The sequence below is a fragment of the Notolepis coatsorum genome (genome assembly GCF_963971535.1).
Source record: "Notolepis coatsorum genome assembly, chromosome: 3".
Lineage (NCBI taxonomy): Eukaryota > Metazoa > Chordata > Actinopteri > Aulopiformes > Paralepididae > Notolepis > Notolepis coatsorum.
The window spans coordinates 61361802-61505980 of record NC_140167.1 but is presented as its reverse complement, the minus strand read 5'-3'; the positions used below and the strand labels follow the sequence as shown (position 1 = coordinate 61505980).

At 44.8% G+C, this 144179-nt stretch overlaps 2 protein-coding genes across 2 annotated transcripts; both read right to left on the bottom strand.

The window, feature by feature from the left end:
- Positions 1-20673: 20673 nt before the first annotated feature.
- Positions 20674-41292, bottom strand: mob3a (MOB kinase activator 3A). Its single transcript, XM_084311616.1, has 4 exons — positions 41074-41292; positions 39040-39587; positions 23378-23580; positions 20674-22335 (listed from the first exon to the last, which is right to left on the bottom strand). Exons 2-4 carry the CDS (start codon positions 39455-39457, stop codon positions 22306-22308), a joined length of 651 nt encoding a protein of 216 aa, XP_084167742.1. The 5' UTR covers positions 39458-39587; positions 41074-41292; the 3' UTR covers positions 20674-22305.
- A 4371-nt stretch (positions 41293-45663) lies between these two features.
- On the bottom strand, positions 45664-105140 carry zap70 (zeta chain of T cell receptor associated protein kinase 70; the record flags this gene model as incomplete). The annotated part of the gene is made up of 12 exons (XM_084311222.1): positions 45664-45781; positions 45868-45980; positions 53125-53265; positions 53960-54152; positions 72747-72953; positions 77033-77240; positions 78980-79019; positions 79139-79161; positions 80367-80448; positions 83909-84047; positions 86087-86247; positions 104736-105140. The coding sequence occupies 12 exons, from the start codon at positions 105138-105140 to the stop codon at positions 45664-45666; spliced, it is 1830 nt and encodes a 609-aa protein (XP_084167348.1).
- Positions 105141-144179: the final 39039 nt, after the last annotated feature.

Sequence of the window (144179 nt, the reverse complement as noted above, 5' to 3'; positions counted from 1 at the left end):
TATATATGCAGTTGTGGTTAGTTTATAACCGCTCTGAACACCGCCGTGCGCTCTGCGGTGGGACCGGCGCTTCGCTGCATGTTCACAGAAATACACTCGATATCTGCGTTGTTGCCACAAATATGGATGTTGGTAGAGGCGAGCATGTTCACAGAAATACGGTACAGTGCGGCTCGATACGTACAATTGTTAAGGGGATGCGGACCGGTTATGGAGCTTTCGTCATCGGGGTCCCCGTTTTCATTTCCACATAATCATCACCATTATTATCATTATTATTTCGGTGGTGCCGCTTGCTGTAAATGGGTCTGCACTCTGCATTCCTAAAGACACATCACATTGATACAACATTTTATTGGAGCGACGCGCGCTCGGCCGAATTCTACTCCCTCCTCGAGAACTACAACAACACGGCTGAACACTCTCTCTCTCTCTCTCTCTGTCTCTCTCTCACTCTCTCGTTCTCTACCCATTCAGAGTGTTCTCCCCCACTCGCACGCTCTCTCCCTCCCTCTCCCTCTCTCTCTCTCGCTCCCTTTCTCTCTCTCTCTCTCGTTCTCTCTCTCTCTCCTTCTCTTTCTCACTCTCTCTCTCGTTCCTTCTCTCTCTCCCCGCTCTCTCTTTCGACTCGACGCGTACACCCGATGGCCCCACTGGGGGCTATGGGCCTTACGTCTAGGTCAGGCATTATAGCTCAGCTACAATCAATGGGCGCAGAGAGATTTGTGTCGATGTCAATCCGTGACGTAGCATTTTTTAAAGAAGGTATGTTGCGAAATGGGGCAGGAGAAGGAAGGGTGATTACGTTTCCCCCCCTCAATCCCCATTAATCTATCTTGTGTTCCCTCTCTCTTAGGCCTAAGGGGGAGTGGGTGTAGACTGGATGTAGACTGGAATTAGCTGAGATTAGGGGTAGAAAGGGAGGAAGCCCTGCGTATTAGGCACTGTTTGTTTGCCTAATACGATACTAAATTCCAACTAAAACATGTGTGTGTGTTGGTACCGGTGTGAAAGGTTGTTGTATTTGAGTGATAGGTTTTGTTTGTCATGGTTCCTGGAGTAGGGGTGTGAAGCGTATATATGGTTTTAATTTGGTTCATATTTCCTTGAATTTTTTGACTGAGTGGTGATAGAGGAGTCAATTACTGCATGTTTCTATGGTTGTGGTAGGAGACTGGATGTTGTTGCTTGTTTTTTTTCCCCTTTTTCTCTGCTCTTCTGTGATCAGTGTTTTTGAAAAGAAAAATGCTGGGAAGCAGAGGGATGAGGGGTGTCAATTCAGAGGAATCTGAATTGTCTCTCCTAAGATTGGAAAGGGACCCAGCCTTAAACTGCACCTGAAGGTAGAATAAGGGTACTTCTTCCGTTCATGTGAGGAGACCTTACCGCCGGAAGTGGAGACCTGCATCTCTGTTGGGGGAGAGGGGCCGACGTCGGACAAGGCAGTCCTAAGAAAGGAGCTGGTTGTTGCGTCGTAGCGGACTGCCTAAACCTTACGGGGAGAAGTGCATCTAAGTAGGGGAAGGAGTGCATCCGAACGGGAGGAGGGTACTCTTAACTGGAAGGAGGTTAAAAGGGTCAAAGTGTTCCCCACGTGGACCGTCTGGTCGGTCACGACTCTAAAAAATCATAATCTCCATCATCACTTTAATCATAATGTAATTAGACGATACCAAAATACATAACAAAGTTGTTTTGTTACAGAGACTACGTACACTGCAAGGGGAAGAGAATCCTCAACGTTCTCATGGTGTAACTAATAACAACTCTGACCAGGAAATATAATACAATTATATAAATAATACTGTCACGGTGTCCAGTGAGCAGACTAGTATGAATGGAATCCAAGTGTGTTTCAAGTTGTTCGCATATTATTGTCTAGTTACACTGTAAATACAGAAATGGAGGGGATGCTGGGTACCAGATGATGGTGAATGGAGGGGATGCTGGGTGTGTAGGTGATGGAGAGGGGGGATGCATGGTATGGGCACGTTGGAGGCCCTGTGTATGGGCGAGTTGGGGGCCCTGTTGATGCATGGAGAGGATGCCCACGAGGCGACTGCAGGATCCGTGCTCAAGGCACCGGCCTATGAGGAGCCCTTGGAGGATGCACCGGCCGGCTCTCCTCCCCGTCTCTTTCCTGTCCAGCTGGGGTCCCCCGTGTCTGAGCCACCGGACTCTGCTGACATGATGGCATCCGGGGATGAGGATGTGGGGGAACCAACTGCAAGTTTCTATGAGGTCGTGGTAGGGTTGTGAGAATGGGGTCAAGATATTGTTGCGTGTTTTGTTTTTTATTTCCTTTTTATAGTATACTCATTAGAATATTGTCTACTCATAGGATATTGTATACTCTGATGTGGGACAATGTGTGTTTTGTTTTGATTTGTTTTATGTGAATTATAGTCTGATTTTCTAATGATCCTTCGGCATAGAGATTGCAACCATTGAAAATCATTGCATTATTTTTTCTTCTTTTTCATTTGTGAGTTTGGGTGGTGGTGACGAAGTATGACGCGGATGTGCCGGAACTTGGAATCTGAAAGTTGAGTGGTTCTTTACGCATTTTTTATGTATTTCAATCAATGGGTTTTCTCATAAATAAGTCTGGATGCATTGTACTGGTTGTTGAGTAAGCTATGTGGTGTTCTGTGTTCTGTGATTCTTCCGCGGGCTGTCAGGGTGGGGAGAGGCTGAGCGACCATGGACGCGATGGGGAACGGTCAGCTGTCATCCGCTTCATTGGGGACGCTGTGGTCGTGCTGGGAACCGTGCCGAGGCCCTTCTCCTCTCCATACCTCTGCCGGTGGTGGGGTGGAAATGAAACCCGGACGATGTCAGGAGCTGTCGCTCGATGGTAGCCTGAAAATGTAGGGCTGGTGCCGGATTGAGGGGGAGGGGCCGGCAACAGGACTTCGGCCTGAATTCAGTATGATGCAGTGTCCTCTGGGGGGGGTGATGGCTGACTGACGAGGAGCGCTCTCTGCCTGATGGCCTGCGGGGGAGTGGTGTTGAGACTGTGAGATTCACGGTCTCAAAGGGGGATTGTGTGGACTGTGTGGACTCCACACAACAACTCAATAGTGGACTCAACAACTGAATAAATTACTGAATTTAAATAATTAATTGAAATAAGATTAGAATATTAGAATAATAGATGAGAAAGTATAAATTGATTGAAATTATGCAAAATGTGACTGAACTAAAACTGGACTGTCTTAAAATATGATTGAAATTATGCAAAATGTGACTGAACTAAAACTGAACTGTCTTGAAATATGATTGATATTGTGCTGAACTGTCTTACATAGTATTTCAGGCATGTACATCATGCGAAAGCGGTCAAGCATCATTTCCATAGTTTACAGGTCCTGGTTGAGGTTAAATCAACGTCAGTTTATTGTTATTTTTTGTGTTTTCATTCCTCTATGAATATACAGTGAATCTTGATGAGTGTATCCTCGTGTTCGTTTCCTGGGGTATATTGGGTTATATTGGGTAATTGTAATTAGTATTACACGTGTTTTGATCTATGGCCTGCCCATCTACGGCCCTGACGACACTAGACGCTACTGGATGACCACTGGACCATCTAAGTGTCACATGTCTCTGCTATACCATACGCTTCGTGCTATGTTTGCCTCTGGGCCCCCGTATAGTTAAGCTTCACGCTTATGTGATATACACGCCCTCTTGGATTGAGTGCAGGTCTGATGTATTGATGGCAGTATTGGTGGTCATCCGATATGTAGGTGTATGTCCGGAAATGTACTCTATTTGTTCCTGACCTTGGCCTTTTGACAGGTCCATGCTTAGTGTATGTTTTGACGATTGATGGTTGTGTCATGTTGTTGGGTGCACAATGAATTGTTGTGTTGACATATAGATTTATATGTCAAAAGGGGGATTGATCGTTTTAATTCATTGATCTGTTGTCAATATCTTATATATCTTCACGCTGTACACTGACGTCAGATGTCTCTGTGTAAACACGGGACCCGATGAAACGGTCTCTGTGTAAACATAGGGCCCCACGAAACAGTACTGGACACAGGTGCATGATGATATCAGAAGCATGCAAAAGCCCACACACACACCAGCACACACACTTTAACACACACACAAGCACACATCACACAGACATCAATGCATACACATAGAGAGAGATACACACACCCCCCCCTTTTTTTGTTCGAGAGTGTCACCTAGACATGCAACCTCATGTCTCTCACTTTAACACACACACACCGACACACACACACCGACACACACACACTCACACACACACACACCAACACACATGCACACACACAAATTATATGCCGTCATCTGATAAAGAGAGCGGAGGAATACAGCCCCTCCTTTCCCCCATCTAAGCAAACACCAGCACACACACACACACACCACACAGACATTCATGGATACACACAGAGAGAAATACACACACCATTCTGACGAGAAATGTATAAATGATGTGACGATGTATTGACGAAACCACCACTTGGCACTGGCTCGCTCGGTGTGCGGAGGTGCGTGGTCCGGATTGTGGTCTACTTGTGCTGTGACGGTTCAGTAAAACTCTGCAGACTGCCATCTGACTCTGTCTCGTCTCTCTGTTTGCCTCGCCGACATTCAATAAAAGAACTATGAGGGGATTCCTTTCAGTTTGCTATTGGCTATTTTAGTACTTTCATCTTGTCATCAACCAGGAAATGCTTAGTTGTAAATTTATCAATCTAGTGTGATCTATGCATGAAAATTATGACATCAGCAAATCCATTAGTTACAACAACATTGTATAAGTTGTTGTGTTTATAGGTGAAGTAACGTTATTTCCAATGTTCTCTATATGCAGCCAAGCTTTCTCCCTACATGCCCAGGCACAGTCTGTCCCCAGAGAGAGCAGAAGCCCGGTCGCCAGTTGGCTTATGTCACTTTCATGTCACGTTCCTATTGGCGGTCTGAATGCAAACAGAAAAAAGCCCTGAAGGTATGTATTTCTCTGGGCAGCTCCCCAGTGGGTAGTTCCTCTCAGGGAGTCCCCAGAACTGTTTGGTCAGAAAGCGCCCTTTTGTGTCCTAGGAGTTGTTCCACTATTCATTGTCTATGGAGCAGATACAGGATCAGTCTCTTGATGACATCACTGTTATCTATGGAGCAGATCCAGGATCAGTCTCTTGATGACATCACTGTTATCTATGGAGCAGATCCACGATCAGTCTCTTGATGACATCACTGTTATCTATGGAGCAGATCCAGGATCAGTCTCTTGATGACATCACTGTTATCTATGGAGCAGATCCAGGATCAGTCGCTTGATGACATCACTGTTGTCTATGGAGTAGATCCAGGATCAGTCTCTTGATGACATCACTGTTGTCTATGGAGTAGATCCAGGATCGGTCTGACATCAGTAGAAGTTTGTCTCTGGTTTTCAGTGTGAGAGGCTTGTTGTTATTCACTGTACTGTAAACTATTTTATGGTGGATTTTCAGTTTAATTGACTCAATTTAGGTTCTGGGCTGGTGGAAGGTTAAAGGCCCAATCTATGATCCAAACCTAACAAGTGGGTAACTCCACCAACAGAAACAAAAAGTAAGGAATGGAGACATTCTCTACTTGAATGACTGAGCTCTTGATACAAGCACCAAAACCAATCTGAGAACAGTAAACTATAGATAAATATGAGTTTTGAATTGCATTTACTGTACTTTGGGGCTGTAATGGGTTTGTTTATGTTGGTCATGTTTGTAAACATTGGAGTAATACAGATCTATATTTAGATTTATGATGGGATAAGAACATTACAAATACTGTATTTACCATCTGCAAATCAAATAATATAACCCTAATTTATATATACAAAATAAATCTGGATTAGGCCTTTAAAGTGTCACAGTGAGAGAATGAATTGTTTTATGTGATACTATCCATGTTGCATTGTTGTTACTTTGAGGTAATGCATGATGCAGCTGTCTTGCGGGCTATGAAACCGTTGGGGTGTGTCCTCCAATATTTGCTGAGTCAAGTTATCAGCCGAAACCAAATGTGGTAACAATAACTTTGTGCAGTCAAAACAATAGATAATGACATACCAGTTGGGCAAGCTTCACTGATTGGTTGCAGCCTTCATTTTCTTTTATTATCTTGTCATTCCTCCTAGGATTCAGAAACATATTTAACAGGACCCAATATAGACCTTAGAATAATGGTTGTTGATGATCATCATCATAACATGATTACAATTACAGTTAGTAAACTGGAATACATTGTTTATGGATAATAAACATATAATAATTTATGGATTTTAAAGCCAAAGTAGGCAAATACAAAATGACCATGACCAGATCACATTACCTAGTTTGAATAGGCCTAACATAAACCCACTGGATTAGGTCTACTCAAACTCGGTAATGTCATCTGATCACTTTCACATACTTTTGTATAGATTACAATTTAAGGAAAGTAATACTTAATTTGTAACTGATTACACTTACATTGTCACATGTACAATAATGCTATATATATACAGTATATTTATTCTTACCGTGTATATATTTATCCACATCTGTGGATTTGTCTGTACATACCAGCACATAATCATTTTACATATCTATAGATACTAGATCTATATCTGTATATATATCCCTTACCTACTCTACTAGTTACGCTGCTGGCCAGTATGACTACGACCATAGTCTTTATATCTGTATCACTGTACATTGGTATTACAACTCTGTACATACTGATTAGCACTACACCCAGTAGTACTCATTTATATATTTTATACCCAGTTTAATCACCTGTACATTACTATTGTACTTTACTGTAACATTTGCATTCTGGTTGGATGCCAAAGTTATTTTTGTTGTACTGTATTTGTGCTGTATAATGACAATACATTTTAATCTAATCTAATCCTGGTGTGTTTAAATTCACTTCCTACTAATAAATAAATGAATAATAACCACTTCTTATTTCTGGTGTACACAAACTACACATACCCTTTGGACTAGTGTGGTAAATTCCACTGAAGAACAACACAGAGGGGAGGGTGAGTGGAGCAGCTCGTCTAACAGTAACACACATACCAGCCCGCAGAGCCCGATGGAGAGGGGAGTTTTTGGAAGGAAATTAATGGTTGTCCTGACAGGGGAGGAATGTTCACCCTCCTCTCCCGAGAGCATCATGTGACAACAGTAAACACGAGGTAATTTAGGTTGCTGTTATTATTATGATGATGATGATAATTAATTAACATAATACATAATTTAGTGTCTGAAACTAATTCAACACCAGGATTAAGGTTGTGGTTTACCTACCTCCATTCGAGGATGTCTAACTTTTACTACTTTTAAACTTAAAGGGAAGAAAATGGTTCTATTTCATTATGGCTGCCGCTCAGCATCATTCTGCACGCACTTCACTTCGTGCACGAGCACTGAATAAAAAATTCCGCAATGTACCTTTACATCCCAACATTCGTCTGGCCACACCCCTATCCGCTTACCTTCATAAGCAGGTGTGTGGTCACCTACTCGCCTCCTTCTTCACTTTCACCACAAGGAAGTGCCTTCGGTAGATCCCACACTTGACAAGGTTGTTAGCTGAAGAAAGTTGAGACGTGTTTACATTGTTTCTTGTTTTGCTTCATATATTCGAAAGAAAAAAGCTAAGTCATAATGTCTACTTCGGAGGGTCGCGCTCGCAACGCCACTCTTCACCAGCGGTTCTCCATTGCCGCCTCTGTCGTGCGTCTTGGAGCGGGGTTGAGGCCTCTCTCGTGGTCGGCAGCCACGCCCGGTAGGCGTCCGATGGGTAGTTTGCCTCTCCAAGGAGCTGGTGCACCAGTGCCGTCTCCTGTGCGATGGCCTGGTTCCGGCTCTGGTTCCTCTGCTTCCGGGGAGTCGTCCGCTGTTGGGCGGCCGACTCCTTTGGTTGCGGGGGATTTGAGATGCAAACTTTTTGTGTCGGCTCGCTCCCGTCGCAAGATGGTGGCTTGCAGACGCGAACGGCCTGGTTTTGGTGAGTTGCTGGAGCCAGATGAGGATGCATCGGTCTCTACATGCCCGATGGAGACAGAAGACTACATGATAGAGGCGGACGGGTTCTTGTTTGAAGGCCCGGTGGAGACGTGTCCGCTGCCTGTCCAGGTAACACTGGAGGGGGGGGAGATGTCTCCTTGGGGTTCCCCGCCCGCAGATGTTGGGTTAGAACCTCCGACTCTGCGGCGGGATGCCCTGCTATCAGCCACATCAGAATGTGGCTCCTTGACCAGTAGTCTGCTGTATGTGAGGGACGCGGGCTCGGAGGAGGAAAGTATGCAGGGGGAACTGCGTGCTTTGTTTCCCGAGCTCATGGCGGTGGCGGCAGTCGCAAACGGCATGCCGCTGCCGCAGCCACTGCCTGTTCCTGTCCCTGATGATCTCATAGGTCATCTATGGCAACGTCGCCCGGTGAGAGGGGTGGACGTTGTCTACCCATTTTTCCCCTCAATGGCGGCCTATGTCCGTCAGGGCCAGGTGGTCTCCCACATCATAGGTCTTACTCCTGCCTACGTGCAAGTCACGCGGGTGGCGGGTTTGGTCAACGGCATGAAGGAGGGCGTGCCACGGCTTGATAGGCCGATGGCGGCGCTCCTTTGTCCGGAGGTGGTGTGGGAGCCGTTACGGAAGCCGGTTCCCCAAGGGAAATCGGCGAGGCGGTTGGCATATTGGAGCGACCAGTCATTTATCACCGGAACACAATCTCTAGCTGCCGCGTCTAACATCGCGCAGCTGGCGAGATTCATGTCCGGGATATTGACGGGCGGCACGGAGCTGACTGATTTACAGCATGATCAGCTCGCCCAGTCGGCAGGAGCCATCCTGCATCTGACTCGGCCGCAGGCTATAGCCGCTGGGAAAGTGCGCGCCCTGGCCACTCTGATCCAGCGCCACCTTTGGCTGGAGCAGGCGCGTGTGCCGGAGAAGAAGAGGACTCCACTTCTGACGGCACCCCTCTCCGATGCTGGACTATTCGGGACGGCACTGCAGCTGATGACCTCAACCTGCAGGGAGATGCAGGAGGAGCGCTCCGTGCTCCAGCCTCATTTCCCCCCGCCCGATGTCGCTGGTGGAGTCAGACGGCTGCCGCGTCGTCGATGATCCTCCGCCGTGGCCGCCGCTGCCACCACCGCCACTTCTGGACCTTCAGCGAAGAAGGCCAGGAGGAGAGAGGGCGCCTCCGCTACTGCAGCCGGCCCATCTACGCCCGGAGGTGACGGTAGGGATCGTCGAGACCAGCCGCCGATCATTTACCGTCCCTCCGGGGCTCCATGGGGTGGCAAATCCCGAGCGGCTCGTGGCAGGCGTCGCTAAGACCCAGTGACTTTTTCCCTCTGTGGTCCCCCCCTGTTTCCCTTCCCGGCCCCGCTATGATTTTGTTCAAAAATAAAGAGTCCCCTCTAAAGGGGGACTGTATTTTTTGTTAACAAACTGTGTGTTTATTCACCAAACATATGATGGGGTTGCAACGTGTGAATCTTTCGCTAGTATGGGTTGATAGGAGGGCTACATTCATGTTAGAGCTTAAGCAAGGCCTGCAGCCTACACTCGGTTGAAAAAGGGGTTTTTCTGCCTCGACCTGAATCTCCACATAAAGGTAGAGGTTAGTTGTGTGCTCTGTTGCTTACACAGTGATATTGAGCTACAACACTATTGTGTTGGGTTTGCAGTAATGCTCGTATGAAAACGTACCACGGCTCAGCCGTTCTCTCTCTCTATCAATGTTTTTCTGTGTTACAACATGGATGCGGGTGTAGGATTCACACACACACACAACTTGGTCTTGCTATAAACCCTGTTCACAGATGTGTCTGTGGTTAGCGTGCATTGTATTAGCTTGCACTATTCATTAGCATTGCTACTAAAGGCACAGGGTTAGGCGTTATGGAGACCCTTTGTTGGGTACACTTTTGTACCTGGCACTATTGTAAGGGGCTGGTTCTCCTTCTTTCGCTCCTCTCTCACGCATGGCAAAGAGGGGGCTGTTGGGGTGGTCTTCTGGACCTCCTCTGGTGATCCTGTGTGCTTCCCGGGCCGCCGGGCCCGGTCCGAAGTAATGTTTCGTTGATACCGTAGGCCTGGGATAACCCTTTTTGGAAACTGAAACACTTGTACTGCGGTATAGCTGGTGTATACCCGCAGGTGTGTTTTGGAGTTTTTTCTTAAGGGGTTATAGGAACCACCACCGTCTGTGTACCGAGAGGGTGGTTGATTCCCTGGTGTGTTGGAGCAGAGTCAACTCCCGGGTTGTCCGGTTGAGTGTGCCCCTGCACGTGCATGACGTCTGCCAATCGTGTCAGCCTTCTCTGCCTCGACCCCTCTGGGTAGGTTTTTTTTAATGGAGGCTTCGTCATGGTGCTCAACAACGCCAGCATACGCCCCTTCCGCCGGGGGGGCTGTTTTCAGTTGACTCCTTTGGCGCCTGTCTCGTCCGCAGTGCTCCAGGCTCAGGTCTACAGCCTGCTGCCTGGTTTCTCCGGTGCGCTGCCTGCTTCCGTTGGTTGAACTTTTTGAGTGCTTTACGGCCATGCTGACTGCCTGTTCTGCAGGGTCAGTGTGCCAGGCGTGTACTATTGGGGGGTAAGGGCCCGCTCTTGGAGGGGCTCTATCCGAATACGCTGGCGATGTGGGGGGCGGTGTCACTAAGTGACCGCCTGGTGGGGTCTTGATGCCTGGCGTCATTGACCTCTCCGGGCCCCCTTTTTCCAGGGGATCCAGTCCCTTCAGCGGGTCTGGGTCTTCCTTCGCGCTCCGCTGCTACGGCCTTGCCACGGGGTTGGGTTTGCTCTTGACCCCGTGATTCTGGGGGCAGTAACGAGGGTTGTTCCTTCCGTTCGTTCCCTGGTGGCATGCGGGTTGTGCGTGTGCGTAGTCGTGGGGTCAAGCCACGGTATGCTCACCCTGTGCGTTGAGTTGCTTGAGTTCCTCTTCGCACGGTCGGATCCGTCTCCCTCCCGTCCTCCAATAGGGAGGGTATCCTCCATTAGGGAGGGTCGGGGGGCTCGGTCCTCCCCGGTCTGATGGTTGTGGGGGGCCTCAGCGGGGTACATTTGTCGAGCTTTGGCTCCCGCTCAGCTCCTCTTGTGCAGAATGATGCTGAGCGGCAGCCATAATGAAATAGAACGTAAGGTTATGTATATAACCAAGTTCTATGAATTATGGTGACGCTCAGCATCAGGACGCCGCTGCGGCCCTTGATCTCGCCTTGTGGTGAAAGTTTGGGAAGGAGGCGAGTAGGTGACCACACACCTGCTTATGAAGGTAAGCGGATAGGGGTGTGGCCAGACGAATGTTGGGATGTAAAGGTACATTGTGGAATTTTTTATTCAGTGCTCGTGCACGAAGTGAAGTGCGTGCAGAATGATGCTGAGCGTCACCATAATTCATAGAACTTGGTTATATACATAACCTTACGTTTCTAGAACACCAAGCATGTGACCATATATAGGACCTTTATGGTCTTGGTCCTTTTAGCTATGTAGCCATGTATTTGTAAATTTGTTCTTTTGTTTTAACATGTTTTTATATTGCTGTTTCTGTATTTTATTTGTTTGGGGACTGATGATGATAATTAGCATCCCTTGCTAAATCCTGTGTATAAGTGCATTATATGTATTGTCCATTAATACATGTTGTCCCTTCCAAATAAACTAATACATGAAATCAAATTAAATGAATGGTTGTCATTGTTTGGGGAAGTTAACGCGCAGCATTAAAAAAAGGAACTGTAGCCAGTGAGTTCAGGGCTGAATTACTGTCGGTAATTTATTTGAATAAACTAAACGTTGGCTATTCTTATGCTTAGCCCATTGCGGGTCTGTTTTACGCCAAGGTTTACAAAAACAAACAAATGTAAACAAACCTCTATAGGTGTTGGGAGGCTTCTGTTCTGTTTTGTTCTTTTATTTCTTTCCATACAATTGATAATTTATTTATATTGATAGTATTGCTTTATATATATATATATATATACGGTATATATAACTTTTGTGACTATTCCATTTAGGTTTCTTTTGTTTATTAAAAAGATCTGCATTGTATCCTCTCACAAGCATTTTTTGGAATTGGAAAGATTGATGTTTTCCCCTCAACAGCCTTTAGCCTATTATGTCAAGGGCTCAGACAACATAAAAAATGTCATAGATTCCAATGCTATGTTAACACTTTCGGGGCCATTCACATATATATACGTTATTGGGCGCCAGCGGTTAACTCAATGGACGCCAACCACGTTTATATACGTGTTTGGCAGAAGACCGTTGAACGCCAACCACGTATATATACGTTATTAGATAGTTTTCCCTTTTTTTCGATTTTAATATCCTATTCAATGTCAGGGACCTGTATGTTGCCATTAAAAGGCATACTGGGACTCCGAAGGTGCAGTACCGGCCAGATCCTGCTAGTAGGCAGTATCGAGAGTGCAGTAAACCCTGTTCCAGACTGGGTGCTACCTTTAACCTCTTAACCTGCGCCCCCAAAATTTATTTTGGTAAACTGTGTACAATGAAAAACTCAGTTTTCGCATAGACTTCAATTCATTCTGCTGTTTTTCTTTTCCTGTTTTTGCTCGTTAGTTTTTCACCTAGATCCTAGATCGTACATCCCCAGATGGGGTATCATTGGAAAGCCACACTCATTGGCTACAATCATTTTCGAGATCGCCAAATGATTGATGGAACTAGAGCCCCAAGAGTCGGGAGTGGTATTTTGCGCAATACCGTGTACTTTGCACAAGCCTCAAATACCGGCATGTAACTCGAGAACCGCTGAACGGATTTTGTCGCTATCGACAGGCAACAAATAAGCCTTCAATTCGATATATATATTTTATTACAAAATATGCACACCTCACTAGGGGTCGCCAAAGTGCCAGTGGGCAAATCGTCCTAAAAACATCCCACATGCGGGACGTTGCAGGTTAAGACCGCTCCGGGCGCTCTTTTCTAGTAATGGGAAACCTAGGGCTTCACTCGATCGCATTGAATCGTTTTCGGGACCCCTAATCCATATGTTGTGGTGCGTTATGTCGTGGACCAGATGGGCATAGGATGGACCAGATGGCGATCAAATAATTGGGATATTCTTTTTGGAATACCACCGACCACAGGTAAGGACAATCTGATGTCAATTTCAGCTTGACCGTGCATGGTTTTCATACCCACCTACGTTATCGGCGTGTGTTGTGGTAATAACGAATGCCGTTATTGGCAATCAATTAATCAGAAACGACCCCCCCCCCCTTTCATGCATTCATGATGAAACATAATACCTATCATATGCATTTGATTTAAAATAATAGCGTGTCCAGGGACGAAACGGCAATGGTTTTAGTCGAATTCACGTTGCGCCCTATAGCCAGCCTCCCAGGAATTAGCCCGGATCATTCCCAAATTATACTCATATTCACCACGGGATAACGCGTGAACGAATTTATGAAAAAATGTATTCTTTTTTGCATCTTGAACGGAAGATAGTTACTGTCAAATGACCATGGTATTGTATCCATAGCTATAATATAAAATATAGATTTAGCTCTACAAACAACGTGACGCACAGTGAAACTATGTAATGAAAACCTGGCCGTGCTATAGTCAAGTCAAGTCAAGTCAATTTTATTTATATAGCACATTTCCAGGCAGCAGCAGCTGGCACCAAAGTGCTTCACAGGCAGGTTGATAAAAACAAAATAATGTGATGCAAGATATAAGATTAAAAACATAATAAAGCAATGAAAGTAATAAAAACAAAAGAATATGATGCAAGATATAAGATTAAAAACATAGTAAAGCAATGAAAGTAATAAAAACAGGTAGGACACAGTAAAACAAAGAGGATAGAAGGGCCAGGGGTCTAGTGGTGATTAAGTGGGGGGGAAGGCCAAGGAGAACAGGTAGGTTTTTAAAAGTGATTTAAAAGCCTGCACGGTCTGGGCGGTCCGTACGCTGAGGGGGAGGCTGTTCCACAGTCTAGGCGCTGCGGTGGAGAAAGCTCTGTCTCCCCTAGTCTTGAGCCTAGTTCTAGGCACCACCAGTAGCAGCTGGTCAGCTGATCTGAGGGATCGGTGGGGGGTGTGGCAGTGCAGGAGTTCGGACAGATAGGGAGGAGCCATGCCATTTAGTGATTTAAAAACATTTAGGGCTAATTTAAAATCGATCCTAAAGCGGACAGGCAGCCAGTGGAGCAAGGCCAAAACTGGGCTGATATGTTCATGTTTTTTTGTTTTGGTGAGGAGGCGCGCGGCTGCGTTCTGCACCAGTTGTAGGCGGCGAAGCAAGGATTTGTCGATGCCCGTGTAAAGGGCATTGCAGTAGTCGAGGCGAGTGGTGACAAAGGCATGTATCACCGTCTCTAGGTTACTTTGGGAGAGGTATGCCTTTTGTCTTCGCCAGGAGTCTAAGGTGGTAAAAACTGTTTTTGACTACGGCGCTGACCTGTTTGTCAAATTTAAAATGGCTGTCAAAGATGACCCCGAGGTTCCTGACAGAGGTGGAGAGGTTTGGACCCAGGGGACCAAGTGCGTCAATGAGGGGGGTCGGGGGGGCACTATTAAAAACAATGACCTCGGTTTTCCCTTCATTTATGTCAGGGAGTTTTCAGACATCCAGCACTTGATTTCTGCCAGGCAGTCAAGTAGTGGTGTTATTGATGTTTTCCCTTGGGTCGGTTTTAAGGGGAGGTAGACCTGCATGTCATCGGCGAAGCAATGGAATAAGATGTTATGTTTTGCCAAGATCTGGCCTAGGGGGAGTATATATAGGAGGAAGAGAGTGGGACCCAATATCGAGCCTTGGGGCACCCCGCAGGTGAGGGGGGCCACAGAGGAAGTGAAGTCACCAAGTTGGACAGAGAAGGTCCTATTACTTAAGTAGGACCGGAACCAGTCTAAGACGGGGCCCCTAAGGCCTACGTAATGCTCGAGGCGAGCTAAGAGGATGTGGTGATCTACCGTATCAAAGGCGGCTGTGAGGTCAAGGAGTGGTAGTAGGGATGAGTTACCTGCATCAGCAGCTGAAATCAGGTCGTTTAAGACACGGAGGAGGGCCGTTTCAGTGCTGTGTCGTGGTTTAAAGCCAGATTGGAGTTTATCATGGATGTTGTTGTGTTCAAGGAATGATTGTAGCTGTATGTAGACTATGCGCTCCAGGATTTTTGATAAAAATGGTAATTGTGAGATGGGTCTAAAATTGGCAAAGACAGAGGGATCGAGGTTGGGCTTCTTTATCCGGGGCTGGACCACAGCATGCTTGAAGGCAGCCGGGACACATCCAGTGCTGAGGCAGGCGTTTAGTAGAGGTAATAATGCGAGGAGGACAGGGTCAGGTACTTCCTTTAGGATGCGTGAGGGGAGTGCGTCTGAGGGGCAATTTGTTGGTCGCAGGTGTTTAATGGCATCAGAAAGGGAGGAGAGGGAGACCGGGGCAAACTGGTCAAAAACAGCAGGCAGTGGGTGGGGGGTGGGGAGGGCAAGGGGGAGAGAGATCTAAGGGCAGAGACTTTGCTGATGAAAAAGTGTTGGAAGCCTTCACATAGAGCTAATGAAGGTACAACAGAGGGAGTGGCACAGGGGTTGATGAGGGAGTTTAGGACTTGTTGTGACTAGGTTAGAAATGTAAGTTGTTTTTGCAATTTTGACAGCCGTTTGGTAGATGGACAGAGCGCTGTGTAGGATTTGGAGGGAGACATGCAACCTGTCCTTCCTCCATTTCCTCTCGGCACGTCTACATGCACATAGCTAGATGGGGAAATTGAATGGCCCCGAATGTGACAGTTTCACAACACCTGTGGATTGTGTCTTTCAGTCAAGTGTAGGGGATTACCTTAGGGCCTGGAAAGTAACTATAACTTATTTTACTCAAGTACAATTTGGAGGCGTTTGTAGTTTTAGCATTTCCATTTTAGGGGACTCTTATCATTTTACTCCACAATATATCATTTTACTCCACAATATTTCAAATGACCATTCAATTTACTCTGTTACATAGTTGATTTGACTGAGCTCTTGATACAAACACTAAACAACAGGTAAATACGAGTTTAAAAAATTGTATTTGCTGTATTTTGTGGTTGTGAAATTTCTTTTGTTTGTGTTGGTAATGTTTCTTAAACACTGGAGTAAAACTGATCAATATTCTGATTTACAATGAGAAGAAAGTGATAAATAGCTTACTTTGCATCTACAGGTACAACTCTTCAAGAGAGAATGTGAAGATAGTAAGATACCTATTATATTATGGTCAGAAAGAGCACAGATTGGACCTTTAATGGTGAGTCAGTAAGTGTAAAGAGGAAGCCAAGGAAAACATAACTGGAACTATTTAGAGAGCTTAGTGCATTAAAGAACTGCCTCCTTGTATTGACATAATATTGACATGCTGGAACAAGTACTTTTATTTTGATGCTAGTTTACTTTAATACTTTTACTTGAGTAGAACGTTAAAACGGAGGACTTTAACGTCTACCAAAGTGTTATTCTATCAGGGTGTCTCCACTTTTACTTAAGTGAAGGATTTAAATACTTCTTTGTTTACAGTTGCACTTGCTTGCGTCTGACAAATGTCCTCCTGACAGGCCAATTTATAATCCCAGTCGTTTCTTATTCATTGTGAATGATAATGACCTGTAAATATAACCACCAATGCTTTGTGGCCAAGCCTATTTGGAATTACACCGACCAGTGACAGTCCCTGGTAAAATTGGATCAACCAGGCGGTATTAAAAACATTTTTACATGTTATGCGGTATTGCTTATATAACCCAGCTCAGCCAAATCACCTCTAGAGGAGCTCTACTCTTTAATGGGTATAATCGAGGACACCAGACTGAGGGATTTCATAATTGTTGCCTTATAAACTGCAGCAATCCACCGGTGGCCTTGCAGCATTTTTGTCCGCTCACAACGCCACTCGGTGGGTGGATTCAGACACTGCGTGTCGCCCCCGTGTTCTGTTGTCATGTGAGCGTTGGGTCTCGTGTGACCTTCAGTCGTGACTCACCAGTGCCACCATATCTTCAGCCAACGCCTGTATGTTGGATATCTGAGAAGTCTCCCAGGTGTCCCACTTTTTGCCTCACGTTCAGCAACCCATGTCCTGCAGTGTGTGCGGCAGCATCTGTTTAAACACAACCTACTGTACTTTCTGCCCTTCTGCTTTCTGGTAATGCACACCCTTAGAAGAACGCTGCTCGTTCCAACTTTGAATTAATTCTTTGAGTATCAGAAATGTTAACTTATTGTAGCTAGAAAGGTCAAGTGTTTAAATATGTAACAACATTTGCCAGGAAAACCACAAATATGTTAAATGCATTCATCTAAATTAGGGATGGAAATATTAAGGCATATTAATTTTCTATTTAAAAAAATGTTTTAACCGAACAAAAAAAGAAAAGTCTAAGTCCATAATGTAGCATGAAGGGCTTCTGTGGTTTTCACTAAACAACTAATCATAATTATGACTATCTTTCATTTATTATTGTAAAATCTATTGCAGATCACAGTTTTGGGTGGAGTAACAGAACAAAGGGAGATTTAATGTAAAGACATCAGTCAGTCTTACCATCACAAATTATACTCATTATTATATCAGGGTCAGGTTCAAGTTTACCTTCAATTCAATCAATTCAGGAGGTGGATTTTCTTTCTTTCTCCAAAATTGACAATACATAAATCTTACACTAGAAAAGGTATTTATATCCAGTCTATAAAGGCATTACAGAGATTAGATAAAATATGATAAGAACTTTATTGTCCCTGAGGGGAAATTACATACGAGAGTTTCTCCTATTAGTGAGTGAACTCTATACTTTCTGTAAGGGTCCACAATTTCCAGGAGTTTTCTCCCCTGTCTGTACTCCTCAAGAGCCCCCACCTTTTCACATTCTCTCCCATGGTCTCCCTCCACTCATGAACAATATTCCTCCGCCTATTCTAGGACCCTTCCCCCCTGTCTGTACTCCTCAACAACCCCCACATTTACCCCCACCTTTGCACAGACATTTCCCATCTGTACCTCCCCCTGCTGGACATTCATCTGAACTTCCCCTTATCTCCCTCATGCATACCCTCCTGGTGCACTGGTGTATCTTTAAAGGGGAGATGAAGCATAGCGATATAAACATAGTCATAGCATCAAATTAGTATTTAGATAAACCACCGAAAAAATCACGTTATAAAAATAAGGCGTTTCTAAGAAAAAACGATTTGTTATGTCCATTTATGTAGCATTTATGAACATGTGTGCCGCCATTTTGTTGCTGACGTCACGGTGTTGGTTTGGTGTATACACTGCTGGTTAGCTGCCTATAGTAAACATGGATTGTGGGGTCAGTCAGTAAATAAAATGTTGCCTACCAACGGGACGGGTAGGCTATTAGCACATCGACAAGCTGCTGGAGCCCGCTAACATTAGCTTGCTGAGGCTACCAGCACATCGACAAGCTGCTGGAGCTCCCGACGCTGGTTGAACTGGAGCTAGGTAGCCAGCAGGCTAAATGCTCCCGACGCTGAACTGCCTGCGCCGGTCTGTCTGTCGAAGACCGAGGGAACCGCATCAGGCTTCAGCTGATTAGTGGTCTTCTGGACAAACCTCCCACCGCCAACAACATAATCCGAGGCAATGAAGTGTTTTCATTCCCTGTCCAACAGGCTGATCGCGCCGCCTGAGTGCAGCCAGCCAACGTGCCAATACGTTTTTTTCACTGGTAGTTTGTGGAAATGAACCAACTGTCCTCTCTCTTTCACACAGTAAAATTAGTTTGAACAGCCAGGAGCAATACAAAAAGAACCACCGTGGTCCCGTTGTTTGGTAGGCAACATTTTATTTACTGACTGACCCGACAATCCATGTTTACTATAGGCAGCTAACCAGCAGTGTATACACCAAACCAACACCGTGACGTCACCATCTAAAATGGCGCCGCCCATGGCGAAAACAGGGAAATTATATTTGATTTTTCAGACAAATAAGCAGGATTTCACATTTTATTATAGGACCCGGTCTTACACAAGGTACACAACAAACAAACTAGGATCACATTGTTCAATGCTTCATCTCCCCTTTAATGTCTACATGTCTCTCTGTGCCCTTCCCCTGCTACTTTATCTCTTGTTCCCTTGTTGATTGTTATGTTTACTCTGTCTAGTGTTCAGTCTTTTGTTCTGTGTGTTCCCAGTATATTCATATGTTCTTGTCTAGCCCTGTGTTGTATTGTGTTCTAGTCTAGTTTATTTCCCCAGTGTTTGGCCTTGTGTTTTCCTGTAGCCTTGTGTTAGTTCTGCTTTCCCTCTCATGTGCGTCTCGTTTTGCTAATTGACCTGCTGTCTCTCTAGTGTTAATTGTTCCCCCTATATCTGGTGTGTGTTCCCTAACCTTTTTTGTGGGTTCATTGTTTGAGATTCCTGTTTGCTGTTTGCTTTGCTCTCTGTCTCACCCTGTCTCCCGTGATCCAGTTTTTGCCTCGTAGTAAGTGTTCCCAGTGTTAGTGTTTGTTTTGTTACTTTCCTTGTTTTTGCATTTACAGTTCGGTTTTTGGTTAGTGTTTATTTTGTTAGGTTTTGCAATCCTTTTCTGGCCAGCCTTGCTGAGTTTTGTTCTTGTCCTTTGGAGAATCCTTTGTTGCTGCTACTGCTCCTTTTCGAAGTAAAGCTATTTTTGTTACACTTCACCCCTGGCTCCACGTCTCGTCTGCCTATCTGCCTGTGCTCACCTGTTCTGTTCTGCTATTGGGTCCTCTACCAACACGATCCCTAACACTTTCAAATTTAAAAAGGACTAAGAGACCAAGAACTCACACACAATGTGTTTTTCACTTGTCGTTAAAACATCTTCATCTGGAACAAGTTTTCAGTACGACGACGTCCATCAACCAAATGAAGTCCCTTGTTCCCAACAAAAGACTCAGTGTGTGGGAGCTTTCTGTTTCTCACGAGTGCCTCAGACCAAAAACCGTACAACTATGTTTAACCCTTTCACTACCACACTACCAAATGGTTAACCCTTTCACTGCGACAATACAGAAGGTTAACCCTGTCACTGCCACACGACAAAGGGTTAACATTTTCAGAGGAACAATGTTTTCAGCCTTTATTGTCTAACATCATCTGGACAGTAGAGGAGTACTTTGTGGTGATATATCACATTCACACTCTCAAGTGATTTGGATCGACTGTACATTTTTACAAACACATGGGCTGTCCAGAATTTCATATTACGACAAGAGTTATATGGTTCTTAATCTGTCGACCCCCAGAAAAATGTCCCGTCTTAAAATCCATATCTTCCTATTACAGAAGCAATTCTCGTGGCTGTGTCCTATCCTACCTCAGACCTCGTATCTTATCTTAACCTAAGAAATCCTAACTAGAAATCTAAACTTGATTCTTCAAATCGGCACTCGTCGAGACTGCCTGTATCCTTGACAACGGCTGTCTCACTTGAACTTCACATGTCACTGACTAGAGCTGTGAATCTTTACTGGCCTCAAGATTCGATTCGATTACGATTCAGCTGTCCACGATTAGTTTCGATTCTACGATGCATCTCGATGCAGCTCAATAATATATTACATCCTCAATTTTATAATCTATATGACTGCACATGGCTACTTTTTCATCAATTAATACAAGCAGTCAGATAAATTAACTTTTATTTAGAAAGTTCTTAAATCAGTGTCAAAATAAATGTCTTTACTAGTGTTGCATGATACAGATACTAGAAAGGTATCTCGATACCCAGCTGTTAAAAATGGTTCAATACTCTTTTTTAATATCAGTTAGTATCAATACTTTTAGAATAGCCTGATGCTGTATTTTCTATGAGTTGAGTGGATGCATGACCAGAGCACTAGCTTTAATAATACAATAATAATAATAATAATATATTTGATTTGTAGGGCGCTTTATAGTTGTGGAGAAAATCCCAAAGCGCTACACTGTAAAAGAACATAAAAGCTAGCAAGAGAGTAAAAAAAATTAAATATATACAGTATGTATATTTAAAAAAAATTATTTTAATCTATTATGTTCTGTCACTGCATCGATGCAGAATCGTCCACGTCCGCATCGTGATGCATCTTAGAATCGAGAAATGTCCACACCCCTACTGACTGGCTAGCTAGCTTGCTATAATGGAAAAGTACCTCTTCTCTTTGTGGGAAACATGTATATTGTAGCCTTTGAATCATAATATTTCGGTGTCCATGTTGTTCCCCATCTTCATTGTCATTGCCATACACAATTAACAACAGTGGTGCTGCCATTTTTGGCAGTTATTTTGAATTTAGGACAGGGTCTATGCCATCCTAACACTAACATCCTAAATTTGTCAGTTAGGACGGTTCTATAATAGCTAAATTCCTATCCTAAGATAAGACAAGATAAGATGGCATGTCTTCCTAAATGCAGTTAGGAAACATGTTTCTGTAATACCAAAACTCCTAAATGTCATCCTGAACTGAGATAAGATAGGATTTCAGACTTCGGTGGTTTGTCTGTAATGAGACCCCTGCAGGTGAGCCAAAGCTCTACAGTTTGAAATTGAATATGAATTTACCTCTACTTGCACTTTGGATAGGAGGAGGAAAATTCAGGAATGATTGAGATTCAAATAAAAAAAGATAAGAAAAACAAAAAACAAACAAACAAACATCAACACAAACATATACCTCTTAATACTGTCCTCTGATAAAATGCTTCAAAACTCTCAAAAAAGAAGAGAATGCCCTGCATTACAAGGTTCCTGGTTAAAACCTACATGGTTAAAATAAGATTACAGTACGTGAATATAAAAATAAAGGCTCTTTTTAAATTTGGTTTTTCCTTGTTCTCGGCTTCAGTCTTCTAAATGGACGGATGTGGTTATCGACAGACCTGGGTCAAATAGTATTTTGTAAACAGTTCTTAGTGTTTGTTTTAATCTACGTGGAATACCAGATGGGTGGGGTTTACCATATTGGTTATAAATATACTTTGAAATGGTCTAAACCGTCAGGTGGACCCTCAGAATCAGAATCACTTTTATTCTACAATGCAGGGATATGCCGGAATTTGACTTGGTTGTGAGCGCAAGAACACAACCAAGTCAAATTCTGGTCAAGTTATCAAAGCATATTAAATATACATCGGATTGTAATAAGTATCAAACCCAACCCAACTCGTTTTCTAAGTAGGTTGAAACACAAGCACTGGGAATCATTTGTAAATACTTTTTGGCCTAGGAGTGGTCATTGGTGGGGAATGTGTCAGCTGGTCAGTGGTGTTCCTCTAGTGGCACATCCGAGACGTCATCTCTTTCTGTAACAGACAACAGGCACAGACCACAGTTCAGACACCACATCACATTCTGTAACAGACAGCAGGCACAGACCACAGTTCAGACACCACATCACATTCTGTAACAGACAGCAGGCACAGACCACAGTTCAGACACCACATCACATTCTGTAACAGACAGCAGGCACAGACCACAGTTCAGACACCACATCACATTCTGTAACAGACAGCAGGCACAGACCACAGTTCAGACACCACATCACATTCTGTAACAGACAGCAGGCACAGACCACAGTTCAGATCAGACACCACATCACATTCTGTAACAGACAACAGGCACAGACCACAGTTCAGACACCACGTCACATTTACAATGGTACAAGGGGGAAATAATTGTGTTGTCTGAAATAACTTATTCAAGTAATCTAGTGGAATTTATGTATTTGTTTGTACTTGATTCAAATACATTGATTGATTAAATTAAAAACAAGTCAAAGTTTCCATCACTCCTATTAAGTTGTCAACTCCAAAAAGCCAGCAAAGACAACATAATGATTTCTTACAGGGCAGGAAACCTGTCCCTCAAATATTTCACCATGACATGACGTGTCACAATGAGCTGAAATATGTAGTTATCTAAAAAGAGATTCATGAAATAATCATTTGCAATTGCTTAGAAATAGAAATAGAAAATCAGAAATAGGAAAAAGAAATTGCAGCAAAGTCAACAAACGTGGAGCCTAAAAGATTCCTCTGTATTGTAAACACAATGAGAAGGTAGGACCACCACCATGACAAACAGCTACTCTGTAAAGTAATACTGCAGAATCCCATCTACTCTCTACTGTAAAGTAATACTACAGAATCCCATCTACTCTCTACTGTACATACTACAGAATGGTGCCGTTGTATAATGTTTATTTCCATTGACAGCGGAAGCTATGCTGCGGTTATAAGGTTATTTACATGTTATACGGTATGTGAAATGGTGCTGTTGTATAACAGAAAAAAACATGTTTATTTCCATTGACGGCTGAAGCTGGTGTCCTCGTATCTGACTCACCAGGGGCTCCAGCTCTTTGTGGTCCGTGAGGTTGAACTCTGTGACAAAGTAGTAGAAGTGCTTGTAGCAGGTGTTGACGTGAGCCTCGGCCCCCATCTGGCTCACACGGTCAAAGTGGTGGATGTAGACGTGGACGAACACACGGAACAAGCGAGACAAGATCTTCTTTGCTACCTGCATGAAGGTCTTGGGGAAGGGAGTACCTGTGAATCAAACACAGACAAAGGAGGGGTGAGAAACAAACGTGTTAACCCTTTCACTACCACACTACAGAAGGTTAATAATAATATACAACAGTACTTGTATATTTGTATAGTGTTGGGACTTCATTGCTCTTTTACCTTTTTACTGTATGAAGCACATTCTCACGAGGGTCATACAGAACCAAGCATTTCACTGTAATGTACAGGTACTTTATACGTGAACTACACTACAGAAGGTTAAGCTTTCACTACCACACTACAGAAGGTTAAGCTTTCACTACCACACTACAGAAGGTTAAGCTTTCACTACCACACTACAGGTTAACCTTTCACTACCACACTACAGAAGGTTAAGCTTTCACTACCACAATACAGAAGGTTAACCCTTTCACTACCACACTTACAAAAGGTTAGCCCTTTCACTACCACACTACAGAACCGTCAGAACCGGTCCACTGAGGAAGCAGTCAACACCGGCATCCACCCCACCCTCACCCACTTAGAGGGAAAGGACACCTATGCCAGACTACTAAGTATTCATCGACTACAGCTCTGCATTTAACACGGTCATCCCACACAAACTCTCTGCTCCTCACTCGTAGTCTGACACTGGCTCTCTGTAACTGGGTGCTGAACTTTCTTACAGACAGGCCCCAGTCAGTCAGAGTCGGCAACCGGACATCAGGCACAAAGGTTCTAAGCACAGGGACCCCCCCATGGCTGCGTGCTGAGCCCCCTGCTGTGTCACCCTCTTCACACACGACTGTGTGGCCTCCCAGAACAACACCAGTATCATCAAGTTTGCGGATGATACTACAGTCGTCGGACTGATCACTGGGGGAGCTGAGGAGGCATACAGAAGGGAGGTGGCGGAACTGGTGGCCTGGTGTCAGGACAATAATCTCTCCTTGAACGCAATTATTGACCCACGGAGGAGGAGTGTACAGTACACACCTCTGTACATAGGTGAGACAGAGGTGGACAGGGTGAAACACCCAACAGATCATAAAAAAATCCCACCAGCGACTGTACTTCCTAAGAAGGCTGAGAAAATTTGGCATGCCACCCAAAATTCTTCTATAGAAGTTACGGTTGAGACTTGAGAGTGTCCTTACCAGCTCAATTGATTGATTGATTGATTGAAAACTTTATTAACAGATTGCAGAATGGGTACAATACAGTACAGCTCAATACTATTACTAACAACTGCTAAGAGGATGAAGACTAGAAAAATACGTTTGTCTTGTTTACATAAGAGTCCTCCATTTTCAATTCATCAAGAAATTCAATCAATCTCAGGAGCAGCCTTCCCCACATTACAGGACATTACTCTTCCAGGGTCACCAGGAAAGCACATAATATCACAATGTTTCCCACAGGATTTTGTGAGACTGTGGTGGAACCTTGGACCCTCTAGGGGGGTCCGGGGGCATGCTCCCCAGTAATTGTATTTTTTTTGTACATTTGAACTCATTGGACGCCACAGATTAGCCTCATCCTGTAGTAGCTACCGCCACCGCTGTAAACTGTGGGAGTCGCTCACCTTGTTTGCAGGGCTATAACTATTTAAATATTATAGCTATATATGCAATACTATGGCCCATTTGACATCGAGTATCTATCGTTCAAGATATGAAAAAGGAATATTTTTTCCATCCATACATTCTCGTTTTATACCGTGGTGAACATAAGTATGGTTTTAGAGTGATCTAGGGTAATTCCTGGGAGGCTAGTAATAGCCTGCGATGCATTTATACTTAATCAATTGGCATTTCGTCCCTATACACGCTACAATAAAAAATTCAAATGCATATGATCGGTACATTATGTTCCATCATGCATGCATGAAACTAAAGGGGGGGGTTGTTTCTGATTAATTGATTGTCAATAATGGTAGTACAACAGCATACGCTGATCAGGGTGATGGCTATGACAACAATGCACAACCAAGCTGAAATTGACGTTAAAATGCTCTTACCTGTGGCCGATGAGATTCCAAGAAGAATATTCCAATTATTTGATTGCCATCTGCTAGATCGTATGTCCATTTGGCCCACGCCATAACCTCCCACAGCATAATGAATCGGGCGTCCCGAAAGCGATTCAATGCGATCGGGTATATAATGTTAGTGTTAGAAGGGAACTCATTTTGTGCAAAAATGGAAAGCTTGCCAATGTTCATGAGGCAGAATTGTTACAATAGCCGATAATCAATTTTTCCAATGATAAATCCCTAAACGGGTGGACCTCGCGGGCGGTCCAAAGTGATGTCAGACTACACCTCCCTATACTACTGATACATCCCTATTGGCAGACGTTATATAAAAAAATATTAACATTATAAAATATATTAATATTAAATATTAACATAATAACAAAAATATTTTCGGTGACAGAGTGACACTGCTGCTGCTTGCAGTTTGGATAGCGGAGAATTTCGACTTGAGTCGTTGCATGTTGCCGCTGTTTCGCAGATAATACATATGAAAAGAATAATTTGATATGTGTGTGACTGACTGTATATATATATATATATATATATATATATATATATATATATATACCGTAATTCCTCTAATAGTGACCCGGGCTTGTATTTGCTTAAACTGTAGCGGGTACCAGGCTTTTATTAGGAGGAGGCATGTATAAGAGAGAGGCCTATATTTCTAATTTTCAAACAGATCATAATGAATAAATCAACATTTTGTGTCAGTTTGAACCCAGTAAAATGTACTGGGTTCATTTATTGAAACCAAGTACTGTATGAAATAGTAAACAGTGCAATTACAAGTGGTCACTGGTCATTTCAACGTTTTCAAAGTGAAATCAAGTAACTTTACCTTAGCAGCTCAGTATGCAGCTCAGTATATTAGTAACCCGGCTTGTATTAGGAGGTCGGCTTATAATTGCTTAGCTCAAGAGCACACCCGGCCATTAATAGAGACCCGGTTTGTAATTGAATACCGGTCACTATTAGAGGAATTACGGTATATATATATATATATATATATATATATATATATATATATATATATATATATAATATATATGTTCTAAATAAATAATAATAACTTTATTTGTATAGCACCTTTCATACAGGGGATTGCAGTTCAAAGTGCTTTACATCAGTAAGATGTAAATAATAATACATTATTTATTTATTAAATATTAAGTTTAGATTTTTTTTTTTTACAACTAAGGTACCGGTAGGTAGATTACATTTTTAGAGACTAAGGCCCCGTTTAGACGGAAACGCTAGCAGGTGAATCCGCAAAAATATTTTTACGGATGTGCCTTTCGTTTATACGGAAACGGCGTTTTTACGGGGTGAAACCGCAAAAAAGTGAGACTACCTTCCAGGGTGGAATTCCTAGAAACGCAAAAGCTTTGCGCTTTCGTCTAAACTGTCAAACCGTATAAATCTGTTAAAACGATGACGAAAGGGTTGTCACGGCTCTGGTCGCGCGTACTGCTTACGTCACATGTAGCAGGTATGCGCCAGTAGCCGAGACGTAAACAAAGCAAGTATGTCTGACTTATATCAACGGAGATCACCTGAAGGCTACATTGGCAGTACTTTTAACCCTTTCACTGCCACACGACAGAAGGTTAACCCTTTACTATCACACAACCGGTGTTCTGCAAAATCCTACTCCCTGCAGAATTCTACTGCCGAGCGCTCCTCCGGCTGTCGTGTGGCAGTGAAAGGGTTAAATACACAAGAATCTGTCCCGCGGCGTGACTGGACTCTCTGTCTGTGAGTGACTCTGCTTTGGTGCAATCACATTCCCCATCCACAGTCTGCGAATCAGAGGCAGAGTAGGACGGGTCTTCACAGCACGTCATGTGACATATGCGCCAATCGTGTGACAGCGGGTCTCCGTCGTTACAGCGTCGTCTGCACGGAGAATTCCACTCCAAAACGCTCGTCTAAACGTAAAATTAAAAGTGAAACCGCAAGATGACTTTTGCGGTTTCTGTTCACAAAACGCTCGTCTAAACGGGGCCTAAAGTACCGAAAAAAGGCACCGTTGGGTACCGGTATCGATTCACAGGTAGCGGTACCGTATCGGTTCAAATGTGAACGGTACCCATCCCTAGTCATAATACACACTACGCTGGAGTCAGTGTAGGGTTTAGTAGTTAAGAGTCATAATACACACTGCGCTGGAGTACGTGCAGGGTTTAGTAGTTAAAAGTCATAATACACACTACGCTGAATGCTTTGTCTCAAACGTTCCAAAGCCTTGCAACTCGCACTCACCCTAACATCTTTCCAGCCTCACATATCGTGTATTGACCCACGGCTGCACACCACTTGGCTACAGAATCCAGTCAGCATCACTTGTGTGGGATGAGAAAGCAATCAGCGCTTAGTTTGGGATATAAGCCTTTTCCTCCATCCAACTGATGAACTGAGTTTACGGCTTCACCTCCAACTAATTTAATAATGTTTCAGGAATCTGCTCCAGAGAAACACACACACACACACACACACACACACACACACACACACACACACACACACACACACACACACACACACACACACACACACACACACACACACACACACACAGTCATATCTATTCATAACTTCGGCTTACGGTAAATTGTACCACCCATTCTTTTTTATCCATAGCTGGGATGTTTCCATTGCTTGTCAGATGCCAAGCGCCAAGCTATGCCAAGCATGACGTGGGAAGACATAGGGAACAGAAGGCCGAGAATGTGTGGATCATGACAGCAATAGATAGCTGATAAGAGTGCCCACGGTTGGCGTGATGGGGAACATGATGCAATCCGCCCAACTAGAATGGCCTTGCAGATTAGAATAATCTGAAGCATATTCTTGGAACCATATTGCATGCTTGCTGTACTATCATTACTGTGGCTGTATTCTTGGTCCAGTCCTCGTGCCCCATCAGATGGGGGCATGGATTGCTGCCAGCAGCTGGAGAACTAACGGCGTCAGAACTCGAGAACTGTCAAAAATGTCTGACTCTTAATTACTAAACCCTGCACATACTCCAGCGCAGTGTGTATTATGACTCTTAACTACTAAACCCTGTGCACACTCTAGCGCAGTGTGTATTATGACTCTTAACTACTAAACCCTGTAGGGCTGTACCGAATGCTTCCAAGCTTCGAAGCTTCGATCATAATGTTGTCATTCGAATTCTAAATCAACATTCGAATTTTTAATACATTTATTATTATTATTATTTTTTTTATATAAATCTTTTTTGTATATGTCTATTCAATCTGTTTAAACCAATGGGGTTTTTCTTCACAGTTGCAGATAAAGTTTAGGCTACACTAATATTATACTATAAGACGTCACCATCACTTTCGTACCAACCGTGCCCTTATTGGATTATTTATGTTGATGAAACTGATGAGTTATATTCATTAAAGAAAGTTGATTTAATAAAAAAAATGACAAATTTAATCAGATTAACCACTTTATTCAAATTGAGGATTTAGTTTGAGGATAAAAAAAAAGACATTCGAAGGTTTGTTCGAATACTTCAATAGAAGCTTCGAATGTTAAAAAATGACATTCGGTACAGCCCGAAAACCCTGTGCACACTCTAGCGTAGTGTGTATTATGACTCTTAACTAGTGAAGGAAATCTACGTTTTTCAATGTGTATATAATGTATATATATCGGTGGGTGACAGCATCTACTCAGACGGATCTATAGATCTTAAAAGTAGCTGGCAGACAGTGTGTGTCTCCAGTCAGACTGCAGATGAGGGCCTGTTATCAGCTGAGCTCTCAAGCCCAAAGATAACCAGCCAAGGTCATTGGGTCTCATTCCCGAAAATTTTCCAAAGATATATTCTGGAAGACTTATCTTGGAACCAATGAGACATAATCTATGACAAGTACACTCTGAGTCCTGAACGTGCTGGAGATATGTCTTAAGTGGCTGAAACGGTCGCAGAAATTATATGATCTGATATCTGCTTGGAGAATGGCATTCTGTCGTAAACTCCAAAGCGCGTTCCCGTTCAGCTCATTTGCATACAAAACACCGCCTCCATAGTTCCTTATAAGGCAACTGGTGACGCAGCTGTGTGAAATGGAATGGCGGAAGTGCTTTGCGAGCCGCGTGATTACGAAACCTAGCGTCAGTCAGTGCCAATCAGATAGCGTCTCCGAGAAATGCGGCTAGGTTTCGTAATCACGCTTGCGCCCATCAAAACTAGATTAGATTAATGTATTGGCATCATAAACAGCTCGCGGTACACACCTGCCGCAGCGCGCGCGCACACACAGACACACACGCGCGCGCGCAGTACTGTATATGAATGAATGAATGACATATAATATATATAGCCTACGGCGGGCGTAATGAATGAACGCAGTATGGCTTATTATTCCATAAGCCTATAGGCTACTGTTCATTCGTAGGCGCACACAAGACTTGTTATGGAATATTAATGCAGTCTATTTCCACCGATTAGCTTTAGTTCTTATTTATTTATCCACTGTCATTTCAGTGTTGGTGTATAGGCTATATAGTGTATTTCAATATAAGTTTAATTGATTAATGATATATTCGAAGGAATGCAGATTTATAGCTATATCAACCCCCTCCAATGTACAGTAAATGACCAAGTATGGTTTTGTCAATATTCCAATGTACAGTTTTGCTTGTACAGTGTAAGTTTATCCCCCACCCATCCCTACCCAACCTCCTCCAACAGTTTCTACGTCAAATGTACTCTCTTTTCTGGACTCTTTTTGTATCACAAACAGTACTGTATTTGAAAATCTGGTATGTCATAAATGTATAGATGTAGCAGTACTGTCTATCTGTGTCATGTGTGTCATATATGTTATGATGAATTGAAAATGGGGGACCCTGATGTAAACAAGACGAAATTCTTTCTCTGGTCTGCATCCCCTTATGTAATTGAGCTGTACTGTACTGTACCCATTCTGCAATCTGTTAATAAAGTTTTCAATCAATCAATCAAACAAAGGTCTGTCCCATTGTATACCAATCAATGGGATACATTGCATGTTGACCTGCATTCTTTCAAATGTATATAATTAATCATTAAAACAGATGTGTAACAAATAAGAAATACAAATTCCACAGAAGGCATTAAATTATTATTATTTTCAATCATTTCACAATAATTGCATAATTGTGTTTGAATATCTGAGTAATTATTTGTCCAAAATAGCTGGTTCAGATATGGTTAATCCAGCTGCCCTGTGATCAGATGAATCCATATTATTTATTTTTCCGACATCAAATTCGTAATTTCTTATCGTACAAATATTGTCATATTTATTTTAATTATGATTAAGTAATTAATTCCAAGGAGGCCTGTAGCGTTGACGTGAAGGAATCACTATGAGAACACAGTCTGTCAAGTTATAATAACATTTTAAATTAGTCAATCAATCATGAGATTTGATCGTGGGCTGAGAGCATATTTAAGTGTGCTCCTCAGCACTCTTAGATCTGCTCTCAAATAAGATCTCAGGAAAATTTGAAGACTCCCACTCCCAGCCCTAATATGTCTTAAATAGGCCGAAATCTGGCTAAGACGAAATATTTTGTCGTAACTTCGTTCGAGAATGAGACCCATTGTCTACAGCAGCGCTGGGCAGTCGTCACATAGCAGTGTAACCACAGAGGGGGGATAATATCAATATTGCCGTTGCTATAGTGATTTGGGTCAAATAGCTGTTGTCAAAGACAGCGCGTCACATAATAACGAGGAGAGGGGGCGGGCCTGTTGTTAGGGGGAAGAAGGTATGATGTGAGTTTCTTCCGGGTAAGGTTAGACTGAGATACGAAGCACAGAAGAGCGGACGCGTTGATCAGAGACTTTCATCCCTCCCCACCCTCGCTGGGTGGGGGAGGGGAGTGACACATCATCACTAGCTTCGGCTAACAGGAAATGGTGGTTTGGCTAACAACGAGGCCCAGAACCATTGAACTAATGAGAGAAGAGACGATGGAGAAGAGAATTAAGACTGAACAATGACAATACAGAATGGGTTCCATCGGGTACGGAGCTATGTTTATGAAAATAAACATGAGGATCTTGGGAAAGAGATCACGTTGCAGTGTCGTTTCTTATGACTAACGGATGTACTAACAGGGGTTGAATACAAACACAACGCAGAATAGAGAGAGTCACGAAGGAGATGATGAGATGAGATTGGCTGATAACAGAAGAATCCAACACTAGGGATGGGTATCGTTAGGATTTTATCGATACTACTACTCTTATCGATACTGCTTAACGGTTCGGTACTTTATCGATACTCTTATCGGTTCTTTTTTATTATTTTGCAAGAAAAAAAGACAATTAATTAAGAACAGAATCGACATTGCTTTATTATTTATAATTTTATAAATAAATATTATAAATAAATATATATTATTTCTTCAGCAACAGTAACCCTGTGACACTCGTTCACCCTATCCTCTGTCATCCTTCCTCTAGCTGCTAGGGTGAAGGGACTTTGGGCTTGGCTGGGACCAGTGGTGGTAGAGGGAGGAGGGGTGGGCTGGGACATGGTGGCTGCAGCCTCAGCCTGACGATCTATAAACATTTGTCATCTTTCAAATATATTTGTAGCTAAACAATTAGCTAAGCAATTATATTTTATTTATTAGCCTATTCGTAATAATTCGTTATTAGCCTAGCTAACTCTGTATCTTGGCTTACCTGCAGTGGATGGAGATGGAACACTGCGAGCAAAGCAGTCGGAAATGGCGCATTTCTGCAGACTAATGTTATGTTTTGACAACAGATGTTTTGACAAATTGCTTGTATTGCCACCCATACTTGCAAATGTTTTATTGCACTTGTGGCAACGTGCGTTGTCGGCATCGACTTTCGTAAAGTGTACCCAGACTTTAGAGCGTTTCGTTCTCTCCGCCATGATGAGCGCATGCAGAGCTGTCTGTTTTTTGATACAAATTTGTTTTATTATTATTTTATATAGATTTTTTTTTAATAAAATATATATATTATATAATCATACTTGTGATTGTGTTATCTGCGAGACATCGCCACCTCGCTGTCTGCAAACAGCTCCACTGTCTGTGTGTATACTCGAGTGGCCTCCAGCTCCAGCAAGGATTCTCCGGGGGTGCAGCTGGACCCTAAACGCTACATTCAGCATGCAAAAGAATTCTCCGGCGCTGCACCTGGACCCTAGTCAGCAGCCCTCACTCATGCGATGTAAACCAGGGACTCGAATACGCATGTTGTTGTTGTAGGACATTGATGCCAAGAGCTATCTGTAGCTACTGCTGGATGGCGTTGGGACAACGCCTCAGTGAACTATTTAGTTTACTGCGACATTTCGTAGTGACTAGTTACCTAGCCAACGGAGGTATTATGCACTGGACTATTGCTGGAGGATTTGTTGATGTCGGGAGCTATCCGTAGCTAGCCGGCTGGATAACGTTACACAATGCCTTGTGTATTAAACTAAGTGAATAGTTGACTGGGTCATTTTGTAACGGTAGCTAACGTTATCTCACGAAGGTCCCACACTGACTAGACTAACGTCACGGTGAGGCAATAGCCTCTGTTTACATGCAGGCATTAGCAGCAGCAGCAGTGCTAACTAACGTCACGGTGACTCGGAGGCAATAGCCTCTGTTTACATGCAGGCATACAGAAACAGGTGGGAGGGGCTAGCAGCAGTGCGCGGTGCGCGCTTCATGTCGGCTGAGACAGCGAGTGAGAACTCCGCTAAAGAATTGGATCATGATTTTCGGTTTTCACATGACTATTTGATTGCCCGTCACACGGCGCTCAGACATCTCAGTGGGAGGCGCCAAACGTAAAAACTGAGCGCAAATGGCGGGTGGCGCTCTCTAGTTTCGGTCCCTGTGCACGATATTGATTTTTTGACACCGATACCGATACCGATAACTTTATGCTCCTCAAGCCGATACCGATAACCGATATTTATTGTATTATAATAATTTTTTTAACTGTATATATATACCGGTATATATATATAATATATATATTTTTTTTTTATCATTTTTTTTTTAGTATTTATAAGCTCCGACGTCATCGGTACTGCTATCGGTACTCGAGAAATTATGGAGTTTTTTTTTGAGGAATTTAAACGTTGCAAACTAATCTTGTTGGCAGTTGTCTAATATCTCTCCTGCCTGTGTCTGCCTGCGCGGGGAGCTCTGTGCTCTCTGCCTGCTGTGCTCTCTCCTCTCTTCCCCTCCCACACACACACACACACACACTCACTCACTCACACACACACACACACACACACACAGAGACGGGTGCTGCGCTGCCGAGTAGACAGCTCTGCTCTCATAATGGCGGACAGAACGAAATGTTCAAAAGTCTGGGTCTATTTTACTAAAGTCGATGCTGACAACGCTCGTTGCCACAAGTGCAATGAAGACATTTGCCAGTAATGTATAAGCGCTGGTACTTGTCAATGTGGCTGGCGGGGAGATAACGTTAGCTCCGAGTAGAGTAATGGTTGACAATCCGGAGGTAAATAAACGAACGAGAGCTTCTGATTGGTGGTAAGAAGAAGAGGTGGGTGCAAGCAGGGAGCGAAATTAACTTTTTGACTCACCGGCCAGTGGCGGGTAGATGGGAAGAGTCTATCCGCCAAGCATATTTCTTACCTGCCAATATATATTTTATATATACAATTTTTTTTTAAATAAAATATATATTATATAATCATACTTGTAGTTGTATTATCTGCGAGACATCGCCACCACGCAATAAGTCAAAATGCTTGCTATCTGCAAACAGCTCCACTGTCTGTTTTGGCTGTGTTGCTCTTCTAGAAAAATAATCCTTTCAGGGTTGCCTATTGAAATACTGTACACTTTCCTACTGTACACTTTCCTGATTAATTGAAATGGGGGACCCTGATGTAAACAAGACGAAAGTATTTCTCTGGTCTGCATCCCCTTAACAATTGTGTGTATTGAGCTGTACTGTATTGTACCCATTCTGCAATTTGTTAATAAAGTTTTCAATCAATCAATCAATCAATCACACCTCCAGTACAGAAACATTGTTTGAGTTTGCGTGTCAGGTAGACCATTGATTGACAGTCGAGTCTGCCAATTACATCACATCGCTTGCACTCCGGTGCTGCAGCTGGACCCATTGCCCACCTCTGCTGTTGATAACGCTAGCCAAGTTATTATACACACAGATACACAGTGGGCCAGTGACTTTGGTGTAGGGGTGTAACAATGCATCGATCCTAAGGGGGAAATTCAACTGCATCGATTTGAAAATGTTAGAATAGATTATCGCAATTTTAATGTGTACACGTTATGTTATTGTCATGTCCGTTACAGCCAACACACCGACATACGCTACTGCATCAACGTTATGATTAACAAAGCAAGGCATTCGTTTTGTTGCATTAACGTTATATTACTATTGCTATCGATAAATCTAGGTGTTCTAAAATCTATTGCTATTGGTAAGAGAGACTATAATAAGTTGGTGTCTCGGAAAACGAGAGCCCTGATCGCGGAGTTTCAGGAAGTAAACAAGAAAAATAAGAGCTTCCGATTGGTCATTTGCTTTATTTCCCATGAAACCAGTCACTTCACTCTACTGTGATTGGACCGTTGGCTTGAGTGCAATGTGGGACTTGTAGTTTTTTAACGATCTCGCAGCGGAGGAAAAAAAAGACGAGAGAGGCTATAATCTGTATTCGCACAGCGTGCGCGTAATTGATTTTTACCGTTCGCATACACATATTTTTAGGGGCCTGCTTATGAACTACACGTCTACACGCCACACGGCGGGCAGCCCTCTAAGTGTCATGCGCCAAAGGTAAAAACAGACCGCCCCTGGCGGGCGGCGGGCTTTAGTTTCGGTCCCTGGGTGCAAGCCGTGGGACGTAATTGGCAGATCGACTGTCTGTCTCCGAATGTAACGTGACTATGTCACAGCCAAGAAAGGGAGCGCTGGATTTGTGAAAAACTCCCTGTTCCTAAACCACACGCTATCAGTTTTACCACAGTACTGGCAAAACGGGAGGAGGCTATAATAAAAACAAGCGCCCTTCATCCAAATCCACCCACACCGGATTTCTTTTAACCAAAAAATGTATTATATGTTATCGGAGCTATCAATAACGTTATCGAGTTTATCGGGATGACGTCATAATTGCTGATATCGGCCCGATAATTATCGGCCCGATAATTATCGGCCCGATAATTATCGTGCATCCCTAATTATTACCTACCTTTATTGTTTTTCTATACCTGCCTATACCCTCCCCCATGCTGCTATGACACCTGCATTTCCAAAGGGGATCAATAAAGGAATATCTTATCTTAACTTAAAACATAACACCACACCTCTATTCTGCTACACCACACCAGTACTGCAACACTATTATAAGGAACCATCTGTTGGCCCATCTCTGAACCTCTTCTCAACATGGGGTCCGGGGACCCCCAGGGGACCTTGAGGGAGTTCCAGGGGGTCCCCCAAAAATGGTGAATAGTTTTAATTTCACTATTTAATTCACTAAAAGTGAGAGAATACAGAATATACAAGTAACTATTCAATGTCACTGATCATGTTATCTCCTCAACTACAGTACAGACAGCTAAAGCATTCTGGACCAAGATATATCTAGCAACTAAAATCTGCACAGATGGGGACAAAATCCCTGAGACAAGATCTTGTGATATGGATCATATTTTAAATTATATTTTCACGCTGTTGTTTATAAACACAAACCCTTACCTTAACCTTAACGTTAGTGGAGAGCCTTAATCTAACCTGAAAATAGGCCACCTGTACCAAATCCCAATAGGACTGCTGTGATCATGAAGTTTTGTAATGACGATTATTGTCTCTATAACTATATATATAACTATAACTGCGATAAACTATTATAATTGTCTCATTCGGTTTAAACCCAAAGTGTGGCAAGACTGGCGAAATGTGGCTTTGCACTGATAACATAGGCGCGAGGAAAGCGGAGCATCGTTACCGGCAAACTTCAAAAGGTTCTGTCTTCTGTGCACAAACTGAAACAGCGTCTAACCTCTCCGTGAACTCTCCCTCACAAGAGATTTAGGCTGAGGTTACACCTTTCGTATCATTTCGTATTGTTTTCTTATACGTATCGCCGCGTATCGCCGCGACGTCATGCGCCTCGAGTCACACTTTTGTTTTTTTTTTGTTTTTGTCAGCCGAGCACACTGATGTAGTACACTGCCAAAGCAGTAGGTGGCAGTAGGTGGCAAACATGAAGGCAATTTCAACCAATCAGAACGAATGTGCCAATACACTTCCTGGTGGAAGCTCCAGCAAAGAAAATGTCAATAAGGCAGGCGCCTATTTACTCAATGCAGCAATAATTTTTCAGCAAAGCCTAATAAAAGTGCAATAAACAAAACGGATACATTCACTGTGTGTTCTGCCTGTCATTTGTTGATGAAACAAAACTAACATCAACACAAGTGACCACCAAGAGCGGATAGTTTAGTCTAAAAAACGATCGGTAGCATTGTTAGCTGCATGCTAACGTCAATGGAGTATGCCATTATAACAATATAGCATTGTGGCTAGAAGCTAACGTTAGCTCACGCTACTTAGCCAGCACGAAACTGATGATATCGCGAGCTATCAGTAGTTAGATAACATCAGAGACAACGCTGTGTGTATTAAACAAAGGTGAATAGATGACTGGGCCATTTTGTTTAATGCTTGTTAAGTTGAAAGAGGAACTCTGAGCTAACAGGGTCTGAATCCTGATAGCTCACGTTAGCCAGCTGCTCATGCAATCGGTAATGCTAGCAGAATGAATAGATGTAAACTTTATTTAACATATTGCATATGGGTACAATACAATACGGCTCAATACAAACAATTGTTAAGGGAATGCAGACTGTTGTAGCTTGGACTGGGGTCCTTATAACAATAACTTGACAACACATGGTAGCTGAAGCTATTTGGGACACGGAGCTCTGTCCCAAACACACACACTGTTGTCACCGGAAGGGCACGCAGATGGTATCTACTGCGCATGGGCGTTTTCGCAACAACTGCTCCGTGCTGACTACACGCTGTTGTCGAAGCGTTTTTTTTGCGTATCTCCAAACGCAAACACAATTTTGCGTTTCAGCCGTATCCACAAAAAAACACCAAAAAACGCATTTCTGTGTAGATAGGACATAATATACGGCTGAAACGCAAAATTGTGTTTGCGTTTGGAGATACGCAAAAAAAACGAGTCGACAACAGCGTGTAGTCAGCACGCTAGCCGTTGTTGCGAAAACGCCCATGCGCAGTAGATACCATCTGCGTGCCCTTCCGGTGACAATGACAACAGTGTGTGTGTTTGGGACAGAGCTCCGTGTCCCAAATAGCTTCAGCTACCATGTGTTGTCAAGTTATTGTTATAAGGACCCCAGTCCAAGCTACAACAGTCTGCATTCCCTTAACAATTGTTTGTATTGAGCCGTATTGTATTGTACCCATATGCAATATGTTAAATAAAGTTTACATCCATTCATTCTGCTAGCATTACCGATTGCATGAGCAGCTGGCTAACGTGAGCTATCAGGATTCAGACCCTGTTAGCTCAGAGTTCCTCTTTCAACTTAACAAGCATTAAACAAAATGGCCCAGTCATCTATTCACCTTTGTTTAATACACACAGCGTTGTCTCTAATGTTATCTAACTACTGATAGCTCGCGATATCATCAGTTTTGATGCTGGCTAAGTAGCGTGAGCTAACGTTAGCTTCTAGCCACAATGCTATATTGTTATAATGGCATACTCCATTGACGTTAGCATGCAGCTAACAATGCTACAATGCTACCGATCGTTTTTTAGCCTAAACTATCCGCTCTTGGTGGTCACTTGTGTTGATGTTAGTTTTGTTTCATCAACAAATGACAGGCAGAACACACAGTGAATGTATCCGTTTTGTTTATTGCACTTTTATTAGGCTTTGCTGAAAAAAGAATTGCTGCATTGAGCAAGATGGTGGCGCGGCATAGGCGCCTGCCTTATTGACATTTTCTTTGCTGGAGCTTCCAGGAAGTGTATTGGCACATTCGTTCTGATTGGTTGAAATTGCCTTCATGTTTGCCACCTACTGCCACCTACTGCTTTGGCAGTGTACTACATCAGTGTGCTCTGGTGACAAAAACGAAAAAAAACGAAAGTGTGACTCGAGGCGCATGACGTCGCGGCGATACGCGGCGATGCGTATAAGAAAACAATACGAAGATGATACGAAAGGTGTAACCTCAGCCTTAGGCTCGACGCGCAGATTGATCTGAATCCAAGCAACAACCTGGATCTAAAACAACGATCACGATTACACAAAAACAATTCAGATTATCTCACAAATCACATAATCCCCAGATCACATGATCACATCTGATCATTACGACAGCAGCCCCGAACTCCCGATTTGCTTACCGACGTTGGTGGGGAAGATGTGTTCGTTGTTGATCTGTACCTCGATCCAGTCCATCAGCAGGCTCATGTACTTGGGCGCCGACAGGGCGGTGGGCTTCTTGTACTTGTGCTCGTCCTGCCAGCGGTACTCGTACTTGGGCCCGCCGGACATGACGGGGCAGGACTGGTCGGTGCAGGAGTCGCTGATCGTGCCGTAGATGAGGTTGATGCGGTTGAAGAAGTCCACCACATGGACGGCCACCCAGTCATTGAGGCCCTCGCCGTGAGGCAGCTGCACGGCCTGCTTCAGGTCCAGGCCCGCGTTCAGGGACGCCTGGGCCTTCTTGTGCAGCTCGAAGCGCTGCGTCCCAGGCTCAAACTTGCGCTTTGGCCGGAATGTCCTATCTTTATTGAAGACTTGCTTCAGGGCCATGGACATGGTCGCATGTGGTTGGCGGCTCTGAAGGGTCGGTTCGAATGCTCCTGGTGGATTATTTACTGCCTGGAGCGGTAACAGTCAAGAGGTCGCGTAAACAGCCTGGGTAGAGCTGTCGTGTGGTTTGTGGTTCCTGTGTGTAGGATAAAAGGGAGAGAGAGTGAGAGAGTTTAGTTAATACATATACATTATCCATTACTACTCAAACACCTACTTGCTGTGAATGAGTTACTATTCAAATAGCAGCTTCCTGGACAATGGACACCCTCTCTCCCATACAGTTGACTACTATCTGACCTGATGTGGGGGTGCCACAGTTCCATAGAGGTTCATCAAAATCAATCACGGGTCAAGCTTTCACATAATGACAACATAGTTGTTGACTTGTAAATTACAGAGCAGAGTAACCATCACAGCTGACCTATGTTACAATTCAATTAAGCACTATGCCTAGCCCCCCCCTCCCTCTAGGGGCCCCTAACAATGGGAACAGTGAAGAACCTTTAAAAAGATAAAAGCAACAATGTAACTCTGTAAATACGGAGAGGAGGGGCAAGGTATTTAAGAAATATTTTATATTATATTATATATTTGTCGCTACCGTGTTGGGGAACAGGTCAATTCTCTCTTTTTTAAGGGACCCCAAAAGGCCAGGGACACCTCTGGTAAACATGATTTTCCTGACAAACTAAATCTTAGACCAGCTACCTACCGTAATGTATTTATTTTGGACCACTTGGACGAAAGGGTGAAATGTTATTATTACAGTATGTAGTATTACATGATTCGCAACCTCTGAATGGGTTCCACTAGCCTCACGTTTGAATGAATGAATGAATGAATGAATGAATGAATGAATGAATGAATGAATGAATGAAAACTTTATTTAACAGATTGCAGAATGGGTACAATACAGTACGGCTCAATACACACAATGCAGACCAGAGAAAGACGTTTGTCTTGTTTACAGTTTGCCCCCGCCGTATCAAGCGTATCTGAAAGTCCGGGGGGAACCTATAGCAACAAGTGTGTCCCTTCTTTAATGGCATCACGGTTCACCTATAACACTTCCTCTTCAGTCAGTTTCTGATCAACAGAACTGCCAGTGGGTGTCAGCTGCGTGCGCAGTTACAATGTTGCAAACACATAGGATGTGACTCATTTCCTATTGTAGGCACATGTGGGCGCGAGACAAAAACTAAGTAATAGACAGTAAAACAATCAAAGTCGAAGCATGGTCAATAACCAGGTCTAATGTATGACGAGGCTGCTACAGCATACATCTAGAAACCAGCACAGGATTTGAACACATAGGACGTCCCTGTAGAAAACATGTTTATATACAATAGGGTCAAAGCAAAATAATGAAATATATCGGGGCGCGTGACGACGACAGGCTGTAAAGTCGACAGCGCCAAGTTTATGACGTGACGATCGATCTCACTTGTTGCTTCCTATAACAGCGGATATTTCCACTCGCAACAAACCAAATACCCGTTATTATACGTTTATAAACCTCGTATATTTAAACAAACGGTTAATAATTAGGGATAAATGTAGCCCGACATATATAACGGCGACGGAATGTACAGTTGGAAACCCACTTTCCCCGAACTTACTTGTTCCGCCTTCCTGTCCCTCCAAGGCTCCAATGTTTTCTTCGCCCTTTTGTCAAACAATGTCTGCTTATTGTTCGATAGATATAGCCAGGCGAATAACATGCACAGACTACATTCTGATTATTACATAATGTAAAGGCTATTACGGTATTTCTAAACATTCAACAAACACATCACTTTATTAGGAAAACTAAGAACTGACTCCTCCCTACCAGACGACAAAAAAAGACTTCCTTTGGTTCTACGACATGTCCAGAGCCACATGTCAAGCCAGTTTAACTAAATAATTCTACTTCCTGGCTTGATTTGACTAACATTTCCAAAATAAATGTCCTCATGCAATTCCATTTGAAATAAAAGGGTTGTTGAAAAAGCAGAGCTTAATGTGTAACTAATATAATATAATATAATATAATATAATATAATATAATATAATATAATATAATATAATATAATATAATATAATATAATATAATATAATATAATGTAATGTCATATGATATGATAAGATATTCCTTTATTGATCTCCTTGTAATGTAATATAATGTAATACAATATATAATATAGAAATTAGCCTAGTAATAGTCCACATATACATGTAGGCCTCGTAAAAAAAATACTTTGTTACAATACATATACCAAGTTATAAAGGAAGTGTTCTGCTTTCAATATCAATGGAGGTTAAACCCAAAGCAGTGTGCAGGTCACCTCTGGGACCTGTATAGCATCAACTCACTTCCTGCTCCCACAAATATGGCCTGATAAAGGTTTATTAAAAAATACTCTGATGTAATACATATACCATGTATATATGTCACTTCACTTAGGTAAAACAGTGTCTATTTTGTTCGGATTCTAAGCCCAGATTAAAAAAGGCTCCTGAACTCAAGGTAGAATTAGGGTCAGAGTCTGGGGGGGGGGGCTGGGGTTAGGGCAGCGTGTGCCGCGCCCGGGGACCAATCCAAGTGCTCCTGTCCGTCTTCATCAGGGAGGCGACAACGTTAGCGATCTGTTGTGCATGTTTTTCCATTGGGTTTATCTTATCGGGAGGGGAAATCCTTGCGAGCACAGGGAGAACATGCAAACTCCACACAGAAAGGCCCGGGAGATACCCCACCTGGGTAACTGGTAACACGGTAACCTGGTCCCCAAGCAGGAATCGAACCCAGGACCTTCTAGCTGTGAGGTGACACCACCATGCCGCCATCAGTGCAGGCGCAACGACCAGGAGGGAATTGGCATAACAAAACTGGCATATGGGAGAAAAAGTGAAAAGGCAAAAAAAAAAGAGAAGTATTTTGGCTACAAATATAGCTACAAGCACAAAATCTGGCATGAAGGTTCTCTTGGATCTACTTTGTTATAAAATAACATTATCCACTTAAAAATCCAACATGGCCACCATTTTTCAAAGTGGTATAGAGACGTTACCAAGATATCATTCCTGTCATAGCATTTGATGGAGCAGGCATATTTTAGATGCATTTGTGTTGAATTAGATGTGTTTCACCATTAAAAAGACAAAAAATGCAAGAATAAAACCTTTGCTAGAACATTTTCATCTCATCCTATCTATACAAGTATGGCATGTTGTACCTCAATTTGCAGCTCTGACTCTCAGGATTACATTTCCCACAGTTTTAGCTCACTCAAGCAAATATGGTGAACACTCACCTCAGTCAGACATCTTCACAGATCAAATGACCTAATCTCAGTCATTCATTAATTCCCTTAACCCTTTCACTACAGCACTATAGAAGGTTAACCCTTTCACTACCACACTACAGACGGTTAACCAAACTGAACTGACCATTCAACTGTACCTCCTGGAATTTGTGACCCTGAACCAATCAATTACAGGTCGGCAATTTTCCCCGGATTTACCAGGGCGATAGTAACATTTCGCAAATATGAATAGGACATTTTGTGACTGTATGCCTAACGGGTTAGGACATACGCTAATTTGAAAATGGAAGCTTTGGCCTGATGGTGGCGCTACACGAAACACTGTGGGGTCACACTGTGGGGTCACCAATAATAGGTTTATAGGTTTCTTCTTCTAGAGGTCATGAATCTTCACAGCAAATTTGACAGTAATCCAGCCTTAACTTTCCAGGTTGGACTGATTGTGGCACTACTAGAGGGTCACCAAAATTACAGGTTTCTTCCCCATAGGAGTCAGGCATGTGGCAATCTTGTCGTCAGACGAATGCTTGCTGGGATATTTCAGGGTTTTTTGTTCCACTTTGGGCTTGTGAAGCCTGTTGATACATGTAATGTGATTTTGGACTATACAAATAAATTTGACTTGTTGTTATCCTATTATGTTTTTTATGTTTATCTGATTGTTTAAAGTGGTAACACTTTATTTTAGGGTTAAGTTCCCAAGACCTAATGAGTAACTGCAGTATACCTATCAAATCATGGGAACAAATATTTCTTGATAGTTAGAATTTAGACCTTAGAATTAGGGAGATTTGAGAGTCAAATGGATATGGTAGGTCTATGGGAGCGTGCCTATGTTCCCACAGCCCTATGTTGCCACAGCCCTTTGTTCCCACAACCCTATGTTCCCACAGCCCTATGTTCCCACATTTCCTTTTTTCATAAATTTGTATCTGATTTGAATCCCCCTTTCTCTTAATTTGGTAGCCAATTACACCCAACCTATTATCCAATTGTCCTCTGATAGTAGAGGGTTCATCCGGGAACATAGGGCTGTGGGACCATTGGGCTGTGGAAACATAGGGCCTAATTTTGAGAAGAATCTTAGAAATGTGGGAACATAGGGTTGTGGGAACATAGGGCCTAATTAAAAAAAATATCTTAGAAATGTGGGAACATAGGGCTGTGGGACCATTGGGCTGTGGGAATATAGGGCTGACCCCGGTCTACTGAGTTTGCCATTGGGAAGCAAAGTAGAAGCCATTCTGGAAGCGGGGCGGCTGACTGATTATAGCGATTTGTGCGTCACCCTCCCTTCCACAGGTGATATATATATCTTTTTTTACATTCCCCCCCAAAAATAATGATGATGTATGATAAATATAATAATAATTTAAAAAATCCTGCCTCTGAATATCATAGTCCAATCGGCCGCAGCATCGAATTTTGTCCTGGAATGAATCTCAGAATCACTGTCTGACTCCATGGGCGACTTCTCTCTGGCTGCCGATCGCCCCTCAGTCCTCTCGTACATTCACGTGTTGGCATTTTCTTTTCAAACACCACAACCTCCAATGCATTTCTATGGTCTATTTTAGTGCGAGCCCTTACGTGCTTTCGTCATACGTAAGTCACACTAATAAAACAAATTGTCTATTGGCTGAGTGCGTGGCATTCGTTTGACATCACGTCAAACGTGCTAAAAGTTGTTGACTTGTTGTTGTCGTCGAAAATGTATAATAATCACAAGATACATTTAGTGCTGGATCTAACTAAATGGATTCATGGAGACACATTTATTGAATGTTCAAGCCCGGAACACAAAGCTTCTTGAAGGGTTAGCGCGACACGAGACGGCTCAGCGATGTTCTACTGGCAGCAAAAAAAAGTTAGTCTCAGCCTCTGCGTTATGATATTATGATATGAAAATGTAATTGTAGTGTTGTCAGACCCGGATACGGATTGTGTTCTACATAGTGCTTCGTCTACATGTTAAAATCACAAGGACTTTCTTCTGGGGGACAATGCCCACACACCCCTACAGGGGTTTGGTTTACAAACATGTCACCTTTTTCACCTCTTATCAGTTTTCAGGTCTGGTTATATACTGTAGTTACTGAAACTGATTGAATATGGCACCGCCCCACCTAGAATAATTTTCACCAGCCGCCACTGTCTGGAAGGATTTCCCTGCACTGGGACATAAAGTTTGAGACTTGAGTAACTGATGGTTAATCAACCAGGAACCTTTACTGCATACACCCACTAGCTAGTTCCTAGGTACTTAATCAATGTATTACCTTTAAAGACGCATTTAGCAGATTCTTAACCTGAATGCTAACTCTCTGTTGTGAGGTGGACATGTGATAATTGGACCATTTACTGCAAATAGTAAAAAAAAGTAGTAGAACGCGCTCACCTCACAAGACTTGACACTGGGTGCTGTAACCTCTGATATCATACATAAAAATAGAGAAACAATGTCCAGGCACGCACTCCAGGTTTTTCCAAATTTATTGGCAGCCTGAAATCATATCATGACGTTTCGGTGTGAACACACCTTCTTCAGAATGGCTTGCAAGCCATTCTGCAAATAGTAAAGAAATTCCTTTATCATTGAGTTGTGTGGACAGAATCCTCACTTATCATTCTAACCAGTCCAACAACTCATGACGCAGTTCCGAAAAGGCATTTCCAGGACAGGATAGACAGACAGACGGAGTCCCTCATTGCATGACTGTCACATTGAAGCCCAAGTTACAACCACACATTTAACGTCAGTACGGCTTTGCTTAGCTGTGAAGCTACTGTAGCTGAAGCCACAGTCAGAGATCACAGTTAATGAGAAGCTCTTTGTTTATTGATGTCCATTTGAAAGGATGCATTGTGCCGCTCAGGGACAGAATGTCCTCTTGTTTCTCTCCACTACTGGAGACCGTCGGCTGCACCAGCCTGCGCCTTCGGCTCGGCCTTGTTGGATATGGAGTAATGGAAGGTCCTCATGGACTCCTCAACCTTCTTGAAGCCTGGACGGTCCTCATCTCTGGAGGGGGGGGGGGGGGGGGGGGGGATCAATAAGGTTCTACTAGACATTAACTCGTGACGCAGTTCAGAAAGTAAGGTGCTCACTTGTATGTCCAGCATTCGTTCATCAGTGCGTACATTCGTTCTGGACACCTTGCTGGACACGCCATGCGGTTCCCAGCTTCAATGAAACCTGTCACTTCCTGGCCTTTCATTTTCTGTTGGGACATTGTTCAACAGTTGGGACAGAAATTAAAAGACAAGGCAGTTTTAGTTCCCAAGTTAGAATTAGGTAGAAGAAACCTCCATTGAAAGTCCATACAATAAAAAGAACAACAGAAAGGTTCACCATTATTAACACATTGAGTGCCAACGACGAGAAATCTCGTTGTTGGCCGCCATGCGTTGAGTGCCAATGACGAGAAATCTCGTTATTTAATCGTTATTTCTTTTATTAGCGATATCCATTCATTTTTCATCAATCCAGCCTCACGTTATCATTGGGACTGTCTATGAGCTCGAAAAGGGCAAATACCGGGCGGCTAAGTGGCGCAGTGGGCAAGGCGCTCGCCACTAAAGCAGGAGATGCTGGGTTCGAGCCCAGCTCTCGCCGTTGCTTCCGGCTTGGCTGGTCGTTCATACTAATACAATTGGCAGTATTAGGGGGTGGGAAAGCCGGTGGGTGGGGATCGGACGTTGTGGACAGCGACTCCTACAGGTCGGTTGGTGCGCCTGTACAGCAGAATCAGGACGTATCGGGGGCAGCGTGAGCCTCCCACGTGCTACTCCTCGTCACTGAGAGATCGCGCTGTACAGGTGAAAAGATGCGACGGCTGCCTCCTCGTGTACCGGAGGGGACACGTGATGCAAGACTTCGTCCACATTGCAGCCGACCAGTGGGAGGCATGGTCTAACAACGTTCGAGACAGGGGAGGGAAGAATTGGATAATACGAAATTGGGATGGGAGAAAAAATAGAAAATGGGGAGAAAAAGTAGATACAAAAAAAAGAAAAGGGCAAATACCGCCCCCTATCGTCTCCCGGATGGTATTGCACCCATTGGAATGGACTCAATGAAAATGCATGTGAAAAGAAAACTCCGGATTCCACATTTTACTTCTCAGGCATGTAACCGGAGACTATTGCATTCATTGGGGCAACCGAAAGCAGCGTGGATTATCTGTTTCGAGGTCTAATGTTGGATCAATAAACGCGATCGATATTTGGAATGGCGATCAGGAATTGGAATAATCTTTTTGCAGAACATCTGATCTGAGGTAAGGAATCTATTTTACCAGTTTTGGGGTAATCAGATGTTTTTTTCACATATTTCACAACGTGTCTGTGTCTGTGTGTGTGTGCGTGTATGATGTTAGCACTGACCAGGTCATAGATAATCGATTTTTCAGCCCGCTTCTCTAGCGTGCATACGGTAAGTACACATATACTATCGATAATCTAGCGTTTATTTGAAAACTATTCATAAATCAGCCGGAAAATGACAACGTGCTGTGTGTATTCCAGTAAAGGGCGATTCCTGCGGAATCTTTTTTTTCCCTAGAAATTTCCAAAACTATACTCGTATTCAAAACGGTATAAAACGGAAATGTACCGATGAAAAAACAATCTTGTTGCTTGCCACCCCGGGGAGCTTTCGCCCCGGAGGGACGGTACTGGGGTGCCTGGCCTCGACGATCCCTACCGTCACCTCCGGGCGTGGGTTGGACGGCTGCAGTGGTCGAGGCACCCTCTCTCCTCCTGGCCCTCTTGGCCGAAGGACCAGCAGTGGCGGCGGGAGTGGCGGTGGCAACGGTCGCGGGTCCCCTGTGACGTGGCCTCCGTCGAACTCCACCGACGACATCGGGTGGGGGGAAATGGGGCTGGAGCACCGCCTGCCCCTCCTCCATATCCCTGCAGGCCTCCGTCATGAGCTGCATCGCCGACCAGAAGAGCCCAGCATCGGAGAGGGGTGCCGTGAGCAAGGGAAGCCTCTTCTTGTCCGGCACTCGCGCCTGCTCCAGCCAAAGATGGCGCTGGGACAGAGTGGCCAGGGCGCGTATCTTCCCGGCGGCTATGGACTGCAACTGGATCAGATGCAGGATGGCTCCAGCCGCCTGGGCGTGCAGGACGTGTTGATGATCGTCCAGCATCGTACCGCCCGTCATCATCCTGGACATAAAACGCGCTAGCTGCGCGATGTTGGATGTCGCAGCTAGGGTTTGAGTTCCGGCGATGAACGACTGGTCACTCCAGTTGGCCGACTGCCTAGCCGATTTCCCTTGGGGAACCGGCTTCCGCAATGGCTCCCACACCACCTCAGGACAAAGGAGAGACGCCATTGGTCTATCAAGCCGAGGCACCCCTTCCTTCATTCCCTCGACCAAACCCGCCACCCGCGTGACTTGCACGTAGGCGGGGGTAAGACCAGTGATGTGGGAGACCACCTGTCCCTGACGCACGTAGGCCTCCATTGAAGGGAAAAATGGACAGACAACGCCCGTCTCCCTCACAGGACGACGTTGCCATAGATGACCTATCAAGTCATCGGGGACAGGGGCAGGCAGTGGCTGCGGCAGCGGCACGCCATTGGCGACGGCGGCTGCCGCCATGAGCTCAGGGAACAAGGCACGCAATTCCCCATGCGCGTCTTCCTCCACTAAACTCGCGTCCCTCACATACGAGAGGCTACCACTCACTGTAGTGCCACCATCCGATGTGGCTGATAGCAGGGCATCTCGTCGCTGAGTCGGAGGTTTTAACCCAACACCAGAATACGAGGGACCCCAAGGAGACATATCACCCCCTGCCACACCCTGAGAGGGAGAGTGATGCGTCCCCACCGAGGCGTCAAATAAGAGCGCCTCTGCTCCCACCATGAAATCCTCCGTTTCCATCGGCCACGGAGAAGCAGAAGCACCCTCATCTGGCTTCAGCAGCTCACCAAAACCAGGCCGTTCACCCCTGCAAGCCACCATCCTATGACGGGAGCGAGCAGAGGCGAAAAGTTTGCGTCTCAGATCCTCTGCCACCAGAGGAGCCGTCTGCCCATCGGCCGACGGCCCCCCGGCGGCGGAGGAACCAGAGCAGGAACCAGGCCATCTCACGGGGGATGCCCCTGGTACACCAGCTCCTCGGAGAGGCAAGCTATCCACCGGACGGCGACTGGGCGCGACTGGCTGCCACGACCGCGGCGTCAATCCCACCCCAAGACAGAGAGAAAAAAACAAGAAATAATGTCAACGCAGCTCCAACTTTCTTCAAAACAATTCAGCAACTTAAAGTGGTGTTAACAGGCACTCAACATGATGAAAATTGAAGAAGGAGCTGATGGTATGGCCACACTCCTGCTTTTGTAGGTAGCGGATGGGGGTGTGGCCAGACAGATGGTGGTAGCAAAGGTACATGTGTGAATTTATTTCAGTTCATATGAAGAGTATTGCAATATGACGCTGAGCAGAGCTATACGAAATATAACCACTAGGTTAGAGAGGAATAAGTTGAGCGGAGTTGGAGTTGTTGTATTGAGAGAGAGAGAGATTGTGTATTCGGAGTTGTGAAGGTGAGAGGTAGTAATAGGAAAGGTAAAGGCAAGTAGGTGTTCTTTGTATACTGGACCCTGGACTGGCTGAGATACCCCCTTGTGTACTGACCCTGGACTGGACGACTACCGAATTGTGAACAATCCCTTTTTCTGTCGGCGAGCCTGTTTTGTGTTTTTGACCCTCGGACTGAACCACAACCATTCTTTTGCTTTTCCCCTCTGGATTCTGCCCTGAATTCAATAAATACTTGTATTGATTGATATTGCTCTTGTGTGGACATTCAAATTTGTTTGTATTTGAACCGTGGCGAGCCTGATCACCCCAGGTTCGTCACAATACATACACACATACATATACACACACAAAAAAAATCATAAATCATAATAATAATTGTAATAATGTAAAGGTGTAACGTTCTGGGTTCATTCTGTCATTCTGTCATTCTGGAGTTGTTCACCTGGTGGTTGGTATTTGCACTCATTGTTGTTCACGTCTGATTCGCTGTCTATTCACTGATTGAACTGTCACCATTGGTTGCGGCAGTTTTTTGTAAAACGTGTGCTAACGCACTACCGCCTCATAGACCATACGACTGCCCCATTAATCTTCTACCTGGTACCTCTCCACCCTGTGGGCGTATGTTTTCCCTCTCTCGCCCTGAGACAGTGTCCATGAACACCTACATTCAAGAGGCACTGTCCACGGGGCATATTTGTCCATCCACATCCCCTGTTGCAAAGAAGGATGGTAGTCAGCGGCCTTGCATAGATTATAGGGGATTGAACGACGTTTCCATCAAGAACCGCTACCCTCTGCCTCTCATGGACACCGCCTTTGAGTGCTTACAGGGGGCACAGGTCTTCTCTAAACTTGACGAGTGGAAAACTGCATTTAACACGCCCAACGGGCATTTTGAGTATTTAGTCATGCTCTTTGGTTTAGCTAATGCTCCGGCAGTTTTCCAAGCCCTGGTTAACGACGTGCTGCAGGATTTTATTGGGGTGTCAGTTTTTGTCTACTTAGATGACATCCTAATTTTTTCTCGCGATATGGTGCAACACCAACTGCATGTTCGTGAGGTGCTACAGCGTCTCCTCAAGCATCAGCTATTTGTTAAGGCAGAGAAGTGTGTGTTCCACACCGACACCGTTTCCTTCCTGGGCTTTGTGTTGACAAAGGGTGATCTTTGCATGGATCGAGCCAAGGTGAGTGCAGTCTTGGACTGGCCACAGCCTTTGTCGCTCAAGGAATTACGTTTTTTGGGCTTTGCAAATTTTTACAGGCGTTTTATTCGCAATTCTAGCACCTTAGTCAATCCTCTGACAGGTCTCACTAAGGCCTCTCTCCCTGGCTTTGAATGGTCGCCTCGGGCAGAGTCAGCCTTCTGCAACCTTAAACGTCGGTTTACCTCCGCCCCTGTACTGATCCGCCACGATTCAGAGGCTCCGTTTATAGTGGAGGTGGATGCCTCTGACATCGCGTGGGGGGGTGTGATCTCTCAGAGATGCTTAAAGGACGGAAAAGTGCATCCATGCGCTTTCTTTTTTGCACCGGCTGTCTTTGGCCGAGCGTATTCGACTAAGAGGTTGGCAGTCGACTACGGCTCCTTTCAATCAATTGGTCGACTATTTGACTAATCGGGGTCAGCCCTACTGTCTTGAATACTAGGAGCGCAAAACAAACAAACATTAAACACCCTCTCACGTCCCAAAAGGACGTCACTACTCACAGCCAGAGTATCACTGACTGCGCCTAGCATTCCAGCTAACCTTATACAACCTGTGCTCTAAACGAGCACCCCATGAGAACTGTATGTTACAAAAACAAGAACAATAGAACTATAAACGTGGCCATATATATAGCTAACTTGAATAAACATGACAAAAATAAAGTCGCAAGCCTGCAGCCAATACAGTGAATTAAACATAATAATAATACAATATCCAAAATCAGATTTATTAAATGACTCATTACTCATAAATGTCAGACTGGCAAGGGACACAAACATTGCAAATGCAGTCAGATATTCAGAGGCCATCGTTGGTACATACACTCTTTAAATGGCTATGTTGAAACAACACAACAACAACACGTTTTAATCTCAAACCCTCGCCCTCTTTTCTTGATTCTTCAATCACAACATCTGCTTCCCTCAGATAGTGACAGTTGAAAATAGAGGATCAAGAAAAGAGCGCGTGGTTTGAGATGCGTTGCTAGGGGAACGGCTTGGGCCCAAGTTCAAATTAAAACATGGCTTCCACTTCCACTCCTACGCAGACGACACGCAGCTTTACCTCCACACCAAAACTTCTGCTCCCCTCCCTCCCCCCTCCCCCACTCACTGCCTGCCTCCAGGACATAAAAACATGGATGACCACCAACTTCCTCCAACTCAACAGCAAGAAGACAGAATTAATAGTTGTAGCTTCCCTAGCCCTCCTCCAAAAGATTGACCGCCTTGTTCTCTCCGTGGATGGCTACTCCATCTGCCCCTCCACAGAGGTAAGGAACCTGGGCGTAATACTGGACTCAACCCTCTCATTTCACCCTCACGTCAAGTCTGTCACCAGGTCCGCCTTTTTCCACCTCAGAACCATTTCCTGCCTCTGCCCCTCACTCTCCGACACCTCAGCGGAAACACCCATTCATGCCTTCATCACTTCCAGGGGGTGACGGTGGCTTGGGAGGTAGAGCAGTCGTCTGGAAATCCGGAGGTTCCCGGTTCGATTCCCGCTCCTCCCGGGCAGCGTGTCGATGTGTCTTTGAGCAAGACACCTAACCCCTAATTGCTCACGATGAGCAGGTTGGCACCTTGCATGGTTGCCTCCGCCGTCGGTGTGTGAGTGAATGGGTCAAATGTGTGTAACAAATTGTAAAGCGCTTTGGATAAAAGCGCTATATAGAAAAGCAGCCATTTACCATTCCCGCCTCGACTACTGTAACGGAATTCTTCTTGGTGCCTCCAAGAAGGTTCTGGATCGCTTACAGTACGACCAAAACTCAGCTGCGAGGGTCCTCACATGCACCAAACCCTGGCAGCACATCACCCCTACCCTGCAAAAACTCCACTGGCTCCCCATCAACCACCGAATCCCCTACACGATCCTCCTCCTCACCTACAAATCCCTGCACGGGTTGGCCCCTACCGACCTACTCCACCCCTACACTCCAGCACGAGGCCTCTGCTCCTCCAACTCCAACCTCCTCACCATCCCCCACACCAGGCGTTCCACACTGGGAGACCGATCTTTCTCTGTAGCTGCCCCCAGGCTGTGGAACTCCCTCTCCCCCTCCATCCGAGGCTCCGACACCATCAACCTCTTCAAAACCTACTTGTTTTTTTGTTTATTTTTTTTCTGTTACTGTTTCATCCAATAGACCTGTCTCAAACCCTGCCCCTTTTCTTGATCCTCCAATCACAGCTGTCGCTTACCTCTGACTTCCTCGTACAAACTTTGTTTGTACAAGGAAGTCAGAGGTAAGCGACAGCTGTGATTGGAGGATCAAGAAAAGAGGGCAGGGTTTTGAGACAGGTCCATTGGACAGCACCCTGCCTCCTTATTATTATTATTTATCTTTTCCTATATTTCTTTTTATATATATATTCATATTTTTACCCCCCCTTTATATAGCTTCTCTCTCTTGTAAAGTGTCCTTGAGTCTGAGAAAGGCGCTTCTCTCTATAAATTCAATCTATTATTATTATTATTAAGTTTATTTCCCGTCTTATTCCTATTGTATTAGCAAGCACTGCAGCAGGAAAACACTTGCCCCTAGAATGCATATGTTGATGTCAAGTTTGAAAAGGTCTATACTGTACCTTGTATGGTTTTCCTCCATAGGAGAAGGCCTCCCACATGGTGATGCCAAAGCTCCACACGTCACTTTTACTGGAGAACTTATGGAAGTTCATACATTCTGGAGCGTACCACTTCAGCGGCCATTTTCCTGCCGTACGAGCCTACGCACGTCAAAAGAAGTGAATGATACGAATGATTTAAATGACGTCAAAAGAAGTGAATGATACAAATTATGACGTCAAAAGAAGTGAATGATACAAGTGATTTAAGTGTCCCATATATAATGGGAAAGTGGTTTTGCCCAGTCTGAGTGTGGTTTTAGCTGATTGACTGAAATGTTATTCAGGGGAAAACATGGCATTGGGACTCCTTGCCCTTTGGCCAAAACTTTGTTTAGCATTTACTTTTTTTCTCTATCCTTTCTATCCTTTAAACAAGCCATCCCTTATGAAAGACAAATATAATGCTATTGCCAAAAAATATGGTCACTACCATGATGGAAATACCATGGTATCATGGTTTAAATACAATTGTACCATGGTATTATTTAAGTACAAAATTAGTACCATGGTGATACATGACTTTTACCATGGCAGTACCATGGGAGATGATTAATGCAATGGCCGGTATCATGGTAAAACTGAAATTACCATCAAACTACCATGACACTCTTTTTGTAACAGGATTTAGAACCAGCTCCACTATTTATACCATTCTTGGAAACAACCAATGATCTTTGACCTAACTTTCAGAGCCACTATTTAGCAGTTTGCTTTATCCACACGCCCCCCATATTCACCTTGTGTTTCCAGGCAACAAGGAAGCGGAATAAGGCGATTGTCTAGAAGTCGCTACCTTGTAGTAGTTATTGTCAGCCCCGAGGGCCTTGGACAGGCCGAAGTCGCTGATCTTAGCAAATTGTTGGTTGACCAGCAGAACGTTCCGGGCCGCGAGGTCTCTGTGGACGAAGTTCCTCTCCTCCAGGTACTTCATCCCCATCGACACCTGGTGCATCAGGTTCACTATGCTCTCAACCGGCACTGTGGTTCTGGGAGGGGAGAAAGAGACGGTTTTTAAAGGTGTAGATTTCAGAGAGAGTTTTGAAACCCAAAGATTTGGGGGGAAATAATTCCAATGCATGCGCCTACAAGATGGTGTTGACCATCAACGCCTTTATTGTGAAATAGTTAAATTACACTTTTTCACGATTGCTAAAACACAAAACACAATACCCTAAATTAAATGACAAGTTCCCTAAACACATTCAATAAAACTAGCCCCCATTTGCCAAAACCATAAACACATTTCACCTGTAGATACAATTCACAAAACTCAATCCCCCTTTCTCACAACTCTAAACACATTTTGTCTTGCTAAAACACATGTTGCAAACATCTCTGATCAAATGTGCACATTGAAGCTCATGTGATGCAAAATGATAGCCACAGTCAGCAAAAGTTGAACTAGTGTCATCGATTAAACACAATGACTCAAAATGTAAGACTGATGTAAGAATGATGTGACCACACCTATAGGCCAGTGCAGACTCAGAGACAAGTACACAGTTTTCTGAAGGTTCCAAAGGATTTTTCTTTTCTTCTTTGGGGTGGGGGGCAAGAAGGATGTGTACAAGATGCATTACTGTATAGTAGGCCTATATCATACATGTATAGGTCTTGTTTCCAAATGCAGTATGTATACTGTTACTGAATTTCAAATAGCTTACAAAAAACTGTAACTATATTGATAAGGATAGTGCAGTTATGTAATTACTGTAAAGAAAAACATCACATTGTGTTTAAAATGTTTACGTGTGTTGTTGTGTGTAATGGATCCTCCGTACTGTTTACAAATTTTTTGCATTGAGTTGTGATAACTGTATTTTCATACAGTATGAAGAAATTACCATTGCATAGACTCTGTATGTTCTGTTTGACCGCATTATTTGATAATGGTTGTTGTATTTGAAAATGCACCAATAATTACAGTAAACTTCAACGATGAACATATCCACTGTTCTGACACTATGATAAACTTTAGCATGAAATATAATCTAATTTGGTTTAGTTGTTTCACTTTTGCATGCTATATATTACATATTTTGAGCCCAAGATTAGGAGTATAGCATTTTGCATTATGACCAAAGAACACTTTCAATCTCTTTTTTGATCAGAAGGATTTAGTTTGGCAGCATTATTTGATGATATTGTTGTATAATGAAAATACAGCAATGACTTACGTAAGCAATTGTGAACAACTGTAACTTACTGTAATTGTTTGAAATATCTAATTGTAGCACCCTGAATATGTGACTATTATTCAGAAGTGCTGACTTGCCTTTTATCTCCCCTTTGTGCACAAAGACATATTAACTAGTTTCCATTGATATTCTCTCGAACAATGACGCGAGTTTCTCCTTCTCTCACCGGCTGGAATATGGATTATAAACAGTAAACTGAATCATATTCAATCCACCCAGTTCTTCCTGTGGGGCGAGTTGGCGGTACCAGCAGGAGGCGGCGGTGGCAGGCGGAGCGCACGAGAGAGGCATGAGGAGAAGCAAGTCAACTGAAACGGAAGTGGAGAGAACCAGCCTCTTCGACGTTGGACTTGGACCTGGGTGGTCGTGTCGTTGGAAGAGCCACGTAGTGGATCACGCGGGTGAACGTATTGAACTTGAATATATTACGGGTTATACTAGAAATATAAGCTTAGTAGCGTGTTGCATGTCCCCACTGAATAACCCTAGTGATACAACGAGTTATCCTAGAAGAAAGCGGTATAGTCAAGAGTTGGCTTATGTTAACGTTATCCCCTCCAGCGAGGTGCCCGGCCAGCGTGGCTTGAAGAGGACTGGTGGTTAGAGGCACCCTGCGTTGTTGTATGTTTCGGCTAGCAGGAGGGCTGTCTAGGACCCACAGATTAGCTTCAGTTAAGGTAGCCTTCAGATTATTATTGCGCGTCAACCCAGCACCGGCAGCCAGCAGCCTGTCTTCGCCGGCGGTCTACATCTGCTCTGCACCGGCGGTCGTCAGCCTAGCACGGGAGTTCGTCCCGTCCAGCAGAGGTCGCCATCACCCAGCACGCGCCTCCAGCCCGCTACTGCCCCCTCAGCCTAACACAGCTTGCTAGCTCCTGAGACGAGAGCGTTCGACGCCATCTTACCACCCGGACAGTGGTGGTGCGGCGAGGCCGCCATCTTGGTTGAGTACACTGGCGCTTCGGTGCCCAAGATCCTATTGCACAGTACACAGTGTGGCGCGGCCTACGGGCGAAGCTAATGTTGCTAACTACAGTTCATAGGGGTACCCCATAAACATTACATGCCGGCATTAGTTTAGGACTTTTGTTAGGTAAAGTGGGCCCACCTTTTCATTTCCTTTGAGTGTGATAACGTGTATGGTCATGCCTATTGATTTCCCGTCTAGTTAACCCTGTTTCTTCCTGGGGTACATTAATGCTGCCGTAATATGTAAAGCCTTAGAGGAAGGTATTATTGTATACGTGTTAGTGTTGTCACGATACTGGAATTTCGACTTCGATACGATACCTTGAAAAGTATCGATACTTCGATACCATTTCGATATAAAAAAAAAAATATATATATATATATACATTATATATATATATATATATATATATATTTTTTTTTTAAAACAAATTTAGCTTTTGTTGCTGGTTGATTCTCCTCAGCTTCTCTCTGGTACTATAAGAGAAGATAAATACAACACTTTTAAAACCCTTTGTTTATCTTTAGATCACACATTTAAAAATAACTGTTCATCTCACTTCAATCATTTTAATTGCAGATGCAGAACATGGTATTTTCCCAAGCAGACAGATGTAAACACTGTAATCTGTGTTGCATGTACCTGACAAACTGAACTGTTTGTATTACAGTTAGTAGCAGTTTCGATTTTTATTTAAAGATAACAAGAGAGAGAGAGAGAGAGAGAGAGAGAGAGAGAGAGAGAGAGAGAGAGAGAGAGAGAGAGAGAGAGAGAGAGAGAGAGAGGCTATGCTCGGAGCATTTGAGTAACGTTACATTTTCAACAAGATTGCTGCTATTTAAACACTTCATGGAAACGGGGTAACGTTAACCTTATGTCGACTGTAGTATTGTATGACCTCGACATAACGTTTAAACGTTAACGTTACTCCGTTTCCATGCAGTAATTGTAAAAGTGGCCAGCTAAGCTAACGGAGCTAACGGCTAGCAGTAGCTAGCTCTAACGTTACAACGAATCAGCTGTTGATATTATGCGCCATCAGTAGACAACGTATCATGTATTAAACTAGAGTTAATGGTTTAATGCTTCAGTCACAGTGACGTTGAAAGAGCAGCTGTCACGAACCTCTTTCATTTCTTTATGGAGATCCTCGTTGGCACTGCTCTAACACCGCTTGCAAATAGCATTGGGGCAGCTTTAGCTTGTCCTTCGTTGTTTACTCAAACCCGAAGTACCTCCAAACAGCACTTCTGCTGTTTTCTTTATACACAAGCACAAGTTGCGGAGGCTCTGCATTTGCCATCTTCACTCAGCTAAAATGTTTATTTACAAACTGAAGACGGCTCTGAGGGGGAGGGCTGGACTCGGAGCAGGCGGAGGGGCAAGCGTGCTCTGAACAGCGCGTCAACAACTTGAGGTACAGTAGAACACTCGCCAGCTGGTACCGATACTGCAGAAAATATCGGTATTTCGGGAAATGAGTATCGAAACCATTTTAAATATTCAGTATCGATATGTATCGATACTTCGATATTTTTGACAACACTAATACGTGTTATATATATATTATTATTATTATTATTATAATTATTAGTAATTAGGAATAATGATATTATATGCCATTTGACTCACTGCCAGTAATACTTGTCACTGCCCAGTATAAGTAACACTAAACGAACTAAGACAGGAATTGTGTGTGTGCGTGTCCATTATTGAGTCTAACCCTAACCCTTTTTGATGCGGGTATTATTATTATTATTTAACCCTTTCCCCTTACAGTCATTAAGGTCTCTAGTGGTCATCAAGGGAGGGTACTGCTTGCAGGAGGAACGAATCTATTTATTCATCTATCAGTCACTATAGGTGTGGGAGGGTTACGGAGGTATTGGGGGAAGTGAGAGCAAGTTGGGGAGTACTGCTGACCGCCCCGGAAAGGCGAGGAAGACCAGAGTACCAGACCAGGTTGGTAAATCCCGGGCCCCATCCACTCTCACTGCCGGCCTCCAGTTTGACGCTCCAGGCCCAAAGACGAGGGTGCAGTCAGACGGAGCTCTACTGTGTCCCGCTACCCAGTGATGGTGCACACCCGTTCCCACGAAGCAGGGATAATCCACCCTGCTACATAATGTTATGGTACTGTGATAAACCTTTGCATGTACTATTATCTGATTTGACACTGGTATTTTTATTTTGCATGCTATATTACATTTAGAACCCAAAATGAGCAGTATAGCATTCTGTGTGTATACAGTAAGGGCTTTGCACATTGAAACTCTGATGTGCAAAATGAGTCAAAGCAATCGTACAGCAAAAACTGTAATTTACATACTATTCCTATGAACCACACACATCTATAAATGCCCAATACATATATTTTGAGAACAGATAAGAAGGTTTCTAAAAATGTGTCCTGGCAGTTGTGAAACTGTAAAAAGAACATTCTCACACTCTGAACATTGTTTTCAATTATTTGTTGTTGTGTGTAATGATGCTTAGTACTGTTTACATTTTTGCAGGCCTTGAGAGGGATTTTGGTGTCAACGTTTTCTTTTGAGCATTATGGGCAACTGTTCTGGTGAGATAGTTTGGTTTTGAAAAGAGAAATGTGAGGTTTTGTGTATGTAGCTTGAGAAAAGTGTTTTGTGTTTGCATGTGTGTCTGAGTATTTGTGTGTGTGTGTGTGTGTATGGTTGTGTAGGGATGTGTCTTGAGTCTGTGTGTGACTGTGTGTCTAGGTGTGTATAAGCATGTGTGTGTGTGTGTGTGTGTGTGTGTGTGTGTGTGTGTGTGTGTGTGTGTGTGTGTGTGTGTGTGTATGTCAGTGTGTGTGTGTGTGTGTGTGTGTGTGTGTGTGTGTGTGTGTGTGTGTGTGTGTGTGTGTGTGTGTGTGTGTGTGTGTGTGTGTGTGTGTGTGTGTGTGTGTGTGTGTGTGTGTGTGTGTGTGTGTAAACCCTCTGACCTGATATCTGTGATAGGAATACCATGCCCAGTCAGCGAGCACCAGTCCAAGCAGGCCTCAGTGACTGCTACTAAAACATGTCACTGCTCGTGGTGGTACAGTGACGCTTTTCAGCGGCTGCTCGTGGTACAGTGACTCTTTCCAGCCAGGAGGGGATCATGATGTGGTTAACTCTTGTCTTCCGGTTCTCAAGTGACCAGCAGTATTTCTGAATGACGTTCCACGGTTTGGGTAGAACACGGTGTCTTAAATCACCTCTCCTTACTGTGTCATCATCACCCATAGATAGTTCTGCTATTTAAAGTAGTACAGATACAGATTACATCTTTCTATTGATGAAAATAAAAATAAAGTTATAGGTAGGCTACAATCAAGTGATGTTTTGTCTTTTTATATACAGAACATAAAACACTTGTCAGTCTCTAAATATAAAAACTGTATTTTACTGTTTGTTTTATTGTATGCTTGTATTATGCTAACCTGAGGGCACTTTTGTATGATACAATGTGGAGCACTTGACTAAACTAGTCTTAGTTCTAAAGCTTGCAAAGGAGACACACTATGTCTCTTTGTTTGAACTTTATACACTATATATATATAGTATACTAATCTATTAGTGTTGATGTATGTCAAGTGCAAAGGTATAAAATATATATTATCTATTTGAGTTTTGGGATTATTTGTAGGCTACTTTTGTCTGAAATTAAAATGGAAATCTAACTCAAATTAATATTAATATATATATATTAATTAATTCATTTATTTACTGTATGATATCTCAGCAGTCAGATAAAAGCTCTCGTTTCGGCTGTCACTTTTTGGGTCATTGAGGGGGAAAAGAAAAAAATTTAGGACTTTTTTAACTTTTTGAAGTCTTCAGATTGAGGAACATGTGTTTTTGAAACTGGTTCTGAATGGGCTTCACAAGCACTGTGGTCATGATACTCTGTCAGTATGCAAGGGACCACATCACCTTTCAGAATAAACAATCAATAAGGTCAAGAGTAGAGTCACACGTGTTTCACCTAACGGCAACGATGTACTCAAGAGGTTGATTTGTTCACAGGGGCGACAAGGAGAGGAGGTAAATTATTTAGTTGAGTTTTCCCTAATGAGGTGTATGGCCATAATTCTTGTAAACAAGGTGTTAAGGTAAATTATACTTTATCAATCAAACTGGGGGATGTGACTCCTCTGCATTTGACCCATCCCACCTTAGGAGCAGTGGGGCAGCCACAGCCAGGCATCCGGGGACCAACCCCAGTTGTAATGCCAGTACCATGGTCAAGGGCAATGGCAGCTGAGTGTACTGTACCTAGCACTACAGGAGTGTAACTAGCAGGAGTGTACCTAGCAGGAGTGTAACTAGCAGGAGTGTACCTAGCAGGAGTGTAACTAGCAGGAGTGTACCTAGCAGGAGTGTAACTAGAAGGAGTGTACCTAGCAGGAGTGTAACTAGCAGGAGTGTACCTAGCAGGAGTGTAACTAGCAGGAGTGCAACTAGCAGGAGTGTAACTAGCAGGAGTGTAACTAGCAAAAGTGTAACTAGCAGGAGTGTACCTAGCAGGAGTGTACCTAGCAGGAGTGTACCTAGCAGGAGTGTACCTAGCAGGAGTGTAACTAGCAGGAGTGTACCTAGCAGGAGTGTAACTAGCAGGAGTGTAACTAGCAGGAGTGTACCTAGCAGGAGTGTACCTAGCAGGTATGTCTTTTGGAGAACAATACATTTTCAACCCCCCTCAAATCGCCCTCTGAATACACTGTATATGGCTGATTTACAAGCTGCTTGTCTAACCGAAACCTTACTCAACGCTTGTCCTCAGTGAACCCTCACCAGCAACATGTGACATTTACGGGCTGTTTTATTTGCCTGGCGGGGATCCGGTCCAAAGCAGTGGTAGGCTATTCTTAGTGAGGTTACAGCAAGAAGTAGGCTACAGTGACAGATTACATATAATGAGATTAAAATAATCAAATTAGCTAAATAAATGTGTAGTCTGTAGTTACTGTAAAAAAACAAATATAATAAAATAGGAAATAGTGCTCAGATTCCAGATTATTTTGAAAAAGAATGTGATGTGATTATTTGTTGGATTACTAAGAAACATGTTTGAAGGCAAGAAGGCATTTTTTTTTTTTTTTTTTTATCCATTTTTTCTATTTTTCTCCCATCCCAATTTCGCCTCGCCAATTCTCCCTTCAATTCTCCCCTCCCCTGTCTCGAACGTTGCTAGACTATGCCTCCCACTGGTCGGCTGCAGTGTGGACCAAGCCTTGCATCACGTGTCCCCTCCGGTACACAAGGAGGCAGCTGTCGCATCTTTTCACCTGTACAGCGCGATCTCTCAGTGGCGAGGAGTAACGTGTGGGAGGCTCACGCTGCCCCCAATGCTTCCTGATTCTGCTGTACAGGCGCACCAACCGACCTGTAGGAGTCGCTGTCCACAACGTCCAATCCCCACCCCCCAGCTTTCCCACCCCTAACACTGCCAATTGTGTTAGTATGAACGACCAGCCAAGCTGGTAGCAACGCAGAGAGCTGGGCTCGAACCCAGCATATCCTGCGTTAGTGGCAAGGCATTTTCTTTTCAAAGATTATGTATGTTGTGCGCAAATATCTGTCCTCCGGATGAGACGTTAAATCGAGGTGACCAACTGAATTCTGCATGGGTTGGACTTCTCTGGCAGATAGGCTAAATCAACACTGGTATTTATTTATCCTTAAGGCCATTAATGGGAAATTACCTCCTTATGTCATGATCCAGCAGCTCTACAGGTTTTTTGTCAGTTTTTCTGTGCTTTTTGTGTTTAGCTCATTTTATGTTTCTTCTGTCTCAGGATCACCATTGCCTGCCTGCCTGCCTGCCTGCCGGCCTTCTCTGCTAGCTACAAACTCACCACCTCCAACCTTCCCCTGTTCTTGAAATAAATATATCTTCTATATTACTACAGTGTCCGCCTGCATCTTGGGTCCCCCAGTCCTGGTCCTGACACTTTATCTCACATCACTACTAGTTTGGAACTCTAGATGTAAGGGTCCACCTGTTCTAGGACCCTCCCATCCTGTCTACTCCTCAACAACCCCCACCTTTGCACATACTCTTCCATGGACTTCCGCCACCTGCTGGACAATTCTCGACATTGCACCTTGTACATTTATGTCTGCTCAAACTGTCTGTCTTTCTGAGTGTTCTCACCATCCTGCTGTCTATCCATGTGTACCTCTTGCCCCCTGTTTTCTCTTGTCTGGTATAGCTTGTGATTATTGTCTTTAGTGTTTTGTTGTGTGTTTTGTGGTGTTATTCAGTATTTTACCCCAGGGTGTTCAGTCTTTTCTTGTGTGTGTTTCCTTCCTGGTTGTCTCACCCCATCCCATGTGCGTCTCGTTTAGCTAATTGCCCTGCAGTCTCTCTAGTGTTAATTGTTCCCCCTATATCTGGTGTGTTTTCCCTACCCTTTTTGTGGGTTCATTGTTTCGGTTCCATGTTTGATGTACATGTCCTTGTTCTCCTGTGTTCCTAGTAAGTTTCCTAGTGTCAATTTGTTTGTTCCACCATTCTTCGTTTTCGTGTAAAGTTTGTCTCATTTGTTAGGTTTTTTTTTTTTTTTTTTTTTTTTTAAACATACACATAAACATAAACATAACAACATAAAATTAGATATACAAGCATTAATTAACAGTACACATCCAATGAAATCACCATTTAAATAAATGTATTATACGAGATATACACCTAATACTTGCTATCTAATACCCTACACACATATGCTCTCGCTCGCTCCCCCCCCGGACCCCCACTTGGATAATCCATCCATTATCATTCGCTCCTAACCAGGCACTACAATTCATATGCTAGCTTTTATTCTCTCCACCACTTCTAACCACATTGCAATTTTGGATTCACTGACACCTAAAATTCTTGCTGTAGATATTTCTAGATAAATCACATCGAGATATGTAAGAATCCAAACCTTCCGGCAAATTTTTTCCGGTTGAAACCATCGTGATGCTATCAGCTTTTTAGCCGCTGTGATACCAGATAAAACTAATCTCTTTAGCTGTATAGGGACTGCAAACTCAAAAACATCATTCAACAGCAATACAGAGGGGTGTACAGGTATATTCAGAATTAAGAAATTTGATAATTGCTGGGACACTTCTTTCCAGAATATCTTAACTGGTGGGCAGTCCCAGTACATGTGCATAAATGTACCCTCATCCCCATTTGTACATAAGGAGCATCTGGAGTCTTGTTTAAGTCCCATTCTGTTCAATCTTATAGGAGTCAGGTATGTCCTATGAATATAGTTAAGATTGATTTGTTGATGGTCCGGGTTACGTGACGCAAGTCGAACGTTTGCCCAGGCTTCTTGCCAATCAAAATTTATTTCCAGGTCTGGTATATCCCTCCTCCAGACTGAGTCTAGGTGGAGGATTCCATACGAGGACGTTAGTAATTGATGATACAAATCTGATACAAAACCTCTCGATGTCTCTCTTTCATAGAAGAATTTGTGGTATCTGTGGTGTTCAATTGGTATCCTTACTGGGACTCCATGAGCCTTCAAGCATAACAATAACTGTGCGTAAAAATAATATGTGGAACTGGTGAGATTAAATTTTTTATGTATTTCTTCATATCTACAAAAACCCCGTTTGTTGAAAACATCTCCTAATGTGTGTATGCCCTGCTTTTCCCATTTAGGGTATCTTATAGGTCGTTTTCCAATCAGGAGTGCATTGTTATTGAATAGGGGAGTATGATTATGCCATTTATGTGGGTTAGAATTTTTTTGTGTGTTTCACGCCATATCCGGATCGCATGAGTAATAATGGGGCCAAATTTCAATTCGCATTGCTTAATTGATAATTTGGTGTATACTATGTCCTGCAGTCTATGTGGTGCTACTGTATTTACTTCTAAATTTCTCCAGGATACTGATGCTTGGGGATCAAACCAGGTTGTCAGTGGTCTTAAAGTGTACGCCTTAAAATAGTGGTAAAAATCTGGAAATGCCATATCTCCGTCGGCTTTGTTTCTCTGTGCGGTGGATCTTTTTATACGTGGTGGTTTGTTATTCCAAATAAATTTGTATGCGGTAGAGTGTAATTTTTTGGGGGTAACGGTAGCATTGAGCTAATGACGTTGATTCTAGGTAGGACATCCATCCTTTTTTTTTTTTTTTTTGGTCTTTTTCCCCCTCCATTTTCCTCCGATTTTCTCCCATCCCAATGTTAGTCGTATGCCAATTCCCAGTCCCTTCCTGGTCGCTGCGCACTTACCCCCCACAGTCAGATCATCTGGGAGAGTGGAGGCTACCACGTGCTTCCTCCGACACACGTCCAGCCAATCACCGCTTCTTTTCACCTGGCAGCGCGGATTCTCATTGAGAGGGCGTAGCGTGTGGGAGGACCACACTATCCCCCTCACGTCCAATCCGCGCTTAGCAGGCGCCCCGACCGAACTGTAGGAGTCGCTGTTTACAACGACCCGGACCCACCCCGCCAGCTTCTCCCACCCTCTGATACAGCCAATTGTATCAGTGCAGACGGCCAGCCAAGCTGGTGACAACCCCGGAGCTGTGAGCTGGATTCGAACAGGCAAATCCAGCTCAGCTCCGGGGCTGGTGACGAACGCAATCTCCGCTCGGCCACCTAACCGCCTGGTAGGACATCCATCTTAACTATTGATACCTGTGCCTGTTTTGACCACCTGTCAAAGTCGTATTTGATCTTATTTTGGATTTTTATGTAATTGTACTTCACCGTTTGGCTTATAGTAGGGAATACTTCAACTCCCAAACATCTAAAGTGTTTAACCATTGGTATTTCTTCTGGAAGGAGTATATTTTTTGCAGGGGCATTAAGTGGAAGGAAAGCCGACTTTGGCCAATTTATCCTAAATCCCGATACATTTACATTTACATTTAGTCATTTAGCTGACGCTTTTATCCAAAGCGACTTACAAGTTCTGTACGACAAGACAGCAAGAAGGGTACAACTCTATCAGCTGAGTAACAATGTTCATCAAGTGTTGCGTGTTACAGTGTAGGTTAGTTTATTAGGACAAGTGCATGACAGTAAGGTTAGTCAGGGTTAGATTTTTTTTTTTTTTATCATTTCAGATAATGGTTGAAGAAGTGAGTCTTTAGTCGACGGCGAAAGATTGGACGGGATTCGGCTGTCCTAACTGGGATGGGTAGTTCATTCCACCATTGTGGGGCAAGGACTGAGAATAGGCGGCTTCTCTTTGATGACCCTCCGGGAGCTTGGATAGGAGTAGGTCTGAGGCGGCCAGAAGATGCAGAGCGTAGGGGTCTTGAGGGTGTGTAGTTAGAGACCATTGACCGGAGGTAGGCGGGAGCGGTTCCCTTTGCTGCACGGTATGCTAGGTCGAGGGCCTTGAAGCGGATACGTGCAGCAATGGGGAGCCAGTGCAGGTCCCTAAGAAGTGGGGTGACATGGGCCGACTTCGGTAGGTTTGATATCAGGCGGGCCGCTGCGTTTTGAATGAGTTGAAGAGGCTTGGTGGCAGTGGCCGGGAGGCCAGCTAGCAGTGCGTTGCAGTAGTCGAGGCGGGAGATGACTGTTGATTGGATGAATCAACTTGAGAAGATGAGGCATTGCGGTGTTAGGGTTTTGCATGAACAGTATTACGTCGTCCGCATATAAACAAATTTTATGTTGTGTGCCCTTGATTGCGATTGGTTCTATGGATTGGGATTGTCTTATATATTGTGCTAAAGGCTCTAATGATAAATCGAATAGTCCGGGACTAAGAGGGCAACCCTGTCTAGAGGAGCGTGATACCGGAAAGTTTTTGGAGGTGATTATACCTGTTGTAATTATGGCCGATGGGTCTTTGTATAATACTTTAATCATATCAATGAATCCTTTTCCTAACCCCATCCTTTCTAATACTGCCCATAGATAAGACCATTCCAACCTATCAAAAGCTTTCATCGCATCCAGGGACAGCATCGCCTTAGGTGTGGTGTCATCCTTGCTGGCATCTAGTACGTGTAGTAATCGTCTTATATTATCCGTGATCAAGCGGCCTCTTATGAAGCCAGTCTGATCCGGATGAACTAAAGACGTCATATGCTTTTGAAGTCTGATGGCTAATACCTTAGAGTACAGTTTTATATCGGTTCCGAGGAGGCTTAAGGGTCTATAACTACCGCAATCGGTGGGGTCATTGTCTTTTTTAAGGAGGACTGTTATGAGTGCAATATTGTCGTTCTTATGGAAGTTCTCCTCCTTGATTGAGTATAAAATCATATTAAGTAATAGGGGTCCAATTACGTCCCAACATGAGAGGTACATTTCTGGTGGGATACCGTCTCTTCCAGGAGCCCTACCACTTTGCATTTCAGATATGGCCTCCCTGAGTTCATCTAGTGTGATGGGTGTTTCTAACTGTTTAGCGTCATCCTCTGATAGTTTAGGGAGGTTAATTTGATTAAGATATGTGTCCATTTTGTTTTGATCAAAGGTCGTTTCTGATTTATACAAGTTGGAGTAGAACTCTTTGAATGTCTCGTTGATTTTTTTAGGGTCTGTAACAAGTCCTTGTTGTGCTTTAATGGTAGTTATATCTGCAAATTTTGCGTTGACTCTTAATCGCATAGCTACAGTAGTAGGTGACTTGGTTTAGAACCTTGAGAGTAATGCTGTTGTCTTGTGCTACGTATTTGTACTTCAGATTGTTGTTTATAAATGGCATTAATCTCTTTTTTTTAACACATTAATTTGAGTTTCCAGTCGAACCGAGTAGTTGTATTGTAAAGAAGAAAATAACGTAGAGTAAAGCGTTTACAGCTCTGCCAGTTTTGAGCAACGATTCTTGCGTATTTTGGAGGAAAAGCACCCGGTAAAATCCTTGATCAATCCCTTTACCGACATCCATAATATTCTGGGGTCCTGCACCGATTTCGCATTCTCCAGTAGGAATACAGAAAGAGCTTCTTTGAGTTGTGTAATGAATTCCTTGTTATTCAGCAATATCGAGTTAAATCGCCATCTTGGGGCTCGGGATGACAGTATACCAAATGATCCTTTTAGGAGTAAATAACAGTGATCTGATAATGCATTGGGTACCATTTCCACGTCATAGTTATCAAATAGTCTCGGGGATGCAAAAACATAATCTATTCTGGAAAGTGTGTTATGTCTTGCAAATCGACAAGAGTACTTCCGGGTCGTGGGGTTGAGTGATCGCCATAGATCATTTACACCTGTATTCTTCGACCAATCCTTTAACGCATTAGATGAATTTTTCTGTTCGTTGGAAAAGGTGGGATAAGATTTATCCATCCCAGGATCCCAAATGGCATTAAAATCTGCACCAATTATAAATGAGTATTCAGGAAGGTCTAACATTGTTCTGGTAAGTGTAGTGTAGAAATTAGCTTCGTACAAATTTGGGGCATATACCGCTACCAACGCTATTTTCCTATTCCTGTATACAATCTTAGCTATGGTTATCCGACCATCTGCATCAGACCATACTCCCTTCAATTCAATATTCAACTTCCGTTTCACGACTATAGCAACTCCACGGGTTCTCGTTCCAAAGGAAGAGTGACTAATGTTATGGTATATGTTGTCCACTAACGTAGCTTTGTCTTCCACTAAAATGTGCGTTTCGCTTAGAAAAGCCACGTCAACCTGTTTGTTTTTCATCAATGTGAGCACGCTTTTGCGTTTATATTGATTATTTATTCCCCCAGTATTCCAGATCATTATATTCAAACTAGCCATAATCTATACATGTTGTTTTGTAGTTGTTGGTAATGCTTCTGGAGTGCGAATTCACAATGGATTTACATCCTACTATTGAGGTCCCGTTGAGAGCAGAGCATAAAAACATACATATATACAAATAAACCCCTGATTCCCCCTCTCTTAAAGAGCCGTACAAGGTACCTATTTGATACCTCCTTCGCGTACAACTCCATCCTATCCTGCACCTCCGGTCAGCCCAGAATGAGCAATTTATCCTAAACTTTCCTATGTATACCATAGAATCTAAACTTTTAATTCTAATTTAATAGAATGTCACCTGTGGCCAAGCCACTCTCCCGTTAATGTAATTAAACAAAATGAAAAATATACCTCAATTAGTATACTCATTTAAACGTTTTATTTTTTATTTTTTTAACCTTCTACTAACATGTATTGGTTAGAACATTTCAGAAATAAAGAAATAAAGAAAAAGAAATAACGATGTTTAGAATTAGATTATCGAAACCCATAACATCAGGGAATAACTACTTACATTTTTTTTATTTTTTTTTAATAACTTTGCATGTTTACACATCTAGATAACAAGGAGGTTTTTAAATACTTGTATGCAGATTGTCCCCCGTCAAGAGTGATCATTAATCTGTTATGGTGGTCGCTGTTCTTCACATCTATTTCATGACCAAGTCTCATATCGTTGTTATTTTCCAGGGTCATCATTGAAAAAGGCATTGTATTCCAGAATGCTGTCAGCCGCTCATGACTTGCAGATTGTTGTTGTAATGTTCCAGTACATTCCTCGTGTCATAGAACAATATCAATCCAGTGTATTCCAGTATATTCCATTATGACTCATAGCCTTCAAGTAAAAAAAGAAAATAGAAAATTCTAGAATGTTCCAGAAAAGTCGGTATCAAATCATGACCTGCATATTACCATGAATCTATATATATATAGTGTTTAGCGTTTTATATTAAATTACTTATACCTCAATGTTGTCAAAAGCTTGTATGATGCCGTTTTTGATGTCCGTGCGATTGCAAAGTTATCCAAAAAAGATGAATCTTGTCATCCACTTTTTGTATTCTTCATGTAATCTTCTGCCGCCTCAAGCGAACGTAGCACGAATCTTTTTCCATCTCCCTCCACAATGGAAAGATTAGCTGCAAACGTAGGATGGGGTGGAGACCTTTCTCATAGAGTTGATGTACCACATCCTTGTAGCGGGCCCGTAGAGTAATAGCTTCCTTGCACATGTCCTCATAGAACCACACTTTTTTCCCTTTATATATCAGTTTTCCCCATTTCTTGCGTGCTTCCCAGATGATCGTGTCTCTTGTTTCAGTTTCACGTAGGCTAGCAATGATCACTCTTTCTTTGTTGTTGTTGTAGTTTACGGTGCCTATTCTGTCGCGTTTGTCCACTATCGGTTCTGTAGGTAGGATTTCAGGACCTAGAATTTCGACTAGCACTGCAGCAAACGTGGCATCTGTGCATTTGACTGATTCATCCAAACCCACTATACAGATGTTAAATCTGCGGGCGTGATGTTCGATTTCGAGCAATCTGACCGTGTTTTTCTCGTTGTTGTCATGGATCATCTGCCAAAGCTGTTTGTCCCCCACTTGCATCTCCTTCGATACTTCGGCGATATTCTCATATAGATCCTTATTCTTCTCCTCTTGTTTCAGTGAGTATTCGTTCACAGTATTTGCAACTGTCGTTATGCGATCAGTTTGTACTACAGCCTCTGCCCTGAGGTCTTCAAGTTTAGCTTCTATAGCTAACTTAAATGCGATAGCATTAGCTTCGGCTCTCTCAACAGCCCCATCCGCTCTGTCAGCTATATTACCAGCCTTGGCATCAACTTTATCAAACTTGTCGGTTAAGGGGAGACACTGCAGGTGAATAGGGTAAAAAAATTAACTAATAGATATCACAATGAAACTTCCCCAGTTGATTACTTATATTAAGACAAGACTTTTTTGTATTACAAGTTTTCTGAAATTGTATGTTTAAATATGCAAATGAGGCATGATCTACTTAAATATGCACTAATTTGCATATAATTCCAGGACAGAAATCTGAACATTGGATAAAGCCATTTTCAAAATTATAGTTTCATTTTGTTGACATATTAGAGCCAACGGTTATTACAGAGGGGATTTTGGATATCTCTTTTTATCACTCCATAAATCAGAAAATACTCCATTCAGTCCATTTTTATGGTAAAATTCCATATTTCGCCATGTTTTTAGGAATAAAATGTGATATAAATCAGGGTATGAATGTGATATCAACAAACCCTTCTGTAAATACCTTCAGAACATAGATATGAATAGAACTGGAAGGTTTGGTGTATGTGAGTGCTACTGAAGTGGAGATTTCTGGCTCAGAGTATGAGGAAAAACTCTTAAAACTCATTTTCGGGAAAACGCCTTCAAAGTTCTGTATTGTAAAATGCCATACTTTTTTTTTTAAACAGATATTTACAAACACAATACCTAATCAAACCATTAGTAATAGACAACCTAAACACATGCCTGATAACTGAATAATAATAATAATAATGATGTTATTGAACTGAACAGAACTACACACAGGCTACAAACAGTGTAGTACAGTGTAGTACCCCCTAATAGGCAAAAAACATTTGAATAGATATCACTATGAAAGTTTCCCAATTTGTTATGTACATATAAACTAAGAAAAAATATATTGCAAGTTTTCTGAAATGTATGTTTATATATGCAAATGAGGCACTTCCCCATTAAATATGTGCACATTTATGGATGCAATAAGGCAAAATGATGTAAAATAAACAACTAAATGTGTGTTATTGACGTTTTATTGTCACTAGTTTCATAGAAGACATGTTTAGGAAGCAAAATATAACAAAATCTCAAAATCAACAAAAAAAGTATATTTGACTATTCACCTGCAGTGTCTCGCCTTAAGATCTTTATCAGAGTGGTCAGCGTTTTGAAATCGGGTGAAGTATTCTCCATGTCTGTCTCGGATGAGGTCGTAGGAACGTTGGAATCGAATTGTCGAACTTTTTATTCTCAATCACGTCCGCTTTCTCCTTCACAGTAGAGCGCGTCACCGCAGCGTCTACCGTTAGAGTGTCTGCTTCACGGCTCTTTGTAGTATCTTTCTTTGCTGGCATGTTGATTTTTCCTGTTGATATAGTTAGTTGAAGGTCTTAGTTAATATATACGTCGAGGTTTAAACACATTAGTGTTGTAAAAAGTAGGTTTTTAAGCGAAATTAACAAAAACGGGAGCGGAGCGTGTGACCAATGCGACCGTCACATGCTGTCGTCAAACCGGAAGTCGTAGTCTGTTGTTCTATTTTTCTTTGCCTGCCATGCAGTGATTTTGTGTTGTGCCCTTTGGACTTGCTCTCGTTTATGAGATTATTCTTTGTTTTGTATTTTGCCCTCTGCCAGCCTTTGCTGAGCTATTCCTTGTTTTGTTTGCTGCTGCCTTTGAAGTAAAGAAATTTTTGATACTATTCACCCCTGACTCCACGTCTTGTCTGCCTATTCTCTCCTCGTCCTGTTCAGCAATTGGGTCCTCGACAACACTATCCATAACACTAGACCCTATATAACACGCTCAAATTATTCGCTTACACTGGAGGTTCCCCATATACAGACCCAATTTGGAAAATCAGCCTTTCATTATAGTGCCCCTACTACATGGAACTCTCTTCAGCTCTTGTTAAAGATAAAACTACCTATAACGCAGGGGAAGTTTAGAGGCTTACTTGCAGGTATGCAACAGTCTGTAACTGTTTTTGACTTACTTATATTAGTTAAAAACAGTATATCGTTTTTCAGGTGTTTCACGCATTGGTCTTTGTTGTATCTTCATCTGGGATGCAGTTTCTGGTGGGGCATGTCTTGGTTGTAGGGGGACGTGGGTAGTTTGAGTGTACTTGGATTGTTTGCTGGATACAGTGATTGAGCCACCATTGTGGCACCGTGCCTGTCATTGTGCGTGGTGAGTGGGGGTGTTGTTTCTGTGGGCTGCTTTGTTGCCTCTGGTCCTGGTGGCCTTGCCATTGCGGGGGGATCAGTGTGTTCTATGTTTTTGCTTCTGGATTCTGCAGGGGGTGGCGGGTTGTGTGCTCCATGGCCTGCGGCCGAGCCTGTTTGACTGCTGTTGTGTCTGTCTGCTTGAGTGTTTGGAGTTGTTGCCTTGCTGCGTGGCTCCTTTGGTGTGGCTGCAGGTCCTGGGGTGCATGGCCTCACCTGTCATTCCTCCGTAGAGTTTAGGAGTGGGGGCGTGGGTTTTGCTGGTTTCCTCGTGGTGGCGAGGTCTGCCGGGACCGGGGGAGATGGGGTGGCCCACGGGAGTGGCATCCTCGTCGCCATGCATGGCAGTGTGAGTGGCATGCGGGCTGTTTGTGTTTTCCTTTGGTCATGACATGCTTTATGAGGGGGTGTGTCTTGGATGGGGATGTGGTGGGGATTGATGTGCGGGGTGTTTGGGGACTGGCTGCTCCGGGGGTTCACATGCCTTTGAGCATCTCATGCATTCACATGCTGCCCCGGGAGGAGCGGGAATCGAACCGGGAACCTCCGGATTACCAGACGACTGCTTTACCTCCCGAGCCACTGTTTCTGACACTGACAAGTTTCAATTGCCTTGTGTACAAAAATAATAGATGGACTAAATAAAGTGAATCTAACACACGTACTTATGAGAGAGGAGGAACTTGTTGAGGGGTCCGGCGGAGGCCATCTCCATGACCAGCATGAGGCTCTCAGCGCTGCACAGACCCAGCATGCGTACGATGTATGGGTTACTGAGCTGATGCATGATCTCCGCCTCTCTCATCATCTCGTCCTTCACCAGCTTCTCATTGTCACTCTTCAACACCTTGATGGCAACATCCAGCTGACCCCTGAGAGGAGACATAGCAGGTTATATAGACACACACAGACACACACACACTACAAATGTACAAAAAGGTTGTATCTGTCTATTATCGTGGCCATTCTGCGTTTGTCTGAATACAAGCAGGTGGTCCAGATTGATCTGTTCTCCTTGTGTTCTCCTTGTCCTCTGAGATAAAAAACCTGGCAATGCAGCCATCTGACTCCTGACTCAACTGTGTTTCGCCGCTTCCTTCAACTAAAAGAACTCAGTGCTAATTTACATTATAAGAGGAGGCCTGTGTTCATTTCCCTTTTAGTTGAGACATGGCAGATACCAAATGAGTTCTTAACACTCCACCTCTGGCCGCCCACAGCACCCCATGATGTACAGGAACACAAAAGATATCACCACCACTGACCTCACCAACGCCCTGAGCTCCCACCTCGCTCATGATTCCCAGCTGCTCTCAACCACTGAGTTGGTGAACACCTACAACACAGCCCTAGCTGCCACCCTGGACTCCCTCGCACCCCTTAAAACCTGCACTGTTACATTTACACACTCCGCCCCCTGGTACACCCCTGAGCTCCGCTCCATGAAAGCCAAGGGCCGCCAGTTGGAGAGGCGCTACAGGAAAACAGGCCTCACTGTTCATACCCAGGCCTACTCTGACCACATCATCTCCTACAGACTCGCCCTCACCCAAACCAAATCCTCCTTCTACTCTGATGTCATCTCCAAAGGCCAAGGAAATTCCAAAGCCATCTTCTCCCCCATCACCAAACTCATCCAGACCCCTGACAACCCCCTCCAGACCACCTCCTCCGATCTCTGTAACAGATTCATGGAATTCTTCCAAACCAAGATTGATGCCATCTACCAGCAGCTCCAGTCTATTCCTGTGTCCCCCACAACTCCGTTTGTTAAACATGACCCCCTGCCCCATCCCACCTAATCCTTTTGATCCTTCTCCCTGGTGGACACAGACTCCATTATGAAGCTGGTGTCAGGCTCTAAATCCTCCACCTGCTCTCTGGACCCCATGCCCACCAACCACCCTGGTGAAGGCTGGCCTGCCTGCCCTCTGTCCTCTCATGGTAGACATCATTAACTCCTCCCTGTCCACTGGCTCCGTCCCTGCTGACTTGAAGGTGGCAGCAGTCACCCTAATTCTCAAAAAACCCGGTCTGGACCCCGATAACCTCAACAACTTCCGCCCCATTTCCAACCTCCCCTTCCTCAGCAAGGTCCTCGAGCGTGCAGTAGCCGCCCAGCTACAGAGTCACATGGCACACCATGACCTGTTCGAACCACTCCAGTCTGGGTTCATGGCTAAACACAGCACCGAGACCGCCCTGATCAAGGTAACAAATTGCCTCCTCATGGCTGCTGATGCTGGCAACATCAACATCAACATCCTCACCCTCCTGGACCTCTCAGCTGCTTTTGACACCATCTCACACTCAATCCTCCTAGACCACCTGGAAAGTGTCCTTGGCATCACTGGCACCCCCCTGTCCTGGTTCACATCATACCAACCAACAGGTGGCAGTATGTTTCCCTCGGGGGGTTCAGGTCAGCTCCAACACCTGTTAAACAGGGTGTTCCCCAGGGTTCGGTGCTAGGTCCGCTCCTTTTTATGATCTACCTCCTCCCACTCTGTGATATCATAAGGAAACATGGCCTCCACTTCCACTCTTACGCAGCTTTACCTCCACACCAAACCCTCTGTTCCCCTCCCTCCCCCCTCCCTCACTGCCTGCCTCCAGGACATAAAAACATGGATGACCACCAACTTCCTTCAACTCAACAGCAAGAAGACCGAATTAATAGTTGTAGCTTCCCCAGCCCTCCTCCAAAAGATCGACCGCCTTGTTCTCTCCGTGGATGGCTACTCCATCTGCCCCTCCACGGAGGTAAGGAACCTGGGCGTAATACTGGACTCAACCCTCTCATTTCACCCTCACATCAAGTCTGTCACCAGGTCCGCCTTTTTCCACCTCAGAACCATTTCCCGCCTCTGCCCCTCACTCTCCGACACCTCAGCGGAAACACTCATTCATGCCTTCATCACTTCCCGCCTCGACTACTGTAACGGAATCCTTCTTGGTGCTTCCAAGAAGGTTCTGGATCGCTTACAGTACGTCCAAAACTCTGCTGCGAGAGTCCTCACGCGCACCAAACCCTGGCAGCACATCACCCCTACCCTGCAAAAACTCCACTGGCTCCCCATCAACTACCGAATCCCCTACAAGATCCTCTTCCTCACCTACAAATCCCTGCACGGGTTGGCCCCTTCCTACCTGACCAACCTACTCCACCCCTACACTCCAGCACGAGGCCTCCGCTCCTCCAACTCCGACCTCCTCACCATCCCCCGCACCAGGCGTTCCTCACTGGGAGACCGAGCTTTCTCTGTAGCTGCCCCCAGGCTGTGGAACTCCCTCTCCCCCTCCATCCGAGGCTCTGACACCATCAACCTCTTCAAAACCCACCTAAAAACCCACCTTTTCACACTTGCCTTCACGCAACACAGCCCTGCTCCCAAGTAGCCCACCCCCTGACTCTTTTCTTTTGTTGTTTTTGTTGTTTGTTTTTAGTTTTTGTTAATTTTCTTGTTACCGCATCATTCAATTGGACAGTACCTTGCTTCCTTTTTATCTTATTTGGTTTTTTTCCCTGTTGTTACTATACACTACTATAGTCATTTAAATTTTTTATTTACCCTTTCTTTTATATAGCTTCTCTCTCCTTATACAGTGTCCTTGAGTCTGAGAAAGGCGCTTCTCTCTTCAAATCCAATTTATTATTATTATTATTATTATTATTATTATTATTATTATTATTATTATTATTATTATTATTATTATTAACAATGTCTTCAAACATAAAGGTACCATCTGCAATGCCATCAAACAGTGATCTCTTGGCAAAAGAGCCCTTCTTGATATTGCAATGTGTTTAAGTTCTTATGTTTTGGTCTTATGTTGGTTTCTTGTTTTGGTCTTATGTGTGGTCTGGGCTTGAGTGGGGATAGGGGAGGGCCACTATTGCTGGCCGCACCCCAGGGCTCTGCCAAGAGAAGTCTGGAGAAATTCACACTATATATTATTATATAGATAATACGTCAGACCAAAACCAAAAATTTATACAAAGTGCATTACGAAGCAGACTCTTTTGCCTAGTGGTTGCTATTCGACGGCATTACAGATTCTACCTTTAACTATCTAAAGATGGTAAGTTGGTCAATTTGTTGTTAAAGAAAGTATAGCGGTTGATTACTTGATATAACACATCCACACTAAAAGTTATCCAGATTGAAATACTGTACATGGGCTATATGTTTCTTCCTCTCAAGAGTTCATTTGTGATTTACAATGTTTTTGTGTATTTGTTTTAGGAGTGTAACAATCTCAATACAGAATTAAAAAAAATTACTTAAATTAACCATCGAGTCAACCTTTAAAAACCCACTAACTGTCTCCCTAGTGACCGAAACTGCGATCTCAGTAAAACATATATTTTTCATGTATTCGTCCAATTTTCTTTCACGAATATCATTATTAACTTCAGTCCTCACCATATCGAATATTTATTCATTTTCAGGATTTTAACCATTTCTTAAATTAGGGTTAGGGTTGGGGTTAGGGTTAGGGGGTTAGGGTTACCCTAGGGTTACCCTAACCCTAACCCTAACTCTAACCCTAACCCTAACCTATGTCCAGTTCTGCGACTAGGGTAAAAGGTGTGACACTTGTTGTTCACACGCTTAATAGTGATTGTTTTTCAAAAACAAACATGGATTATTGTAATGTGAGTCCAAGATGTGATACTGAGCAACTTTTTTGGCATATACATAAAATCTAGCCAACGCTATCCACAAACACACGTAAAAAAAAAAATATATATATATATATATATATATATATATATATATATATATATATATATATATATATATATATATAATTAGAGCTCTGCAGTATCAATACATTTGAACCAAAAACCGAAATTGTAACCTAACATATTTAATGTGAAATGTGTGTATTGTCACACTACTGGTGTTCTGTGTATGAAGAAGTGCCCTGGCCAACCCTCCCTTACATTTCAGTTTTGAAGACTCCTTTCTTAACATAGCCAAAGTTCCCAGAGCCCAGCTCCACCTCATCTATTAGCAGCTGCTCCCTCTGGATGTTGAACTTCTTCAGGTCGTTGGGGTTGTGGTAGGGGTTTGCAAACTCACTGCAGTCCATAGGGAGGACCTGCTGGTCTGGCGGTACAGCGCTGACTGGGGTGGAGGGTCCCGCAAAACCTGGAAGAAGGTCAAAGGTTAAAGGGATAGCCCAATTTCCTATGATGTAAAAAAGGTAGAATCCTTTCTGAGCACAATGTACGCTGTTCCTCATACTAGCTGCAGCTAGTTAGCCACAAACCAATGCAAAGTCAATGGGGTCAAGCGCCTGCCTCCATGTACAAGCTGACTGAAGACAACTGAAATCTACTTTGTGTGCTCTGTCAGCCTGTCAGCCTGTACAGACAAGAGCTTGACCCCATTGACTTTGCATTATTTTGTGGCTAACTAGCTGGAGCTAATATGAGGAACAGCATGAATTACGCTGAGAAAGGACTACCAATCGACTTCATACAGGTACAGACTAGTAAGTAGGAAATATGTATTTGGTTCCAAAAATCACAACTATCCCTTTAAGGTAATCTTCAGAGACAATGCTAGCCAAGTCAGACACACACAAAAAAAATCACTTTTATACATTTATTGCATGATTTCTTGGGATTGTTTTCATGTAAATGTATTACATTATATTTAATTAATTAAATGTTTTACCTACACTTACCTTTTCTGTTTATTTAGCTTCATTAATTTGTTTATTTTCATTGGGTTCACTATATATTGTAAAATAATGTAAAAAGTGCTGAGCATTCAAGAAATGTGAGGCAACACAGCCCCACAGAGAAGCCCTGGAATCAGACTCCCACCAGTCCAATCATCAAATTAATGACAATCTCAAACAATGACAGATAAAAGTGAAAACATGTTCATATGAGATTACATATTATGCGTGTTTTGTTGGTGTCATTCTGAGATGGTCTTGCTGTATTAAAAAGTATAATGACTACAACGGCTTGCCTTGTGACCTGCTAGCTAGCTACCTGCTAGCTAGTCAGACTACTACTTGACCTGACTCCTAGAACCCACCTCACCCCTGCCCACTTTGACAACCTAGGATGGCTTAGAGTAGACGACAGAGTACAGCAACTTGCAATGGGCCTGGTCTACAAGATACACTACGCGACCAAGGTACCCATGTACATGTCAAAATACTTCCCAAAGGTCAGTGAATACCACGATCACAACACCAGAGGGAGCTCCACAAATCATGTAAAACCCAGATTCGGCTCAAACAAGGGACTAAACACGTTTCGCAATTATGCCACATCAATGTGGAACGCCCTGCCTAAAGCTGTAAAGGAATGTGAATCACTACCCACCTTCAAAAACACTCTCAAAAAACACCTACGTGAGACTGCAATTCGAAACTGGCCCCTACAAATGTCCTAACCTAGTTGTACAGTAAATGACCAAGTAAGGCTTTGTCAATATTCCAATGTACAGTGTAAAATGTGTGTGTGTCCCCTACCCAACCCCCCCCCCCCCCACCTCCAATGTACAGCCCTCACCCATGCCAACCCAACCCCACCCCACCAACCTCCTCCAATGTACAGTTTCTACGCCAAATGTATATACACTCCTTTTCTGGACACTTTTGTATCACAAACAGTACTGTATTTGCAAATCTGATATGTCATAAATGTATAGATGTAGCAGTACTGTCTATCTGTATGTCATGTATGTCATATATGTTATGATGAATTGAAAATGGGGGACCCTGGTGGAAACAAGACGAAAGTCTTTCTCTGGTCTGCATCCCCTTAACAATTGTATGTATTGAGATGTACTGTACTGTACCCATTCTGCAATCTGTTAATAAACTTTTCAATCAATCAATCAATGCTGTACATTTGTCAACTGACCTCCAGGGGGCGGTGTGTATCCATTTAGCCGCGGCCGCCTCTGAAAGAAGTGTGTGCAGCATGTTCAAAATGGATCTCAGGCTCAGGGACTGACATCAGAAAATATATACTGTATATTGAGCTGAATGATAAATTGCATTATTACAAGTAACTACTTACCCATCCTGGAACTACAGGTGTCTCTGAAAAGGCACATGAGATATAACAATTACATTGATGAATAATTCACTAAATGTATTATGGCAACTAAACTGACAAATATGAAAGATGAACAACACAATTTAACTGCTGTAAAATACTAAACAGGCAGCGCAGCACTGATAATAATGCGATGGAAACTATATGTGAGCAAACATTGATGGCTTTTCAGCTTGAATGGGAACTGACAAGGACAGAGTCATTGCAGGATATAAAGAATAAAGCTATGATGAAACAGCCTTCCAGCCTCACGCCTGCGACCGCATCGCAGCTGTGACCACAACATCTCATTGAAGAAGGTCTACTCTATAGCACTCCCGCTCCTGTATTAGTGGTCAATTAAAAAAGTGCCATTTCCTCCGGTATCGTGACCTTAAAAGTAGAATATGTAATGATGCCATCAAACAGCAAACCCAATGCAAAGGAGCCCTGCTTGGTATTCCACTTTGTTTCCCTTTTTCTGTTTTTGGTCTAATGTGTGGATTGGAGTTAGTTTAGTATATTATTATGCTGTGAATTTCTCCAGACCTCTTTTGGCAGAACCTGAGTTGTGACCAGTAATAGCAACCCCTCGCCTATCCCCACTCAACTGCAGCACACACAAGACATTTAAACAAAGTGCCATATTGGCGGTATCACAGATTCTACCTTTAAAGGAATAGTTCAATCCAAGCTGTAATGGGAAATATTCACGCTGTATAACATGATATCTCAACACAGATCAGGACATGATAATATATTCCACGACAAAGCATAATGCCAACATTATGGGAAATGCGCTTACTGTCAGACAAGAAGCTAAATACCTATTTCCTCTCAGTAGAAAGCTATCCGGCTGCAAGCTAGCCTAGCTTAACACAAATGAATGGTAGTGGATATGGACCAGCTAGCCTAGCAATAACACCTTTCTCAGAGTTTTAAGCTAGACTAGTGGTCCGTTTAGAGAGGACATTTGATATCTATCTTCTTGTCTGACTCTGAAGAGGACAGTAAGTGCATTTCCCATAATGTTGTCATGTTGATAGTTACATCAATTATGTTGTAATTGTATGATTTTACAGATACATGCTAACGGGCCAATTTACTTCCACCAGCATTGCAAACAAATGCTGACAGCGTTTAGGCATTTTAGCCTATGTTAACTGTTCCTCCTGAATGTAATGAAGTGAAGTGATTTGGTTTTCAGTACGTGAAGCAGTTTTTCTGTTGACACAAAAGTCCCTCAGAACAGTCATCAGGCCATCAGGTTTCATCTGTAGGTATTCTACCAGCTGAGAGAGAGGGGGGAGGAGAGGGAGAGAGGGAGAGAGAGAGAGAGAGGGGAGAGGGAAAGAGAGAAAGAGAGAGAAAGAGAGGGACAGAGAGAGATAGAGGGAAAGAGATAGAGGGGGGAGTGAGAGATAGGGAGAAACAGACAGATAGAGAGGGAGGGAGAGAGAAAAGGAGAGGGAAAAAGAGAGAGAAGAAAGGGGAAAGAGAGAGAGAGAGGGAGAGAGAGAGAGAGAGAGAGAGAGAGAGAGAGAGAGAGAGAGAGAGAGGGAGAGGGGGGAGAGGGAGAGTTAAACAGACAGTTTGACAGTTACCATTTGACAGTTTGGGTGATTGGTAGTTTAAAGACTAGTAGTTTAACAGATAGTTAGTTTGACAGACACCATTAATTTGATAGACTGGTGCAGATCTGCAGAATAATTCAAGGGAATGCACAGGCCTATTGAAGTGACAGTTGCGATTGGAGGATCAAGAAAAGAGGGCAGGGTTTGAGATCGGTCGATTAAGGAAACGGCATCACACGTGTTGGTCAGTAGTGGATTTTGAAGACAAGCTTGACCCATGTGATCAATCGGCTTTCCCTCCACACAAAACACAATGTGTCTTACGAGAATGAAGTAGTCTAAGCATGAGGTTGAGATAGATGTTGAAAGGTGGATTCAGAAGTGGTCAAGTGGAATACCAGATCACCCAGTTACAAATAACGTAAGGCTTTACAATTTCCAAGATAGTAACTATATTACAGTTACTAATCCAAGTAATGCTGCATCGTTGCCAGAATGCAATGTGTTTCCCCCCCTCCTATAGATTGTGTTTATCCGTGGTCCTCTAGAATAGATGAAGTGCGTGCACGATAGGGCTGGGTTAAAAAAATCGATTTCCCGATTCTGAATCGATCTTCATTTGAATTAGTGATTATAGATTCATAAAATCCAAAGATCCCCCAATTTAGTCGTTATGCTCATTCCCTTCCTGGTCGTTGCGCGCATTGCCCCACTGTCAGTCTGGGGAGGGTGTAGACCAGGGGTCGGCAATTAAGTTTGGCCTCGGGATAGGCATTCCATTGGTTCTCCCAGCCCACGTGACCATTTATAGCATTTCCATTGGCTATAGTGACAGACATAGATAATGATTGTGGAAATACAACAAATCTACAAAACCACTTAGACATCACCCAGACGTGACATATGCAAAAGCCAATGTTCCAATAAAAAGTACATTCATGTAACTGCTTGAGAGTAAATTCTTAACTCATTCGGCACCAGCTATTAGACGGAGCCTGTCATAGCAAGGCCACGCTTTAAAAGATAGGAGTGCGTCACCTTGTTTGTAGAGCTATAATTATATTCTATATTATAGCTGGATACAATACTATGGCCCATTTGACATCACCTATCTATCGTTCAATATGTGAAAAAGAATAGATTTTTCCATCCATACGTTCCTGTGTTATACCGTGGTGAGTATAAGTATGGTTTTAGAGCGGTCTAGGGTAATTCCCGAAATGCTGAGTTATAGCCTTATACGTCAATTATACTATATACGTTGCTGTTTCTTGCCTGTACATGCTATTATTCTCAAATCAAATCTATATCATAGGTATTATGTTTTTTTTCTGATTATTTGATTGTCAGTAACGGCATTCATATTGAACACTAAAAACGCTTATCAGCCCGATCGGTATAAAAGCATTGCAGGATCAAGCAAAAATGTACGTCAGATAGTCCTTACCTGTGATCGGGAGTATTCCAAAAATAATATTCCAATTGTTTGATCGCCATCTGGTACATCCAATGTCCATTTGGTCCACGGCATAACCCACCACAACATATGGATCGGGGTTACAAGGTTACAAAGGGTGCTTGATACCGGCGTCTAGCTGGATGCGGCCGGTATTGCACTTTGGCGACCTCAGACTCATTCCCTATGGTAACACCAAGGTCCCTGGATGAATAATGAATAAAAAATATGGAATAAAAGAATAAACGACCAAAACCTGAGAAATCTCGGGTCTGGCGCCCAACCGCTGGGGAGTTAACCCAACTTATCTCGGGTTTGGCCTCCATTGAGTAATAATGTATGTAATATAATGTAAACATTGATATTTTTAACAATGCAACATGTTAGAGGGTTTGTTGAACCATTTAAATTTTATAGCATTGAATCGAATTTAATCGGAAATTGAAACAATTCTGGAAATTAGTGGCGATACCCAGCCCTAGTGCACGAGCAGGTCAAAGCGAGGTCACGTCGGCTACTAGCTAAAAAGCAACATGGAGGGTGAGGAAGAGAGGTACACCTTCAATAGCTGTCTAATTTGATGAAGCATCTGACGCGGCAGCACGACAATGTGAAACTTGACGAAAATCTTTATTAAATAAAAAAAACGCTGACAGGGAAGCCTCTACCAGTGCCAGTGATGGATGTACAGTTAAACAACAGAAACTGGATCTAAGATCAGGGCAAACACCACCCATGAGTGGAGAAGGTCTGAAGAAGCTTGTCGCTGGGTATATTGTTGAGGAGATGTTACCTATTTCCACGGTTGATTCGCCCTCATTTTGACACATCATAGAGAAAATACCCATAACTATCCGTTACCAAATAAGTACAATGTCAAGCTACCAACAGAGAAAGACGTTTGCTGGCTACCGAGAGAGAGGATATGCGGTGATGGAAGCGAATTGGAAGCAAAAAAAGGTAGACTTTGTTTCCACCACAGCTGACATTTGGAAGTAATCAGCAAAGTAATTTTGATTACCTTTTACAGGATTAATCAGTAATAAGTAACTAATTACACTTTTCCCAACATGTGCTGTCATTATCAGGTAAGCGCAGAGTTTCTTGTTTATATCCTTTACTGTGTGAATTGACCTGGATATGAAGCGTCCATACGCAGCGCAGAATATAAAGAGATAAGAAGGAGGATTTGATGGCATATATGACTTTACAGGTTTTCATTTCCACAGCGGCGGTGACATTTCAGCATATAGGTGCATATAGGGGAAACACTGTCCCTCTAGTGAATGTTGCTACTAGTGACTTAATCAAATAATAACAAAAAAAGAAACATCCTTGGAGAAAATTGTCTTTTATTGGAGATTTGCCGTCACATCACAGAGCGATTACTTTTAGGGCCTGGCTACAATGATCCATTGTGCCTGTCCGTCTACATCTGTTTTTAGTTGGTTTTCCATGAGGAGAATCTGTATGTTGGACACGGCTTATTATGATTAATGTCAGAGAAGTTTGGAGAGGATGAACATTTGGAACTGACGGATACATCGCCAACCGCTAGCAAAGCTGTTGTTTCTGCAAACACAGGATTACGTCGGGTTCTAATTTAAGAAACAAACCAACGGACAGCAATACCTTTCATCTCCGTTTTTTGATGGATCAATGTAGCCGGGCCATTAGCTACAGCAAATCTCTCAGAATACACCACAGGAGGGCCTACCACACCTGCCACACAGTGTCGAACTTGGTTCCCTCTGGCATGGAGTATTTCCCTGACTTGTCATGGAGAATCTGGTAGTGGTACACTGATTTCCCATACATCATAGAGAGGGCGAAGGTCCCGGTCTCCATTCTGTCTCGCACTCTGGGTATAGGAAGAACAATAATAGTCCATCAAAAATGTTGCTATGAGTACATCCAAGGCCTGGACCAGGAATTGTACTGCTATGCTCTCTCCAATAGTAGGTACATTTTAAGTACATTAAATATGTAAATTTTGTCCTTCGTTTTTTTCACCTTTTACTATCAGCGTTCTGACGTTTTTAAGTGTTCAAGTTACAGTTGACTCATTATTCCGTAACCCTTTCACTGCCACACTACCAAAACGGTTAACCCTTTCACTGCCACACGACAGCGACCGTCGGTTGTGTGATAGTAAAGGGTTAACCTTCAGTCGAGTGGCAGTGAAAGGGTTAATGGAAGTGAAAGTTAAGAAACGCCTAAATAAAGCAGCCCTCTACACCAAATGCCTTCTCATACCACTGTTATGTTGATGCCACTCAACTCTTCCTCTCCTTTCCACCTCCAAAATATTCATAATAATAATAATTTTTATTATTATTAAATAGAATGATATTCTATAGGCTTGCCGTGGTAGTCAGTGATACTGGTGTCATTCTGTGTTCAGGCATCCAATGAGTAAATTAATTGCCTACTGCCCCCTTAACAACGTATCGTATGCAACAACTTAGTTTCAGTTTCACTTGTAGAGAGGATTTAACTTCATGTGAAGCCGAGACTGAAGAAGACTAGAGAACAGATGACATGTTACACAACAATGGCAGAGGATTTATCAATATTTTGGATTTAAACACAGTAGCAGCAACTGGAGAGGAGCTCAGATGATCAGTCCAAAAGTATGTAGTGCTTTTTTTTTTTTTTTTTTTTCATTGGCTATAGTGACAGACATAGATATATGATAAATAGATACAGCGGATTAGATGCAGTCCAGAGAAAACAACCAATCTAGATATTTCAAGATTCTATGCTTTACATCCGCACATTCTCGGAGAGATGCACTAAATTCCAGAGATGACAATCGATTCCGATACAATAAAGCAAGTCTTTATCACAAACAAATCCAAAGATATTTAATGTTTTACAAAACATGTCTAGTGTTGCACCCGGCTTTAGAGGGTTAAAAGCCAAATTGTATTTTTTATTTAGTTAATAAATTTCTCGTTGTAATTCCTTATATACCTAATGTAGCATCTTCTTGAAGCGGATTCAGCTTTTTTTGCTCTGATTTGACTTCAGTTTAATTGCATTGTTACTGTGTGGTGCCGTCACAGTCATATATAAGTAAAGAAAAAGTTTGAATGACTCACTGAACTAGTGTTTTAATTTCACACCCCACTGCTTGTTTGTTATTTCAGCACCAGGCGCTCTCCACCGACTTTTTTCATGTTGAGCCAGCGCTACATTGCACCTCGCTGCCTACCTGTTATTCACTCTCAACATGGATAAAACAAAGTATAAGCATTCTTTAGGTGGTGGTAGTTTCTCTATTTGGACATTATAGCTAACATATAGCCTAGCCTAGTTGGTCTGATATATTAAAAAACAAAAAGTTTAAAAATCTTTTTTATTATTATTCTTTTTTTAATAATCTGAGGGGCCAGATATTATTGCTGGCGGGCCAATTTTGGCACGCGGGCCACCTATTGCCGACCTGTAGAGTGTAAGAAATGAGCCACATGTTTGTCAATGTCACTCTTCAAATTTCTTCTTCACACCAGACACAACTAAACATCAATTTATTTAATTTTATTTAGTTTAATAAAAACGTATGTAGTTTAATAAAAGAAATTGTAGTTTAATTTAAATGAATGTAGTTTAATTTAAATGAATGTAGTTTAATTTAAATTAATGTAGTTTAATTTAAATTAATGTAGTTTAATTTAATGTCGTTTAATTTAATTTAATTTAATTTGACAAAAAAAGACAAACAGTTTTGATCCACATTTGTAAAATATTTACACACGGTATGTAAGTCATGAATGGATGTCAAAGTCAAGAAAAAAAATTAAGGTGTGGTATATCATGAATGGATGTCAAAGTCAAGAAAAAAAAATAAGGTGTGGTTTATGTCATCTACAACCTCCTATACTAAACTATACTCACAGGAACTTTCCGTCCGGCTGTACTCCGGAGTAGAGTCGCCTCTCGCCCTCCAGGCGCGGTATCTTCCCATGGTACCACGGCATCTCCTCATGGGCCGTGGTGGCAATCAGCTTCTCCAGCTGAGGAGCCTGGCTGATGATGGCCTGCTCCATGGCCTCTCCCTGAACACACACAGAGAACCAGGGGGATGGGAGAGTAGACAGACAGACAGACAGACAGACAGACAGACAGACAGACAGACAGACAGACAGACAGACAGACAGACAGACAGACAGACAGACAGACAGACAGACAGACAGACAGATACAGATTACTATGCCTCGTAAAAAAAAAAAAAAAGGAAATTACTATGCCTCATGCCAATGGAGATATTAGGCTTATTAGGCTTACTAGGCTTCAGGCCAATGGAGATATTATGCTTACTAGGCTTCAGGCCATTGGAGATATTAGGCTTACTAGGCTTCAGGCCAATGTCATAATCACAGCACGGGCCTACTTCACTCCCCCTCCTTTTCCCCTCACGTCCTCCACACGCTCCTCTTCATCCCCCTCTCTATCCACTGCGCACTCCTCATCATCCTCTCTTTCTTCAGTCACCCCTTCCTTCACCCTCATTCACCCAGCTGTATTCCATCCCCCTAATTCACACACGGGCAAACACCCCACTCTCCCCAGCTGCACCCTATCCTCCCCTGATGAGGGGACTATATCTACACCTCGACGCTGACCAGAAGCTGTCGTGGTATTAATTACCACTGTCCAGGTACGACGTCTCTGCCGAAAGCTCTACTGCTAGACACCCTCCGTGTATTGGCTTACTCTAACCCATTTCTCTCCTGTGCCCCAAAGGACCGCCGTCCCTGTCTGGACGTCACCTGTTCCCGAAGAGGAACACCTAATCTCCCGCTGCCACCCAGCAGCTCCAGCGTCCCTGTCTGGACGTTACCTGTTCCCGAAGAGGAACACCTAATCTCCCGCTGCCACCCAGCAGCTCCCCCGACAAGCACCAGGACCGCTTGCTCGCTCACTGCCGCCGTGGCAGCCACAGGACAGAACATTAACCCCGTTCTATTTCCCCCCAATTCTTGTGTTGCTCAATTTCCATTAAACACCCTTGAAACCGCTCCTTTCTCTTCTCGTGTATTCAGCAATTGGGCTGTGCTCCAGACTCCAGTACTCACAGCCAATGGAGATATTAGGCTTACTAGGCTTCAGGCCAATGGAGATAATAGGCTTACTAGGCTTCAGGCAGGTCTATTCTGCTACATCATCACACTTTTCTCACAACACACTCTTAAAAACATAATTTTCAACACATTACTGAGTTTTCAATGCAGCATGTTATCAATAGCCACACATTTCTGTGTTAGTGTGTGGTAATTAACATGTGTTGCAAAACATTGCAGGACAACATATGTGTTGTCCCAAACACTCCCACACTCGGAAATTGTCTGACTATGACAGATTTGGGCCATCTTGGCAGCTCAGTGGGTTTAGGAATGTTCCATGTACTTGAGACATTGTGGGTTTGAATCCAGCTGACCTGACATGAAGAATAATACAGGACTTCATGGAAATAGCTACATCTAGTTGTATCTCTCTATCTCTAGACATTGTGCCTTATACCTATTCTAGATAATCAAGGGGGTGTGGGGGGTGGGATTGTCTTTAATTTAACTTTAATACTGTTATTATTATCATTATTGTAACTGAGGGGTACAATTCCCTGACTGTATTACTAGATATGATACTTACTACCACTACCTTTGTACTTAATATTCGGCCACCCAGTACACGGCATAAATATATTATCATAAACACTCTCACGTAGATGAAACGGATCCAACACAAATGTACGAAGTCGAAACAGGTCTTTATTTCTACACAGCGATGGTGTGTAGAACAAGCACTTAATCACTTAATTACATTTATGAATTGAAATAGTATGCACTTTTATGGCAAAGAGTATTCGTCGGTATATCAATAGAGAATGTCCAATCTCTGAAGGCGCAGGTGGTAAATATACGACCTGGAATAGTTAAGGAATAACAGCAATGATACTTTAATGATTATAAGACTGGATACACTAAGGGGGGTAATCCGGTCGCTTGTAAGACAACAGGAGTAGGAGGGGGGGGGGGGGTAGAATCCGGCTGCCTCGTCCGGCCAAGGGTATCCCAGGTGAACCCACTGTAGTGCCGTTCAATGCGCCGGCGATCCTTGGACCACAGATGAAAGCAGGTGGACTCTTTGTGGGCCGGCTCTCTCCGGTCCACGGGGGAGAGACGTGAAGCGACCTCGTCTTGCAGAGCGTCTCCTCACCTTGCGTCCTCTCCAGGGGGGGGGGTTCCAACACACGGCAGTGTCGGGGGTCTTTATCCATGGAATAATCAAAGTATACAAAGCATAATCCGTGCCTGGGAAGGCGGGCTGTCGTCGGTAGAATAATCCGGTATACAGGTCCACTCGCTCGTCGGCTCTGGGGCTCCTCGGGTGCAGCTTCACATGGGGTCAACCACCCTGGGTAAGCAGCCAGTTCTCTGCCCGAAACGATGGGGTACTGACTACGGTAGTATTCTCACCGCACGAAGCACTATATATTAACAGACTATTATTAGCTTAATAGACTACGTCCAACTCGACGATATAGTGCCAAATATGACTATTCAAATATTAATATACACGATGTCTCAATACCGATGGTAGGCGAACTTGGCCTTACTCCCACACGTGGCGTCGCGGGGAGGCTTTACGTCTGTGACTCTATTGGAGGGTAAGAAACTGGACTGAAAAGAAAGTCCTACTTTAGTAGCGCAGTATATATACGCACTATGAACAAATAGTCCCATTAGTGGTGCGGTAGCCAGATTCCTACGCGGAACTAGGACTTGTTCGTACATGTGGAGCGGTACGTTTGAACTGGGTCTGAGGGGTATGGCAGCCTGGCACCAAGGTCTCGACCAATAGTAGAATGGAGACTATTATGGGATGTTCAGTAGGCTAGAATGGATATTCAATGCATATTGTACAAGGAATATACAAGGGATATCAGGGAATATTAGAGAATATACAAATACAATTAAATATATATAAATAAATATATATATTCGGTTTAATCTGGCCCTTCACAACAGCCACCCCCTGAATAGGTCCCAGACCTAATCAGTTAAACAGAGACAGATTAATCGCGTTGTCTATTTACACATAAGGGTTTGCTGTAGGGGTCAGTCAACTTCACAAAGTCATAGGGTTGTAGGGTCATGGTCATCATCGATTGTGTCTGGGAGTCGAGGCAGTTCTATGAGCCTTGCCACGGGACGGGTGTAAGTGCGACCCTGGACGAGCACTTCAGCTGCTCGGACCTTGCCGTCGGCACCGGTGATCACTTTGCTTACGCGGCCGGCCGGCCACATAGCTCTGGGCAGTGATTGATCAATAATCATGACGACTGTTCCTTCTGTCAAATTGTCTCTCTCCTTTACCCACTTCTGGCGGGTCTGTAGAGACGGTAGGTAGTGCAGTAGGAAACTGTTCCAAAACTTGTCGGCTAATACTTGGCTGTACCTCCACATTCGTCGGCCGTTCGCTTCTTCAGGCCGGTACATTGTCTGGGGTAACGCGGGATCTAGCCGCCCCATCAGGAGTGTGTTGGGGTCTGCGGAGATAACAGTGCTCAATCCACAGAACACAGGCTTCTTATTCTCAGCCTCCTCCTGACTGGCTTCCCTCGGGATAGGCGTGGGCCACTCTCCTTCCGGGAGTCTTAGGAATGCGGGCCGTCACTGTAGACATTGCGACGGGTGAGGTCATCCAGGGGCATCCCCCGGGTGATGACGTCAGCTGGGTTCTGTTTTGTATCAACGTAGCGCCACTCTGTTTCTCCGGTTAACTCTTCGGTTAAGTCTTGAATCTCGGTGACTCTGACTCCCACGAAGACTTTGTACTTGCATGAGTCCGATTTGATCCAGGCGAGTACCGTCGTGGAATCTGACCACAGGATTGTTCTAGACACCGGTATGGTGAGCTCACGTTGGATGAGCGTGGCTAGGTGCGCTCCGGCTAGGGCTGCGCAGAGCTCTAGACGTGGGATAGATTGTTGCTTGCGTGGGGCTATTCTCGAGCGGGCGAGGACAAATGCTGTGTAGATCTCTCCCCCCTGGTCTTGGGCCCGCAAGTAGGCTACTGATCCGTATGCGACCTCTGAGGCGTCACTGAAGACGTGTAAGTCCATTTTACATGTCTCTGGCCTCACCGTGGGTGGGAAGTAGCTTCGGCGCATATTAACGCCTGGGAGTGAGTGGAGCTCCATCTCCCACTCTCTCCAGGTGGATGCAAGGTGTGCGGGAATGGGGTCGTCCCAGCCCTGGTCCTTGTCCCACAATGCTCGTACAATCATTTTTGCCCTGGTGGTGTACGGTAGAATACATCCTAGCGGGTCATATTGTCGGGCGAGTGTTGTGTACACACTCCGTCTGGTGGTCGGCGCCGCCGCCGGCCTTCCCTGCTCCGTAGTCAGGGGCTTGTGTCTGTAGTGAAGCGAATCTGTTTTGAATCGCCACACCAATCCCAGGGTCATCTCCTGGGCTTCTCCCGGGATTGTAGCCATCCAGGTCTCGCTGCTGGCTGCCTTGTCCTCGGAGGAGAGGCTGCGCAGTACTTGCGGATCGCTGCTGGCCCACTGCCTGAGATCAAAGCCGCCTTTGATCAGTGAGGCGCGGAGTTTAATCAGGAGAGCCTCGGCTTCTTCCTGGGTTGAAAGGCTTTGTAGACAGTTGTCTACGTAGAAGCTGTTCTTTACGCTGTGTCGGACCTCTTCGTCCGCTGCTGGGTCCTCTGCTACATGTTTCTGTAGTGCAAATGTCGCACAGCAGGGGCTGCACGTCGTTCCGAAGGGGAGGACTTCCCATTGGTAGATGGCTGGGTGCTCATCTCCTGGCTTCTCTCTCCATAGGAACCGTAACAGGGGCTTGTCCGCCTCTACTAATCTCACCTGCAGGAACATTCCTTTAATGTCCCCGCTGATGGCCACCTTTTCCTGGCGGAAGCGGAGTAGAACGCCGAGTAGGGAGGGGCCGAGTGTGGGACCGGGCAGTAACTCTTTATTCAGATTTTGGGATCCGATCTGGTAGCTGCAGTTAAATACTATGCGGTCTTTACCGTTGTGATGGACCTTGTGGTGGGGCACGTACCACGATTCAGTGGTCTGGTCAGCCTCTTTAATGTCCATCTTTGTGACGTGTCCCGCTGTGATGAGCTTCTCAATCTCAGCGCGGTATACACTCTCTTGGGCGGGGTTCTTGGCTAAGCGCCGCTCCGTGTTCAGCAGGTACCATTCTGTGGCGTCTGTCTTGGCGTGGAAAGTAGGCATTCCTTCTCGCCGCAGGAGTGGCGTGGCGTATCTCAACACGCCGTTGACCGGGACTCTCTTGGTCCCTGTCTCGAGGAGGTGAATGGCGTAAATGTCATCTTTAGAGCGAATGTCTTTCTTTCCGTTCTTAAAGGGCATTTGTTCCAAGGTCCATAACCGCTCTACGTGTTGCAGGAGTGCGGTTTCTCCCTCTGTGACTCGGGAGTGGAGACATCTAGTGGCTGTACTTCGGTTGAGAGATTTGGCGAGCGGGCCTTGGAGAGTCCATCCCAAACGGGTCTCGACTGCTGCAGGACAGCCTCGGGGTCCGGTATGAACCCGGTCTATCGGGACAATGAGGTCTGCATGGTCGGAGCCTATCAACAGGGTCGGCATAGCATTGTCTATGAGCGGGATCGGTAACTTGCGCAGATGTGCATATTTCTCCATCAGCTTGGCGACGGGGTATGTGTACCGCGACAGTCCTATTTCTTGGCTGGTGAAAGCGTCTGCAATCTGGTACCGTCGCTCAGGCTGGCCGCTTGCTGCGATAGAGAATGAGACATTCTCGCCCTTTATCGTCTTCAAATCTCGTCTTATTGTCCGAATTGTCATTTGGGTTTCGCTTCCCCGCAGCCCTAGCTGGGCCGCAGCGGAGGCGAGCAGCAGGGTCTTCTCTGACCCGTCATCGAGGACGGCGTAAGTGTCCAGGACTTTATTCTGGTAGCTTAGTGTCACACGCACTACTTTTAGGAGTACTCGGGCTCCACTGCTGCTGGCGGGATCGATGTACATGACGCTCGCTTTGCGGCTGGATGGTGCAGGTGAAGGGCGCCGTCTGTTACTGTCGTGAAGTATGTCCAGATGGGCTCCATCGCACTTGGTGCACCTTTTCTTTAAGCGGCATTCGGCTGCCATGTGTGAGCGCGCACAGCGAAAACAGCGCTTGTTGGACTTTATCCATTGACCTGCTTCCTCCGCGTTCAGCTTGGGGAAGGAGTCACATTCAAATCAAATCAAATCAAAATTTATTTATAGGGCCCGACAACACACGTTAATGTCCCCATGGGCCGTACAGGTCTTCTTTAAACAAGTCAAGAAGACAACATAACAATAAGTCAAGAACAGAACAAGAACACCATAGGGTCCAAACATTTTTTAGATGAATGCAAATAAATGAAAGAATGCAAGCACTCCCAGACATACCCCACGCGAAGGTAAGGAAAAACTCACTAAAACCTAACAATAGGGAAAAAAAGCTCCACAGGCAATGTGGAGGAGAGAAACCTTAGAAGGGCCGTTCAAGGGGGGATCTCCCTTCTTAGATGTCGGTGATAGTAGTGTTGCAGACGGACAGTTGGTAAGCATGCACTCATGTGTGTGGTGAGACACAGATGAGTGCATGCAATAGCAACTGTACATTTTGAAAAATTAAAGATAGAGCTAATAGCGATAGCAACTGAACATTTTGAAAGATTAAAGATAGAGTTGATAGCGGATCTATTTGAGGCACAGGGGCGGCGCAAGAGGGTCACGTCCTCCCCGTCTTAGTCACGGGACATTCAACACTCCGGTCGTTGCTCAGGGACAGCCGGAGACAGGGGGAAGGGGGGTGGCGCAGAGAGGGTCGCGAACTCCCGACATCATCGCGGGACATCCGGCACTCCGGTCACCACTACGAGACCTCCGAAGACAGGGGGGCACGCAGAGGGGGTCGCAATCTCCCGGCCTTCGTCACGGGACGTCCAACACTCCGGTCAACACTCCAGGACAGCAAGTCATAGGAAGACAGGGAGACGGGACAGGCGTTAGACAGCTCATGAGATTGTAGTAGGCGGACATAGCAATAGATACAAGTGGTAGGCATATATGTGAATGGAGTAGATATATGAAGTAAGCGTATTATGTGAATAGAATAGAAGTACTTAACCCAGCAATGAAACCGCGTTGACTGTTAATCTGTTAACAGTCTGTTAATCAGTTGACAGGACCACGGACAGACGGCGGTGAATAACTGATCCAATGCCTCGGAGGTGCATGTAGAGCAGTCACTACAAGCTTGGCCAGGACCCCGAGGCATCCATCACCTTGGTCAGCGCCAGGAGACGGGTACTCAGAGAGAAGGGGGAGGGAGGGGGGGGGGGGGGGGGGAGAGGGGGGGGGGGAAGAGTTAGAGAGTTCCCATGTTTGTGGTGCTGCAAAGGAGCAGACATGAAGTACCCTGTAGTGCCATGTAGTACCCCGTAGTGCCATGTAGTACCCTATAGTACCCCATAGTGCCATGTAGTACCCCGTAGTATCCTGTAGTACCCTGTAGTGCCATGTAGTACCCTGTGGTGCCATGTAGAGCTATGTAAGCCATGTAGTACCCTGTAATGCCATGCAGTACCAAGTAGTACTCTGTGGTACCATGTAGTACCCTGTACCCTAACTAAACTACCCTATAGTAAACTACCCAGTGGTACCATGTAGTACCCTGTACCATAACTAAACTACACAGATTAATCTAAAGGTCAGTCCCCGACCAGGTGAGATCAAGGTAGGTTGAAGGAGAGAGAGAAAAGATGAGTCTTAAGCAGGGATTTAAAAGCTTCGACAGAGCAGGCGCCCCTGATGACGGCAGGTAATTTGTTCCACAGGTAGGGAGCGCGGTAGACAAAGGCTCTGTGGCCGGCGGATTTCTTTTTAACCCTAGGGGTCGATAGAAGCCCCGCATTTTGTGAGCGCAGAGCACGAGCGGGCGAGTATCGGGAGATGAGATCAGATAGATAGAGCGGTGCAAGCCCATTTAAAATTTTGTAGGTGAGGAGTAGCACTTTAAAGTCAGAGCGGGCTTGGATAGGAAGCCAATGTAGGGCGGACAGAACTGGTGTGATGTGATCAAATTTTCTAGTTCTAGTTAGTATCCGTGCAGCCGCATTTTGCACGAGTTGAAGATTTTTGATGCTTGAATTAGGTAAGCCTGAAAAAAGTGCATTACAGTAGTCCAGACGTGATGAGACAAAAGCATGAATCAGGGTTTCAGCATCAGCCAGAGTTAAAATGGGGCGTATTTTTGCGATATTACGAAGATGGAAGAATGCAATTTTGGTGACATTTTTTATATGTGCATTAAATGAGAGGGAGGAATCAAAAATGACTCCGAGGTTTTTTATGGTGGAGCTCTGGGATACATGACAGGTATCAAAGTTGAGGGAGATGTCCTGAAACAGGCCTCTGTGGTTTGGGGGGCCAACAATTAACATCTCAGTTTTATCTGCATTAAGGAGTAGAAAGTTTTGCGACATCCATTTTTTGACGGCAAGCAAGCAGGCCTCAAGGTTTTGTAGTTGGGAGGAATCATTTGGCTTAATAGGTATATATAATTGGGTGTCATCAGCGTAAAAATGAAAGTTTATGCCAAATTTGCGTATGATATCGCCGAGGGGTAGCATGTAAATCGAAAATAGCAAAGGGCCCAGGACAGAGCCTTGTGGGACACCACATTGCACTGGGAGGGTCTCAGATGTTAAATCATTATAGACCACGCAGTGTGTTCTATCAGTTAAATAGGATTTAAACCAAGCTAGTGCGAGACCCCGAATGCCAACATGGTTCTCAAGCCGACCTAGAAGAATCGAGTGATCGATAGTGTCAAAGGCTGCACTGAGATCAAGCAATAAGAGCACAGAGGTGAGGTTTGAGTCAAGAGAGAGCAGTAAGTCATTTGTGACTTTGGTAACCGCCGTTTCGGTGGAGTGTAAGGCTCTAAAGCCAGATTGAAATGATTCATTAAGATTATTGTTTGATAAATGGTCAGTAAGTTGCGTTGCGACGATCCGTTCTAATACTTTGGATAGGAATGGGAGATTGGAGATAGGTCTGTAATTTTTCAAGATTAGAGGGTCGAGGTTCGGTTTTTTAAGTATTGGTTTAATGACGGCTGATTTAAAGGCCAGGGGCACCACGCCAGTAGACAAAGAGGTGTTGAAGATATTGAGTAGGGCAGGGCCTAGAGTTGGGAAGAGTTTTTTGATGAGAGTTGCTGGGAGAGGGTCAAACAGACAGGTTGAAGGTTTAGCCGCGCCAACCAGTTTAGAGAGGGCACTAAGTGAGACGTTTTCAAGGCAGCATAGCGTATGACTGGAATCAAAGTCAGGGGGAATGCCCGTCAAAGGTTGGGAGGGACTCTGATTGTTGAGTAAAGCAACAATTTCATCTCTAATGAGGTCAATTTTCTTGGTAAAAAATGTCATGAATTCGTTAGCCGAGAACGCATGGTTTAGGGCACTTGGTTGTTTCTGCGTAAGTTTTGCAACTGTGTCAAACAGAAACTTTGAGTTGTTTTTGTTTTCATTTATGAGCCTGGAAAAATAAGAGGTTTTGGCAAGTGAGAGTGCCTTTTTGTAGTTACGTAAACTATCATTCCAGGCGAGGCGGAATACTTCGAGTTTGGTCGAACGCCATTTATGTTCAAGTTTGCGACAAGCCTTTTTAAAGGAGCGCGTTTCCTCCGTAAACCAGGGAGTTAGTTTTTGCGGAGCACGTTTAATTTTAGGTTTAAGGGGAGCGACAATGTCGAGGGTGCTACGAAGGGCGGCATTAAGTTTGTCTGTAAAGAGATCAAGGGGGCCAGAGTAAGAGAGGAAGGGAGAGAGGGTGTCTGGTAGGCAGTTAACTAGAATTGGGACAGTTGAGGCGTTAATACGACGGCTCATGTAGGATTCTACACTGTCTGGGCGAGAAACCGTCAGATCAATTTGAAATTTGATGAGGTAGTGGTCTGAGAGAGCAGGAACATAGGGGGAGACGGTCAAATTTGACACAGTGAGACCGCGGGCTAGGACTAGGTCAAGGGTGTTCCCACCACTGTGAGTGGGTTGGTCAACGATTTGAATGAGACCGACAGAGTCAATGATGTCGGTAAAAGCCTTATTTAGGGGATCTAGAGTTTTATTGGAATGAATGTTAAAATCACCAACAATTAAAATGTTATCTGAGCGCATAACAAGCTCAGAGATGAAAGTTGAAAATTCATCTAGGAAGAGGGTGTAAGGGCCTGGGGGGCGGTATAGGACAGCCATTACAAAGGATGCAGTGGAGGTAGGAATCAGACCGCCACACTTTCTGTTGGGTGGAGAGGGATGCAACAGGAGCACCTCAAACGAGGAAAACTTACAGTTTGCGTCGGATGTAAAGTTGTGCTTAGAGTCATAAATTAGAGCAACTCCGCCTCCTTTCTTGGAGGTGCGTGCGATGTGGGAGCTACTAAAATTAGGGGGTGAGGCCTCGTTTAAGGGCAGAAAATCATTAGGTTTAAGCCATGTCTCAGTGAGGCCAAATAGGTCGAGACTATGGTCTGTTATCAGTTCATTTACCAAAAGAGCTTTGGTTGGCAGAGAGCGGATGTTGATAAGGCCAACCTTCACACTCTCTGTATACTTAGCAGCGCGGTTTTCAGCCATGCGGGTAGGTTTAATCGCAATTAAGTTGGCATGGTTTGTCGCACAAGGACGAGCTGGGTAAAGCGGAGCGTAACGGGATATTCTAGTTTTGATTGGGTATACAGGTTTAGGGGTAGAGATAGAAAGAGAGGAGTGGGGAGCCTGGTGGAGGAGGGACCGAGCAAGAAAGGTATAAGGATTGGCAGGGTCCATCAGTTTAGCATGACTAGCAGGCTCGCTAAGAGCCTGCACCCTGGCATGCTTGTGGGGTGGCTGTCAGCCCGAAGCTATAATCTTGTCTATATTGCGAGATAAGAGAGAGGCGCCTTGCATGTTAGGATGCACGCCGTCCTTTCTCAGCAAGCCAGGGCGCCCCCAGAAAGAGGACCAATTATCCACGAACCCTAAGCCCTGTTCTTTACAGTATTTTTCCAGCCATCGGTGTAGAGAAGCTGTCCTACTCACGAACTCATCATCATGCCGGTTTACAGGCAGGGGGCCAGAGAAGATTACTCGATGCCGACTCATCTTTCTGGCGAGGTCAGAAAGCCTAACTATGTTGATCTTTGTGACCTCAGAGACTTTCATCCTACAGTCATTATTTCCGACGTGTATAACAATATGGTCGAATTTATCTTCAGTGGGTGTGATACGTGGGTTACCTTTTGCCTTGACTATGCTATTCGCCAGAAATCTCAGGTTGGCTTCAATGTCGGTAGCTCTGGCTCCCCCATAACATTTGATCTCGGCTGGCTTGTCTAGCAAAATATGCCGGGTGATGGAGTCGCCAATCACAAGGACGGAACGACGGGGTTGCAGTGGAACCGGCTGCGTACTGGGACCGGAACCCGCAACACGTGTAAAATCATGTTGCGGAGCAGGTGCTGTTGAGGCCAAGGCCGAGCGGTTACACTGCCGCTTCGTAGTGGGCGCAAAGGCCTTGTCCTGAGCACTATGTCTGGGACTCTCCAGACGAGAAGACCCCGCTAGAGGCTCCTCAGAAAAGCCTGTAGTGTCCAAGACGTCTAAAGCTGACTGTTTTCCTGACTCAAGTTCAAGGACACGACTCTCTAACAGAGTTAACCTTTCTAGGAGAGTGGGACAGACAGGACAGACAGAACACATAGCCATGCTTACACCAGGTAGAGCAGGAACAAATAAAGATACGAAGTACTATGGATCAGCTGCTAAAGGCTATGTGTATGAAGCCGATTGAAGGTTTAGCTAATGAGCTAAAACCAGTGGGTCGAGTAAGTTGACAAGCTAACAAGGCAAGACCAGAAAATGCAGGTACAAAGGAGTGGCCTGCTAGAGGAGGGCAGGTGAGGGGCAGTAGATACTCTTGTGCACGCGGTTGCCTCCTCGGATAACTCCAGCAGGAAAACTCCAAGTCTTTGTCTGTCTTAGTCGGTCGCCGGCGCTCTGCTGGCGCTTGGATAGACTACACTTAAATCCCTATTGAATATTGTCCCACACCTGTAGGGGGCTAGTCTCTGACTGATTGGACTAATTACCACAGGCTGCTCAAGTCAAACCCAATGGGGTTGCACAGAGCCTGATTGATTAAGAACAAACAATTATCAAAATATACAATGGATTGAGTACTAACTTACATTACTCAGCAAGAACACAGTGAAGTCAGCTCAGGTTTTAGAGAAATGTGTGCACAGGCAAATGTATTTAAACAAGCTTTGCCTCTGACTGATTGGACTAATTACCACAGGCTGCTCAAGTCAAACCCAATGGGGTTGCACAGAGCCTGATTGATTAACAACAAACAATTATCAAAATATACAATGGATTGAGTACTAACTTACATTACTCAGCAAGAACACAGTGAAGTCAGCTCAGGTTTTAGAGAAATGTGTGCACAGGCAAATGTATTTAAACAAGCTTTGCTCTGACTGATTGGACTAATTACCACAGGCTGCTCAAGTCAAGCCCAATGGGGTTGCACAGAGCCTGATTGATTAACAACAAACAATTATCAAAATATACAATGGATTGAGTACTAACTTACATTACTCAGCAAGAACACAGTGAAGTCAGCTCAGGTTTTAGAGAAATGTGTGCACAGGCAAATGTATTTAAACAAGCTTTGCCTCTGACTGATTGGACTAATTACCACAGGCTGCTCAAGTCAAACCCAATGGGGTTGCACAGAGCCTGATTGATTAACAACAAACAATTATCAAAATATACAATGGATTGAGTACTAACTTACATTACTCAGCAAGAACACAGTGAAGTCAGCTCAGGTTTTAGAGAAATGTGTGCACAGGCAAATGTATTTAAACAAGCTTTGCCTCTGACTGATTGGACTAATTACCACAGGCTGCTCAAGTCAAACCCATTGCGCTAGCCAGTGTTCTTTCTCACAGTAGGGGCACACTATCTTCCACTTCTCCGTTCTGGAGGGGGTACTGTGGCTCCTGCTGCTCGGTACTGACTCCGATTGGTGCATCACAGTCACCGGTCTTCTTCCATCATTTAGTCGTCTGGTTCCTTCTCTGGAGCCAGGTGTGCTCCGTCCGAATGTATCTAGCCGTAGGCTGCTGACTTCTCTCGCCAGGAAGTCTGCTAGATCGAGGAGGTTCGGTTCGGGGCCATTCGGGTCTCTGTGGTCCCTCTGCCGCCTAAAGCGCTCCTGACGAGCGGGCGGCAGCTTCTCCAGGATCCTTTCCACATTTGAGTTGGCGTAAAGTTCATGCCTCCCCTTCTCTCTTTGCGCTCCCAACATCCCTACCAGGGACTGCACTCTGATGGACAGGTCGTCCAGTGCTCGATTGTCTATTGCTGGGGGTAAGCGGTCGATGTGTCGGATCTCCTGGATCACGTAATCCCATATGCGCCCATACCTCTGGTCCAATGCTACCAGCGCTGCTGTGTATGGGGTGGTGGAAGTCGCGTAGGCGAGCGCTATATTATGTGCGCGGGGTACCTTTAAGTGCTTCAGTAGGATGGCGTATTTGTGGCGTTCATCCAATACATCCACCAACATGGTCTCCAGACACATGCAGAGTTCTGTATACTGGGCCCGGTTCTCTTGGGTGAAGTCGGGTACCATAGGCGTGCCAATGTATGACGCTGACTGTGGATACATCGGCGAGCGTTGGGGGAGAGGCCTCCTAGGCGAGTCTCCTCCCGCTCCTTGGTATGGGCTGGTACCGGCAGTGTACCATGGCCCGCTTGTCCAGGTGCTGTTCCTCGGTGCGGGTTGTGCGTCGTGCTCACCCGGGTATAGAGTCGGGGGTCTGTAGCGCAGCTCCGCGGGAGTATAGCCTGGGCTGTACCGGGCCTCCTGGTCCGGTAGAGTACTGTGCTGTCTTCGGGCGTGGTTCTCCTCCTCTTCCTCTTCGTCTTCAGTTAGGTCATCCAGTGCTTGTAGTCTCTGGTTTAGCCTCTCCACAGGATATGCTGCTCCTTCCCGGTTGCTAGGTCTCGCTTGGACCGGTGGGGGGAGGTGGTCTGTGGGGGGTATAGACCTCGTCTGTTGGTCAAGTTCAGGGTTGTTTACTCGGCTAGGGGATGCCGCCCTGGAGGTGTGTCTAGACGAGTTCCTGGAGCCTCTGGCGGAGGGAGAGGGTGTTGTCCGTCTGATCAGCTGTTCTATTAGTTGCGACTGCTGTCTGTCGCGCGCTGCGTCCCGTTGAGCACCGGCTCGTTCTCGGGCCACATTCTCTTCCATCTGAATGCGTCTTATTTCTAGACGTATCTGCTCGTGTTCGCTTCGCTGCTGGATCTGCAGTCGGTCGCGTTCAGCAGCGGCGTTCAGGCTGATGAGGAAGGCCTGCTGTAGGGTCCTCTCTGCCTCGCTGGGAGAAGGCGGTTGTATAGGGGAGCCTTCCCTCGGGGTACTCCTTGCGGAGCCTTGGAGTTCTATCTCCACGGTGCTCTCCCCGTCTTCTTCCGTGCCGAGTTCTCTCTCGGTAGCGTTGTATTCCTCCCGGGACTCATCGGGGACTACTTCTTCAGTACTGGCGGGGTGTGAAGTCATGTCTGGTTCCCACTGGTCCCCACCGTGAACTTGGTCAGTTACATTAGAGCCCGTAGGGGCCTCTATGGTCGGGGTAGTCTGGGCGTTGGGGTTAGACATACTTTTACTTTCTAGTTTTACCGCGTTTACTGTTAGTAGAAGACTAGGTTGTTGACTGACAGCGTAAGCCTCTAAGTACTGAGGGAGCCGTCGTTCGCGCTGCGGGCGTTGGTTAGGAGGATCGTTTCGTGGAGTGTTCATCATAGGCCATTTCAATATTAATAACACTATATTAATATTACACTAATTACCATCCGGCTCGAAGGACCAATTGTAACTGAGGGGTACAATTCCCTGACTGTATTACTAGATATGATACTTACTACCACTACCTTTGTACTTAATATTCGGCCACCCAGTACACGGCATAAATATATTATCATAAACACTCTCACGTAGATGAAACGGATCCAACACAAATGTACGAAGTCGAAACAGGTCTTTATTTCTACACAGCGATGGTGTGTAGAACAAGCACTTAATCACTTAATTACATTTATGAATTGAAATAGTATGCACTTTTATGGCAAAGAGTATTCGTCGGTATATCAATAGAGAATGTCCAATCTCTGAAGGCGCAGGTGGTAAATATACGACCTGGAATAGTTAAGGAATAACAGCAATGATACTTTAATGATTATAAGACTGGATACACTAAGGGGGGTAATCCGGTCGCTTGTAAGACAACAGGAGTAGGAGGGGGGGGGGGTAGAATCCGGCTGCCTCGTCCGGCCAAGGGTATCCCAGGTGAACCCACTGTAGTGCCGTTCAATGCGCCGGCGATCCTTGGACCACAGATGAAAGCAGGTGGACTCTTTGTGGGCCGGCTCTCTCCGGTCCACGGGGGAGAGACGTGAAGCGACCTCGTCTTGCAGAGCGTCTCCTCACCTTGCGTCCTCTCCAGGGGGGGGGGTTCCAACACACGGCAGTGTCGGGGGTCTTTATCCATGGAATAATCAAAGTATACAAAGCATAATCCGTGCCTGGGAAGGCGGGCTGTCGTCGGTAGAATAATCCGGTATACAGGTCCACTCGCTCGTCGGCTCTGGGGCTCCTCGGGTGCAGCTTCACATGGGGTCAACCACCCTGGGTAAGCAGCCAGTTCTCTGCCCGAAACGATGGGGTACTGACTACGGTAGTATTCTCACCGCACGAAGCACTATATATTAACAGACTATTATTAGCTTATTATACAACGGCATGCAAATTTCTCGATTCTGATTGGCCATTCACACGTCTTTATTGGCAACAATCCACGGTCCTGGGCTCAGGACCCGCCCACAACCAAATCACATAACCCTCCCCGGCTCACTCCGGGAGAAAACAGGATCGCGGACAACAAATGGTTATGTTGAAAGCACCATAACGACTAAATATGAAGCGATTCTGTCAAGGGGAATGTGTTAGTATTTTAAACAATGTTGGATGATGTAATTGATGGGTCTTGACTCAATCTAGAACAAAAGAAAAATCGCGGATTGATTGATAGATTAATTGATTGATTTAAATTTCTTCCTTCCTACTTTCCGACTGCAGCGTTCTCTCTCACACTGTCCGACGCTGGCGTACCCACAAACACACACACACATACACACACACACACACACACACACACACACACATACACACACACACGCACACACACACTGTGACACACACACACACACACACACACACACACGCACACACACACACACACACTCCTGTCTGCAACAGCGGGGGAGTCAGACTGAGAGAGAAGCAGCGCTGTTTTAAGTGAGCATGGTCTATTGAATTGATTGATTGGTTGATTGCTAATTTTATTACTGTACCCCTGGTTTCCAACTGGTTAAGTTTAGGCTAAAAGAAATAAATAAAAAAATAGGGCGAAGAAAACGTTTTTTTCCTATAGGGCAAAGAAAACGTTTTAATAAATTTTCAATCAATCATTCCAATAATACACAGTTGGATGTGTTAGTTGGTTGGATGCACTTCAAGCTGCTTCCACATGAGGCAACTTCTCTCAATCATTCCAATAATACACAGTTGGATGTGTTAGTTTGGTTGGATGCACTTCAAGCTGCTTCCACATGGAGTTGTGGGAACTACTTTTTCTGGCGGATGGTTTTTTCAATAAATCTTCGATTAATGTGTGTTTATTGTATAGAAATAAGGTTGGATGAATCTGGCAGTTGTATAAAAGCTTTACACCACGTGCAGTCGTGATTTGTGACCAATAAACCATGCCTAGGGGGGTCTAACGACCCTCGGCTCTGCCTCGGGCCTAACAACCACCCCTAGGCATGGTTTATTGGTCACAAACCACTCCTGCGTGTGATGTAATGCTTAAATAGACTACGTCCAACTCGACGATATAGTGCCAAATATGACTATTCAAATATGAATATACACGATGTCTCAATACCGATGGTAGGCGAACTTGGCCTTACTCCCACACGTGGCGTCGCGGGGAGGCTTTACGTCTGTGACTCTATTGGAGGGTAAGAAACTGGACTGAAAAGAAAGTCCTACTTTAGTAGCGCAGTATATATACGCACTATGAACAAATAGTCCCATTAGTGGTGCGGTAGCCAGATTCCTACGCGGAACTAGGACTTGTTCGTACATGTGGAGCGGTACGTTTGAACTGGGTCTGAGGGGTATGGCAGCCTGGCACCAAGGTCTCGACCAATAGTAGAATGGAGACTATTATGGGATGTTCAGTAGGCTAGAATGGATATTCAATGCATATTGTACAAGGAATATACAAGGGATATCAGGGAATATTAGAGAATATACAAATACAATTAAATATATATATATAAATAAATATATATATTCGGTTTAATCTGGCCCTTCACAACAATTATTATTATTCATATATGATACTACAATTATTTTATAACAATGTGTAATATATTTGCCCAGTCCTGGGAATTTCTGTTGAAAAGAATCCGGCCAACCTTTTCCAAATGACCTTTGTGAAATATCACCACCCACCACCAACATCACCGTCGCCACCTAACTGCTTAAATAAACCCTGAGCCGTTCACAGCCAAAAACAAGACTACGATTGCCACCTCGAGCCCATATTGAGGCATTGCAGTTAGAAAGAAATGCGGTGTCTCTCTGTGGAGCAGAGGGTCTCTTTCTTGAAACTGGGACATATATGTACAGAGTGATGAATGGACTTGCTCCCAGCTATTTGTGCTCCTGCTCCTGCTCCTGCTCCTGCGTTGTCCTGCATGGCTCTGGTCCATGGCTCGGGAGTTACGGTCTGGACTGCTCTCCATGTACAAACCCAAGAAGGCCTCCTGCTCACAGAGTGGTTTTCTGTATACGGTCTGCCCGGCTGTGGAACCCTCTACCTTCAAGAGGGACGTGAAGCGCGGTCTGCAACGTAGTGTTGCCCTGGATGCTTTAGTCACTCGAAGAATATAAATACTAGTTTAATATTTGTTATATATATTTATTTTGTTCTGGTCTATTTATTAAATAAGCCAAATGACTTTCTGTGCCATCTTTGTACTTTTTATTTACACTGTATGTGTATTTTATGTACCGAATAAAAATCGAATCAAATCACATCCAACCTTGTCCTCTAAGTGTAGCTGAATTCACCCTTCTCTCTACTGCATAATGAATGTATTAAAACCAACCTTTAAAAAACAACACATCCTTTCTCCAGAGCCCGCTCACCAGAGACAGTATCTACAACGACCGACTTTGACCTCACCTCCAGGTTCCAGGTCTGCTTCACTTACTCCCTCGGCATCTACAACGACAGACTTTGACCTCACCTCCAGGTTCCAGGTCTGCTTCACTTACTCCCTCGGCATCTACAACGACAGACTTTGACCTCACCTCCAGGTTCCAGGTCTGCTTCACGTACTCTCGCAGCATCTTCTCTCTCAGGTTGTCGAACAGCCCGGCCTTGATCGGGGTGTCCGGCGAGCGCAGGCAGGGTTTCCTCAGGAGACACGCCAGCCCGTCAGGGTCCTTGCTATAGAACTCGCACATCTCCGCCGGCCCGCAGTGAGGCTTCCCCCCCGCAATGCAGTAGGTCCCGTTGAGCTGCTTCTCCACGGGGTAGTGGTGGAACTCCAGGCTCCACACGATGGAGAGAACGTAGCCTCCCAGGCTCCTGTGACACTGGCGTAGCAGGAACAGGCCGTCGGCCATCCCGGCTAGCTTCAGCTGATCCTCGGCCTCCGAGCGGCTGATGCTTCCGTAGAAGAAAGGCAGCTCGGTCGCAGGGTCGATGGACATTGTGGAGGAGGAGGAGGAAGAGGAGGAGGAGGCGGGAAAGACTGTTCTTTGAGGTTGGAGTTTGATTTGACACTACAGGGGGAAGATAGTCGGGGTAGCAGAATGGTGGGTAGGGTCGGAGGAAGGCCTATAGATGATGCTGAACCTAAAGATGTATGGAGAGAGATGATGATGATGATGAAGATCATGATAAGCAAATATCCTAAATCCAAAAATCATCGATGTGCGTTTGTGTGTTATGGGTTTTACTGAAAATCATCGGAAAAGAAGAAGCTCATGTATCTCAAACTACATGAAATAATAATAATAATAATAATAATAATAATAATAATAATAATAATAATAATAATAATAATAATAATAATAATAATAATAATAATAATAATAATATATATGTGACAGATAATCAATATGCATTGTCCAGGTATCCTCAGAGCGGCGGTAGGCCTACACCATGTGCAACTATGAGGACAGAGAACAATATTCAGCTCGATCGGAGCTCACAGGAATGTTGAGTTTAAGAGCGGTGTGGTGCAGTTTGTGTGGACGAGGTGTCTTTGAGATTGCGTTCAGCGCTTGCACAGGCACAGCCTCTGCTCAAAGCCACAACAGGAAGTCTCAATCCACCCCCGTTCCTTTCCCATCTCCAACCCTCACTGCGCCATCGCTCTCTTTTCTGTCGAAACAGGTGCTTTCTGGTTCTAGAATATTCCCTATGTGCTTAGCAAGACTTACGTTTTGTAAACTTCCTTTGGACTGGGAGAATATATTTGTTCAGAATATATATACGGTACAGCCTTGTGAGTAATGCTCTTTGCGTTGTACCCGTAGAGTCTGATACCAACTTTACAATAAGAATTAGGCTTTAAGAAGGCTTTTAGAGTAGATTAGGATCACATTGCATGCATGTGTGTGTGTGTGTGTGTGTGTGTGTGTGTGTGTGTGTGTGTGTGTGTGTGTGTGTGTGGGTGGGTGGGTGGGTGGGTGGGTGTGATAAGAACTGGAAAGTATGGTTAGTAGTCAAAAGATAAATGTTATCGGTTATAGTTATAACATTTAAACACTTCACCTGAACGCATACATCTGAAGGCCATAGTATATGAGCAATATTTTGAGCCAATGAGTATATGGACAACAATTATTATTATTATAGTACAATTTTAGTAGTAGTAGTAGTAGTAGTAGTAGTAGTAGTAGTAGTAGTAGTAGTAGTAGTAGTAGTAGTAGTAGTTGTCAAGACTTTTGGTTTATTTAATATAAGGATCAGATCCATGTAAAGGGGCCTAAATAATTTAACAGGTGTTTGTGCTTGTGAGCATGGGCAGTTGGCGCAGCTGCCTTTTTAAATGGTGGCTGATGTCATTCTAACCAGAGCTCTGACAGGATCACATTGCCCGTTGGTAAAGTAGACTTAATTGATTGAAACTTCATTAACTTGGCTATGTCACCTATAAACATAATGTAATGTATCACGTTGGCTGCTGGCTGCTAATGCAGCCTGCGGATAATATTGGCAATGGGCACAGGGTTGTTGGTGATGTAAATGAATGAATGTTGTGCCTGAATGTTTGCCGCTAGCTTATGGCTAGGCTAGCGTACTTTGCCGATTGATTGATTGATTGAAAACTTTATTAACAGATTGCAGAATGGGTACAGTACAGTACAGCTCAATACATACAATTGTTAAGGGGATGCAGACCAGAGAAAGACTTTCGTCTTGTTTACATCAGGGTCCCCCATTTTCAATTCATCATAACATATGACATACACGACATACAGATAGACAGTACTGCTACATCTATACATTTATGACATACCAGATTTCCAAATACAGTACTGTTTGTGATACAAAAAGAGTCTAGAGAAGAGAGTATATACATTTGACGTAGAAACTGTACATTGGAGGAGGTTGGGTAGGTGGGGTGGGGGGGGGACTGTACATTGGAGGTAGTTGGGTGGGTGGGGTGGGGGTGGGGGGGTTGGGTAGGAGGGGTGGGGTGGGGGGTAACTGTACATTGGAGGGGGTTGGGTTAGGACATTTACAGGGGCCAGTTTCGAATTGCAGTCTCCCGTAGGTGTTCTTTGAGAGTGGTTTTGAAAGTGGGTAGTGATTCACATTCCTTTACAGCTTTGGGTAGGGCGTTCCACATTGATGTGGCATAATTGCGAAACGTATTTAGTCCCTTGTTTGAGCCGAATCTGGGTTTAACATGATTTGTGGAGCTCCCTCTGGTGTTGTGATCGTGGTATTCACTGACCTTTGGGAAGTATTTTGATATGTACATGGGTACCTTAGTCGTGTAGTGTATCTTGTAGACCAGGCCCATTGCAAGTTGCTGTACTCTGTCGTCTACTCTAAGCCATCCTAGGTTGTCAAAGTGGGCAGGGGTGAGGTGGGTTCTAGGAGTAAGGTCAAGCAGTAGTCTGACCAGTTTGTTTTGAGATGTTTGTAATTTAGTTTTTAGCGCCTTTGAGGTGCTTTGGTACCATGAGGTGCAAGCATAGTCGTAGTACCCTTGAATGAGTGCTCCTGCCAGAGTCTTCAGGGTATTCTTGTTTACCAGAGAGGAGATTCGGTACAAGAATCGAGTTTGTTGGTTGACTTTTTTAATTACATTGGATGCCATTTTGTCACAGGAAAGATTTGCCTCTAGGATGGAACCTAGGTATGTAATTTCATCTTTCCTTGTGACAATATTGTCACCCACTGTAACTGAGAAGCCGTCGGTCTTGCTGAGTTTGTTATTTGAACCGAAGAGAATGGACTCCGTTTTGCCCCGGTGTAATGATAGTTTGTTATCAGCTAGCCATATGCAGATTTTGCCTAGTTCCGAGCTGAAGGTTTTTTCAACCTGTAACTTGTTCTTGTCAGAGACCAGCAGGGCTGAGTCGTCCGCGAACAGGAACAAGTTGCAGTCACAAGCTGACAACATGTCATTTGCATAAATTAGGAACAGTAGCGGTCCTAGTATGCTTCCTTGTGGAACACCGCAGCTCACTGGGAAGGGGGGGGATAGGGTACCGTTTACCTCCACCATCTGTTCTCTCCCCTCCAGGTAGGATTGCATCCAGCTCACTGATAGACTATGACTACCAGACTACCGATGGTGCACGGCTGAGCTAGTGCCTCTGTGGCTTTGCCGGTTTGTCACGTGAGATTCATGTGGGGAACTTTGGTGTGTGTGTGTGTGCTCCAATCGAATGATAACTGCTGTCTTGTCCCGTTGTGTGTGTGTCTGCTCCGTGTTTGAGATGACGGGTGTTGAATGGCTTGCGTGAGATGCGGAAGTAAACATTGCCAGGCATTCTGGTAAATGTAGTTATTGTAGTTCTCCCTCGTTCGCCCACTGTTAAAGGGGACATGACATGCAGGTTTGATGAAATGTATAGTGTAAATTAAATGTATAGTGTATGTATATTAAATAGTAGTATTGATAGTATATTAATATATATACAATATAACTAATAATATTATGCTTAATTAATGTGTATGCTACTGTGCATTTTTGTTCTGTTTCACAGGTTTTTGACCTATGGTCAGCTGTGGAATTTACAACAAGCTATGGTCAGCTGTGGGAATTATATAAAGTTGTATTGTGGAAAAACATTTCAACTAGTTTGTTTAAAATAAACAAACTCTAATCACTAACCATTGAGTCATCCATTGTGTGGTAAACCAACCATCTCACCTCCAGGGCTCATGTACTAAGAGAAAGTGAACTGAGAGGTGCATGGTTGAACTTCAAGATGGAGCATACCAGAGTCGGAGATCTAGGGTTTGAGTACAGCACGGCCCTGAGAGAAGAGGACGATGAAGAGGCTACAAAGAAGGCATCTCAAGTTGAAGAGAAAATGGCGGAGTGCGACCGCAAGTTTGACAAGACTGAACATATCGTCCTGAAGAACTTTTGGGCCAGGTTTGCTGAACAGGCAATTGTCACCCTCGCTGAAGGGGCTGAAGCAGCATTGGACCAAGCTGAGGCAACTGACCATAAGAAGATGACTAGGAGGGAGCGCGAACTGGTGAATAAAAAGCTGTAACGGAAGATTGGCGAGCTCTACAAAGCTGTGCATGAGTGGACAGACATGATCCCAATGTCAAATAGTACTGAGTCAAGGGACCGTAGCAGGGAGCTAAAGGAACGACATGAGACACTGTGGGATGAATGGATGTGGCGAGGCTGGGACCACCGTGGCGATGACGATGACCTGCAAGAACACGTAAAGCCTGAACACAAAGAGCATGGCGATAAGCAAGCAGCAATGACCGGTGCTCCCTTACCTGTTCTTCCCCGTAGACACTCAGACCCCTGAAGGCATCTTCCAACCTAGCTTGCCCAGCGTGGCCCCTAACCTCAACAATGTTGCACTTCGAAATGCCACGAGCACACCACATGGCACCTTCCACGCACCGCAAGGTGGTTCCGGCACATACCCTGGTGCTTATAACTTCAGGCCCCTGATCACTCTAGAGCGAGCACGCCTGCCCATGTTTTCCGGTAACATGAGAGCTTACTACCTTTGGAAAGCTGAATGGGAGGACCTGCAGCAGCTGGGAAACCCACATGGGTTGGAAAACATCAGGAAATTCCATCTCCTAGGGAGCCTAGATGAGAAAGTCAAGAGGGACCTCGTGCTGTCCAGCTACGGATCCGCCAATGACATATTCAGGCTCCTGGACAACAAGTACGGAAACAAGCTGAAGATAGTGCTTCTCATCTTAAAAGAGGTTCATGGACTTTCCCCCGTCAAGGGAAACCAACCAAGAAAGACCATCGAACTAATTCAGGCTGTGGAAAGAGCTCTTCGTGATCTCCAAGTCCTGGGGGAGGAAGATGCCGTGAAGAATCGGGTGGTGGCTCATTCCATCGAGAGTAAGCTGCCTGACGCCCTGAAAGAAAAGTGGCTTACGCATAGACTTGACCCTGTAAGCGGCTTTTCACCAAAGACCCACTTTGATTGCCTACTGCAGTACTTGAAGAGACAAGAGGACATCCTTGAGGAGTTGGATCAGCTGCAGCCCAGTCCAGCGGACTATCCTGAGAGAGCCAACGACCGAGGTAGAGAAAGGAGGGCATTCACCAAAGCCACAGCGGGAAACACACAAAAGGGCTCTCAATCAAGCTCATGCATAACGTGTGGGGACGAAGAGCATGCGGGTAGACTGTTTTCCTGCAAGGTCTTCAAGAAAATAAGCCTGTCCAGCAAGAAGGCTCAGTTCAAGAAATCTGGAGCATGCTTAAAGTGCGTGTGCCTCCATGGTGAAGACGGCAGTTGCACCCAGAAGTTCCTCTGTGCAAAGTATGACTGTCGGAAAGGGAGGTCCTCAGACCATAACTACTTGCTCTGTCCGATGCCACCGACCAAGAAGATGGAAAAGAGTGGAGAGCAGAAGGAGCAGAGCTATTCAAAAGTAGAGAGGAGGGGACTTGGACTGACCAATAAACAAGAGGAGCTCCTTGCCAAACTCTCCCCAGAATTAAAAGCAGAGTTCAAGGAAGCGTTCTCAAACAGAACATCAACAACGGTGTGCACCAGCACCAGCGGTGAACCAAAAGAATATCCAGTGGTAATGATGCTACTCGAGGTGACGACAAACTCGGTCCAGCTAGTTGGTACTTTGATCGACCTAGCTTCAGATACAAACTACATCTCGAACGAAGCCGCTGAGCGTCTGGAACTAAATGGCAAAAACATCAAGCTGATTGTCCAAGGAGTTGGAGGGATGGAGAAGACAGTTGCTACCAAAAGGTATTCCTTAAGGTTGAGGGTAAAAACCCCCAAAGGAACAGTGGCGGAGCACAAACTCATTTGTTATGGCTTGGAAAACATCGCAAAGGTGAACCAGGCAGTCACGCTGCAGCAACTCCAAAAGTTCTTCCCAGACATCGCAGTCAAAGACCGCGATGACCCCCTGAGAAGATCGACCTACTGATCAGTCACAGGGAGGGTCGCCTAGTCCCACAGCCAATCAGAGTGGAGGGAGACCTCATCCTCTGGGACGGTCCCCTGGGGAAGACTGTTGGTGGAACTCATCCCAACCTCTTTGAGGTAGTGGACCTAGCGGTGCATAGATCTGAAATCAACTTTGCACGGTCAATGAGAACAACTTCAAAGGCATACCGAGAGATCCTTGTGGGTCCAGCAGGATCAAGCAAAGCCCAGGTTGAAGATCAAGAAGTAATCCTCCGAAGTACTGCGTCTACCAACAAAGAAGTCATTGAATGGTTCAAGTGGGACAGCATCGGCGCGGTCTGCGATCCTCAATGTGGCGGCTGCAAGTGCGGTAGATGTCCCCCTGGAGGGAAGGAAATGACCTTAGGAGAGGAAAGAGACCTTGAAAAGATCAAAGGATGTCTCACCTACGTGCAAGCTGACAAGCACAGCAAATCCCCTCACTGGGAGGCAGCTTACCCAGAGACCCCCACGACGCTGCCAGACAACCGATGTGCCGTGGAGGCGACTTTCCGGAACACTGAGAAACGCCTTGAATTAATGTGTATGCTACTGTGCATTTTTGTTCTGTTTCACAGGTTTTTTACCTATGGTCAGCTGTGGAATTTACAACTACAAGCTATGGTCAGCTGTGGGAATTATATAAAGTTGTATTGTGGAAAAACATTTCAACTAGTTTGTTTAAAATAAACAAACTCTAATGACTAACCATTGAGTCATCCATTGTGTGGTACCTGTCAGACCCTTTTGGAGGGATTCAAATGAACATTTTTGAAAGATCCGAACAGTAGTAGTTATAGTAGTTTTATTCAGTCATCACACCTAATATACACAATCATTCCAGACTGTCAACAGTCTTTGATTTTGGCAGTGACTGAGAAAGGTACAGGCTGAAGCATAATGCATAATGCGTGTCCTATATTCTTATCAAATTAAGTGTAAGGGTTCAGTGTTCCCTGGCCAGACTCCACCTGCTGCTCCCCCCTCCCCTCTTGTCCATCCTGGCCTCATGAACTGCCATCCTCTGATAAACTATCTTCTGCTGCCATCTAGTGGGCAACTGCCGCAACTAACTTTGTTGGCCTCTGTTATTCATTCATGCCTGGTTTTGTCTGTAATCTTTAATGTACTGTCCCTGTGTATCTGCTATCTGTGCTAATCCCCGTTGTCTAGTCTTGTGTTGTCCCCTGTGTCTGTGTAACTATTGTTATTTGGTCTCATCATGTTTTCCTTCCTGGTTGTCTCACCCCCATGTGCGTCTCGTTTTGCTAATTGCCCTGCTGTCTCTCATGTGTTAATTGTAGTGCTGTCAAGCGATACTTTTTTTTTATCTAATTAATTACAGGATTTGTAATGAATTAATCTAATTAATCGCATTTTAATCACATAACCATTTTAGGCCTGATATTCTATATTCTATAATCATATTTCAAATGGCATGTGTCAATTTTAGCATGGTGTTATTCACAGTCAAAGATAAAAAAAATAATTTAATTGATATTCTCATTTGGTTCATTACAATTTAGTCAAGCCTAGTAACAGACACAGTATTTCTGACACTGGGAATACATTCCCTGATATCCATAGATGTCCCTAGAATCAGATACCAAGAACATGCAAATGGACCATATTAAAAAAAAGTCTGTAAATGTGTATTCTACGTTCTTACGGAATTAATGAGATTAAAAAATATTTAAAAGAAAATAAAAATGTATAAAGTTTTAGTTAATTTTCATAACATGATAATTAGCTGTGTAATTAATTAATCTAATTAACACGATAAACTGACAGCCCTAGTTAATTGTTCCCCCTATATCTGGTGTGTGTTCCCTACCCTCCAGTGTCGGTTCATTGTTTTGAGATGCTTGTGTTTGCTGTTGCTGTTGTGTTTCATGTCCATGTTCCTGGTTCATGTTACTGTTCCTGATTCTATCGTGCTCCAGTTAAGTAGTAAGTGTATTCTAGTGTTCCATGTTTTGTTGCTGCTCATATTTGTTTTCATGTCACAGTTCGTTTTTGGTTAGGTTTTCGTTTGTAGTCAGTTTACTCTCTTCTCCGTGCCAGCTCGGCCCCCTTTTAGCCAATTGGTATGAACATGCATACCTACGCACACACACACTCACTTGACCTCCTTGCCAAATGTCTGCAGGGACATCTTTATCGACTGACCGATCAACAGACTGAGCTATAGAGCTACTGGGGTCCTTTAAACGAAAAAGGTTGAAAGCCGCTGCTATAGATCATGTGCAGTGATGCCGGTAACGCGTTACTAAGTAACGCGTTATTGTAATCTGATTACTTTCCCCCGAAAATAGTAATCTAACGCGTTAATCTTTAAAAGCCAGTAATCTGATTGCAGTTACTTGTCCAAGTGGCTGTGCATTACTATTTCGTTACTATCTCATCATAAATTCATAATCCAGGCGGAATGCAGTATTTTATTTCGTTTTCGACAGTCAAAAATACATTTTGAGCTGTTTTTCTTTTGGGAGTGACGTAGTGTGGCAGTGAAAGGGTTACACAAGAATGTGTCCCGCGGGCCGCGGCGTGACTGGACACTCTGTCTGTGAGTGACTCTGCCTTGGTCCAATCACATTCCCCATCCACAGTCTGCGAATCAGAGGCAGAGTAGGGCGGGTCTTCACAGCACGTCATGTGACATATGAGCCAATCGTGTGACAGCAGGGCTCCGTCGTCGGAGAATTCCAGTGTGAGTTTCTGTTCAGACTTCCATCCCAAAACGCTCGTCAGTCACTACTTCACGTTCATATGCGGAGGAAACAAAATACTGTCTACCGCTAAAAACAGCACATCCAATTGCATTGAAAGCATCTGGAATCACAACACTAGCCGACGCTTCGACTAGGTACAGGAGGAATCGGAGGCCAGCCAAACAGCAAAAGAGAGAGATAGTTTCTTTCCCTTTTGATTAATGTATATTTGATGGTGGCAGAGCAAAAGCTCTTATTTGCCAGATTTACAGTTAATTTACATGTTAAAGAGAGACGAATTGAAAATGGGGGACCCTGATGTAAACAAGACGAAAGTCTTTCTCTGGTCTGCATTCCCTTAACAATTGTATGTATTGAGCCGTACTGTACTGTACCCATTCTGCAATCTGTTAATAAAGTTTTCATTCATTCATTCATTCAGACTGATTGTATGTTTATAGAGAGACATTTATAAAAACAATTTAATAGTTACAGTTGATATAATTGAATAGTTCAGCCTGCATTTGTTAGATGTGAATGGATACACTGGTTTTGTAAAACCACTGGCTGGCTGCTCTAATGCTGTGAGCATCATAGACTGTTGCTTTACCATACTTGATGGTACAGAAGCTGAAGCACTAGTTTAACAATTTACGTTATGTGCAGAGAAACAAGTTAAAAACAATTTATGCACTTTCAATAAAGCGTTTAAAAAAAACGGTTGGGGGAACGACGACGACTTCGTAACCTAGTTACTTTCAAAGTAACTAAGTTACTCTGATAATCAAGTAATCAGTAAAGTAACTTGGATTACTTTTTAAAGGAGTAATCAATAATCAGTAATCGGATTACTTTTACAAGTAATCTGTGGCATCACTGATCATGTGTGACGTAGGTCAGGGTTGGTCATTATCATTATTACTGTATTTGTAACACCATGTGAACATCATGGTAGTATATGTAATATTCTGTTTGTTATTTGTATATGGTGTGTGTCGCCTTGGTATTCAACCCTTTTTCTTCTCCCTTTCCCAGGTGCGCCCGTCTCTCTGATTGTGCTGATTGCCTGAGGAATGGCAGCTGAGGGCAATCAGCCTCAGTAGACTGGTGGATAAAGCCTAGGATGCGACACACACTCGGCGCACCTTGTGACATTGCCACTATTGAGTGGATTGTGGGGTTGCCTATTTGCCACTTTGTGTGGATTTAGTATTGTATTGACCTTACTGCCATTATTGTATGTTTGGTTGGTTCACTCTGCTAATCTTAGTAGCCTTATTGTATCCTGCTGGTTCGTTTACCATGTAAGGTTGATTGTGTCCTGTGACACTTGGGTTACTTGTGTTTGTTTAGTGTTTGTCTGTTTGTCTTGTCATATATTCCTGTTTGTTCTCTCCTTCCCTTTTCCCTTGTATTGTATTGCATATCGCTGTGGGTTTCATTTCCCTCCTTATTTAATAAATATAATTTACCTTTGGAAAACGTATCCTTTATTACCTGCCGGGACCTGTGCTTGAAGCACGCACTGGGCTGGCTTCACAACAGCCCGGTCCAGGTATTTTGTTTGGTCATCAGACCTTTTTTTGTGTCATCATGGTATTACATCAGTGAAGCTATAGGAGATTAAAGATCCAACCAGATCAAATTGCCACAACATAATTAAACTCGACGTTGAAAATCAAACCAAACGTGGGCAGTGAACATGGCAGGAAAGAGACATGGGTGATTACTAGTCGGGTTGAAGGCTTTACATCTACCGTCTAAAGATTCCACTCCACCCATTCTGTATGACACAGCTGAGTTTTGTTGACCTACATTTTTCCAGTGTGTTCATGACTAATCATACAGGGAATTCCTCTCTGGTTTTGTGGGTAGATTTCAGTTCTCGGGTAATAATGTGAATGGAAAAGGATATATCTTATCAACCTCTGAGACTCTGAGGGTACTGTAAGACTGAGTGGATCTACTGTCTACAAGAGTAATATTCTACTGTACACCCTAACTGGAGGCTGTGAGAAACATGGCAAACATAACTTACTAGTTATATTGGCTTGCAAAGTGCAGCTCCGCTAACTGGCTAAGGTTAGCATTGACCGCCTTTGCCACTTTTGATTCGAGATACATTGTATAAATGATTTATTTTATTTCTTATTAGATGTGATTTTGTCATATCATTTGGCTATATAGCACTTATCCAGTCTTGGTGTGATCTTGACACTTTGATACGTTGTTGCGTGGCTGACCCCAGCCATCCCAACACGTCAAGTCAAGTCAAGAGTTTTATTTGTCACGGCATACAAGTATACAGTGAAATGCGGGGGGTCTTGCCCGCAACGATTGTGCAATAATACAATAATGCCATAATACAATAATACAATAATAAGAATCCAATAGGATGAGAATTTGTGCAATAATACAAGTAATAAGAATAAAGACATATCAGGTATATGTACATGAAGTTTACAAAAAGCATGGTAAGACATGCTAAGGTCCTGCGATAGTGCAATACACTGTTAGGTACGGATGAGGCACTGGGTCTTATGTACACTACTATACAATGCTATACTATACAATCTACAGTTATACTGTGTCCTTATGCTAGCTTGCTATCCATCTGTTTACTATACAAGAACCACTCCCGTTCTTGTTTTTAAAGTGACCTTTCATTGTGTAAAGTGACCATGAGTGTGAGTGTGTGCAGCATGTGTGTGTGTGTGTTCATGTTAAAGTGACTGCTAGTGTGTGAGCGTATACAGTGTGTGTGTTGTGTGTGTGCTCATCAGGGGCGGAGCTAGGGGGTGGCTACCTGGGCTCAAGCCCCGGATGTATTCTGAAAAGCCCCGAATCTATTTTTAAAAAAATAAAAAAAAATAAAAAAAAAAAATAAAAAAATGATTTTTTATTTTTTTTTACGATTCATCATTGTTACATGAAAATATGTTTGCACCAGATTTAGCAGAAGCTAATTTCCATCTGTGGTCTATCCAGCTGCTAACTGTATTTGAGTGAGTTAAGTCTTGGTGTTATGGTAGACTCAGACCTAAGCTTTAAATCACAATCAATAAGTTGACAAAAACTTAATTCTTCCACCTTAGAAACATAGCTAAAGTACGGCCATTTATAAATCAAAAGGACGCTGAAAACCAGATCCATGCCTTTATCTCAAGCCAACTCGACTACTGTAATGCACTCCTTACCGGCCTCCCGAAAAATACGATGATAACTATTTTATTGCAATGCACTATTGCATTATTTTATTCTATTTTACTAACTATTTTATTGCACTGCACTATTTTACTTTGTATCAGTGAATCATAGACGCCTGGCCATAAGAGCATTCGGAGCATCTCTGCTCTCCCACTATTGAACTTGATCTTGCTCCACCACTTTTTGATTATATGAAAAATATGATATATCCCCCCCCAATATATAAATCTAACCATAACTACGTTATGGTTAACTGAGTTTTATAGTGAAAAGAGCAGCTTTATTGGTCAAGATTGAAGGCTCTATATTGCAGGAAATTGCACGTACAGGTTCATTAAATTAAAAAAAAATCTGTCGTGGAGGGGGTCGTGCCTGACCGCCTCCAAACCACCCATTGTCTGCAAAAAAAAAAAAAAAAAAAAAATTAAATTATAAAGAAAAAAAAAAAAGAAAAAAAGGGGGGGGGGGGGGGCCCATCTGGGCTAAGCCCCGGATCTCCTACAATCCTAAATCCGCCCCTGGTGCTCATGTGTGCTTGTGTGTGGAGAGTTCAGTGTTGGCCTGGGGGAAGAAGCTGAGCCGAAGTCTCTCTGTCCTAGTTGCTAGTGTTCGCAGGCGTTTGCCTGACTGCAGCAGCTTGAACAGGCTGTTGTTGGGGTGGTGAGGGTCTTTCATTATTCTGCAGGCTCTGGATTTGCACCGCTTGTTATATAAGACCTGCAGGGGTGGTAGTGCAATACCCGTAGTACGCTCTGCTGAGCGCACCACTCTCTGTAGGGCCTTCTTGTCCTGTGCCGTGCTGTTTCCATACCAGGCAGTGATGTTTCCAGTCAAGATGCTCTCTACAGCTCCGGAGTAGAAGGACTGGAGTATCTTCCCCGATACTCTGAACTTCCTTAACTGTCTCAGGTGGTAGAGGCACTGCTTTGCCTTCTTTGCGACTGAGTCTATGTGTGTTGTCCATGTCAGATCCTCTGATATGTGGACCCCCAGGTACTTGAAGCTGCTCATATAACCAATGCGTTGTGTACTTTTTTAATTGAAAGACAGACACTTGCTCCACGGTCTTGGGTGGTTTATTCTGGTAACACACAAAAGATCCTGGTCAGACAGGTTATGTGGTCGGCTCATCAGACACCTCGAACACCGCTCACACGGGCTCCTTCCTCATGTAATGGTACCACGCTAACATGAACACTTGGGTTGAAGCCCACAAGGAAACGCCCACCAACCAATAAGAATCCCTAGAACAATTAAGTGCCATGCTATTGGGTCTTAGTTACCTTGACAAGTGGAATCACAATAAACTCTGTTACATTCCCCCCTGCTGAATTCCACTTGCCCACACACTCCCAACAGAAAAGGAAAGAAAACAAAAAAAAGTATTCAAACCAGGCACAAAACACTACAGCATAATACAAATTACATTAAAAGAAAATCACATCTTATATAAAAAGAATTAAAAAAATGCCAAGTCTAATTTGAGGATGCAGACCCTGCAATGAAACAGTCACACATAGTCCAGTCAAAAGACTATTCTTCACAAGAATTAGAAAAGCAATTGGTCGGCCAAACCCCTTACTCCTCATAGGCGAAACATGCCTGTTACATGTTAAATATACATTATGACTGAACAGCTCAAACTAAACCCAAAACGTCCAGAGACCGGATCCCTCCCCAGAACCCAGCCTCCCATCAACACCATGTGAGACTCCCTCACAAAAGGCACGGTCAAAAAAAATTCTAATCTCTTTCCTCTGACTAGAATAAAGATGATAACAAATAAAACAGAAATACCCTGAACCCCAACTAAGTGAAAAATTCAAACTATCTCATATCTATGATCCATCATCTCAATTAACCGTGACACAGGCTTAAAGAACCTGCCTGCTCTCGACATAACATGACTCAATGACCTTCCAACTACAACTGAAATGGCAGTATCGTGTTGTGTGGTGATAGGTGCATCTTTGACATTCATGTCAGACATGGAAGTACATGTGCGGTCAGTATGAGACCTGTTATCATCAGACAGTCCATCATTCACATGTGCACTCTCAGGCTCAATTGAATCTTGAGGTACCAGTGCCCCAAGGATATTGCCAAGTAGAGCAGGGTAGTCAGACTGTGATGATCCCAGAGCCGGATCAAGTAAAGCAGGGTAGTCAGGCTGTGATGACCCCAGAGCTGGATCAAGTAGAGCAGGGTAGTCAGGCTGTGATGACCCCAGAGCTGGATCAAGACTTGGAGGGTCCTGGGCACCATCATCCTCCTGGCCCATGACACTAGTCCCCTCTGCAGGCAATTCTGACACCCAGACACTGGTTCTGTACTCAGCAGAAACCGTTGAAGCTCCAACCTCATCTTCATGGTTACGCCTCTCACTGAGATCTTCAGACTCAGACATGTCAGACATATCCATCTCCTCCTCAGAAGCAGCATCAGAGATTGGGAGGAAGTTGACTGGTGTTATCAGATTCCTATGCACTGTTTTCACTTGGCCAGTGGAGCCATGCTGAATCTTGAAAGTGTGACTGTCAACATTCATCCCAACAACATGGTAGATGGTGTTCTCCCACCGATCAGCAAGCTTCCGTTTACCACGCTCTCCCTTGTTGGCCAACAATACCCGGTCACCAACTTCAACAGGTGCTCCCCGAACTTTTCGGTTGTATATGTCACCATGCCTCCTCAACTGCTTGACTGCCGTGGCTTGTGCTATTCCCATAGCTTCCTTCAGATCCTTCCGCAAGAGCTGGATGTACTTATCATAGTTCACAACCTCAGGGTTGTCCAGAACCGTACTGAAGACCATGTCAACAGGCAGTCTCGGTATTCTGCCAAACATTAGCAAGAATGGTGCATATCCGGTGGTCTCATGGATAGTGCAATTGTAGGCGAATGTGAGAGACTTGAGTGCCTGCGGCCATCTGTGCTTTGCCTTTGGAGGCAGAGCCCTTATCATGTTTCCCAGAGTCCTATTCATCCTCTCACATGATCCATTGCCCATTGGATGATAAGGTGTGGTGTGGGACTTTTGAACACCAGCAACATTCAAGAGCTCAGCTATCAAAGCACTCTCAAAATTGGCTCCCCTATCGGAGTGAATGCGTCTCGGAAAGCCATACACGCAGAAATAGTTATGCCACAACTGATGAGCCACAGCCTTAGCAGTTTGATTTGGGCACAAAAAGGCGTGTGCCATCTTGGTGAAGTGGTCCGTAGCGACAAGCACATCCAAGGACTTGTTTGCAGAATCCTCAGCACACCAGAAGTCTATGCTCACAAATTCTCCAATGGTGCTCTGGCTTCAGGCTCAGGAGTCTTGCTCATCACGCATCGCCGACAGCACCTCACATACTCCCTCACATCTTTCTCCAGGCCTTGCCAGTAAAACCGCTGTCTGGTAAGGTACAAAGTCCGCTGTTGGCCCTGGTGACCAGCCTCGTCATGGACACCTTTCAACACTATGGCTTGCAGCGAAGCGGGGACCACATACTGTATAGATATATCTTCTTCTTTGTAACGGTGTTCCTTGACAGGTGATACAGCACACCCCTCCTCATTGTTAGCTTATCCCAGCCCCTCAGTGACCGAAGGACATCAACAGACTCCTGAGCACGCTCTCTTCTTGAAGGTCTTTGTCCTCTCTCAACAAAGGAAATCACTTTGTTTAACACATGGTCATCTTTTTGCTTATTCATGAGTTGATCATGTGACAGCACCTCTCCACCAATCTCTTCTGATGGCATAACTATCTGAGGAAGCTGTGGCAACAGCAGCGCATGGGGCCCCATATCACTGTTTTGCAGCTTGTGTGACTCAAAAACAGCTGCTACTTCCTGTCTCGAAAGGGCACCAGGTTGGGAAACAGTCACACACTGGCATGCCACCGCAGGCTCAACATCGGAGGTCACGTCAAATGGATGATTAGACCAACGGAACACATCCTGAACCTGTTCTGTGCGCACAGCGTCAGCTTCACCCAGCAATGCCTTGTACGCAACCCTCGTCAGACGATGGAGTGCACTAGGCCGGATGAAAGGCTCTCTGCTCAGGGCATCTGCAACAATATTTTTGGGACCAGGGATGTATTTGATGTCAAACTGGTATGGGGCTAGCTTAGCAACCCATCTCTGTTCACACGCATCCAGTTTTGCCTTGGACAAGATGTACGTTAACGGGTGGTTGTCAGTCCATACTGTGAACTGGTGTCTCCTCATAGCAAAAAATTCCAGTCTATGCGCAGGATACTTCGACTGTGCATAGGTGAGCGAATTGCTTGCGAAAGCAATTGGTCTTGCTGTTGTCCCACCCACAGGCACCTGTGACAAAACTGCACCAAGGCCATTACTGGAGGCATCCAGTGAGAGCAGGAAAGATTCACTGAAATCGGGATGGGCCAAAACGACCCGGTCCAGTAAGGCCTGCTTCAGCTGATGGAAAGCATCCCGGCACTCATCTGTCCAATCTGCCGCAGTCATTGTCCGTCGAGGAGGCTGGCGTTTCTTCCCTTTCCAATGAGGAGCCTTGTTCCCAGTCGTAAGTCCAAACAGTGGTGGAACAGCCCTCAATGAATTGCTGGTAGTATACCACCATTCCCAGAAATGACCGGATCTTCTGCTGTGATGGAATCTCTGTACCTTCTTCCATGAGGTCAGCTTCTGTCAGCGCAGTGATGGCTTTTACCTTGTCAGAATCCGTAGCGATGCCATCACAACTAACGACATGTCCCAGGAACCTCACAGAGCTCTGCAAGAAATGACATTTCTTTGGAGCCAATTTAAGGTTGTGAGCCTTAAGTCGTTCGAAGACCATTTCCAGGCGCTCCAAGGCCAGGTCTTCTGTAGGCGCGAACACCAGGACATCATCCAGATAGCACAGTAGACTGAGGAAGTTCTGATCCTCAAAGATGTTAAGCATCATCCGCATGAAGGTGGCAGGGTTGTTGCACAGACCCTGTGGCATGCGGTTGTATTCATATAGTCCGAATGGCGATGTAAAGGCTGTATACTTCCGGTCATCCTCGTGCATTTCAACATTGTAGTAGCCGGAGGTGAGGTCCATGGTGGAGAAGTAGGCGTTGCCACCCAATGCTGCTAGAGCATCAGCCTGGTGTGGAAGAGGATGGGCGTCCTTGATGGTGCGTGCGTTAATCCATCGGAAGTCATTACAGAGTCTCAGGTCTCCTGACTTCTTCCAAACAATGACTAAAGGTGAAGCAAACTCACTATTTGACTTCCTTATGATCTCTTGTTCTTCCATCTCACTCAACACCAGCCTGAGCTTCTCATACTGATTAGGTGGAACTCGTCTGTATGGCAAGCGAAAGGGTTTCTCATCACTGAGTCGAATCCGGTGAAGACAGCCTGTAGCCCTTCCACAGTCTAACTTATGCCTGGAAAATATAGACTGGTACTGAGCTATCAGATGCACAAGTTTTTCTTTACCCGAAGAGGACACATCACAGGAATCAAGATCTATGTCAGGCAACCCTAAACAACGTAAGACTGAACCAGGACTGCCATCACATCCACCAGGTTCCTCTTCTCTGTCACATCTGTCCGATAAGGTGGATGTATCATCAGTCAGACTCGATTCATCACGGTGGTTATCATCTGCCCTCTGCACCTGTTGCTGCAAAAGGAGTGGTGAATAGTCATCCACCTCAGAGCAGTCAAAATCCTCCAAGGCCATGCATGGATAAACGTCAGCAAGCTTGGCATTTCGTCTGAGGGTCATTGATCTACCAGAGGGATTTATCACCTTCATTGGCAGCCATCCATCATTCCTCAGCAGGGCCACTGTCTTCCCAATCAGGACTGATCCCGGTCTTGACTTCACACAGCTGGGCTCCAGAATGACAGCACTACCAGCTGAGATGTTGTTCACACTCTGTAACCTGCCCCATACCAAATGTTCACTGAAGGGCTCTAGAGTCACGGCTCTTTTTATTTTCACGGTCCCCACTTTGTCAGGGATGTCATTTCCTGTCCACATCTCCACATTGGCCATCAAACTCAATAACTTGTGGTGTTCCGCTTCACCGTGTTCAGATGTGGGCCCCTTGTTCAACAAGTCCCCTGATATCTTTAGCTGACGAATCAAGTACTTTAGGAGGTTACTGCCAGCGATGAGGTCATCTCCCTGATTTTCAACCACGAATGTTGGGACAGTCACACGACAGCCAAACACCTCCATCTCCAGCTCACACACTCCTGGGTGTAGTCTTTGATCCACCGCATCCCACAAGAATCGCGTCTGTTGGGCTCAATGCAGGGCTTTTCAACACTCCTTCCTGTAAGAGTTGTGGCAAAATCTTTGCACTCAACGAACAAGCCATCGACCCACTGTCGAGCATGGTCCTCACCTCAACTTTGCCGCCAAGCAATACTTTTGCATGAAACAGATCGTTATAAGGGGAAAGCTTCTGTGTATTCTGCATTACAACTTCAGTCACTGTTCTCATTTCACTACACACACTCTTGTAAATGGACTCTAAATCATCATCTCTCATTACTGGGGTATCGATAGAAGGCCCAACACCCACCCCCCCCAAATGCTGGCCCTCTAGTTTCCCTGTTGCCAAGAGGTGGGTTCTGAAGACACCACACCAGATGGTTGCAAAGCTGTAGACTTGGGGCATTCCGCACGGGCATGGCCAGATGCATAGCAGAGAAAGCAGAGGCGATTGGCCATACAATGGGAAGTTGTGGTATGCCCAACATCCCCGCACACCTCACAGGCCACCGGGGGCCTGCCTCTGTTATTTTGGCCTCTTGGATACTGACGGTCTGTCCTACCCTGAAACTGGCGCTGCTGAGTCCTTTGCTCAAGAACACGCTCCAGCATACCGATGATACGCTCCAATTGGTCCGTGGGCCCCTGGGAAGCCTGAGTTGTAGGCATTGGAGCAGCTTCAATAGTAGGCTTAGCGACAGGTGATGTGGGATGGCCAGCTGCACCGACTTCCTGTTGCAGCGTAGTGATGGCAGGGGTTACCTTTGGCCAGGAGGATTGTCTCGGATTCCTTCTGTGTTCAACCAGCCTCTCATGGACATCTGCAGCTGTCCACTGTGGTAAAGGCTTGCACTTGAATATGAGCGACAGTTCAGGGTCAGGGCAATGTCTAATAAACATGGCTGTGAGCTCACAAGATGGATCGTCAATTGTCTTACTCTGTCTCTTTAGACCAGTGCTTCTCAAACTTTTTCTGTCAGGCCCCCCTTTGGCGGACCAAAATATTTTGGGCCCCCCCCCCCCCCCCCCATCGCCCCAACAAAATAGTCATGAAATGGGCCATGTTTAAATTTACTGAAATAACACCAATATCGTGACCTTTCAAATTGGCCCTATATTTTGTTTTCAGAGCTGTCATGGATGAAAAGCCAGCTTCACACAGATACTGTATGTGGTGCTGAATGGTATCAACACCTTAACTGCTGCATCATGAGATACTTGGTGGGCCATGAGATGAGATACTTGGTACTCAGCACCACACTCTGAAACTAGCTCTCTAGGTGGTATCAGATGAGATTTCAAAGAGTTCTTCCAAGAGTTTGGATGGAGATGTGTCAGGAAGCTTTGTCTCAATGTTGTCTGTAAAGGTTTTTTTATCCAGAGTAACTTGGTGATCCTTTTCTGTGTTTTATTAAATAATGATTTTCAGATTTTGAGAAATGGTATTTTCATGGAGAACAGTGCAGCTGCAACAGATAGCACTTTAGTGATACTTTTCTGGAAAAAAAAATAACGTTTTTTTTTCTTTTTAATAAATCTCAAGGCCCCCCCTGTCATGTGTCTGCGCCCCCCCTGGGGGGCGCGCCCCCCACTTTGAGAAACACTGCTTTAGACAGTCCTCGGTCACGTCCATAGCCCTGTTTAGTCTGAGCCAATAATCAAAAGGTTGCTCACCAGAGAATGGGATGGTGGAATAAAAGTCAGCTAACGGCATGGTGGAGAAAGCAGTGTCACTAAAGTGCTGTTTTAGCATATCAAAAATAGGACCTGGGCCACTAGACAGATCAAAAGAGGGGTTACTGCGTATGCTTACTCTCACCACCTCCCGTGCCCTCCCCATGAGCCTACTCATGACCTCCTCAGCCTGCTCTGCCACTGAGATCCCCTTTTTCACAAGTATATCCTGACTACTGACTCCCATTCATACACTGTGCATGTGTCAGAGCCATCCCCTCTAAAGCACACTGGCTCCCTAATCTCAGACTTCACCACCATGTTTACCAGGGAAGGGACCGTCCCGCCTGAGTTGAATGTGCTTGCTGCAACATTGTACCCCATCCCACTGTTCCCCTTTGACTCTAGGCATGCGGCAATACTCTCCCCTATGGAGATCCCAATCTGCTTTGCTATGCCTGCTACCATCTCCACTGAAGGATCTCCAATATTTGTGTCAGGTACTTCCGATTTAACTGCACTCAGTTGTGGCGGACCAGAGTAACTGTCATTGGCATCTGATAACTCTCCAAGATTAGGCATAGGTGTAGATGTGAGAGGTGAATGCTGAAAACTGGTGCTAGGCCTCCCAACTGATGGAATCGGAGTGTACCTCATTGCCCCCCTCCCAACTCCAGAGTATTCACCACCCTCCATCTGCAGAAGTATCCAGTATACTATAAAAAAATAAAAATAAAAATCCTAATAATCAGACTTTACCAGTACTCTTGTCCACCAAATAGTCAACCTATCTTGAACGACACCATACTAGTATCAATGAAAGAAAATAAAAAGAAAATCAGCAAGCTGATCACACTATCAGTAAAAGAAAACACAGAATGTTATGTAAAATCACCTATAATACCAAAAAGAGAACCTCTTATATTTTAGAAACCTGTGTGAAAGTGTAGTAGGAATCACCAAAAACCACAGTAGGCTACAGATAACTAGAGTAGTTGAATAAAAAAAAATCCTAAATCCCTGCTCCACTCAAATCAGAACACAATGATGTGTTCGTTCTGATAAATAGATCAACATTGCCACCTTGTGGCGTATGTGCAATACTGCGCTCTGCTACCTGAGGGAAAACTCTAATTCGTTTTCAATCTGATAAATGATCCGATGCTGCCACCTTGCGGCGAATGTGCAACACTGCACTATTGTTTGATCAGCCTGTTCATATAGCGCGAGTCACGGGGACTCACTCAGCTGCAACACTGTGCTCGGACTGTTCATATAGCGCGAGTCAGGCGGACTCACTCAGCTGCAACACCAGTAGGAATCTTCTGGAACGTGGCGAATCCCTCGATGACGATTCCAGAAGCACGGTCGCGGCACCATTATAACCAATGCGTTGTGTACTTTTTTAATTGAAAGACAGACACTTGCTCCACGGTCTTGGGTGGTTTATTCTGGTAACACACAAAAGATCTTGGTCAGACAGGTTATGTGGTCGGCTCATCAGACACCTCGAACACCGCTCACACAGGCTCCTTCCTCATGTAATGGTACCACGCTAACGTGAACACTTGGGTTGAAGCCCACAAGGAAACGCCCACCAACCAATAAGAATCCCTAGAACAATTAAGTGCCATGCTATTGGGTCTTAGTTACCTTGACAAGTGGAATCACAATAAACTCTGTTACACTCACCCTGTCCACGGTAGCCCCGTTTATCCTCAGTGGTGTGTGTGTCCCCTGCTGTGTTCTCCTGAAATCCACGATCAGCTCCTTGGTTTTACCAATGTTCAGGAGCAGGCTGTTGTCCTGGCACCAGCGTTCCAGTACCTCAACCTCCTCCCGGTAGGCCTTCTCGTCGTTGTCAGAGATCAGCCCCACCACCACTGTGTCGTCCGCAAACTTCACTATGGAGTTGGAGCTGAACTTGGCCACACAATCATGTGTGTATAGTGAATACAGCAGGGGGCTCAGGACACAGCCCTGGGGGGACCCGATACTCAGGGTGATGGTGTTGGAGGTCTCACCCCCCACCCTGACCGCCTGGGGCCTTTCACTCAGAAAGTCCAGTATCCAGGCGCTCAGAGCGGAGCTCAGACCCAGCTCGATCAGCTTGTCCACCAGTCTGGTGGGGACTATGGTGTTGAACAGTCTCACATAGCCCCCCTTCTCGCAGTCTAGGTGAGAGAGGGTGCTGTGCAGTACTTGGGAGACCGCATCGTCAGTAGACCTATTTTTTGCCTTTATGCAAATTGCATAGGGTCCATATCGCTGGGGAGGGAGGCACAAATGTAATCCTTAACGAGCCTCTCAAAATATTTCATGGCCACAGAGGTGAGTGCCACCGGTCTGTAGTCATTAAGACCTGTTGGGGAGGATTTCTTTGGTACCGGGATTATAGTGGACACCTTGAAACAGGCAGGGACCACGGATTCCGCCAGGGATATTTATTGGTAAAGAATTTGCACTACAACCCATACCTCATTACACCTTACTGTAAATTGTACCTAAATTGTACCTCATCCCATTTCTCCTTTGCACTATATAGTATATTGTATATTAGTATATTGTATAGTATATTGTATGGTAACTCAGTTACTTCTACTCTGCATTGAACATTGTACATATGTACATACTGAACACTTGTGTCTACGTACGTGACTTCTATTTTATACTGCTATACTTATTTTATTTTATACTTGTCTATTTTTGTCTAGCACAGTCTCTGGAGCGTAACAGAAAGAAGCATTTTGTATAAAAGTATTCTGTACTTCTGTATGACAACTAATAAAGAAACTTGAACTTGAAACTTGAACTTGGATAGATTAAATATGGTGGTGAACACTGGGGCTAGCTGGTTAGCACAGGACTTAAGTATACGTCCTGTTATCCCATCTGGGCCAGCTGCCTTTCTGGTGTTCACCCGCATAAATGCTCTTCTCACCCTGTGTTCCGTCAATGAGAGAGTGCGCGTCAGTGACGTCATTAGCCGGTGAGCTAGCGGCACCACTGTCTGCACCAAACCGAGCGTAAAAGGAGTTGAGCTGGTCCGCGAGAGAGGCGTCAGCACTCCCCATTGAGGGGGCGCTGACTTTGTAGTCAGTTATCGTCCGTAGCCCTCGCCATAAGCCTCTTGTGTCATTCTGTGCCATTTGTGCCTCCATCTTTTCAGCGTATGACCTCTTAGCAAGCTTTACAACCTTGCGCAGAGTATAGACTGTAGCCATATACTCCTCCATGTTTCCTGACTCTCTGCCCAGGTTATAAGCAGTGGTGCGAGTTTTCAGAGCCACTTGGATCGTACTGTCAACCCACGGTTTCTGGTTTGGGAAAACCCGCACCTTTTTTGTGGGGACAATAGCGTCAGGAAGTGTTTTTATAAAACTAACAACAACATCCGCGAACTCGCGAAATCAAGTGCGTCCTGTAGCGCTGCCTCTGATTGGTCGGACCACTTCTTTACCTGCTGTCGTGTCACGTGATCTCTGCCTGTAAGCCGGATAGAGAAAGATGGTGTCGTGATCCGATGTGCTTGTAGCTCCCGCTAATGGCAGAGCCGGTACTGCTTTGTAGCTGGCTCTAAACGGGGTGTAGCAATGATCCAGCGTATTTCCTCCCCTTGTGGAGCAAGCGATGTGCTGGAAGAAATTTGGCATCACCTTTGTTGTGAAGGGCCAGATTAAACCGAATATATATATTTATTTGTATATATATATTTAATTGTATTTGTATATTCTCTAATATTCCCTGATATCCCTTGTATATTCCTTGTACAATATGCATTGAATATCCATTCTAGCCTACTGAACATCCCATAATAGTCTCCATTCTACTATTGGTCGAGACCTTGGTGCCAGGCTGCCATACCCCCCAGACCCAGTTCAAACGTACCGCTCAACATGTACGAACAAGTCCTAGTTCCGCGTAGGAATCTGGCTACCGCACCACTAATGGGACTATTTGTTCATAGTGCGTATATATACTGCGCTACTAAAGTAGGACTTCCTTTTCAGTCCAGTTTCTTACCCTCCAATAGAGTCACAGACGTAAAGCCTCCCCGCGACGCCACGTGTGGGAGTAAGGCCAAGTTCGGCCTACCATCGGTATTGAGACATCGTGTATATTAATATTTGAATAGTCATATTTGGCACTATATCGTCGAGTTGGACGTAGTCTATTAAGCTAATAATAGTCTGTTAATATATAGTGCTTCGTGCGGTGAGAATACTACCGTAGTCAGCACCCCATCGTTTCGGGCAGAAAACTGGCTGCTTATCCAGGCTGATCGACCCCATGTGAGATTGCACCCGAGGAGCCCCAGAGCCGACGAGCGAGTGGACCTGTATACCGGATTATTCTACCGACGACAGCCCGCCTTCCCAGGCACGGATTATGCTTTGTATACGTTGATTATTCCATGGATAAAGACCCCCGACACTGCCGTGTGTTGGAACCCCCCCCCCCCTGGAGAGGACGCAAGGTGAGGAGACGCTCTGCAAGACGAGGTCGCTTCACGTCTCTCCTCCGTGGACCGGAGGACGCCGGCCCACAAAGAGTCCATCTGCTTTCATCTGTGGTCCAAGGATCGCCGGCGCATTGAACGGCACTACAGTGGGTTCACCTGGGATACCCTTGGCCGGATGAGGCAGCCGGACTCTACCCCCCCCCCCCCCCTTCCTACTCCTGTCGGCTTACAAGCGACCGGATTAACCCCCCCTAGTGTATCCAGTCTATAATCATTAAAGTATCATTGCTGTTATTCCTTAACTATTCCAGGTCGTATATGTACCACCTGCGCCTTCAGAGATTGGACATTCTCTATTGATATACCGACGAATACTCTTGCCATAAAAGTGCATACTAATTCCCATTCATAAATGTGATTGATTTGATTAAGTGCTTGCTCTACACACCATCGCTGTGTAGAAATAAAGACCTATTTCTAATTCGTACATTTGTGTTGGATCCGTTTCATCTACGTGACAGTGTTCATCATAATATATTTATGCCGAGTACTGGGTGGCCGAATATTAAGTACAAAGGTAGTGGTAGTAAGTATCATATCTAGTAATACAGTCAGGGAATTGTACCCCTCAGTTACAATTGGTCCTTCGAGCCGGATGGTAATCAGTGTAATATTAATATAGTGTTATTAATATTGAAATGGCCTATGATGAACACTCCACGAAACGATCCTCCTAACCAACACCCGCAGCGCGAACGACGGCTCCCTCAGTACTTAGAGGCTTACGCTGTCAGTCAACAACCTAGTCTTCTACTAACAGTAAACGCGGTAAAACTAGAAAGTAAAAGTATGTCTAACCCCAACGCCCAGACTACCCCGACCATAGAGGCCCCTACGGGTTCTAATGTAACTGACCAAGTTCACTGTGGGGACCAGTGGGAACCAGACCTGACTTCACACCCCGCCAGTACTGAAGAAGTAGTCCCCGATGAGTCCCGGGAGGAATACAACGCTACCGAGAGAGAACTCGGCACGGAAGAAGACGGGGAGAGCACCGTGGAGATAGAGCTCCAAGGCTCCGCAAGGAGTACCCCGAGGGAAGGCTCCCCTATACAACCGCCTTCTCCCAGCGAGGCAGAGAGGACCCTACAGCAGGCCTTCCTCATCAGCCTGAACGCCGCTGCTGAACGCGACCGACTGCAGATCCAGCAGCGGAGCGAAGAAGAGCATATACGTCTAGAAATAAGACGCATTCAGAGAGAAGAGAATGTGGCCCGAGACCGAGCAGACAGCCAGCGAGCAGCTGCTGGTGCTCTACGGGACGCAGAGCGCGACAGACAGCAAGCGCAACTAATAGAACAGCTGATCAGACGGACAACACCCTCTCCCTCCGCCAGAGGCTCCAGGAACTCGTCTAGACACACCTCCAGGGCGGCATCCCCTAGCCGAGTAAACAACCCTGAACTTGACCAACAGACGAGGTCTATACCCCCCACAGACCACCTCCCCCCACCGGTCCAAGCGAGACCTAGCAACCGGGAAGGAGCAGCATATCCTGTGGAGAGGCTAAACCAGAGACTACAAGCACTGGATGACCTAACTGAAGACGAAGAGGAAGAGGAGGAGAACCACGCCCGACGACAGCACAGTACTCTACCGGACCAGGAGGTCCGGTACAGCCCAGGCTATACTCCCGCGGAGCTGCGCTACAGACCCCCGACTCTATACCCGGGTGAGCACGACGCACGACCCGCACCGAGGAACAGCACCTGGACAAGCAGGCCATGGTACACTGCCGGTACCAGCCCATACCAAGGAGCGGGAGGAGACTCGCCTAGGAGGCCTCTCCCCCAACGCTCGCCGATGTATCCACAGTCAGCGTCATACATTGGCACGCCTATGGTACCCGACTTCACCCAAGAGAACCGGGCCCAGTATACAGAACTCTGCATGTGTCTGGAGACCATGTTGGTGGATGTATTGGATGAACGCCACAAATACGCCATCCTACTGAAGCACTTAAAGGTACCCCGCGCACATAATATAGCGCTCGCCTACGCGACTTCCACCACCCCATACACAGCAGCGCTGGTAGCATTGGACCAGAGGTATGGGCGCATATGGGATTACGTGATCCAGGAGATCCGACACATCGACCGCTTACCCCCAGCAATAGACAATCGAGCACTGGACGACCTGTCCATCAGAGTGCAGTCCCTGGTAGGGATGTTGGGAGCGCAGAGAGAGAAGGGGAGGCATGAACTTTACGCCAACTCAAATGTGGAAAGGATCTTGGAGAAGCTGCCGCCCGCTCGACAGGAGCGTTTTAGGCGGCAGAGAGACCACCGAGACCCGAATGGCCCCGAACCGAACCTCCTCTATCTAGCAGACTTCCTGGCGAGAGAAGTCAGCAGCCTACGGCTAGATACATTCGGACGGAGCACCCCTGGCTCCAGAGAAGGAACCAGACGACTAAATGATGGAAGAAGATCGGTGACTGTGATGCACCAATCGGAGTCAGTACCGAGCAGCAGGAGCCACAGTACCCCCTCCAGAACGGAGAAGTGGAAGATAGTGTGCCCCTACTGTGAGAAAGAACACTGGCTAGCGCAATGTGACTCCTTCCCCAAGCTGAACGCGGAGGAAGCAAGTCAATGGATAAAGTCCAACAAGCGCTGTTTTCGCTGTGCGCGCTCACACATGGCAGCCGAATGCCGCTTAAAGAAAAGGTGCACCAAGTGCGATGGAGCCCATCTGGACATACTTCACGACAGTAACAGACGGCGCCCTTCACCCGCACCATCCAGCAGCAAAGCGAGCGTCATGTACATCGATCCCGCCAGCAGCAGTGGAGCCCGAGTACTCCTAAAAGTAGTGCGTGTGACACTAAGCTACCAGAATAAAGTCCTGGACACTTACGCCGTCCTCGATGACGGGTCAGAGAAGACCCTTCTGCTCGCCTCCGCTGCGGCCCAGCTAGGGCGGCGGGGAAGCGAAACCCAAATGACAACTCGGACAATAAGACGAGATTTGAAGACGATAAAGGGCGAGAATGTCTCATTCTCTATCGCAGCAAGCGGCCAGCCTGAGCGACGGTACCAGATTACAGACGCTTTCACCAGCCAAGAAATAGGACTGTCGCGGTACACATACCCCGTCGCCAAGCTGATGGAGAAATATGCACATCTGCGCAAGTTACCGATCCCGCTCATAGACAATGCTATGCCGACCCTGTTGATAGGCTCCGACCATGCAGACCTCATTGTCCCGATAGACCGGGTTCATACCGGACCCCGAGGCTGTCCTGCAGCAGTCGAGACCCGTTTGGGATGGACTCTCCAAGGCCCGCTCGCCAAATCTCTCAACCGAAGTACAGCCACTAGATGTCTCCACTCCCGAGTCACGGAGGGAGAAACCGCACTCCTGCAACACGTAGAGCGGCTATGGACCTTGGAACAAATGCCCTTTAAGAACGGAAGGAAAGAGGGCGGCTAGGTGGTGTAGTGGTCTAAGGCACTCGCCACCAGCGTGGAGACGCTAGGATTCGCGTGTTCGAATCCAGCTCTCCACATTGTTTTTCAGTTTGGCTGGTCGTCCGCAGTAATACACATTGGCCGTATTACGGGGAGGGAAAAACTGAAGGGTGGGGATCGAACGTTGTGAACAAGCGACTCCTACAAGTCGGTTGGTGCGCCTGCGCAGTAGAATCAGGAAGTGTCGGGGGCAGCGTGAGCCTCCCACGCGTTACTCCTCGTCACTGAGAGGTCGAGCTGCGCAGGTGAAAAGATGCGACTGCTGTTACCTCAAGTACCGGAGGGGACTTGTGCTATGTATGACTTAGTCCACATTGCAGCCGGCTTGTGGGAGGCAAGAAACAGCGTTCGTGACAGGGGAGGGTTGAATTGGATGATACGAAATTGGGATGGGAGAAAAATATAGAAAAATGGGAGAAAAAGTGGATCAAAAAAAAAAGAACGGAAGGAAAGACATTCGCTCTAAAGATGACATTTACGCCATTCACCTCCTCGAGACAGGGACCAAGAGAGTCCCGGTCAACGGCGTGTTGAGATACGCCACGCCACTCCTGCGGCGAGAAGGAATGCCTACTTTCCACGCCAAGACAGACGCCACAGAACGGTACCTGCTGAACACGGAGCGGCGCTTAGCCAAGAACCCCGCCCAAGAGAGTGTATACCGCGCTGAGATTGAGAAGCTCATCACAGCGGGACACGTCACAAAGATGGACATTAAAGAGGCTGACCAGACCACTGAATCGTGGTACGTGCCTCACCACAAGGTCCATCACAACGGTAAAGACCGCATAGTATTTAACTGCAGCTACCAGATCGGATCCCAAAATCTGAATAAAGAGTTACTGCCCGGTCCCACACTCGGCCCCTCCCTACTCGGCGCTCTACTCCGCTTCCGCCAGGAAAAGGTGGCCATCAGCGGGGACATTAAAGGAATGTTCCTGCAGGTGAGATTAGTAGAGGAGGACAAGCCCCTGTTACGGTTCCTATGGAGAGAGAAGCCAGGAGATGAGCACCCAGCCATCTACCAATGGGAAGTCCTCCCCTTCGGAACGACGTGCAGCCCCTGCTGTGCTACATTTGCACTACAGAAACATGTAGCAGAGGACCCAGCAGCGGACGAAGAGGTCCGACACAGCGTAAAGAACAGCTTCTACGTAGACAACTGTCTACAAAGCCTTTCAACCCAGGAAGAAGCCGAGGCTCTCCTGATTAAACTCTGCGCCTCATTGATCAAAGGCGGCTTTGATCTCAGGCAGTGGGCCAGCAGCGATCCGCAAGTACTGCGCAGCCTCTCCTCCGAGGACAAGGCAGCCAGCAGCGAGACCTGGATGGCTACAATCCCGGGAGAAGCCCAGGAGATGACCCTGGGATTGGTGTGGCGATTCAAAACAGATTCGCTTCACTACAGACACAAGCCCCTGACTACGGACCAGGGAAGGCCGGCGGCGGCGCCGACCACCAGACGGAGTGTGTACACAACACTCGCCCGACAATATGACCCGCTAGGATGTATTCTACCGTACACCACCAGGGCAAAAATGATTGTACGAGCATTGTGGGACAAGGACCAGGGCTGGGACGACCCCATTCCCGCACACCTTGCATCCACCTGGAGAGAGTGGGAGATGGAGCTCCACTCACTCCCAGGCGTTAATATGCGCCGAAGCTACTTCCCACCCACGGTGAGGCCAGAGACATGTAAAATGGACTTACACGTCTTCAGTGACGCCTCAGAGGTCGCATACGGATCAGTAGCCTACTTGCGGGCCCAAGAAAGGGGGGGAGAGATCTACACAGCATTTGTCCTCGCCCGCTCGAGAATAGCCCCACGCAAGCAACAATCTATCCCACGCCTAGAGCTCTGCGCAGCCCTAGCCGGAGCGCACCTAGCCACGCTCATCCAACGTGAGCTCACCATACCGGTGTCTAGAACAATCCTGTGGTCAGATTCCACGACAGTACTCGCCTGGATCAAATCGGACTCATGCAAGTACAAAGTCTTCGTGGGAGTCAGAGTCACCGAGATTCAAGACTTAACCGAAGAGTTAACCGGAGAAACAGAGTGGCGCTACGTTGATACAAAACAGAACCCAGCTGACGTCATCACCCGGGGAATGCCCCTAGATGACCTCACCCGTCACAATGCTTACAGTGACGGCCCGCATTCCTAAGACTCCCGGAAGGACAGTGGCCCATGCCTATCCCGAGGGAAGCAAGTCCAGAGGAGGTGGAAAATAAGAAGTCTGTGTTCTGTGGATTGAGCACCGTAGCCTCCACCGACCCTAACATAGACGATTGCACGTCCATAGAGAGTGCACAACAAAGGACATTCCTGCGGCACCACCCGGAGTGTAAGTCCCCCGCTGAAATGTCAGCAGCTAACTACGAGGAAGCAGAATTGCTTCTACTGCAGCGAGCCCAGAGAGACTCGTTCCCCGATGAATTGGCCTGTCTACAGGGAGGAAAGCCCGTCCCATCCGACAGCAGATTAATTCATCTGGCCCCCGAGAGCGACGCTCATACCCTCATCAGAGTGGGTGGTCGCCTACGCAGAGCCCCCAATCTACCGGATGACATTAAATACCCGATCGTATTGAACAGCCGACACAAGGTCACAGAGCTGATTATAAAGAAATACGATGAGGATGTACATCACGCAGGAGCAGAAAGAGTCTTCGCGGAAATCAGACGTCGTTACTGGATCCTACAAGGAAGAGAGGCGGTACGACGCTTCCAGCGAACATGTCTAGACTGCCGCAAGTGGCGCGCGCAGCCCAGCATACCAAGGATGGCTGACCTTCCTCCATGTCGCCTCCGAATCGGTGACAAGCCATTCCACTCAACGGGTATGGACTGCTTTGGCCCGCTGCACATAAAGAAAGGAAGAGGAACCGAGAAGCGGTGGGGTATTGTATTCAAATGCATGACCACCAGAGCGATACACATCGAGCTTCTCCCGACCATGAGCACAGACTCATTCCTTATGGCCTTCCGTAGATTCACATCACGGAAAGGAAGACCGTCTACCCTATTGTCCGATCATGGGACAAACTTCAAAGGCGGCGAAAGAGAGCTGAGAGAGAGCTTCCAAGCTATGGGCCCAGAACTTAAGACCCACCTCGCTCCAGCACAGGTTGATTTCCAATTCAACCCCCCAAACGCACCCCACTTCGGTGGCACTTGGGAGCGAGAAGTGCGCTCCATAAAGACAGCCCTGTACGCAGTACTTGGGGCCCAGACTGTGGCGGAAGAAGTCCTAATGACAGTCCTCACGGAGATTGAGGGAGTACTTAACTCGAAGCCCCTCGGATATGTCTCCAGTGATGTGGCGGATATCGACCCAGTTACCCCCAACACACTCCTGATGGGGCGGCTAGATCCTGCATTACCCCAGACAATGTACCGGCCTGAAGAAGCGAACGGCCGACGAATGTGGAGGTACAGCCAAGTATTAGCCGACAAGTTTTGGAGCAGTTTCCTACTGCACTACCTACCGTCTCTACAGACCCGCCAGAAGTGGGTAAAGGAGAGAGACAATTTGACAGAAGGAACAGTCGTCATGATCATTGATCAATCACTGCCCAGAGCTATGTGGCCGGCCGGCCGCGTAAGCAAAGTGATCACCGGTGCCGACGGCAAGGTCCGAGCAGCTGAAGTGCTTGTCCAGGGTCGCACTTACACCCGTCCCGTGGCGAGGCTCATAGAACTGCCCCGACTCCCAGACACAATCGATGATGACCATGACCCTATAACCCTATGACTTTGTGAAGTTGACTGACCCTACAGCAAACCCTTATGTGTAAATAGACAACGCGATTAATCTGTCTCTGCTTAACTGATTAGGTCTGGGACCAATCAGGGGGTGGCTGTTGTGAAGGGCCAGATTAAACCGAATATATATATTTATTTGTATATATATATTTAATTGTATTTGTATATTCTCTAATATTCCCTGATATCCCTTGTATATTCCTTGTACAATATGCATTGAATATCCATTCTAGCCTACTGAACATCCCATAATAGTCTCCATTCTACTATTGGTCGAGACCTTGGTGCCAGGCTGCCATACCCCCCAGACCCAGTTCAAACGTACCGCTCAACATGTACGAACAAGTCCTAGTTCCGCGTAGGAATCTGGCTACCGCACCACTAATGGGACTATTTGTTCATAGTGCGTATATATACTGCGCTACTAAAGTAGGACTTCCTTTTCAGTCCAGTTTCTTACCCTCCAATAGAGTCACAGACGTAAAGCCTCCCCGCGACGCCACGTGTGGGAGTAAGGCCAAGTTCGGCCTACCATCGGTATTGAGACATCGTGTATATTAATATTTGAATAGTCATATTTGGCACTATATCGTCGAGTTGGACGTAGTCTATTAAGCTAATAATAGTCTGTTAATATATAGTGCTTCGTGCGGTGAGAATACTACCGTAGTCAGCACCCCATCGTTTCGGGCAGAAAACTGGCTGCTTATCCAGGCTGATCGACCCCATGTGAGATTGCACCCGAGGAGCCCCAGAGCCGACGAGCGAGTGGACCTGTATACCGGATTATTCTACCGACGACAGCCCGCCTTCCCAGGCACGGATTATGCTTTGTATACGTTGATTATTCCATGGATAAAGACCCCCGACACTGCCGTGTGTTGGAACCCCCCCCCCCCTGGAGAGGACGCAAGGTGAGGAGACGCTCTGCAAGACGAGGTCGCTTCACGTCTCTCCTCCGTGGACCGGAGGACGCCGGCCCACAAAGAGTCCATCTGCTTTCATCTGTGGTCCAAGGATCGCCGGCGCATTGAACGGCACTACAGTGGGTTCACCTGGGATACCCTTGGCCGGATGAGGCAGCCGGACTCTACCCCCCCCCCCTTCCTACTCCTGTCGGCTTACAAGCGACCGGATTAACCCCCCCTAGTGTATCCAGTCTATAATCATTAAAGTATCATTGCTGTTATTCCTTAACTATTCCAGGTCGTATATGTACCACCTGCGCCTTCAGAGATTGGACATTCTCTATTGATATACCGACGAATACTCTTGCCATAAAAGTGCATACTAATTCCCATTCATAAATGTGATTGATTTGATTAAGTGCTTGCTCTACACACCATCGCTGTGTAGAAATAAAGACCTATTTCTAATTCGTACATTTGTGTTGGATCCGTTTCATCTACGTGACAGTGTTCATCATAATATATTTATGCCGAGTACTGGGTGGCCGAATATTAAGTACAAAGGTAGTGGTAGTAAGTATCATATCTAGTAATACAGTCAGGGAATTGTACCCCTCAGTTACAACCTTCTTCAGATTCGCCTGATTGAAATCATGGCTGCGTCCGGGTGCTTGATCTGGTGGATGTTTAGATGCCCCTGTAGCTCCGCCAGGGCCCTAGCGGTATTCGCTTGGGGTGGGATGTACACCGCCGTCATGATAATGGCGGTGAATTCTCGGGGGAGAAGAAACGGGCGACATTGAATGGCCAGATGTTCCATGTCCGAGGAGCATGAACTGGAGAGTATCTTTATCTCCTTTGGGGTTGTTTGTGAGGAGACAGACCCCCCCTCCAGTGCTCCTACCGGAGGCTTCTGTGCGATCCGCTCGGAAGATGGAGAAGGAAACCGAAGGAGAGACGCTGTGATCCGGAGTTGCTGGTTTCAGCCATGTCTCTGTGAAGCACATGATGTTACAGTCCCTCACCTCTCGCTGGAATCTAACCCTCGCCCGAAGATCGTCCATCTTATTTTCCAGCGAATGTACATTTGCCAGTAAAATTGATGGAATCGCCGGTCGGTAAGCAGAACTTTTTAGCCTAATTCTGATTCCGCTTCTCCTTCCCCTGTGTTTCCTTCTTGTCCTGCCGCCGCCTTTCCCTTTGTCCCCTTCTTTGTCTCTGTCCCGCCTGATCTCCGATGGCCAATCTTGGCATAAAGTGTCGCTAAACTCCTCTTTCAAGTTTCAAGTTTCTTTAATAGTTGTCATACAGAAGTACAGAATACTTTTATACAAAATGCTTCTTACTGTTACGCTCCAGAGACTGTGCTAGACAAGATAAGTATGAAATAAAATAAAGTAGCATGTAAAAAGAAGTAAAAATAGAGGTCACAGTGTTCAGTATAGACATATGTACAATGTTCGATGCAGACTAGAAATAACTGAGTTACCATACAATATACAATATACTATGCAATATACTAATATACAATACTATATAGTGCAAAGCAGAAATGGGATGAGGTACAATTTAGGTACAATTTACAGTAAGGTGTACGAGTTGTAGTGCAAATCCTTTACCAATAAATATAAAGTGTGTTTAGGTGATCTAAAGTGTGGAGAGTGGGTGCTGCAGTGTGTTGTTTGTTTAAAGTGAGTGTGTGCGTGTGGATGTGTGTGCTGTGTGCATTTGATGGTTGTTGCATAGTGTTTATTGTTCGTTGAGCAGCCTGATGGCCTGGGGATAGAAGCTTCTTCTGAGTCTTTCTGTGCTCGCCTTGAGACTCCGGTATCGCTTGCCTGACCACAGCAGTTCAAAGAGGCAGTTCGGGTGGCTAGAGTCCTTGATGATTCTCTTAGCCTTGCCCCTGCACCGCTTGTTGTAAATGTTCTGGAGGGTGGGAAGCCCCCCTCCAATTGTGCGTTCCGCTGAACGTGTCACTCTTTGTAGTCTGCTTCGGTCTTGTGCAGTGCTATTCCCAAACCAGGAGGTGATGTTGCCAGTCAGGATGCTCTCTATTGTACATGAGGAAGTTCTTAAGGATCTTCTGACTGACTTGGAACTTCCTTAGGCGCCTGAGGAAGTAGAGGCGTTGTCGTGCCTTCTTCACAACACTATCAATGTGTGTGGTCCATGTCAAGTCCTCGGATATGTGGGCTCCGAGGTACTTAAAACTGTTCACTCTCTCAACCGGTGCCCCGTCGATGCTGAGGGGGCTGTAGTCCTTGACCCCCGACCTCCTAAAGTCCACAATCATCTCCTTTGTTTTGCTGACGTTCAGGGAGAGTCTGTTCTCCTGGCACCATCCCGCCAGGACCTTGACCTCTTCCAGGTAGGCCCTCTCGTCGTTTGCAGAGATCAGGCCCACCACTACTGTGTCGTCAGGAAATTTGATGATTGTGTTGTTGCTCCACTGAGCCACACAGTCATGTGTGTACAGGGAGTAGAGGAGGGGACTCAGAACACAGCCCTGTGGGGCCCCTATGTTGAGGGTGATGGATGAGGAGGTGCAGTTGCCTGCTCTCACCACCTGGGGTCTGCCCGTCAGGAAGTCCAAGACCCACTGGCAGAGGTCATAGTTCAAGCCCAGGTCCCTGAGCTTGGCTATGAGTTTGGAGGGGACTATGGTATTCAGTCCGGAGTTTAGGTCCATAAGTGACTGGCGGTCGTAGGACGTCCCCGCCAGTGTAGTTTTCATAAAAAAGGTATTCAAAATAAACATAATAATTAAAAGTATGCACAATCTTCGCGGAGCAAAACCGACGGCGACTGACCTGGGCCGCGCCATCTTCTCTCAACAGCTTGTTCCAACTGCTGCCTTCCGGAAGGCGCTAGCGCAGCCTAGGTCCAGCAGCCTCAGAGCCAGGTCCAGCAGCCTCAGAGCCAGGTCCAGCAGGCTCAGAGCCAGGTCCAGCAGGTCAAGGACTCGTACTATCACTAAGCCATCAGGCTCATGAATACTAGTCAGTAATTCAGATTTTATTGTGTGTATTTATGTATTTAGTATTTTAAGTATTTTAAAGTATTTTACGTTGATTTTATTCTACTTTTATATCAATCACACTCAGAACTGTCACTTGTGTATTTTATTGCCATGCTGTAAGTCAAGGGGGCAAGACCCTAAAATGTTGCTCTTTTTTGTATGTGAATATGATGAAGATTCGAAACTGTCCCCGGTAAATCTCCCCCCTCCAATGTACAGTTTCTTCCCCCTCAAATGTATATATTTTTTTTTATGATCTCTTTCTCTTAAACAGTACTGTATATTTGTTTATCTTGTATGTCATAAATATCATGATGAATTGAAAATGGAGGACCCTGATGTAAACAAGACGAAAGTCTTTCTCTGGTCTGCATCCCCTTAACTAGAGTAACCTTGCTTTGCAGCAGGGCATATTGGCATACTGCTACACTAGATTACTACACAGAGGTGCCAGAGACGAGCTTTGAAGTCACAGCACTGCCACCTCGACAGTATGTCAGCAGTGTGGGTTCTCAATATGGGTCACGGCCTGTTTCTACTGGGCCTGCACATTCAGAACTGTGTATAGCTCTGTCCTCGACAAACTGATTCGTTGATTTTATCGACAAATCTGTATAATTGTGTTTTCACACATGCAGTCATGCAGAAAAACCTCTCTAATCAGTGCTTACCAGAGATGTTATCAGTTAAAGGTGCCCATGTAGCTTTGTAAGAGTCAGAGAAGTGAATAATTTATAAGGTATATTTTCATAACTGAATAAACAAACGGTCATCAGTTGGAGGAATATTGGATCCCTCGAACTGTGATGATTGTAGTTTTGTTCCTTTGTGTTTTATTGTATAGTGTCTCCTACAGCATGACAGGGGCGTGGCTGACCAGGTGGCACACCGGCTTTCACTCATCTCATCTAAACTCCCAGACAATAAAACCCTGGTTTGATCTCCACTCCAGTGCCAGATAATTCCACCTCGTCGGTAGACCCAGTGTGAACCTTCCGTAATTTTTGTGAACTTTTGTGCTCCGGTGGTTTTTGTACGTTTTTTTTTACTCCTCGAGTTTTTCTCTTTTTCCCTGTGTAGATTTGGTGTGTCACTCTGGCAGCGCCCCGGCTGCTTTTCTTCGTACTGTATGAAGGAACTGTTCACTTTGTTTAAGAATCCTATTTGAGTGATTTGTCACAAACTGGGTGTCATTTCAATCCATCCAAAAAAACAGTGCCATTGGTTTTTGAGATACTGGAAGTAGAAATGGTTAGCATTTCTTTTTAGCAATGCTAGTGGAAGTCAACAGGATCTGTTAGCGTGTCTCTGATGCATGCCAGTGCTTCTTGGATGGACTGATATGATCAACTCACAGTTTGCTGCAAATTAGATACGTTTCTTAAAGTGAATGTAAGTAAAATAGCGTCGCTGTCGGATGAAAACCACTTATCTCACCAAAAGTTAACCTTTCAGGAATTCTGAATTTTCATATTGACATCCATGTATTTTTAAAGTCATACATTGGGTTTTTAATGTGTTTCATAGGTCCTATAGGGTCATGAAACTGACTTGCATGACAGAGAACCATGTAAACATTCATTCCCAGTAAAATAATATATTAAAATGACAGATGGGGATAAGTGGTTTTCAACAGACAGCAACAATAATGTATGTATTTAGGTGATGTTTTGCATGAGGATTGCTGTCAAAGGTCAAGGAAGTAGTTTTGGCCTCACGTCTGTATCACATTATAGTATACCATTATTCCAGCTGCTGCAGTATAATCCAGCACTTTATACTGCAGCAAAACCAGCCGCCTTTAAAATAAACAATTCTCCAATCTGTGAAACAGAAGACACACTGAAAGTTGATCACAGGGAGGGTTTGTAATGTCTCATTTTCCTTTTAATTTATGGCCTGATATATCAACATAACCATAACTGTATTACCACACATGTGTAAAATATGAAATGAAAATATGAATGAATTTGCTTTTGAACAGATTATCTTCTGTCATGTTGATTCTCTGCCAATGTTAAAGTAATACAGTATCTACTGTACTTCTGGTAAAGGAATAACACACAATTTTTTCTTTCTTTCTAAACTACACCAGAAGTCTGTGTCTATTCCATTCTATTTTAAAATCCAGATCCTATTCCTTGACTCAACCTAGACTGAAAGAATAATGTGTGTTTAATTGCATCACCCCAACTGACTGTCCAGTGTACATTAGCCATGCTGTTAAAATGACACTCACTACAGTACAGTACATACCAATCTAATGATGTTTTCCCACCAGACATTGGCACTACTTGAGAAACCAAGTTTCAAGTTCAAGTTTCTTTATTAGTTGTCATAGTAAAATACAGAATACTTTTCCATGAAATGCTTTTTTCTGTATGAGCTCCTGGGAGTGTGCTAGATAAAAATAGATAAAAAGTATAAAAAGAAAGTCAAATGTACGTAAACAAAAAGTGTTCAGTCAATATATATACAATATACAATACAGAGTAAAAAAGAGTAACAATGAGTTACAGTACAATACAGTATACAGTACAATGCAGAAATGGGATGAGGTACAACTTAGGGTAAGGTGCAATGAGGTATGAGTTGTAGTGCATATCTCTTTACCAATAAATATAAAGTGTGTTAAAGTGTCTAAAGTGGGTAAAGTGGGTTGTTTGTTTAAAGTGAGTGTGTACGTGTGGATGTGTGTGCTGTGAGTGTATTTGATGGTTTGTTACATAGTGTTATTGTCGTTGCCTGGGGATAAAAGCTCCTTCTGAGTCTCTCTGTGCTTGCCATGAGACTCCGGTATCGCGTGCCTGACCGCAGCAGTTCAAAGAGGCAGTTGTTTGGGTGACTAGAGTCTTTGATTATTCTCTTAGCCTTACCCGTGCAACGCTTGTTGTAAATGTCTTGGAGAGTGAGAAGCCCACCTCCAATTGTGCGTTCGGCTGAACGGGCCACTCTCTGTAGTCTGCTACGGTCTTGTGCGGTGCTATTCCCAAACCAGGAGGTGATATTGCCAGTCAGGATTTTTGTTTTGCTGACGTTCAGGGAGAGGCGGTTCTCCTGACACCACCGCGCCAGATCCTCTACCTCTTCCAGGTAGGCCCTCTCATCATTTGCAGAGATCAGGCCCACCACTACTGTGTCGTCAGGAAACTTGATTGTGTTGTTGTTCCGCTGTACCACACAGTCATGTTCAAAAGGCCTTTGATTGCTAGCTTTAAAAAAAAAATCTCTTTTTTTTCTCCGTGTGCTGTTGTCTTTAATTTTCTGTACTATACTATGTTTTTAACTATGTTCTATTTTAATTTTATTTTTATTCTGTATTTTATTTGTATTATTATTAATAATTATTTTATTTTGTAACTATGTTTTAACCCTGTAGCACTTTGGGATCCTAGTGAACGAAAAGTGCAATACAAATACAATTTATTATTATTATTATTATTATTACAGCGAGTAGAGGAGGGGACTCAGAACACAGCCCTGGGGGACCCCTGTGTTGAGGGTGATGGATGAGGAGGTGCAGTTGCCTGCTCTCACCACCTGGGGTCTTCCCGTC

Coding starts and splice junctions, on each gene's coding strand:
- mob3a (XM_084311616.1), bottom strand. CDS start 39,457: ATGTCCATGGCCCTGAAGCAAGTCTTCAATAAAGATAGGACATTCCGG. Junction 23,581..39,039: donor CATCTTCCCCACCAACGTCG/GTAAGCAAATCG, acceptor TTTGATTCACAG/GTACTCCCTTCCCCAAGACC. Junction 22,336..23,377: donor ACAAAGAGCTGGAGCCCCTG/GTGAGTCAGATA, acceptor TGTCTGTTACAG/AAAGAGATGACGTCTCGGAT.